Source organism: Drosophila mauritiana, chromosome 3L (assembly GCF_004382145.1).
Source record: "Drosophila mauritiana strain mau12 chromosome 3L, ASM438214v1, whole genome shotgun sequence".
Lineage (NCBI taxonomy): Eukaryota > Metazoa > Arthropoda > Insecta > Diptera > Drosophilidae > Drosophila > Drosophila mauritiana.
The window spans coordinates 23,802,507-23,938,345 of NC_046669.1; the positions used below are offsets into that span (position 1 = coordinate 23,802,507).

The 135,839-nt window shown below is 40.7% G+C and overlaps 1 protein-coding gene and 1 long non-coding RNA gene across 4 annotated transcripts; both read left to right on the forward strand.

Moving 5' to 3' along the window:
• Nucleotides 1-16,649: 16,649 nt before the first annotated feature.
• LOC117141357 lies at nt 16,650-20,012 on the forward strand. Its single transcript, XR_004459480.1, has 5 exons — nt 16,650-16,715; nt 16,769-16,856; nt 18,313-18,468; nt 18,696-18,802; nt 19,877-20,012. It is a non-coding gene; the product is annotated as an uncharacterized LOC117141357 (long non-coding RNA).
• A 5,301-nt stretch (nt 20,013-25,313) lies between these two features.
• On the forward strand, nt 25,314-88,365 carry LOC117141377 (DEAD-box helicase Dbp80). 3 transcript variants are annotated; one of them, XM_033304787.1, is made up of 11 exons: nt 25,314-25,425; nt 25,483-25,541; nt 34,747-34,878; nt 34,942-35,137; nt 56,428-56,542; nt 56,602-56,779; nt 61,853-61,954; nt 78,890-79,025; nt 81,676-81,838; nt 81,898-82,024; nt 88,158-88,296. In XM_033304787.1, exons 1-11 carry the CDS (start codon nt 25,378-25,380, stop codon nt 88,192-88,194), a joined length of 1,293 nt encoding a protein of 430 aa, XP_033160678.1. In that variant the 5' UTR covers nt 25,314-25,377; the 3' UTR covers nt 88,195-88,296. The 3 variants fall into 3 exon arrangements, with proteins under 3 accessions (XP_033160678.1, XP_033160677.1, XP_033160676.1); XM_033304786.1 differs by lacking the exon at nt 88,158-88,296 and adding an exon at nt 82,142-82,172 and having other exon boundaries at nt 81,898-82,081; XM_033304785.1 differs by having other exon boundaries at nt 25,315-25,425; nt 81,898-82,011; nt 88,158-88,365.
• Nucleotides 88,366-135,839: the final 47,474 nt, after the last annotated feature.

A 135,839-nucleotide genomic window follows, 5' to 3' on the forward strand; every position in this document is an offset into this window, starting at 1 on the left:
CTCGACTTGTCCATTAGAGAGACTATGTAAGGGTGGGGCGTTTGAAATCACGATGCCAAAGTTATTGCTGAGCATTGATTTAATGGTTTCTGAGTTCAATGATTTCTCGTTGTCGCAGCCTTTGTTTCGGGGATCATGTTCAAAAGTTGCAAAAGTGGAGCTTTTATATCCACAATTGCGCGAGACCGTATAATCTGTACTACTGCAAACTTTGAAAACTTATCGATCCAGTTTAGATAATATTTACCGGCAGTGGAGTAAATATCTTTATGCAATATTTCTCCGGCAAACTATAAAGTTTGCTCATAGTACAAATTCTGCAGTTTGTAGCTATTTCTGAAGTTAAGTGACCCATTTTTTGGAAAAAACTAGTCCCTAAGCCGTTTTTTTTTTTTCCATTTTTGGAAAAAAGTAGTCCCAAAGTCGCATTTTCTTGCGCTGCTCTGTGCGCGCGATTATGTTCGGCTGTCGCAATTTCCCTCTGTTCCGTTGGGTTTACAATGTCTGTTACCAAGTTCTTGCAATATCTAAAGGTGGTGGAAGGGAATGCCATAACCAGTCAGTGTTGGATGAAAGCCAGTATGGGTAGCTCGCAATAAATTGCGTTGACTACGTCAGCATTTACTGCATCTTTAATGCTTTGCATTAATGTGCTGCGATCAGAAAAATGTAGTATGTAAAGAGTTTTTGTCTTAAACAAAATAAGCGTCTTCTGTTGGGGAATAGTTCCTTCTTTCAAAATAATTTGGTTCCGGAAAAAATTCACCGGTTTGTCTGTGGCTTCAATGGTATACGTGAGGGATTCTTCGCTGTGGATGGTGGCGACATCCGAGTCTACTGAGTCCTCTAGTGTGTTGACATTTTGACGAGACAGAGCGTCTGCTACCAAGTTCTCTTTTCCGGGTTTATAAATTATGTATGCGTTGTGCTCATCAATGAAGGCTTTTCAACGCTTTATTTTGGCATTCGGGTTTTTGTCCGATACCGAAAAGGTTAATGGCTGGTGGTCTGTATGAATGTTAAGATTCTTGACACCATACAGGTAATTTCTGAGGTTCTTAAGTGCCCATACAATGGCGAGAAGCTCACGCTCATTTGTGGCAAAATTTACCTCGTTACCCCGCAGTGTTCGCGAAATCATTGTTATCGGGCGGCCGTCTTGAGACAGTACCGCTCCCAGTCCGCAGCCAGACGCGTCTGTTGTGAGGTCAAAAGGCTTCTTGTAATTTGGGTAGGACAACATTACATCTTCGGAGGCCAGTATATTTTTTAGCCTATCGAAGGCTTCATTCTGCTCTGGTGACAACTCGATTATCACCTTTCTTGAGTAGTTGGCACTTACTTTGCCATTTTCGCCTTTCAAGATATCTGTTAGGGGCTTTGCGATGTTGGCGAAGCCCGTTATGAAGCAGCTATAATAGCGTGCTAGACCTAAAAATGACCTTAGAGCGAATAGGGTTTTTGGTGGGGGAAAGTCCTTAATAGCCTTAATTTTATCGGGCGAAGACTGAATCCCGCCTCTGCACACTGTAAATCCCAAGTATTCCACGTTTTTTTTTTAAAACTTGGATTTTTCTTGAGACACCCGCATGCCTGCGTCTCTTAGATTTCCCAAGACCCACTCAATGTCTCTGACGTGGTCTTCTTTGGACTTGGAGAAAATTATTACGTCGTCGACGTAAACATAACATATCCTACCAATTTGTTCGCGGGGCACATCATCGATGGCTCGTTGAAAAATACTTGGGGCATTTTTCAGCCCGAAGGGGAGTCTACAATAGTCGTACTTCCCGTTGTTGACAGAGAACGCTGTCTTTTTCCTGTCTCTTTCAGCCAATTCGATTTGGTGAAACCCTGACTTGAGGTCCAGCGTAGTGAAATTCTGGGCCTCGCCCAAATTTGACAATATAGTCGAAATGGATGGGATAGGGTATTTGTCGTCGGTTGTCTTATGATTTAGTTTCCTAAAATCAATAACCAGACGCTTTTGTTTGTGACCCGCTTCGTCGATGCCTTTTTTGTCGACGACCCATATCGGGTTATTGTAAGGGGACTTTGACGGTCGTATTATGCCATTCGCTAGAAGTTGTTTAACCTCTGCATTGACAAAGTCAGACACGTAAACTGGTTCGTCATCCGTTGGTATGGTGGCAACCGTATTTATGTTGTACGGTAGGGACTCGTTAACGTCCGCAAATGCCTTTACCATTTTTTTGATCATACTATCAAAAGTGGGTCTGATAGCAGGAGGGACATCTGCGTCATTAATTTGAATATGGTTCACCTGTTGACATTTAGTGAACTCGATTTTTTCCATCCCATGGTCATGTTTAATGACGTTGTTTGTTAGATCTATTTGGGCATTGATCTGTTTTAACAGGTCAAGGCCAATTATGCAATCAAAGTCATTAAGTGACTCTAGCATGAAAAAATAGGACTTTACACCGAAAAGGTGGATGGGGCATTTCTGCTCGATCTTAGTGTGCCCATGAATTGATTTGACTTGGAAAGGGCTGTCAACTGACACCCAATGTGCCAGTTCGGGAAGGGGTTTTATATAATTTTTTGAGGCCCCTGTGTCTATCAGAAGTCTGATAATTCGCCCTGCAACCGTTCGTCTTATGAACGGAAGCAGGGAGCTTCCGCTAAAAAATAACAACTTTCGACTTCGGACAAATCGTCCTCAACCTGTGTCGTTTCATGCTGTGACCGTGACTCGTTGTCACCGCTACTCTCTTCTTGGGGTAGATGATTTAGGTTTCATGGACTGGTCGCCGTACCTTTGATTGTTCCAGTAACCCTGTGTGGGTTGCCTGGAGCGCGAGGAGGGATCCACCTCCATTGGCTCGGGACCCCGCCCCTGGAACTTTTGGTTGTTAAAGCGCTGTTTTGCGCTATTTGGGTTTTGCTGGTCATTTCTGTCTTTTTGGTTCTTTTGGAAGTAGGGATTCCTGTTTTGACGATTTTCTTCCTTTGCCTGTTGGGCGTTCTGACGCCAGTTCTGAGACTTTTGCGAATTTTGTTTTTGCGGTTTTTCCTCAATATATCTTGCAAAATTTGCTGCGAAATAGCCTCTCTCATAGATTGATTCAGCCTCTTGGGCTAGAGCTAAGGCTGAGGGGAGATCTATTGGTTGCGCCGGGAAGACTGCCCACTTCAGAGATTTTTTTAATCCTGAGACGAAAACGTGAAGCGCGTCGCTTCTAAATTTTTCGTTTAATATAGCTGCTGCGACGGAGTCGTGCGTCATTAGTGTTTTATTTGTCAATAGTGTGAGTTTTTTTTTCGACTTCGTCGAAATATTGCAGTAGTGGCAAGTGGCCCTGCAGCAGCGTGCTTAGTTGCTGTTGGATTAAGTGAACCGGTGTCTTGTCCGCGTATGAGAAATCTAACCTAGCAATAATGGCTTTAAAATTCAACACTGTGTTGAATGAAGCCAGCACAGCATCTGCTGGTTCCCTTATTTCGTTTCTGATTATAGGCACTGCCTGGTAGTGTCTTGAAGTGCCGTTGTACGGCTCGAAGACTTTATTGGCTGCGGAAGCGGCTTGCCTCCACGAAACATAGTTTTCTATCTTTTCGTCGAACTCGGGGATGGACTTTGCAACATCTAAGGGCTCGTAGCAGCGGGTCCCTGGCACTATTTCAACTTCTTGGAAAATTTCTATCTGTGGTGCAGAATCTCAAGCTTTACCAAGCTGGTTTGTCAGGGAGGCTCAAGGGCTGCCTGCACATTTGCCTCCATCCGGGCAACCTGTTCAGCATTCAGTTTTTTTTATTGTTCTAAAGTCCGCTCTATGTATCAGGCTATTAGCTCGTCGCCACTACTGTCGTCCGCTCTGTTTTGGTATTGCCCTGGACGCAGCATAAAAAGACTCAAATCGTTTCGGAATTAATTTTTTGTTTAAGCTTATAGATGCTCTTTAACGCTTTATTGCAACAGGCAGAAATTTATTTAAGTTTGTTTTTATAAACACTGAGATCTCACACTGACAGCTCTGAGTATTTTATTTACCTTATTCGAAAAATAAAAAAAATAACATCTCACTTACATCTTTTTATATATGAAATTCGAACTTCGATCAAGTGGTGTGGTGTAAGTGAGATGTTCATTTTGAGGCCGACGGGCCGCTCGTACTTGTTGATTTGATTTTTTTTAACTCGCTCAGCTTTTTGGCTGGGGTTCTTAATTTTTTTGTATTTGTTCTGTGCGTATTTTGCAATATTTTTGTTTTTGTTTTTTTTTTCACAAAATTTGTTCTTTTTGGTGAATTCTTGCACTGTTTTTGTGGTTTTTTTTTTCCACTAAATTGGTTTTGTTGTTTTTAGTTTACTTTATTAAATCATACCGCAACTCTTTGCTTTAGCTCGAATAGTTATTTCGGTTAGATAATAGAGTAACTGTTCACTTGTTGATTTTGTTATTCACTTCATTGAACCGTACCGCGACTCTTTGCGTTAGCTCGAAGAGTTAGAGTAACTGGGTTACTTTCCGTGTGGGCGCCAATTAGAATAAGACTGTTATTTATTAATTGTATTTATTTGTTTTTATTCATTGTACGTGACAATTGGAGAAGAAATTAAAACCGCCGCCGCTGCCACTGGAAAGTCGGCTGAATGTTGCGTCAGCGTCTGCAACGGGCGGTCAGGTAGCTTGCGCGTGCGGGTTTCTGGTTTCGGCTGCAACTCCGTCGCGACGGCATCCGGCGTAGCAGCGTTGTCAGCAAACTTAAGCTTGCGCGTGTTAGCTTATATATATAAAAGATTCAAACTTCATTTAAAAATTGATTTTGCGCATTCATTCATTTTCATCATTTAAGATTCGGTTAGCTCCAGTTGGTCTCGCATGGCAATGAATCTGGCAGCTGTCAAAATATCAGCCCATTGTAAATCTGCGGAAAGATACTTAACACAAATTAGTTTGTTCCCAATTTGATCTCTGGTAAAATGATATTTGATATCTACATATGTGCGTAGTTTTCTTGTGGTAAGTAGGATTATTGCCTATACTTATACAACCTTGGTTATCATCGAAAATAACTATTGGACCTTTTAATTAATAGCGATAATGCCCCTTACTCCTTCGAATAAGGCCATATATTCAGCTTGCGAAGATGAAGAAGCAACAGATATTTTTTTTTTTTTTTTTTTTTTTTTTATTAATTTATTTATTAAGGCATACGGGGAAGTCATGAAGCCCCTTTGTGTCCTTCTTATCTATTAATTCAGCCCATTTTGGGCTCGCCGGCTAACTATAGTTAGCTTTTTCAAATTTACAGTAATTTAACTAGAATTACATAACAATCACATATAACAAATAGGATTTAAGATAAGCGTCAGCTTCTGCGGACCTTTGTCAAAGGAGATCGGGTAATGAGATCCCTCGGTTGCCTTCTATTGAGCCTCCTTGGTGGGCGAGATCTATTTAGAGCGCTGGCCAGCCGATTTCTGTGGCGCTCCAGCCTGTCATGGTATCTGCTCGAGTGCTGGTTTATTTCGTCGAAAACCGTTCCTAGTTTCAGGTCTCTGTGCAGAGTGGTGTTTCGAACAAACCACTCGCAGCCGGTGATAAGTCTTGCTACCTTATTTTGAATAGCCTGGATTCTTTTGATTTGGCTGTCACATGCCAAGCCCCAGATTTGGCACCCATACTTCCAGTTTGGTGCTAAGATCTGTTTGTAAATTGTCAGCTTGTTGGATAGCGACAATTTACTGCGCGAACAAAGTAGCCAGTAGTGCTTCGCCACCTTAGCACGTAGGCGCGTTCTGATGTCGGTCACATGCTTGGAAAATGTGAGTCTGCGATCCAGAAGCACTCCAAGGTACTTTGCTGCGTTCGGCTGTGGTACGGGGGCTTCCTCGATGTAGACGGGCGGTGGCGTTCTCCGCTTTAAAGTAAAGCAGACGTTGTTGGACTTACTGCTATTGATGCCAATGTTCCAACGTCTTGCCCATTCCGAGAACCGGTATGCAAAGTCCTGGATACCATCGGCTGCGTCGTGCTCGCATCGGGACCTGTAGGTGACGCACACGTCATCGGCAAATGTGGCCAACATAGATTTCCCGTAAAGGCTTACATCCGGCTGCGGCATGTCGTGGCTATACAGGCAGTAGAGCAGGGGGCCGAGGACACTACCTTGTGGAACACCAGCTGCCACGTTGTGCTCGGTGGAAATTGCTGAATGAAAGCGCACAGCGAACCTCCTTCCTTCCAGGTACGATTTTAGCAGCCCAAAATATGGAGCAGGCAGCGTCTGCTTGATTTTCAGTCCAATGTGCCACACTCGATCAAACGCTTCTCGAATGTCCAAGAAGAGGCTGTTACAATATTCCTTACTGTCGTAGGCCGTCAGAATTTGCTCGACGACTCGATGGAGCTGCTCGACAGTACAGTGGCCAGCACGGAAACCGAACTGGTGCTCAGGGGTAATCCCCTGGGCTTCCATAATCGTTACAATCCGGACAGCAATCAGTCTCTCAAACACCTTCGAAATTGAAGGGAGGAGACTGATCGGCCGGTAGGAGGCGGGCTCCCTTTCCGGCTTGCCAGGTTTGTGGATCATGGTGATTATCCCGAGCTTCCATTGATAAGGGAAGTATTGCAACCTCACAATAGCGTTGAAAACCAACGTTATGTAGAGGATCGCTTGTCTGGGCAGGGCCTTCAATGTGGCGTTGCAGATGACGTCATGTCCAGGTGCTTTGTTGTTACTCTGGCGCACAATGACTTCGGCTACCTCGCAGGGTTCAAACGGCGTGATTGGCATATCCATTTGAAGCGCTTGGTTCAGCTGGTCCTGAGTTTCTTCAACCTGTTGCAGGCTGGCAAGCTTGAATGGTTGAAATCGCTCGGCGAGGTGCGCAGCGAATACCTCCGCTTGTCCCAAGTCGGTCCGACACCATGTCCCGTTGCTATCGACTAGAGGCGCCTTCCTCGTGCAACGCCTTTTGATTGCGCGCGTGGCCTTCCACAGCGAATGCGTCGCTTCGCTTTCGACTCCAGTATTGGCAAGCCTTTCGTCGAACCATGTGGCTTTGTGCAGCACCAACGCGCATCGGAGCCTACTCAGCGCTCGATTCCATTCCGTTTTGTCCAACGGGTGCCGAGACCTCATCCACCTAGTGCGTAAGCGCCTCTTCTCAGCTATAAGCAGCAGGATCTCCCTGGGTATTGGGATTCGATCTGCCGCGGGCTGCCGAGATATTCTGCGAGTTGCCAATCTAGCTGCTGACTTGATATTGTTGGTGAGCAGTTCGATAGCATCATCAACGTCCTGTCCAGAGTTTAAGGCAGTGTTGAGGGGCAGTGTGGACTCCAGTTGCGATTGGAATACCTCCAGGTTAGTACGCCTAGTGATAAGCCGCTCCATCTTAGGGTAGGATATTGCCCCCGCATCCAGCGTAATTACCAGAGGCAGGTGGTCGGAGCTAAGCTCAACAACCGCACTTATGCTAGCGTGGATGCCCAGCACACCCTTTGTCAGTGCAAAATCGATGTATCCTGGTGAGCCTCTACTGCCGTACGGGTATCTTGTTGGTCCTCCTGTTGCTAGCGAGTCCACCTCCGAATTTAGGACGAGATTCGCTAATGCAATGCCTCTTTGGTTGCTCCTTCCCGCACCCCAGAGCCAGTGGGACGCGTTCCAATCGCCTGCAACAATGAACTTCGTCTGGAACTCTTCCAAAATGTCCTTAAACTCGTCCGTAGTCCATGCAAATCTCGGTGGGCAGTAGACCGCTCCAAAGCTTATAGGACCAAGTGCCGTTTCAATAACCGCCGGCGCAAGTTGCACCTTGGCAGTGGCTATTGGTGTTAGCGGAAAGTGGGCAAGGCTAGATTTGATTAAGATAGCTGCTCCGCCTTTGGCGTTGCCACCACTCGGATCATTGGCAGTGTAGGCTACAAATCCGAATAGCTTAGGCGTCTCTGCCCCCTTGCAGTGTGTCTCGCTGAGCAGTAATACATCGATTTCGTGACGTCGCACGAAGCACTCTACTTCAGGCAACTTCGTGGATACGCCGTCGGCGTTCCACACTAGGATGCGCAGCGGCATCATTATGGCGCTTGACGCGCTTGGAGAGCAGTGAGCAGATTGATAATCTGCCCCTGCTGCTGTGACTGTTGTTGCTGTTGCTTCATCATCATCATCATTAATTCCATCTGCTTCTCTTGAATCGAGCGCAAAGAATTAATGTTTTCATTAAGCGTCTGCAGGATGGCTTCAATGCTGCTGCTAGCATCCGTCGAGCGCTGAAGTGTACCCCTAGACGTCCTTGTCCGGCTGCGGCTCCTTTGACGACTGGGACTTCCTTCATTGGGCTGTTGCTGTTGCTTCTGTTGTTGGTGCATCACGCTCAGTGGTTGCTTGTGGTGAATGGACCCTCTAGCCACATCTGCATAAGATATTCCGCCTCGAGAAGAGGGGATCTCCTTACCTCCAGCTAAGCCCCTTCTGTTCTTCCAGCCACTCCACTTCTGGGTCTGGATCGCTGCAGGAACGCTTATAGCTTGCTGCAACCTTTATAGTTTGCAGGATGCTGACCGCCACAGTTGTAGCAAGTGCACAGCTCGATGCGTGGCCTGGTACAGTCCTTGGCTGGGTGTTCGCCGGCACATTTCACACAAATGTGGGCCTTACGGCAGTATTTGGCTGTGTGGCCAAACTGCTGACAACGATGGCACTGGACAATAGCGTTACGCTTGCGGAGAGGCTCAATAACTACTCTCATATGGCATAGTGCCTTTACCGCCAGGATCTCCTTATTGTTTCCCGCAGCAGCAATATTTAGGAAGAACATATTGACTGGCGACGCTTTTGAGGTACCCGGTTCGTTTCGCCTAAGCAGTGTATGAATATCGAGAACCTTGTGCCCGATCTTTTCCAGCTCATCCTTGATTTGGTGATGTAGCGTACTGTGGTGCAGGCCTTTCACGCATACCCTGTAAGGCCTGTCCTCTTTAAGCTGGTAGCAGTGGAACTCATATTCTTCGTTCTCGAGCCAGTTCACTATGGCGCGAAATGTATTAGCGTCAGCCGCGTAAAGCCTTAGGACACCGCTCATTGACGCCCTAGCCTCAACCTTTTCTAGGTCCACTATGCTTTCAATGCTCTGCATCATCAGGCATACGTCGTCCACTCCCTCCATTACTATAGGAGGTGGTTTGGACTGCGCCTTTTTGACTGAACTAGTGGTACCAGCGGAGGCTGCATCCCGCTTAGCGGCAGCAATAGCAGCTTGATGACTGGTACTGGGCTGGTCATACAGATCGTCAATTTCATTGCCTACTTGTTTGTCGGCTGTGAGATGCGCAAGTAAACCAAATCGGTTTGAATTGCCGCCATATCTAGGTTCTGTAGTCGAAGGGTTTTCCCCTTGTTTGCCGGTGCTTGATTTTGGTTTTTTCCTTTCAGTCTCCGGAGAAGCACGAGACTTTCGCTTTATTTTTTGAAAGCGCTGCGGGGCAGCACATTGGGGGCTCGGGAGAAACGCAGTATCCAACGATTCATCAGCCGCAGCGGTTTCATTTAAAGGGTTCATATTGTAGTGTGCACCAAATCACCAGGGTTCTAGCCAAAACTTAAACCCTGGGATAGAAAGCTTTAAGCTCGCAAACAGCTGTTTGTGCGATCGCGTGGCAGCTGGGCAGCGGAGCCCCAGTTCGAGTAACTTAACTTTGTATTTTTGAATGAAAATGTTTTCGTTTCACTATTATTTCACTGTTAGTGACTTGGGGGGTCACTATTTGCTATATGTGCCAGTATTCTGGACTTGTCCATAAGTTTATTACCGCGAAGACTAATTTCACTTTATCCACTTTGTCAGGTGCGTATTGTTAGACACGAACCTTTTGGGTAGAATAATAAACTACAGATATTTGTTTTATAGTACTCCAGCAAATTGAACAACTTTCAAATATTTTAAATATATACCCTGTAGTACTTCTTCTGTCAGTCTCATTTCCGACCCCATTTGAATCAACATACCCCATAAGAATTTTATTCACTTTCAAATTCCTTTTAAACGATAACTTTAAATTGAGAGTTCCTTTTAGGTATCTTAAAATTATTTTAAGACATTGCCATAATTCTCTATTATTGTAGTTAGAATATCGACATAAGATACTTATAAATTCACTTAAACATTGCGTACATCAATGTACATAACATTGCGTACATTAAATAACCAATCAAATTCCTACATGGTGCTTCATATGAATCTTCTACTTTCAAAGCCTCATAAATTATTCTGCTTGGAAGAGGAGTACCAACTGGATTACGTTCATTCATATTGATTTTTTTAAAAACATTTTTAATAAATGCAGATTGACTGTCTAAATTTATTTAGTTTAGACATAAGTAGGCAAACTATAAATATGTTCTATTTATGGGCTGCAATAAACATGTCACGGGACAGCATAAGTGGAAACTACAGATAAGTACGATTGCAGCGGCCTATTGCCGGAGTGTCAAGTGATATGACCACACGGGAGGCCTCAAACATAGATTTAAGAATAAAACTCAGCTGCATTTACCAACGCAGACTGCGGCGTCTTACAAGCGCTGCATTATATAATTAGATGATAAGAACCTATGTAAGAATGAATAAAAGGCGATGCCCTCGCAGCAGCGAGTCAGTTAGATTCAAACACCCGAATTGAACTCAATAAGTGCAATGAGACATTTTGGTCCTTCGAGCCGGATTCTGTTGTTTCCCCCACCAGTGGTAAGAAACACAGATGAAAAAACCCGCGCTTCAAAGTAAATAGAGCAAGGTTATTCGAGTGATTCTGTTGTTTCCCCCACCAGTGGTAAGAAACACAGAATAAAAGACCACTCCTTAAAGTACTAGGACTATAAGGTGAAAGATTGTGTTATTGCTTTTCTTGGCTGATCAATCAGCTGTGAGTCGAGGCACAGCTATGTCAACTGGGCGACCAATCAAATAATCCTCCAACGGATCACGCCAAAGAATACAATCAGGAAGCACAAAAAAGTCACAGTGATTGTCTTCCCAACATGTTGTCGGAAAGATCTGTGAAATTGATGCAAGAGCAAGGAGAGCTGCAGAAGAAAATACTGCAAGCCATCCAGGAAAAGGCATCTATATCAGCAATAGATGTATTGGTAGTCCGATTTACTACTAATAACAATGCGCTTGTAAAATTGGGAGTTGGCGATCATCAATATTTTAATGATAAAATATTTTTGAAAACTATGGATGCTATCAAGGCCTTCAAAGAGTCACTATTAAAGGTAGAGACACTTGAAGAAATAAATATACCAAGCGGATCAATATTATCTGATACCGCATCAGCTCGGAGCTCCAGTCCAGTTGATAATCTGGTTCAACTTGTGGATAGAAGAGCGGACAGGGTGAGGCAACAGATGAGCCTAATCTACGAAACCCTAGATAGTTCAAGTGAGATTTAACTAGTCAAGCAGCTGGCAATGATGAAAAGTCATTGGTGCAACGTGACGGACACACTGAAACTGCTTGAAAACAAGTATGACAGAACTGCCTTTTATCAAGATGAGGCCGACATTCTGCAATCTGAAGTGGCCGCACTAGAGATGGTACTTTAAATGAAGTTGAAACAGTTCAAAAGTTCCAACTACGACGTGCCAGAACTCCCAAAAGTGGACCTTCCAACGTTCAATGGAAATGCGAAGGAATGGCCAACATTTTACGAGCTGTTCTCTGAGCTAATAGACAGCAGGAAGGATCTCAGCAACACAAGGAAGCTGGGATATTTAAGAGCCTGCTTAAAAGAAGAAGCTGAAATGGTGGTTAGCCATTTGATAACGGGATCAGCGGCTAGCTATTCAGAAGCGTGGGAACTTATCTGCAATAACTAATAGCAGAAAAATATTCTCCCAACACTTCAACAAATTAGTGGAACTGGAGTGCTTGCTACCCCATGATTTTGGATACTGCGACTGAGAGCATATTCATCATAAAGGAAAAAGGAAAAATAGAAAGCTCTGCTGACGTAATTTAGCAGAAATTCTAATGCGGAAGTTTTAGCCAGAAGCCTTACAGCTGTATGAACAGCATGTAAAAAAGGCAAGAGCTATACAGTCCTTGCAAGACGTACTGGAGTTTATTGAGCAACAATACAACTCAGTAAATGCCATTACCAAAAATACCGCTCAGCTTGCTACAAGAAAAGTGCAAGTAAGATCGTGTGCCTTTTGCTCTAGGGATGGCCACGATATGATAAAGTGTCTCAAATTCAGAGCACAATCTATTGAAAAAAGAAAAAAATTCGTTCAAAAGAACAGCATGTGCTTTAGATGCTTTGGAAAGCATAATGCTATCGACTGCAGAAAGGAAATTACATTCAATCGATGCTCCAAAGGACACAACAGCCTTCTTCATGAAGACAACAAACGCAGTATCAACAGCAATAGCCTCAAGCAAGGCCAAGACACACTATTGGCTACAGCTGTTGTTTTATTGAAAAACAAAGCTGGAGGTTACAACGAGTTGAGGGCGCTTATTGACGGTGGATCCCAGAAGACGCTGATTTCAGAGGAAGCAGCACAAATATTAAGGATTCCCAGAAAAAATAGCGTCCACCTGACGATCAAACCAAAAATTCCAAGCAGCTTCAAAACATCAATGGAAGCATTGGTTTTACCAACACTCCATAGAGCCCTTCCCAGCAAAAAGTTTGATATTGATATCAACAAAGAGTGGAAGGGCTACAGGCTAGCAGATCCACGATTCAACGAGCCAAGCAGAATTGACATGGTGATAGGTGTGGATCTTCTTCCCCTGATTATGATGGAGAAAATAAAAACCGTGAATGGAATCTTGGGACAAAAAACCAGATTTGGATGGATTGTGTCCGGAAATATACCTCGAGAAGCAAAGAAAAAAATTATAAGTGCCACTACAACAATAAATCTAAAGGACCTGGAACGCTTTTGGGAATTGGATAGATGGAAGCTTATTCAACGTATCAAAGGTGATCAAGTTTGGAGGGTGGGTCACCTGATAGTGGACTGCCGCAACGCAACCACTGCTGAGTGGCTGCAATTAGCAGTCCCCATCCTCAGTAAGTGGAGCGGTGTCTCCCTGGAAGTAAAGATGGGCGACGACTTGACATCGTCACACAACATCACCATCTTCTGCCCCAGGACAGGGGACAAAACAACAAAGTGGATCAAGGAATTGATAAAGAAACAGAATGACCTGGACACTGAGAACTGGCGTTTCACATCAAGGAAGTATGAGGGTGGTGGCTCGCTCCTCAGCCTTGGCATTGATGACAACTCATGCGCCAAGATTATCTCTAGTGACCACAAGCTGAGCTTCAGGTTTAGAGACATCTCAGTTTGTGGTCTAAAGAAGGCTAAAACGATAAAATCCGGCCCAAGACAGGTCGAGACTCCTCGAAATACACCAGTCTCCGCGGAGAAGCCCAATAAGCTCTCCGAATCCAGCGAGGATCTGGCGGATGATGAGGATCTTGATGCGACCATCATCGAGATGGGGGATCAGACCCCGTTATCCTCTCAGGAGCTAGGGATGGAACTAGACCTGCTGAGTAAGGAAGAATCGATACCGGTGGATGGTGATCTGGGTATCTCCAGATCAGCAACGCCGACGATGGAGCCGATCATCTAATGGTCGGAAGTACAGGGATAGCCTCGGCTGTGATGGCAAGGATGTTCACCAAACAACATCTTGGGCTAGCCCTGGTACAGGAACCCTGGTATAACCAGGGAATAAAAGGACTGTACGTGAAGAATGCCAAGGTAATTTGGGATCAACGGGCCTCTAGCCCTAGAGCCTGTATCCTGGCATGTAGAAGTATTAATTATTATATACTTACAGAATTTCTCATGCGGGACTGTGTACCGATCGTGGTAGAAGATGTGGGAGCAGCCAAGAAGACTGTGGTGGCATCGGCATAGTTTGCTAGTGACGAGGCCTGGCCACCGCCCGAAATCACTGCACTGGTTGAACATTGTAAGAAGATGCACTTACCCATCATCATTGGATGTGATGCAAATGCACATCACGTGATATGGGGCAGCAGCGACGTGAACCAAAGAGGTGAATCACTCTTAGAATTTATCTTAAATAATAATCTAGAAATCCTGAATGTCGGCAATGTTTCGACATTTGTTACTAGAGTAAGATCTGAGGTTGTGGACATTACACTTTCCAGCAGATCAGTGGCTTCGCATATAAGCGACTGGCACGTATCTCCTGAGGAGCCATTGTCAGATCACAGAATTATTCGTTTTAACATAGGGCTAAATCTAGAATGCAGCGAGCGTAAGCGCAATCTCAGGAATACGAGCTGGGAAGGGTTCAATGTCTCCTTTCTGCGAGATCCAGTTACTGGGGTAACCGGGAAACTCCTTACCACTCTAGAACTGGACGACGCCGTAGAAGATATTAACTCGTGTCTTACTAACGCGTTTAGAGAAAACTGCTCCCTTGGCCGAGCCAAGAGGGATAAAGATGGTCCATGGTGGAACGACCAATTGGAGAAGTTGCGCAAAGCGACCAGGCGTCTCTTTAACAAAGCAAAAAGAGAAGGAAACTAGGATGCCTACCGGAATAAACTGACCTTGTATAACCATGAGATCGGGAAAGCCAAAAGAAGGAATTATAGAACCTTCTGTGAGGCAATAGTAAACACATGTGAAGGCGCTAGGCTTCACAGAGCTATCTCCAAAGGAGTGCCAGAATCAAATGTGGCACTGCGAAAGGACGATATCTCCTATACTATAGGAAGCAAGGAGAAACTTGAGCTACTACTGGCAACTGACTTTCGTACATGGAAGGAAGGAGGTTCGCTGTGCGCTTTCATTCAGCAATTTCCACCGAGCACAACGTGGCAGCTGGTGGTCCTCGGCCCCTGCTCTACTGCCTTTATAGCCACGACATGCCGCAGCCGGATGTAAGCCTTTACGGGAAATCAATGTTGGCCACATTTGCCGATGACGTGTGCGTCACCTACAGGTCCCGATGCGAGCACGACGCAGCCGGTGGTATCCAGGACTTTGCATACCGGTTCTCGGAATGGGCAAGACGTTGGAACATTGGCATCAATAGCAGTAAATCCAACAACGTCTGCTTTACTTTAAAGGCGAGAACGCCACCGCCCGTCTACATCGAGGAAGCCCCCCTAACACAGCCGAACGCAGCAAAGTACCTTGGAGTGCTTTTGGATCGCAGACTTACATTTTCCAAGCATGTGACCGACATCAGAACGCGCCTACGTGCTAAGGTGGCGAAGCACTACTCGCTACTTTGATCGTGCAGAAAATTGTCGCTACCCAACAAGCTGACAATTTACAAACAGATCTTAGCACCAAACTGGAAGTATGGGTGCCAAATCTGGGGCTTGGCATGCGGCAGCCAAATCAAAATGATCCAGGCTATTCAAAATAAGGTAGCAAGACTTAACACCGGCTGCGAGTGGTTTGTTCGAAACACCACCCTGCACAGAGACCTGAAACACGCAACGGTATTTGACGAAATAAACCAGCACTCGAGCAGATACCAGATACCTAAACAGATCTCGCCCACCAAGGAGGCTCAATAGAACCAACCTAGGGATCTCATTACCCGATCTCCTTTGACAAGGGTCAGCAGTAGCTGACACTTATCATAAAACCTATGCGATTTGAAGGTCATATAAAGATAGGACCCCATTACAATTATAATGGCCTGCCGGGGTGTTCCCTGGGTACGGATTATTTGTTACGAACTGCTTTCTTTCCTCAGGCTTTTCTTAGGGCAGAGTTTTCCCCGTGCCACATAGCAACAGAAAACGGTTTACGCAATTTATGGTGAATGGGAGACGTCATCTATCTGATTTCATCAAAAAAATATAAATAAAAACTTTAGACATGACATTATAAAAATAAATGAATATTTTCCGATGCCTATTGAGATCTAAAAAAAGAAAACTTTGCTGCCGCACACTGTATTTTTAAAATCACGCACATTCGGGTACAAGCTGAACCTAGAATTACTAGCATCTTTTTTACTTGTATTTTAATTTTACAATGTCCTTATTTTAAAATTGTGAATAAGAACATACATATTTTTTAAAATACATTCATACTTATTTTCTAACAAACAAACCCAGTCGGAAATAGAAACACTTCGGTGCACTCCGGAATAATTTTTTTTCGAGTGTAAGTGCTTCTATATGAAGGAAAATTACCATATCTTTTTGCCGGGCGTGAGACTCTCCTTCATGATTCCCCGAAATGCTTCTGTAGTCATTCTCAAATAGGCTTTTGGATGCATTCCCTGAAATTAGAGCTGGAAAACCATTGATGGCACCCTCGATACTATCGATGTTTTTCTGTTTTTTCAAGACATCGAGAGTTTTTGAAAACAAACGATGGTGTCTCCGCACTAAAACCAAAACTTTAATACAGCGCGAGAGACAAGTAATTGTCAAATTTTATAAAGAATATAAAAAATTTTAGATTAGAGGAAAAAACCAATCCGTTTTGGTGGTGTTAGGAGAGCGATAAAGGTTGGAGAAGACAATGGTTAAATACTTGAAAAGTAACTGTCGCATTTTGAACGGTGTAATCGATAGGCGTAGTCAGTATTTCCTGATAGTGATAAGATTTGGTGGATAAATGTGTGCGGGCACACAATGGCCGCCATCGCGAGTCGCGAAAAACTTAGCGTCCATTGTCGATCGAGAGTTTGGAGGGCAAACTGCGGTAAGATAAGATTAGAATAATTTGTACTGAATAATCTTAAATAACGATCATAGAATAAAACGTGCGAGCTACTATAGCCAAGTCTTTCCTTGGTATCCAAAGGAAGTAGCCGTTGAAGGCAACTCCACTCGAGCGACTACGGTGAGTATTTACCCTTCAGTTCCGTCCAATCGACTTTACCGGTGAATCACCGCTCAAGAGCGATGACGAGCGCTTAAACATAGCACCAATATGTATGAAACTTAGCGATGATTTTGTAATTGGCACTTTTTAAGCGCATTTCAACCCGCAAGTCATCGTTGTATTCTTTGCTTGTTCACCGCTGTTTAATCAGTTAATTCCAACTCATTTTTAAAGAGAACACTTTTTTTTTTTTTTTTAGTTTTGCTTATTATGTAAATTATGCAGACGATTTAAATTTAAGCATACAAATAAATATAAAATTCTAGAGCTTAGGTCGTCTTGATGTTCTTCGGAGTTAGTTCCACTTTCTTTTCAGTTGAGTTGGAACATGGGTCCACATGTCCGATTGACCTTAAAGTAAGATATAATAAAACAAAAAAAAAGAGAGTACACGTAAATATAAAATGTATAATAATGTATGAATATGTTGCTGGAATGGCTATGATTAATGAATTCGTTGATCTATTTTTTTAAATTGTTATTTCCTTATTGCTCGTCCCTGTTCCTTTTACCAACATATTTTGTATTTGTATTTTCCGTTTCTAATGATGCCTATGTACTCGGCGACTGAGAACGTCGGGTTAGCAGTCAGCAAGAAATAAAATAGAATTGAATTTGTTTCAAATACCATCGGTATTTCATCGCATCGGAAGAGCGTTGGCCCTGCAGCCGATGCTGTTGGCTCTGTTGGCGTAGCCGATGATTTTGTGATGTTTTTTCTGAGCAAAGTACTGTGGAACTGTGTCAGTAAATGCTTTGGCGTTATTTTAACACACACACTCACAAACAGACTCGTCCGCGTACTATGTGCATATGTGTCATGTCTACGCATGTCTAATAGGGACCAATTGAGAGTTCTAGGTGATTTTAATATTCCTGCCACAATGTGGTCCCCAGAAAAAAAATCAAACATTCTTTTCCCTATAGCACAACATGACTTTATTGACGGCTTGCTCGACTTATCGTTGTCGCAAGTTAATTATATTCAAAACTCTTTTGGTCGATTTTTTGATCTGTCTTGTAACAAGTCCAGAAAGTGTGTTTCTGACCAGAATAGCACCTCTTACCCAAGCTGAAGATACATATCAACCTATTTTCGAGGTGAAAATCGTGACAGTAACATAGATGAACTAGGTAATATAAAAGAAATCAGAGAAGTTAACCAAACGAATTCATTGTTTTCGCATGACAAACATTCTGAGGCTAAATAATTTTAGGTGAGATCTTTACTTCTTTAACATAATAACGGATGTCAACTGTTTTGTACTATCCGGTAATTTCTTACAAACCTCCTTGGTGTAATAAAAAGTTGTAAAGTCCGGACTAAAATTTAAAAATGCCAGTTCTCAGTCTATCCTATATTTAAGTGCTTGTTTAAATTTTGCCGTGCTATTTAAACCGTTGTAAATTCCAGCTCGCACAGGATCCGAAACATATTTATAATTTCGGTAACACTACGCTCAAATCTCATCGAAAGCTTTCTGCCGACGGAATCCCTGGCTGTTTCACCAAATTCTGTGAGGACGCCTTGTGCAAGCCTCTAGTGAAACGGTTTACCTTTTTTTGGATTGTAAGTTATCTGAATGGCAGGACGCAACGGGTCCTCTTTAAAAGTTATATTTCTTGTATTCTCCGAGTCACATCCGGTGTCCCACAAGGGAGCCACCTGGGTCCGCTTCTTTTTACCTTATTTATTAACTATCTCCCCTTAGTAATAAAACTTTAGCGTGAACTTATGTACATATGAATTGTTAATAACTTTAGCATAAAGAAATATAGAATCTTTCCTCCTTTAAGTTTACTTCCTGGAAACCTAACGGCCTGACGAACATCAGATACGTGATCGGAATTCATGCCTTTAATTATGGGATTGAAACCAGAAACGTTTTCAACCAAAAACTTTAGTAAGACTACTTACCCAATATTTTATTTAATTATTTGTTATACCCGTTACTCGTAGAGTAAAAGGATATACTAGATTAGTTGCAAAACAGCAAAGTTTGTAACAGGCAGAAGGAAGCGTTTCCGACCATATCAAATATGTATATTCTTGGTTAGGATCTATAGCCCAGTCAATCTGGCCATATCTGTGTGTCCGTATGAACGTCTTGATCTCAGGAACAATAAAAGCTAGAAGGTTTGGATAAAACATATAGATTCTAGAAACATACCGGAGCCACGACCAAAACGCCCAAAATTTTATAAAATGTTTCGATATTTTTTGATATAATTATTAGTCATGTAAATTTCCAGAGACTTAACCGCAGCGCAAATTTGTTGATACATTTTGACACGCTCACAAATCGCCAAACACTGCCACGCCCACACTTCTGCAAAAGGTTTTAATATTTTTTCTTGTAAATTTAACTTTTTTAAATTAACTTTTTAAAATTCGCCAAACACTGCCACTCCCATAAATAAACTTCTAAAATATCTATCGATCATAAACACATTTTGGCACGCCCACTCTAACGCCCTAAAATAGCCTAAACTGACGCCCACATATTTGAAAATTTGTTGGATATTCTTTCATAATATTATAAGTCGCTTAAATATCTTTCAATTTGCAAAACAACTTCTTGCCATGACCACTCTAACGCTTTAAAACCACCAAACCGGTCACGCCCACATCTTTTCAATTTGTTATCATCTTTTTCCCCAATATCTATCGATATCACAAAACAAATTTGGAAATTTCGCGTTCGCATTCACACTAGCTAAGTAACAGGTATCTGATAGTCGGGAAAATCGACTATAGCATTCTGTATTGTTTTTAAATAATTGGGTAGAGTGTCCTTTTCGCATGTCAAAACCACGTCAATGAGAATTTAATGAGTTCGAAGGAAAAGCTTGCGCTTTATTCAAACTCCTTGATCTCGATCACACTATCGTTTTTTCTTAAGACTATACAATTCTATCGATATTAGTATTTTATATTTATACATAGCTTACACTTAGTATTTTATATTTATACACAGTTTACATTCGGCCTGATCGACCTCGATCTACCATATTAATGCTATGGTATGGTTTACAACGTTTGCGGCGGATATAAATGTCAAAGTACTTACTAAGTGAGTCTTTTGCTTAACGAGTACTAGTGCTCTATGACTACAAGGAGGTTTTTTCTTTTTGATTTTATACTTAAGGTCCTAAGTGAATTGTATGGAAAGGTATACACGGCTTTGTAAAACTATGGAGCGTGTCTGTATCTACTAAATTTGGTTTTATCATTCCTACTCTATTCTCTGGGTTTTTACTATATCCTACGGTTTTCGCTACAGATCCTATGGTATTCTAAATATATTCACTATTACCTATGATATTCGCTTCAACTTCAACTTGTGTACTCATACTCATGTAGCTTCAACATGGGGCATATCAACACCAGGTCGTGAACCATAGAATAATCATGGTATTCCAATTCTTATGGCTTACGGCTTTCCTACTTAATGTCTGCTCTAAATTAAAATCTGTCACTGTTTTAAAATGCCTATGCTCTAAATAGACTCTAAATCGACTTTATGCATTAATAATCGCTAGGGTTTCTAACTCAAAAATATGATACCTACCCTCACTAGCATAATTTCAACTTAATAAAACGATCTTGTCTCTGTTCCACGCGGGCTAGCTTCTGTGTGAAGTTTAGTCTAACGATTACAGTTAAAGATCGCTAAAACTGGAGAATTCGTAAAACAGTTTTCAACGATTTAAAAACTTCTATTGTTTGGAAAATGGCCTTCTTTGTTTTAATAATTCCCTTAAAGGTTTCTCAATTTTTGCAAAGGATTGTACAAAAAGCCTAAAGTTTGAGTTAAATGCTAAGCACGTGTGAAGGGTATTTAAATTCCGGAGTGCTTAAATAGGTGTTATTCCACTACGTATGATTTTATGGCCAAGGAATTCACATTAGGTTGTTCTCACTAATACGATATAAATTTCTTTATGTTGCTCTTAAGTTTTGTTAGCTACCACTATATCATCCGTATAAAATTACACCATATCTGCTTGTTTTAATAAAGTCTTCTAAAACTTTTGTAATAAATCGTTAAAAATGGCTGACTCATTTTTTTCCAAATGGCATTTGTAAATATTCATATTGATAATTTTCTTGATAACTATTTATATCAATATGATTATCTAATTTTTTTAATTTAAATTATTTATAGTTTTCTTTTAGTTATAGCTTATTTATTTACTGGTGGAAAGAGATGCGCAAAATATGTGATTACTCTCGTAATTAAAATTTTTATTTGAAAAATTTTTGTCAGCATTTATTTGTTTCTTATGTAATAATTGGATTTCCATTATTTTCATTAAATCTCGTCCTAGTAAAGTAGGTACTAATAATAATGTATCTTCTACGACTAAAAAACTAACTTTATAAGCTTTTTTTTTTTGAAAATATACAATGCACCTAATTTTTCCAAAAATTTATATTTGTCCACCTATTCCGTGGTAGTTACTTCTTTCCGGTTTTAATATAATATTATTTGGAACTAAAGAATTTTGAATCAAACTTACTTGACTTCGAAAAAAAAAATTGTTCCATGACGCTATTTCTACTTGTTCATCATGAGAGCCACGGTAGAGTATAATAAGACATTACACTCAGTCACAAATTTACATCCAAAATATGCCTTACACTCTGCCAACGACGCTCAGAGACTGGCAATCGGGAACAGCATCGGAAAAGCGCAACAGGCTAATCTAGATAGGGTCAACCGTACTAGACAACATCGAATTTTTGAGGTAGAAGAAAAGGTATATCTAAAATACATCAAACGGTTAGGGAATAAACTAACTACGCTTTATTATGTACTCCATACTTAAGCATACTTATACGTATTAGACGCACAATAGATTTAACCTGCCGCCTTCTTACAGTATCGCCAGAATTATACTGATTACGTTATCTTTAGTTATCGCTAGAGTGACAGACTGCTCGCAGTCCCAGTATATTCCTATCACGGACGGTGTTGTACTGGTGTGGGCTGTATTTGCTCAGGCATTCAAGTAATCTCACCGAATTCTTAATGATGGTAGAAGAAACTAGTAGGTTGTCCGATTTATTCCCAGAGTCGCATATGCGAAAATTGTTAATTGTCGATACCGACCATATAAGAAGTATTGTATGGATTAAAAGTTCATCATAGGATCTCCAGGAGCCTGAACTTTCTAGGCACCGCACAGAATGTAATAGCAGGTACACCTGACGCCTCCGATTTTGAAATGTTAAAAATGTCGGAATCCCGGTTAATAGAGTCAAATAATTAGCAGGTTGACACTCCTCACTTGTATGAGATACTGTTGGCTAGAAATAGAATGTTAATAACCGAAATTCAAAATTTATTGATTACCGTCACACTGGCTAAAGCCAATATAATAAAGCCTGCCATTTTAGTCTTAGTCACCGATTGCGTACTAACAACATACGTATCGTACTGTAAGCTGGCAATCCACGATACTTGCGCAAAGCACTGCACTATGCAAAACACAGCCATTTAAGACCAATCACCTTGGTAGACGACGGAGTGATAATAACCAATGAGTGCCCAGCTAAAGTCAGCACTGACAGCTGCCCCGAAATACCTAGCAACGGCTCACATCTGATTATGTTCGAGAGAGTGGCTTTCATCAACGGCACCAAATACTCCAACCAACGTTAAGCCATAAGGAAAGGAACATCATCGGCCCAATCCAAGACTATGCATGCCACTTCTCCAAAGGATTGGTAACGAAAACTTGGAGGTCGTCCAAGGACTTAAGGAGGAAGTGAAAGCGGCTGGAACTACCGACATCTGGTTCGCGGTCGGCGTGGGATCCAGCGTTCTCATTAGCTGCTCTATCCTACTCATATTGGTACTGAGGAGGAGACAAGATGCACGAGACATACGACAAGTCGTTGACAAGTTCCAGATGACCGAGGACGGTCATTCTTCTAAGAGGGGAGTAGTTAAGACAATTTATGAGTAAACTTAAGTCGGTAAAAGTCTTGGGTGATTCTTGGATCACCCTAGAATTTAATTTAGATTCAGCAAAAAGGCCGTTAGGGGTCGTGCCTGATTCCCATTGGTTGCTGGTATGGTGACATATGCTGGTTTTGCTAGTGTCAGCACTTTGCTGGATGAGCGGTCGGCTTGCCGGCCGCGGTTAGCTTTAGTACAGTTGAATAAGTTTTACAGTTTTGCTTTGAGCGCTGATTCAATAAAGAGCACAAGCTCATAAATCGAAACTCGAGCGACTCACCGTATATCTTCTTATTATCACGTTATCTGAGTCACTAGGCCAAGAGCATTCGTACACATCCTAATTCTTCATTTGGATCTACAACCTGCAATCAGGTGCAAAGACAGTTGCGTGGGAAACCATAACTCCCGTACAATCACCAGGCCTGCCATTCACGGACTGCCGCATGGGACCACCCAGTGATTACATAATTTACATATTCATTCTCTCGCTCGTTCCGGACGGCATTCTTTCTTATTGTCTCATTTCCCGCATTTATTTCATCATATTTTCCAAGTGTTTTAACATCCACGCTGTTGTTTAATTCTACTCTATAGTTGTCCCTTTCTTTCTCGTGCATGCCTTTGTCATCGGTTACAGTTATTTACTTCTTTCAAATATTAATTTCATCAGAATCCTAGACGCTGTCGAGCGTTTTTATCTCGCTTCCAGGAATAGTCTCTTTTGTTGGATCTTCCTCTGTCTCTATCGTTTTTGCTAGGTTTGTCGCTACGGTTTTTTTTTCTTATTCTCGCCTATTACACTCTTAACGGCGTTGCGCAGTTGAACAATAATCGCGTCTTCCCCAAAATAAATTTTTTTTGCTTTTAATATGTCAATTAGCTCTTGTTTTTCTGTCGAGAATAACATTATATTCCATTGCTTTATTATTATTGTCTAGGGTTATTATTATTCTAGTGTCTTTGGTTATACCCTACACCTGGTTTTTGTAACAATCTTTTTAGGTTTTCTTTCACATTCTTTTTCTTTTAAGCTCTTGATTCAAACTCCTCGATCTCAATCACACCATCGTTTTTTCTTAAGACTATCCAACTAATTCTATCGGCATTAGTATTACCAAAGACACTACAATAACATATGCGATACGATTTTTTGGAACACAATTTTTTTGGCGTGGCTCTCGAGGTGGCTCCAAGTGCTTCGTGCCGTAAGATATAAATTTTGAAACAAACAGTTTTCGTATTTTTATTTATTTTATAAATTTGTATTACTCAATAGACTCGGACTTCGGGAAACTAAAGGAACCTTCTGATCTTTTTTTTAATATTTGTAAAATACACATTAAAGTTGTTAAAATAATTTAAAAAATAATAAAATACAAATGTGTATAAAAAATGTATTTTTGAGCATTAAGTGCACAAATGAAAGTAGTGCTTTCTCATTATGGTTTTATGTAAATAATGAATGATATATTTATATATCACACATAATTAATTATCAACATCATCATAGATATAAATAAGTAAACGGTAGCTAATTCAAGCGACAATTTTAAGAAACAATTTTAAATAATTTTAAAATTCTAATAGTCAGGGCGTGAATTTTTAATTATTAATTTATTTCATCATATTGCTACGAAATTGCCCAAAACTCGATATATGTAAATTCGTTTCTTCGATCAGAATATATTTCGTCCCGAAAATCGTCTTCTAGCACAAGAACGCACACATATACACGTTCTCGTCTATTGTTTTTACTCACACAGCAAGCAAATTATATTTTAGATTTGTTACGCTCTCAGCGTAAGCGAGTGGACAGAGAGCAATTTTGGACGTTACCAAAAAAGAGACCAAGGTATATTATAAGTTTCTGAGAACGTTTATGACTTATGACAATGGCTTATGAAATTAACATGAAAGTTTCGCATTGTGCGCTGATCCCTTAGCATAACCAAAGGAACGGTAAGCTTGTGGGGCATAATATACTTAAGATGGAGCTTTGCCGGCAGCCACATGCTGCAAGCCCTTCTGCCCAAGTACTCATCAGGTCTGTGGCACTTAAATGGTGCCGAGACCATTCCAATGAGCCTTAATGTAAAACTGGAACACGCCTAAAAGATCATTGTACCAATTAGATATGGGGTGTTTAAACAATAAAGGATTACTTGTTAAGTTCTGCCTTATAAGCAACAAACAATTTTTTTGAACACATGATATCATATAAGATTATATATCTTATTTTAAATAAGTCACCATTTAATCACATTAAAAGTTAAGAAATCGATGCCTATTTTAACACGATGCATTTTATATGCTCGTGTATTTATGGATCGTAAAACCTGTCGAACCTGGCAAATGATGAATGTTAGAATTTCTCGTTTTTAGATGAAGCTACGTGGAAACAGGCTATTATTAAACAGATCAGTGCCAACCATTATGAGGAAAGACCGTTTGGTCACTCTGCCTTTAAAGATAAAATTTACTTCTTAATTCTGCTTAAATATTTAAAAATGGGTGATTGGGCTAAAAAAGCTGAGGACCAGGAGGTTTCTAAGCTGGTATTTGCCTTTTAATCTAAATGTTTGTAAATATATTTAACCATTCGTTTTATTTAGGTCGACAAACTTAACCTAGACTCTAAATCTGGCGAAGAAACCGATTTCGATGTCGCTGAGTAAGTTTTACTATAAATATTACATCCACATGCATTACTGTGTTAATTTAGTATTTTATATCTTAATAAATGACATGGAAAAGATTATTATAATAATTTAAACGACAAATTCTGCGTGAACGTAATAAGTCCGTTTAAATTATTTGGTTTATCTTCTTTGTTTACTTATTTACTTTTACAAGCTCTCTAAGAGCGTTAATTTTACGACAGCGTACCGGCAAACCTAAACCAATGTCGGACTAATGTTTTTGTACCAGCCAAGCGCCAACAGAGAAATCTGACCATGCATGGAGTTACAAATTCAAAACATCTGGTTATTTACCAGCTCAATAAACAAACATCGATTCTATTGGTTTTTTAAAAACTAAAAAGTATCTTTTAAAACGACGGTTTTTGGCTACTGGCTATTTAAATCAATTAATCGATATTAAATATTTAAAAAAAAAACAAAATTGTGTGGGTGTGCATAATTCATTTAAATTATATTAAATATTAAAAGACAAACAATATAAAGTTCACATTTATTTTGAAAACTAGGTATTATACGCTGCGCGACATCAGATTAGCGCCCCCTGCATGGCTCCGTTTCTTATGTTCTGTATTTGGCCATGGCACGAAAATCTATCAATGCTATTGGTTTTTTTTCCTTCTCTCTTTGAGAGAAAAAATTTGGACACGTTCAGTTTAGCGTTCCCCAATGCAGTTTTGAATATCTTCAATAATTCGAAAGGTAGGACAACTCAATTTTTTATGCTGTTAAATTGAAAAGTTTGCTCTAATTTTGCAAAAAAAAATGCGAAGAGGAACGCTGTTATCCTTGCAGAAAAAATCCGAAATCATAGCTTTCTATAAATGCGGTCTGCCTTTTTTTTAAATTTTAGAAAAACCGGCAGACATCGCAAAACTATAGCCAATTTTATTAAAAACAAGTAAACTTGTGGAAAAAACTAAAAAGGTGACAATAACATTTTCTTTAACGCGGCAGATCGCAGCTCCATACGGCAAATACCTTACAATTCCCACTCCAAAATTCGAGAAAAAAGTGGTGAAAACCCGAGCAAATCGTTGATTCAAGGGATATTAAGAAAGCTAAACCTTTAAAACACGAAAAACTGGAAAAAAACCTCGTTGTGAAATAGAGCACGACTGAGTTTTGCTCGAGCTAATATGACCTGGTCTAGCGAGTGGCATTATATTGTATTTTCGGTGGAGAAAAAATTGATTTGGAGGAACCAGACGGCTATAGTCGATACTATCATGATTTGCGTAAAGAGGAGCTCATTTTCGATCGCTTTCACAGTCGGGTTGGAGGTGTCATGGTATGGGGCGCAGTATCCTATCCTGGCTCCTGTGAATTGCAGTTAACACCAAAAATGAACGCAAATGATTCTAATTGTGTATTAAAAACTGAATTTCCCCATTTTAAAAACGTTTTTGGAAATCTAGAATGGCAGTTTCAGAACGACAATGCCCCAATCCACACTGCACGTGCGGTAAAAACGTGGATTCAAAGCGAAAATGTAAAAGTCTTGGAAAGGCCACCATATTCCCAGGACCTTAATACAATAGAAAACATGCGGGCATGGTAAATAATATGTCAATCAATAGGAATCGATCACCGAAATAAAACTAGATTGGTCTACGATTTCTTTGGATTACCTACAAAAAATATATGATTTACTTCCCAGACGAATGTGTGAAGTCCTTGGAAACAAAGGAGGATCAACTCATTATTAATTATATATATATTAAAGAAAAAAATTATAATATATTAAAAAAAAAAAAAAAAATTAAATGGGTATATTAGATTTGTTAAAAAGTATGTAACACGTAGAAAGTTCCGATCATGTAAAGAATATATATAATTGATCAGGATCAATAGCGCAGTCGATCTGTCTATGTCCTTCTGTCTGTTCGTTCATATAAACGTCGAAACCTCAGGAATTATAAAAGCTAGAAAGTTGAGACTAAGCATACAGATTTAAGAGACATAAACGCAGCGCAAGTTTGTTGACCCATGTTGCCACGCCCACTCTAACGCCCTATAACAGCTTAAAACTGTCGCGCCCACATTTTTAAAAAATTGTATACTTTTTTTTTCATTATTTTATTAGTAGTGTAAATTTCTATCGATTTGCCAAAAAACGACCACTATGACGCCCTAAAGCCGCCAAACCGATCACGCCCACACTTTGGAACAATTTTTAAATTTTTTCTCATTTTATTCCCCAATATTTGTCGATTTCCCAGAAGAATGCGTGCGCATTCACACTAGCTGAGTAACGGGTATCTTATAGTCGGGGAACTCGACTATATCATTCTCTCTTGTTATACCTGTTACTCGTAGAGTAAAAGGGTATTCTAGAATCGTTGAAAAGTATGTTAACAGGCAGAATAAAGCGTTTCCGACAGTATAAAGTGTATATATTCTTGATCAGGATCAATAGCCGAGTCGATCTAGCCATGTCCCTCTGTCCGTATGAACGAGATCTCAGGAACTATAAAAGTAGAAGGTTGAGATGTTGCCACGACCACTCTAACGCCCAGAAACCACAGAAAACTTTCACGCCCACACTTTTGAAATATGTGTTGAAATTTGTACACATTTGTATTAGTCTTGCAAATTTTTATCGATTTGAAGGATTAAGAATATTGTGGATAACCTGGTCGATATTGAGTTTTTGTATTTGTATTGAATTTGTGTGATTTTAAATTCATATAAGGATTTCAGACTTTATTATGGATTTCCGGAATTTTATTCAGTTCAAAACTAATATTTTCTTCATAAATGTCCTCACATTGTGCAATAGTAATTAACGATATTAAGACTGTCTTGATGATAATATAAATAAAGGTGTCTTTCTGAAGTTCTCCATAGCTTGTAGTTCGGTGTTTGGGGTTTGAATTCTGCAATTAGTCTCTCTTCGAGGGTAGGCCAATCTTCGTGTCCGTCCAAGTTCCTTTCGATGGCTCCAAGTAGGATCCTCTGTTGTTGCACATCATTTGTTTGGTAGAGTGAAATCAAGTAGTCCACTCTGCTTATGAAGGTGTAGAGGGTGTAAATGTCATTATGTCTTTTAGCTGCCGACGGGCTTCGGCAAGGTTGTTATCGTTCAGCGGCGTGCGGCAATAATGTTTTGTATTTGTTTTTAGTGGTCTAGTTCCACTTCTACTTTTTGGGTTAGACAACTGAATTGGAATTATAATCAAAGTGAAAGGGTTTTTGTGTTGGGAATTATTTAAAAAAACTATTTTAATTAATTAATATTCCACTTTCACTTTTTGTGTTGGTTAACCGATTTGGAATTGTAATCCAAGTTGATGGGTGTTCACGTCTTTGCGTTGGGAAATTTTACGAGAAATGGATTATAAAATGCGCCAGTGAAATGCCCTTTTGCTTACATTATTTCTGGAGCGATATCGCCCGCTTGGGATATTGATACAGCTAGCGGATGTGGATTGTATACATTGCGTGAGATTTGCCACTCAGCATATACTCATTTCTGTTGAAAGTGCTGATATGTATGGCATCACCAGATAGCCGTAGTTTAAGGAACTGTTCAGCGATTCGTAGGGATTGAGACGACGGCTGCCATTCGTTTTGAACGGACGTCCAAAACCTGGAGAGAGCTTTGTCCAGTATGGAAGTCGTATTGTCACAATGTTGCTTTCTAAGTGGAAGGCCAAGAAACGTAACAACGAAGATAATTCTGGCCCAGAAAAGAAGCAGTTAAGAGTGCAGTCGCAGACCATGTGTCATGTGAAAGTTGGCCACAAATTCGACGAATGCCTCGCTCGAAAGGAAGGTACATTAAACACAAACGGAAGAGGTTACAGCGGAAGCGGGCTAAAAGATCGTTCGAACTTAAAATGTTTTAAATGCGACGAAATGGGACATATGGAGTCTGTATGTCCCAAAGGCAATAACAAATACATCGAAAAGCGTGCTGACGTATGCAAATGAATGAGCCCTTTCCATTCTTTTTCGATTCGGGAGCCGCATGTTCTTTGAAAAATTAAGTAACAAATTAGCTGGCAAGAGAATTAATAATATAGGTATTTTAAGAGGAATTGGTGACAATATAGATAAGAGCCACTTGCAAATACTATCAACAGTCCAAATGTCTCAATTTAATTTAGAAATTTTGTTTCATGTTGTAGTGGATACCTATTTAACGCTTTACATAATGATTGGCCAAGACATTTTAAAGCTTGGTTTCGGCAAATACACTAGAATAACAAGATGCGTAACGCTACGATTGGCACATAATTTTTTCGGCGTTGCTCTCGAATTGGAGGCTGGTGGCTCCAGGCTCTCGAATTTTTGTTTAAGAGCGAGAGAGCCGAGAGCTCTACAGCGAACAGCTCTTTTCTGCGCACACAATGACAACAGACAACTGTATGTGTGCACACGTATGCTCATGCATTGTAAATTTGACAAAATATGCCCTTCATTGTCATTAGGGTATTCAGCTGGCGGCGTGAGAAAAATTAATAAGGCAATGATTGTCAGGCACTTCGTGCCTGAAGATATGACTTTTGCAACAAACTGTTTTCATATTTTTATTAATTTTATAAATTTTTATGTTCCACTACGTTTCATTTAAATGATTTTTTTCTCAATGAAATGACTTCTTTTTGGAATATAAATGTTTAAAAATTACAGTGGTAAAATAATTTCCTTTGCATTGGCTTTAATTATTTAGTATATTTATTTGACTTAATAATATTGTATGTAAATGATCCAGTTTTATTATTTAATTATTTTATTATATTATATTTTATATATTTTATATTATATTATTAAAAAGTGCGCAATTTTGGGTTGGAAGAAAAGCGTGATAACTTTTTAGTTTTCCTTTTAATTTCTCTTAATCCGTTTGCTTAAAGTTCACTTTTCGCTGAGGTCCTCGATTTTATGAAATTTTCGCTATATAACCGAGTTTATATTCAATTAAAGTCGTTTTGTTTCAATAGTAAAGTAGTGAAAAACAAACTCAAAGGTCATATAAATATAGGACCACATTACAATTGCAATGCCCTCGCCGTGATGTTCCCTGGGTACCGATTATTACATATAATTAATTATTAACATAAATATTAATATGTAAACGGTATCTAATTCAAGCGCCGATATTAACAAACGAATATTAAAAAAAATATTCAATAACAAAAAAATTATAATAGTCAGGACGTGAATTTTTAAATATTATTTTATTTCATCGTATTGCGACGAAATTGCCCAATACTCCAAATATGTAAATTCGTTTCTTGGATCAGAATTGATTTCGGCCCGAAAATCGTCTTCTTGCACAAGTACGCACACATATACACGTTTTCGTCTATTGTTTTTACAACACAATACAATACAAGTAAGCAAATTCTATTTTTAAATTTCTTACGCTCTCAGCGTATGCAAGCGGACAGAGGGCAATTTTGACCGTCACCGAAGAAGTGCAAAACCAATGTATGGTCGTTATTGTTATTCTAGTCTTGTTGTTCTGTCTGTGGTTATAGGATGGTGTTTGGGGAAAATTATTGGGTGTCGTATGAAAGTGCCAAATTTCCAACCGGTCGTCAACGCGTAAAGTGTCTTTCTCATCCAAAAAGGTCAGTAGCGACGCCCTACAGCTTTAGCATATGACAATTTCCTTAGACTGCAACTAGTTCCATGTAAAATATCGGAAACCCAAAGCAGATGATTTCGATTACGGGAAATAAATTTAGGGACGTGTGTGAACCGGTGGAGTGAGCTCTCTGCCAAGCAACGAGAGAATCAATAGTTCTCTCTCTCAGACCGATCACACTGATGAGCAGTAAGAAATCAACCCCCGTGAGAATAGACGCGCATACATTTTGCAGCAAATAAATTACTAAATAAAGATTTTATAGAACTAAACAAAACTGAAAACTTCACTTCACTTAATAAAGCGGGTTAATACAGGACGTATCGAAATATTCGTTGCATGGCAGGGAATGATTTAACAAACTTGCAAATTTACATAGTAGCACCCTCTTTCAGAGCTTAATTAATGGTCGTTAAATAACACAATATGCCGGCCAGTATTTTGAAGCTTGTTTAAGAAATGGCGGATTATAAAACCAAGAGATTGCATCACATGATTAGGAGTTGCACCTCTGGAAAGTGTGTCAGAAGGATTTATGGAAGGATTAGAAGGATCAGAAGGATTATGGAATTCATAAGTTAAGGTAACAATAAAGCTGTCGAAAGCTCCAACTTCGGTACCGTTAATGTTTTTAAGAGAGCTACTCTAGACTTCGAGCACAGTAGATTACTACCCTCCTCGGACAATGTTAACGCAAGCTCCGTACGCTTCCATGCCGGCATCACAGAATACATGAACTTCTACGGCACTGTAATTGTAAATGTTTCACATTAATCAACACTCTGAGTGTATGTATATGCAATTGTTCCACAACAATCAACGTATCCGCACAAATAATTACAATTGTTTTATATTATTCGATACGTGTGCCTACCACTGTATGTATATGCAATTGTTCCACAACAATCAACGTATCCGCACAATTAATTACAATTCTTTTATATTATTCGATATATGTGCCTACCACTGTAGCCTGTGGGTGTAGTACTATTCTGGGAATGGTTAAATAGCTTACATTCACAAAATTGTTGCTGATGTTCATCCAACTCTAAAGGAAGACTTTTGTCCCAGTTCAGTTTAGCCTTCCAAAATTGCTGCACTAAAATCTTCCATTTAGCAACTGCAGATCCGATAAGACCAAGAGGGTAGAACGCTTACTAGGTTTTTCGGTTTTTTTATTTTTAAGGTTTTTTAGAGGCAGAGACAAGATCAAAAATATTAAATTATCCGTAGATGGATCCCATGCAAGACCAAGGGTCTTGATTATGTCACTCCCGCCATCAAACTGCAGAAACTTCTGCAAACAGAAAGTTGCCACCTGAAATTAAATCATCTATGTAGAAATCCTCTAGCAAAGCAAACGATCCGATGCGATAGTAGAGCCTTCATCTCGAGCAAGCTGGTCGGTTGCCCGCACTGACAAAAAGGAAGATTGCTCGGTTCCATAAGTGACTGTGTCCAACACTATTGGACTGGGAGCATGTAGTTTTAATTTCAGGATTAACGGCAGAAAATGCATTTGTTTGACTGCCAAACAAACCAAATAGAGTATTGGTAAAATGCAATTCAGTTGCTGGCTGCGAAGTTGGCCACAAAGTGTAACATAGTATGGTTCCTATTTCCACACACACGGCAGCATTGTTGAATGCACGGGCGTGTTGTTAGTTTGGGAGGACACAAACGTTTTTCTAAAGGTTCTAAAGGTTCTCTAGTTTCTGACAACGACTTTCCTAAAATCCATAGAATTCCTTTGCCGAAGGTATTTTATCCATAGACGTGGTGTCCTCCCAGCAACATCCAATCATTGCAGCAGCGTGCATATGGTGAGGCACTCTGCAATTTTCTGAGCCGTTCCTAACGATTCCAAAGCGCGCATGTGTGAGTTAACCTTGTCCGAAAACGCAGACAAATCTACTTTCTTGATGCTATGTATTTCCTTGATGTGACAGGAACACAAGATGCTTATGAGAATACCGTTTATTGCGTAAATCTAAAGCCACTGAATAGTTGGCCGATGAAATATCTAACGACTCAATGGCATCCAGTGCTGGTCCTTGCAGACAGGTTCTCAAGTATTGCAGCTTTTCAATGTTGGATAACTCAGGGTCTTTGTCTATATTTGTATAAAAAATCAACATGAAGGCCGCATACTTCGTGTATGGAACACGGGAACGTTTAGACGTGATGTAAGCTGTAGATGTGAGGCCATATAGAGCTGGTAGCTTGTTCATCTCTACTCTGTTAAAAAAGAGGTCGTAAAACTACATCTCAGCTTTACAGAAAATAGATTTCTTATTATTCGGACGCAATCTTTTTCGACAGACTGTGTATGTAAGCGATAAGTGCGCCAACTAAACGGATTGTCTGTATGTTTGTCCGAAGTTATGCGCGGTCAAACATCAAAGGAAAGAGGCAAAGTACGTGCAAAATAAGGGAATCGCCTGCTTAACAATTGTCGGTCTGCAAACCTTTATTCTGTAGGCAATAAACAGTGACTTCCTGTTATTATTGCACTTCAGGCTAGAAAATTTGTTTGACAGCTTAATATTCCAAATAAAACTCAGCCTTAATTTGAGAAAGGTAATAAATTTTATTTCATGCGAATTTGCGCTTAGAATAGCGGCCACAACAACAAAATTTATCAAGAAATAAAGAATGAGTACATAAAAAAGAACGCCGATGCCGGCTGATATGCATTGCTTAAAAAGAACCGAAAGAAAGCTTATAAAATGCATAGAATTAATATTGTTTAGTATTAAGTATTTATGAAATTCGACTGTTAAGAAGTCATAAGGAGTTGGCTGCTGTCGATATGCTCCCCCCGTTAGACTCGCTTTCAACAGAATCATCTAATGGCAGCAGACACAACTTTCTTACCGCTCTACAAATTATGCCGTATGCTGTCCTTAGCTCAGACAAAGTATATAAACAATATTTCAAAAGTGCGGGTGTGACCGTTTGTGGGCGTTGTAGTTGGCGTTACAACATAAAAAAAACAAACTGCATCTAGGTCTCTGAAATCTACATGCCTAATCTCATCTTTTTAGCTTTTAAAGTTTCTAAATTTCGAAGTTCATACAGATTTACGTACAGGTGGGCATGACGAATCCACCACTCAGCTAGTGATCCTGATGATATCGGTCGGAAACATTTTCTTTTACCTGTTTACTTTACGAGTAGCGAGTATAACTTGAACGATCGTACAATAACCACACAAAATTATTTATTTCAATTTTTCCCACGAAAAAAGATTGTATACTTAACTAAGAAATATCAAATTTTTTTATTTGCTAAGTGTTAACTTATTTGTATTCCCAAAATGAGTTCTGCGATAAGATATGGAAAGGCGAACGCGAATTTTCATAATTTTTCTAGGTTATTAATATTGGTGAATAAAATGAGAAAAAGTTTGTGGGCGTACGAGTGGGCGTGGCCAAAAGTATATGCAATATGATCTTTGGCAGATCGATAGAAATTTACAAGACAAATAAAAATAAATAAAAATTTTTAACTTTTATTTTTTCAGAGATCAAAGCATTCATAAATACTTAAAATACTTATTTTCTTTGATTTTTCAGTCCAGCTGAAACAAGTCTCCTCATAAAAATACTAGGAAAGGGGCTGGTGAACACAAAGTTATCTCTCGACATTCAACAAAAAAATCCGAATTCACCCTTACATTCCGTAAAAACATTTGAAGCTTTACACCTGTAAGTAAATGGATTAGCATATCTTTGCAAAAACTATTATGAAGCTAAAAAATATTTATTTAGAAAAGCATCTCTGTTAAAAGGAATTTACGCAATGGGGTTTAATACTCCATCAAAAATTCAAGAAACAGCGTTGCCAACTCTTCTTGCAGATCCACCACAAAATATGATAGCACAAAGCCAGTCTGGGACAGGCAAAACAGCGGCATTTGTATTGGCCATGCTTAGCCGAGTCAACGTTGCTTTAAATCATCCTCAGGTACTTAAATTCGTAAAAAAAATTTTAAATATTATATAGAGCTGTGTTCAATGAAATATCAAAGCGAGAAAATCTAAGAAATAGAACGGTATTTTTCCATGTCCCGTTTTGTGTTCGACTTTTTATTCCACTTATTTTCGTAAAATACAGAGGTGGTCAAAAGTATTTACACAACGAGCTTTTTTTTCAATTGTCAACTAATTGAAAAAAAAGCTCGTTGTGTAAATACTTTTGACCACCTCTGTAGAATGTGTGGATAGAAAAAAAAAGAAAGTCCCGTTAGTTTTTTATGTTATCCTTTTTTCTTTTCATTTTTGAGCAAATTCACAACTTTTTGGCTGTTCATTAAAATATCAGTGTCCCGAAATTATTAATATATTCTAAAAAAGTGTGTTTGGTTAAGTCAAATAAGCTTTGCTAAAACCTACCTTAACTGGCCAGTCTCCAAATGCCGTAATATCCTTTGGACTGATGTGTCAAAAATAGTGCTATTTGGTGGAACTGGTTCACTACAGTATATCTGACGACCTCCAAACACGGAGTACCACCAAAAACACCCACTGAAGACTTTCAATTAATGGACCCAAAATCCTGGTATGGGCTTGTTTATTAACAATGGTATGAGTCCATAACATATGATTTATGGTATTATAGACCAAAACGCATATGTAAATATACTTAGTGATGTCTTACTGTCATATGCTGAATGGAATATGCCCTTAAATGGACAATGCAATAGGATAAGCAAGAAGTATCGGCAAGTTGTGCAGGATGCACGGGAAAAAAAAAATTGCCCCCAAACGTTGCACGACCTGGTGGACTCCATGCCGCGTAGGAGTAAGACTGTGCTGGCTTACAAAGGCTGTCTAACCAAGTATTGAATACCAATTAACACATTAAAAATCAATACTAAGTTCTAAGCCATGTTGAATTTTGTTAATTTTTTTTTTATAGCACTGCTATTTCAGTGATCATCAGAATTTCTGAATATTATATTGTTTTAATCTATATTTTCGAAATTATTGAAGGAATTAAAGTGAAACATTTCTTGAATTGTATAAAATTAAATACCTTATGATACTATAAAAAAAATGTGCCCGTAAATCATAGAAATTTTTATCTTAAACAATTCTTGCTATTTTTATGAACACAGCTGTATATTAAATTATATTAAATCATAATATATTATTATATATATTGTTGAGAATATTAATATTACTGGAATCGATGAATGCCCTCTTTTAAATTACGTTTGGCAACCCCTGACTAGAACTTCGCTTTTTGTGTAATCGATTTGTGAGCCGTAATCCGTAGTCAAATGAAGTTATAATACATGTACTCTATATCAAATAAAGATTCTTATATTTCCTAATGAATTGACCTCGAACAGGTTATGGGCCCAGGAAACGTGTAAAAAGAGTGCGTGTGAAATTGTATAATTCGTCAGTAGAATATTCTGGAGTTTCTGGACACGCATGTACATATATGTAAATTAAGAAGATTATGATGGAAGGGGGACTACCCTTCTTAACTGCTGGCCTAGGGACTCAGTCAGTTTTATTTTAATAAAAGAATAACGGTTATTGCCGGAGTTGTTCTCATAGGAGCTTGTGCTCTTTATTCAATGAGGCTTCGAAACGAACTGAAATATAAAATGATTCTTAAAGCTAACAAAAGAATCGCAGCGGCTACACAAATATGCTGTGATTGCCGTCTGCGCACAAGTTTCCGGCCCAATGCCGGGTCAGCACTTTTGACGTTTTTATATCATATTTCGCACACTGAGCCAACTGTTCTAGTACGTTGGCTTGTGTTAACTACTCCCCCTTCAAGATTCCGGCCGTCCTCGGTTGGTCCTAACTCAGCGATCATCCCGTTTAGTTGGATTGCAGATCTACGCGCTCCGATGAACCGTAGACAGGTGATGCCGATACAAATCATTGCACAACAAATCGCTGCTGCGATGAGTATTATGCGAAGTGAATAATTAGTATCAATTTCTCCCCCGAACTCTTGAAGGTGAAGGTAGGGGAGACTCAGAATATCTCTGTTGGCGGTGATATTCAATGATGGGGAACTCGCTACCCCTGGAGCTCTTGTTTGGGCCTTGTCGTGATTTATGAAGGTGGTGGCGTTTATCACGACACGATCGTTGAAGGTGATGAGATGTGTGCCACGTAGGTAGACTTCTGTTCCGTTGTCCACCGTGACCCTGGCTGGCCGGTCATTGATGATGATGATTCCCTCACCCACGCGGGTAAGCGGGTGTAGGTCGCTTGGTTGCGACTCACAATGCGCTAGGACGCCTGCGTGTAGTTCCCTGGCGCATGAGCTTTCCGTTGATAGTTGGCAAAAGGTAGCCCCCGGTGTTGGGGTGCAATCTTTGATTGTATGGACCTCCTCTCCACACTTTGCCACCATGTTGTCAGTTATCCGAAGCATAACTCCTTTGCAAGTAACCGGGAAAATAGTGACCTTCTTACAAGATAATTTTATTTTGGGAAATTTAATAATAAAGTGTATCATGTTAGAGGATTGTAGTATTTTAACGGACGATGCGGACATAAGATCCCCTATGGGGGTATCTGTGGGGTCTTTCAGCCAAACTGATTTTAAGTCTGCATGATCTAGGATATTTGGACTGACAATATTGATTTTCGCCAGTGTTACAGCCAACATTAAATTCTGTAACTCCATCATTAGTATTCTATTCCTAGCCAGCAGTGTCTCGTATAAATGGCCGGTGTCAATTTGGATATTTTTATGAGTTTGTAGGATTTGATTTACAGTTGTTGTTAATTGGTTAATTCGATCTTGTATTCTAGTATTAATTCTGATTTGCCTATTGTTTGATTGTGTCAACTGCCACTCTGTGAATCTAATTCTTTCTAAATCGCCGGCATCCGGCGTCCCCGCTACTACCTTTAGCATTGAGCCTAGAAAATCTAAACTCCTTGCGATTCTATAGTGGACTTGCAACGAATCCAGCGTATCTCGAAGGTGCGAGATATCCACTTCTAGCAATCTCCTCATATGAGACTGTGGAAACATCTCGTTCATGCTGCTTGTTTCTTCTATTATGCGTATGTATTCCGAAAGATTTGCCGAGTGGGTCACATACGCGAGCTCCTCCCACACCAGGATCTCTCCATCTATGATGGGGATATACCTTGTCTGTGAGTAGTTATAATGATGTGCGCTGACACCAATGCCAGTGAGAGGAGGATGAAAACTCTGCACCTGTGGAAATGTATTCTTTTAGTCGCTTTTTCTTGTTCGCTGAGGTTTATCCCATTACCAATTACTTTTATCCTAAAACTAAAACATCGCGCCTTTGGCAACGGACTTAATGTCTACTAAATGGAAATTTGCCAAATGGCTGGTGATAATAAAAAATTTAAAATTAAGCGAGAGAGTCATTTTAAGTTGTCCTTGTGGACCACCCTCCCTTCAATGAGGACCGTGGTCCCCATGTCTGCTTGTATGGTTTTTTCCTCACACGAGGGAGTGAGTTTATTGCCAAGCCTTCTGTTAGTTTTGACCAAAACCTTTTCGCCCACTTCGAAGACTTTGTTTTGTCGAGAAGCATTCTCCCTAGACCTTAGCGCGTCCTTGACCCTCTTAATTTTGTCAGCAATCCGTTCTTGTGTGTCGTCCGTGTATTCTTGTATTACGTCGACTGGCCTCTTATCGGTGACCGAATGGATTGATTTGTTATATCTGGCAGTGGCTACCAAGATTATTTCCACGGTATCACTTAAGCCCTTGTCAATTTTTAGGCACCTGGCGAGCTCCAGCAGAGTGCTGTGAAAACGCTCCACTTGCCCGTTTGATACACTGTGAAGGGGTGGCGCATTGGTGATGCTGACGCCGAAATGGTTGTCTAGCATGGCCGTGATCGTGTGCGATTTTAACGATGGTTCGTTGTCGCAGTAAATCACTTTGGCTTTTGGGAAGAAATTCATAACCTGTAACAAGGCCGGTTTCAAATCCTCAATTGTTCTTGACGGCACGTGCTGTACGACGGCGAATTTCGAAAACTTGTCAATGCAAGTGAGAAAATATTTTTTATCCGTCGAGAAAATGTCTATGTGTAGCATTACGCCCCTGGGGACTATTGTATCCGCAAGGTCATTGAGTAATGACTCCCTATCGGTGAAGTTGATCGAATGTCTTTTCTTGTCTTTAAAGAGAACGAAAGAGCGTTTCAGCGGAAAGCGGGCCTCTTCAAGAACTAGTTGGTTCTGGAAGCAGTTTAGGGGCTTATCCGTTGTTTCTATGGTGTGAGTGAGGGAAATCTCACTGTGAATGGTCGCAACGCATGATTCTGCGTCCTGTTCTTCTATGGCATTAATTTGCTGCCTAGATCGGGCATCAGCAACTAAATTTTCTTTTCCCGGTTTATAGACTACCTTCGCACCCGTTTCCTCGATGCGACCCTTCCACCTTTTAATTTTCGCGTTAGGGTTAGAATCTGATACCGAGAATGACAATGGCTGATGATCGGTGAAGATAGTTATATCTTTCACCGCATATAAATAGTGTCTCAGCTTGGCCAACGCCCAAACGATGGCTAATAATTCCCTTTCGTTTGTGGCGTAGTTCATTTCCCTATCCTTCAATGTCCTCGAGATCATTGTAATAGGACGGTTCTCTTGTGAAAGAACTGCGCCAATATCGTAGGCTGAAGCATCCGTCGTTAGATGGAATGACTTCTTGTAATCCGGGTATCTAAGCATAACATCTTCGGATGCCAAAATGTTCCGCAGTTTTTCAAAAGAATTTTTTTGCGCCTCATCGAATTGTACTTGGATGTGTCGCGACCTATGTCTGCTTACACTTCCATTTTCGCCCTTTAAGATATCGGAAATAGGCCTTGCTATGGCCGCAAAGTCCTTAATGAAGCGTCTGTAATAGCTCGCGAGACCTAGGAACGACCTAACCTCAAATACTGTTTTTGGTTCAGGGAACTCTTTTGTGGCCCTGAAATTCTCTGGGTCGGTGGTAGTGCCATCGCTGGTGACTATAAAGCCGAGAAAGTTAACGCTTTTTTTTAAAAAAACTTGACTTTTTCACTGAGACTCTCATATTTGCATCGCTTATGGTTTTTAAAACCCAATCCACGTGCTTGACATGAGCATTCTCATTTTTTTCGATGTAATCATCGTCGACGTAGACATAGCAAGTCTTGCCGATTTGTTCTCTGAGAATGTCATCAATGGCTCTCTGGAAGATGCTGGCAGCATTTCTCAAGCCAAAGGGAAGTCTCTTGAATTCGTACTTTCCTCCGTTTACGGAGAAGGAAGTTTTTTCGCGGTCATTTTCCGCTAAGACGATCTGGTGATACCCGGACTTGAGGTCCAGTGTCGTAAAGAATTTGGCCTTGCCCAAGTTGCCCAGTATCATGGAGATATCTGGCATCGGGTATTTGTCTGGGATAGTTCTTTCGTTTAGTTTACGAAAGTCTATGACCAATCGTCTATTTTGATTGCCGGCCTCGTCGGTTCCTTTTTTATCAACCACCCATATTGGGTTGTTATAAGGAGACACCGACTTCTGAATTATGCCATTTTTAAGCAGGTCTTGGATTTCGTTGTTGACGAAATCTGCTGCCCCCATTGGGTATGGATATAATTTTGCGTAAATGGGCTCTTCACTAGTCGTCCTTATCGTGGCCACTACCGATGTGTTATATGGCAGGGCCTCGTTGGGATCTGCGAAGGCGTCTTTTCGGCTCCTTAACATCCCCAGAAATGCCTTCTTCGCCAAGGGTGGTGCATCTGTGCACTCCACGTTAGTGAAGTTGACGTCGGTGCATTTATGGAATGAAATCTTCTCAACTTCCTAACCCCACTTGAGTTGGGCGGAAGCAAGGCAAAGTGATGCACCGGCCTGTGTTAACAGATCGGCCCCGATTATCCCGTCGAATGTTGTAAGGTCTGGTAGAATGAAAAAGGTCGCTTTTAAATCAAAAATTGAGACGAAGCATTATTTTGTAACGGTGGTGGTGCCGTGGATTGAGTGAATTTTGAATGGGGAGTTCACCGGGCGGATATTCTTTAGCTCTTTGCGAGGTCGGATGAAATTTTTTGACGCGCCGGTGTCTAAAAGGAAATTCATTGGTACCCCCGCTACTCGTCGTCTGATGACGGGTAACAGGGATTTTCCCCTAAAAAATTGACGTAGTCAGAATAATACTCGGCAATGGCATCGTCGTCTATTTTCGATGCCGCTTTAGAGGCGGCGGCGGCATATGCTCCTGTGTTTTCTTCCGCATTCTGCATAATGAAGTTAATTTTTTGTTGTTTCCTCTCAGCGCCTGTGCGCTCAGAGGTGGCTGGTCTTCTGTTCTGGTAGGCATTTGCCTGGGTCGGCTGCAGCAATTTAGAAAATGATGGATCGACCTCCATAGGCTCTGGTGTGCCGTTGCCTTTGTAATTTTTTGCACTTTGCGGGTCGGCGTGCACCTGTGCCTTATGCTGCCTACTAAAATATGGGTTTTTGGTGTTATAATGTTGTAGGTCACGGTGGTCGTACCTGTCAAGTTGACGACCCTGCGTTTTTGCAGCAGGTTTGCGATCTTTGTCTTCTTGACTTTTTGCAAAACTGGCTGCAAAAACGTACCTCTCGTGGTTAGATTCCACTTCTTGTGCTAAGGCCAAAGCTGACGACATGTCTTTTTGCCTTGCCGCGAATAGCACATCAGTGAGGTTACGTTTAAGTCCCGAGATGAAAATACGCAAGGCGTCCTCTCGGAACTTTTCGAACAATATTTTTGCCACCGATGTCTCGTGGGACATATGAGCTTTATCTGTGAGTAGGGTGAGTTTTTTCTCGACCTCATCATAATATTGTAACAGGGTCATGTTGTTCCCCTGTCTTAAAGTATTCATGTCCTGTTCAATGACATCCATTGGACGCTTGTCACTGTAAGTGAAATCGAGCCGTTTTATAATAGCATCGAAATTCAGTACAGTGCCAAACGAGAATAAAACGTTATTGGCCGCGCCCCTAAATTTGTTCCTAATAATTGTCACTGCCTCGTAATGGCGAGAGGTGCCGTTGAAATCTTTGAATATGCGATACGCAGCAATCGCCGCTTGTCGCCACGAAACATACGATTCCTGTGATCCCGAGAATTCAGGCAAATATTTAACGGCATCTAAAGTCATGCTACATGGGGAATTATTAGTTATGTCTATGGGCTCGTATGTTCTAATAACGGGGGCCACTGCTGAGGTGGACGCGACATGTGTTGTTGCCAACTGGCTGGCCAGCTCTTGAATTTTCTGACGCATTTCATTTCGCGCGAGTTCATTTCTGGCAGCTTCGTCCGCCAAAGTATTGGCCACAATTGCCTGTATTACAGCTTTGAGCTGTTCTGGGTCGATCGCCATTTCAGGGGGATTCGCGGTTACGTATCTTAGAGGGGAAGCTTGATTTTCGTTATCAGACTCTGAGTCTGTGGAGTACGGTTTACTATTTCTATACCGTGAGAATGTGGGCTGCATGAGCAGTCCAATTCACTTGGGTATGCAAAAGCTGCCTGTGTGGATAGCAGTTGACCAAAGACAAACAAAAGAAAAAAAAAAAATAAAGACAAAGACTGCAGCGTCGAATGTCGCGCTTACATCGAACGGAAACAAAAAACAACAATAACAAATGAACGTATGCGCTGTTATGAAGAATAATTATATTATTTTTTTTATTCCCATTGACACGAGACCATGCTTCAGTGTACCTGCTGGTTATTAATTTATTTTATTACTATATTTTGTACTTTTTTTTTTAAAATTTACGTTTCTGTGCAGACTTAAAATGCATTTAGCATCGGTTCCCACTCACATAATTTTTTTCTGGTGTATGTGTGTTTGTTTGATCACTAATTCCCTTCACTTTTCCCGCGCCGATGTAAATTTCGTAAATTTCTCGCTGTGTGGGCGGTTTTGGTGATGGTGGTGGTGGTGGGTGGTGTTTCCTACCACTAGTTGAGCGCCAATTAAGAAGATTATGATGGAAGGGGGACTACCCTTCTTAACTGCTGGCCTAGGGACTCAGTCAGTTTTATTTTAATAAAATAATAACGGCTATTGCCGGAGTTGTTCTCATATGAGCTTGTGCTCTTTATTTAATGAGGCTTCGAAACGAACTGAAATATAAAATGATTCTTAAAGCTAACAAAAGAATCGCAGCGGCCACACAAATATGCTGTGATTGCCGTCTGCGCACAAGTTTCCGGCCCAATGCCGGGTCAGCACTTTTGACGTTTCATATCATATTTCGCACACTGAGCCAAGTGTTCTAGTACGTTGGCTTGTGTTAACTTGTATATGTATGTATTGATAGACTCGGTGTGTGAAAAACACGTGTTTTTAGCAAATCTTGTGAAAGTGAATAGTTCGTGCGCGATTATTCTGGACTTTCTGGACAAGTGATGATCAAAATGAATTCGGGTATGTTCGCCATAGAAAAGCTAGACGATGACAATTATAGTGCATGGGCTATTCAAATGACAAGCGTCATTTGGAAAAATGGAAAAATGGCACAATCGCTTCGATGACTTGAATTACACAAGTTTAGAAAGGATGGCTAGAAATGGCATGGTGTTCGGCTTTGATGCAAACATGAGTTTTCATATAAAAGAACATGTCTGTGAAACGTGTGCAAAATGTAAGATTTGCGGAAAGAAATTCGGTAAAAGATCAAAGATTAGGTCTGCGGACATTCTTGCCCTTGCGCACTGACATGCTAATGAATAAGCCCTCCATTGGCGGTGCACGGTATTTTGCGACGTTTATAGACGATAAAACGCGCTATGGGTCTGTATGCTTCTTAAAGACAAGAGACAAAATACTTGAAAAATTTAAGGAGAATAAAGTATTTGTCGAGACAACGGTTGGTCGCAAAGGGTTGCGCTCAACGTTTTTGCATTAATTACAATAAAACGTTTTCTCCTGTTGCACGTTATTCATCAATAAGGTTGGTGATAGTCCTGTTGAGTACAAAATGTACATGCATCAGAGCTGACAGATGTGGTATATATGAAGCAACCGGAAGGGTTTGTGGATAAGAGCTATTCTGAGCGCGGTCTCAAACGAGAAGTTGGAGGTGCTTCAAAGATTTGGCTTTGTTCCTTGCGTTAGTGAAGCTTGCATATATACACGAAAGGTTGGAAATAACTTCACTATTATTGTCGTATACGTTGACGACCTAATAGTGGCGAGTTCGAACAAACAAGAACTGAACAACGTGAAGGCGCTTGTATCTGGCGCATTCGATGTGGTCGATGGCGACGTTCTCAAACATTTCCTGGGTATGGAAATCGAGCGCGATGGTGAACTTGGCACTCTCCAATTGGCCACAAACAGTTTATTGTAAGGCCAACGCGTTACCATTGGGGACAGGCTTTCAAGTAAAATGTAATGAAGAAAGCTGCCAACGTGTCAACCAAAAGGCGCATCAGTAATTGATCAGCTCCCTGATGTAACACAACCAGATATCCTACTTTTCGTAACGAAGCTTGCACAACGAAATGTCGACCCGCACATGGAGCATGAAGTGGGTGCCAAACGAATATTGCGATATTTGAAGCGCACCAAAGAGCTGACGTTGCACTACCAAAGCAATGGTCAGCCCATCCATGGTTATGACGACGCGGACTGGGCTGGATCGGAAGTCCTTTAGTGGCTGGTCCTTCTTCGCTGCAGGTGCTGCATTTACTTGGGGTCCAAGAAGCAATCGGTCGTGGCACTGAGTATTACGGAGGTTTTCGTCAGCAGCTAAAGAAGCGGTGTATATTATGAAACTTGTTGGTGAAATGGGCTTCGGCAATGTCCCGGCAGTGTAGATATACAGCGACAACCAGAGTGCACTGAGCCTTGCAAAGAACTACAAATTTCATATCATCATACAAGAGATTTGTACAAGAATAAGAAAATTGAAATCGAGTATGTACTAACGGAAAATATGATTTCAGATGTGCTAACTAAAAACTTGTGTAAGGTTAAACATTTTAAATTTGTTGGTATGATGGGAATGCATTGAATATGTTTATTTTTTGTTTTAGTTTGTAAAGTTAGACATACAGCTTTCAGAAAGAGTGTTGAGAATATTAATATTACTGGCAACGCTGCATGTCCCCTTTTAAATAACGTCATGGAAACCCTGACTAGAACTTCGCTTTTCGTGTAATCGATTTGTGAGCCGTAATCCGTAGTCGAATGAAGTTATAATACATATAATAAAGATTCTTACATAACCTAATAAATTGACCTCGATCATATATATATTAATTATATTATATTATTATATATATTTTTTATTATATATACAATTATTCTACTCGTTTATTTGAATATTTAAACGTAGGATTGCTTTCATTGTTTTGGATTCGGTTCTGCTATCTTAAATCCGCGTTCCGGTCGTTCTTCTAGTCCAAATCCAAAGTGACCGTATCTTCTCTTTCTTAAAATCTACCTAATTCAATGCGATAGAAATCTTGTCGATAACATTATATATCTACATATATCACAATAAGGCGGCACATAAAAATGGGATGTTTACATTTGGGCAATCTGTCTCTTGATTGATTTTTAGTTTTATTGATTGGTTTAAGCGTAGCAGCCTCAAGGATTTTCTTATATGGGAACGGTCTTTCATAATGGTCAATATAAAAGCGCGGCTTACTCTATATGGGTCACGATACTTGGGTGCACACTTCTTACAATGCCCTGCAGTTACATCAGCATTGCGAATATCAACAAAATTATCATTACGGGCCAGTGACTGACGCATATTTTCATTCGCTTCGTCCCTTACCATATCCAGATATCGCGGTTTTTCTTGACTAAATTTTTCTTCCAAATATTCGGTGAGCTGACAGCGTTGCTCGCATCCAATTAACAATGTAATAGGGGCCTCTTCTGTGCTACACTGCATTTAGTTGTATTCTACACGGTAAAGCAACCTATAACAATCGGCTTGATTCAGGTGCTCTGACATCTTTCCCAAAATAGGTTTTAGACCACGGTTCACACACTCAACTTGCCCATTTGCCTGAGAGGCCGCTGGGTCTACCATGATATCAACATTATTTCGGAAATTATTCTACGAGGCCGCCTATAGTATTCGGAATATTTTCCAACGATCAATTTACTTCTTTAGTACTGCTGACAGAATATTGACAGAATATAATTTAACTTTGTGAACGTATTGCATCAATGATCACCAACATGTGATTGTAGAATGCATGAAATGTCTTAATTATATCTTCTTGCTATCGAATTGGAACACACATATACGCAGTTTCCCCTTATTTTTCTATCTTACACTATCCCATCTAACAACACAAAATTTTCAACTTCACCATCTTTCACTCCTCTCACACTGGACGTATGGTATTTCCTGATCTCTTATCTGTTCGGTCAATATCATGAGGGGATGCACCTACAACCTCAACCTCCGGGGAAAATGTAACGGATTTAACACGTTTTTTAGAATTACAAAGTGCATAACGTTTCCTAGGTTAAGAAGGTCTCGTAGTTCCTTAGGGTTCAGAAAGTCCGCAGGGCTTTAGTAGTGCAGGAGGATTATAAAACCACAAGACTTAACGGGGCCACGAGGTTCGATAGGGCCACTAAGTTGAAAAGGTAGAACATCTCTTGACGGAATCGGACACGGATTATAAATCCATTCTACTTTTTAAGTAAATCTTTCCAATTCAAGAGACCAACGGGCAATACGAAAATGTATAGCCTTTTTTTTCAGGGTTTAAAGGAACTGTAGTCGGTAAATATCAAACAAAGCTTAGGTTCCGGTTATATTTGGAAACGACACAGAACATAAATGATTGCCAAGGTCTCCAGTTCAAAACTATGACAACGAGATTTCGCGGATATCCGGCTGTCGCTGCAATAAAATAGCCCGAAATACATGGCAACTCGCATCCGTATGCAATTCGATTTCAGAATGATGATTAACTGCAAGAATGCTTACTTTTCGGGACCCGACAAGGGAAATGGCTCCCCTTTTCTAAGAAGGTCAGTTAACGGCTTTGCCACACTCGAAAAGTTTGGAACGAACTTTCTTAAATAATAAAATAAACCTAGACAGGAATGTAAAGTTTTGCTATTAATTGGTTCCGGATATTGTTTTATAGTAGTAAATGTGTGAACACTAACATCATAATCAAGGTACTCTATTCGTTTGTGCAGTCCCAGTCCCTTGTTAAAGTTTTGCAACATAATGGGCCAAAACTCAAAATATTTAAGTTTGTTTCTTAGATCAAAATTGGTTTTGGCCCGAAAATCGTCCTCTAGCATAAGTACGCACACTTATACACATTCACGTTTATTTTTTTACTTACAAAAGCAAGCACATTCTATTTTTAGATTTCTAACTTTCTCAATTTTAAGCGAGCGAAGAGAGGGCGATTTTGACCGTCACTAAAAAAGTAGCTGCACAGTGCAAACCCAATGAATACCCGTTAAGCATCCTGTTATTCTAGTGTCTTTGTTTATACATAAATACATACATTAATGATTTGTAAAATCATGTAAAAAATGTATATTTGTACTCACAATTTTAAATTGAAAAAGAACAGAGACACTGCGTCAAATTATAAGCAATCGCTTTTTATTGCCGCTAACATGTAAGTTAACAAACAATCAAGTTCATATTCTTTTAGCAACTAAGTAGCTTCAGATAAACGATGCTGACGCACCCCATGATCCCGTTCTCTGCCCTGAGAACGTTCGGCGTTGGGAAGCCGGCGCTTCCCATTTGTAGTGTTGCGCTGCGCCGAGAGTAAAGCTGAGTAATGCTCTACAAAGGACAGAAAGACCTCTGGACCAGAAAACTGCAAAGGTGTCATTTTTTGCCACTCGACTCACACCGAACTATTTTGTGTGCGGGTGCTACCCGCCACGCACATCGCGGGTATCACTTACAAACACACAGTATACATCTGCACATGCAGACAAGCCACCCGGTTGTGTGCGCACCCGAATCAATACGGTACTCTGCGTCGCGGGCGCCGATCACACTCGGCACTCATAACGCTCATAAAGGATAGAGAAGACAAACAGTCAGAAAAAGACAATGCCTAAAAAGGGATGAGTGACAAAAACACTTATGGGTTTACTGTTAGAGAGATATATATTTCCATGTTATGTTCCACAATGTCGCGAAACATGTTCCAATTTGTTTTGTGGTTAAATAAAGGGGAGTCATTGTTGTTTTCTTCTAGCCCACCATGTAATGTAATTAATATTGGGGAATGGTCGGAAGAGAGGTCTAGGCATGATTTTATTGTTAGGTTCTCGCATGTTATGTTTCTTGTAATGCAGAAGTCAATTAAATCTGGTAGTTTATTTGTGTCAGTTGGTCAGTACTCCTGTGTTTAGAACACGGCTATTGTACACACTATACACTTGTGCGTACACTTATTGAGTTCAATTCGGGTGTTTGAATCTAACTGACTCGCTGCTGCGAGGGCTTCGCCTTTTATTCATTCTTACATAGGTTCTTATCATCTAATTATATAATGCAGTGCTCGTAAGACACCGCAGTCTGCGTTGGTAAATGCAGCTGAGTTTTATTCTTAAATCTATGTTTGAGGCCTCCCGCGTGGTCATGTCACTTGACACTCCGGCAATAGGCCGCAGCAATCGTAATCATCTGTAGTTTCCACTTATGCTGTCCCGTGACATGTTTATTGCAGCCCATAAATAGAACATATGTATAGTTTGCCTACTTATGTCTAAACACATATTTAGACAGCTATTATTGTTTCTTATTGCTTCATACAGTTGACGTCCCTTTGCAGTGGTAAGTCTGGACCGCCAAGTTAAGTATTTGGCATTATAGTCACCTCCTGCCAAGTACCGATTTCCCAGTGATCTTAGAAAATTGAGGTATTGGTCTTTTGTATTTTTAAATTAAGTTTGCCATAAGCTGCAGATATATTTATTGGACCCGTTGTGTCTGAGGTCGATATAGCCTGTATGTAGTCCTTTTTGAATCCATCGAGCTCAATGCACTTGATGCTTTTTTTAATTATTACTGCAGTACCACCATGAACCTTACCGAAAATAGTACAGTTAGGTATGTTTATATAAGTCTTCTCAGTTGAGTGTGTTTCAGAAATGAGCATGACGTTAATTCGCTTTTCATTTAAGAATGTTTTTAGTTCAAGTATATGTCGTGCAAGTCCGTTAGCATTCCAGATGGCGATTGTTAGATGTTTATTTGTCAAGTTTGGATAATAAAAGCGTGAAAATGTTCATCATATTTGTCATTTGGCCTATTAATTGTTTCATCATTTGTTTAAGTTCGTCAAAATCATTTTGTGCAGTTTGGCTTAATTGCGTTGAAGCAGGCTGTATATCAGGTACAATAGTAGGTTGAGTTGTTGAGTTGGTTTGATGGCTAGTTACTTGGTTATTATTTAAAATTTCGGCATAGGATATAGCTGGCGTCTTTAAGCATACTACGTAAAAAGAAAGAAAAAAAAACATGTGAAAAAAACACAATTCATTGTTTGGCCACGTGATGGTTGTGAAATTCGGTTTGGCTAAATTTTTGTTGCATACCCCTTTTAAGGAAATAAATATTGCATACCTTTAATTGCCTAGCTCAAAAAAAAAGACTGACGAGATTAATTTCGTTGCATACCCGATAAAAATCTATTATATTACATACCTTTTCCTGCCATATTTAATAAGGTTACTGTGAATGCTGAGGTTAAGTGTGACTTACCACTTACAACAGACATAATCAAGTCCGTACCAGAGTTCTGTGGCACGCAAGATGAGTATGTGGCCTGGAGGCAATCGGAAATATACGCCTACGACCTATTCAAGCCCTATAATGGCAGTAGTGCTGTGCTACCAAGCTGTATATATCCTACGAAACAAAATTCGAGGCGAAGCTGGAGCTTTACTCGTATCTCACAATACTTGCCGTCTGCCTGGCTCTGGCCAGAGAGGCGGAAGCCTCTCTCAATAATGTTGTCCAAGATACTCCTAAGGCAAAAGACCCCAAGCTGGAGTATGAGAAGGCATCAAAGGCTGCAGTCGAAGATATCGACAATGACAATGAGTACGCTCCAAGCGATGACTCACTGAATTTTTTAGAATTTAAGATGTTTATTGACACCGGCGCGGCAAAGGAGCTAAAGAATGTAAAACCGGTCCGTTCTCGATGAGCTCAATACATGGCTCCACCGAAATCAAGCAGAAGTGCTATATGAAGGTTTTCAAGCACACCTGTCCATTCTTCCTATTGAATTCGCTCAAATCGTTCGACGCTATTATAGGCTTAAACCTGTTAACTCAGGCCGGAGCCAAGTTGAACCTAGCTGAGGACTCTCTGGAGTATCAGGGCGTTTGTGAAAAACTTCGCTATTTCAGTGTAAACTTCAATGACGTGAATGACATTGTGGTACCTGCCTCCGTTAAAAAGAAGTTCAAGGACACAATTTTGGGGAGGAAAAAGGTTTTCTCTACTTCAAATGAAGCTCTCCCCCTTTCAACACCGCGGTCTCTGCCCTAAAAGAAGTCGTTAGCCCTGACGTTGTATACGCGATTCATTGCGATTTGCCCACTCTAACACGACCTCATTACGCATTTCCTGGCTAACCAATTCCGTCACTGCAAGAATGTCGTGTCAGATATACAAATTTTCTAAATTTGCAATAGTGCAACCAGTGGTGTCCAGAACAATAGTGGACATCACAGCAGCCATGCTGCAGATTATTAACTTTGTAACGAACTGATTTTCTTATTTCGCTCGCTACGGATTGCAGCGGCTAGCTCAGAGAGTTTGTGCGTTCGTCCCACCAAATTTATGATTTGTGTGATTGCCCGACCAAGGAAAAGCAATGGGTTCTTAATAAAGCCGTTTATTCTACTGTTTCATATATTAGATCTTCGGAGATCTCACTACTCCTGCGGCGTTTCTCCTGCAACGCCTTGCCTCCGTGGTACTGCTTGTTCCTTGACGAGGACGACGAGTCGGCCCGCCGGGACTAGGATGTTATGGGGCAGGGTGTATCGTCCTAGGGCGAGGCAACGCTCGTCCTGGGACCACCTTTGCCGACCACTGACTCCACTGACCCTTATGGACACGCCAAGTTCTTGCCTTCCCTTCTGAAGGTCCATCTGCCGGCCCGAACGGATGTAGGATGTTATGGGGCAGGGTGTATCGTCCACGGGCGAGGCAACGCTCGGCCTGGGACCACCTTTGCTGGCCACTGACTTCACTGATCCTTACGACACGCCAGATTCTCCTCCTCCACTCCCAGGATCTCCACTTGCTTGTGGTGATCGTCCTTCCGCGTCCTTCGGGCTTCTTGCCGCCCGATGCTTGCACTGCTCCTTTCCTTCTGACCGCGCGTTCACACTTCCGAAGTCCTTCTGTTAACACTCCGACGCTCCGCCTTCTTCCGTACGCGATCTCGCTGTCTCACAAACTATCTCCTCTCCTCCGCCTTCAGACCCCGTTCCGACTGCGCGCTGACCGCGCGACTCGCGCCGGTACTCTCCTCGACTATCCTCGCGCACGTACTCCTCGCGTGTTGAGACTGACTGCCCGAGCTGCACTTGCGCCGTCGCTTTATAGGGGGGATCCCGTTATTTCCCCTTTCGAGCACGGCCCGCTCGGGTACAAGGTCCAACAGTTGTACCGTTAGTTCACGGTGCGTCCTCTTTGTGCACGCACCGTTACCGGTCGACCTCTGTGCCCTTGGTCAACTCGAGTCCAAGGTCCAGATCGGTACCGTTAGTTCACGGTGCGTCTTCATTGTGCCTGTCCGACATCCGCACCGTTACCGTTCGACCCCTGTGCCCTTGGCCCGCTCGAGTCCAAGACCTAACGGGGTACCGTTAATTCACGGGCTCTCCGCTTTGCCCTGGCCGCCTTGTATCGCGGCTGTTGCTAGGCCACTCCCCTACACGAGATTTGTGGGGAGTTTTAAGACTCCTCACAACTTTTTTCCCAATATCAAAACGGTATATTGCGACAACGAACCCGCATTCAACTCAGAAACTGTCACCTCAATGCTCAAGAACAGCTTCGACATTGACATAGTGAATGCGCCCCCACTCCACAGCTCGACCAATGGCCAAGTTGAACGGTTCCACAGCACATTGGCAGAAATTGCCAGATGTCTTAAGCTAGACAAAAAGACCAATGACACAATAGAACTAATCCTGAGGGCAACGGTAGAATATATCAAAACCATGCACTCGGTTACTCGTGGGATGCCAAAATTATGAAAAAAATATCGAAAAATGTTTCGAAAATGTGAGCGTGGCAGTTTTGTGCGGATTTAGGGCGTTATAGTGGGCGCGGCAAAAATCGATAGAAATTTACAAGACTTGCGCCGCGTCTTTGTCTCTAGATTATTTATGCTGAGAGCAAGACCTAATCGGATTGATCCTGATCAATAATATATATACTTTACTTTCAACGAATCTAGTATACCTTTTTATTCTACAACTAACGGGTATAATATCTTTTGGAAATGATGAATTTAGGCTTGATGTATGTTCTAAAATAGTCATTCAGTAATGTAAATTTGCTTGTAAAAATGGTATTTGTAGCATATAAACAAACTTTGTAAAACCAAAAACTATGCAAAATTGCACTTTCTCCGCTCGCGTAAAATTGAGAACGCTAGAAATCTATAAAGAGAATGTGCTTGGTTGTGTAAGTAAAAAATAAACGTTAATGTGTATAAGTGCGCGTACTTATGCTAGAGGACGATTTTCGGGCCAAAACCAATTTTGATCTAAGAAACAAACTTTCATATTTTGAGTTTTTGCTCAGTTTGTTGCGAATCGTTAACAAGAGACTGTGAGTAATATCTTTTACAGCATTAATATTAAGTTTAGCAATATTTCAACTTATGATCAAATATAGTTGCGATCTGGAATTGTTATCATTACTTCTGTAATATAAATCAAGTTTTTCAAAAAATGAAAATACATTTAAAAAATATATTTTATTAAATTATACAACCATACATAGTTAAAAGTTAATATTTATAAAATAAATACAAATTTGAGACCTGTTTAATGGAAAATTGATTTCTTGAGGCACGGCGTGCGGTCACATCGTTGTCTACTAGACAATGTCTACTCTAATTTTTCTCACGTCGCAAGCTGAATACTCTAATGACAAATATTCTAATATAAAGTCATTTTTGAATTTAAGTTTGGTATATTAGGTACATAGATTCGGCTATTACTATTTAAAAATTTATATTTTCTAATATTTAAATAATAATAACGTTTAGGCAATGCAAAGCAAGAAGGGCATCTTTTGTAAAATTTACAATGCATGAGCATACGTGTGCACACATACAGTTGGCGGCTGTCAATGTGTTTACTGTAGAGCTCTCCGCTTTCTCACTCTAGAACACAAATTCCAGAGAGTCTGGAGTCATCTCTAAAACCACGCCGAAAAAAACGTTTGCAAAAAAATCGTATGGCGCTACGCATCTTGTTATTCTAGTGTCTTTGGCTTAGCCAAATCCCACAGTGTCAACGCGTTCCACTACAGTCACGCGCGTATGCGCCATCGTCAGAGGTACGCTGTAGCGCTCCACAGTCGTTGGCCTATCGTCCGATGCTGACGCTGCGATGGAGGTGATGTAGAAACGGCCCCGCTTGCAGAACAATGACCGCAGCAGAAGTAGTGGGAACAAGCGCGGTTTGGAGGAGGAAGCATGTGCTGCGTGCTAACTGATATAATACATATAATATAATATCATATGTATATATATAATACGTAATTATATATATTTTAATTTTCTATTTCGGGTCTCGCAGCCGCCAGAATTCAACTTATCAATCAACTTTACGGCACCTCAACTGTGCAGCATTATCTTCGTTACATGATTTGTGCATAAATAACACATAGTGCAAATCATACCAAGCTGTTTAAAGCTTTAACTTTAATTCATTCCCGGTTGTTGCGTTGTTGAACAACAATTTGTTGCAATATGTATGAATTTGATTATATTCAGACAAAGTTAGAGGCAGTGAACATTAAAAGTAATTTCGTTCGTACACTTACATAATGAGTACAGAGCCAACTAACGAAAGCTGTTGCTAATTCCGCTTACCTCAGTTGGTGGGAGATTTTAAAGCGCACCTCGAAAAGAATTGCCAACTCAACCTTTGTTGGCGGCATTTTTCCGTGTGATTGTGGCCATCAGCAGCATTCACTCCGGAATAGGGCACCCTCGCTGCCCCCTCTTGGGCTTCCAAAATTCGCTGGATGCTATGCTAACTGGCTGGTCATCCTGACCTCACAAACATAGAAAACCTGCAGCATCTACGATCATGTCTGATGGACACTGCACTGGAAACCATTCGCTCACTGGAAATATCGGATGGCAACTATGCTATATGTTTTGCAATGCTTCTATGTTTTAGGAACAAGAACCCAGCAAATCGATTTCAAGAAGCGAAAAGACTGACTCTTCGTTTAAATTGCCTCAAGAGTGGTCATCAACTGAAGCAGTCCAACTCCGGCAATTGCCGTGCCAGCGGATCTAAGCACCACACCCTGCTTCATCTGGGAAACTTGGCCTCGCCTTCACCACAATCGCTTTACTCTAAACTCGCATCATGCCGAAGAAGAACCCTCTGCCTGGAATGTCTACTGCTCTTTTGGCACAGGATCTTAGCAAAGACACTAGAATAATAGAATAGAATATTCTAGTGTCTTTGATCTTAGTAAACATGTCGCGCCGCTAGTACGGTGGCAGACTATTGATAAACGATCCGAAACCTTTGTTACTTACCGTTCCCTTCTCTACTGCACCGATTCGTGATCAATCTCAACTTCAGAAGACAAAGTCATCCACTAGCATTTCGGGAAAAGGCGATTCTAGTTTTGAGACAAATGCACTATGGGGAATTTGATCCGTTTTTTTTTTTACATAAATGTGTTTTTTTTTTTTAATTTTGAAAAAAATTTTCTTAACGGATTAAAAATTGATCAAAGGTTCATGCTGTGTTACACAAGTGTAAATAAACAGTCAAATATTAAAAATTAGCAGATGTAAAATCATCTGTTGCAAACATAAAGCATGCGCCATCGGTGAACTCCCTCTTCCGCGAGAAGTCATTCAATTGTCGTGAATTTGAACATGCATGATTTGATGATTCTAATTGTGTAAAGGAATATGAAAATGACTTATTGTTTAACGTTGAAATAGATACGGAAGAATATATTGAGTAAAAAAAATAATAATTCTAAAGGTATGTATAATTATCATCTTATCTTAAATCGTTTATGAGATATGATTTTATGCTAAAAAAAAACATGTCAAATTCCCCCGTAAATCACTGTACACTATTAAAACAATACAGCCATCTACCTCACTCTACTTGCATTCACCCTTAATTGATCGAGATGGACTTCTTGGAGTAGAATGTCGGCTGAAAAACTATTCATTGGATTTCAATGACCGTAAACTAGTCATCGTTACGAATGACCTTACCGAGCAGTGAATGAGCTCCATCTGCAGACTCTGTTGAAAGCCACTCATCCAACGGGGAGAGTATGTCGGGTCTGGCAGCCGTGTATTCATGAAGTTAGAGACTATATTTCGGTTGTATATTTTGATTGCTAATTTTCGTTTAAAATGCATTATCTATAAGCTGTGTATGCTTCCTTCTTGTCTAAAAAGAAAAAAAAAACTAGTTGATAATTATAATTTTGCGTGTTGAAGGTGCTACGTAACTAAATATACCCTGTTCTCGTAGAGGAAGTGTTTCCGACCTTATAAAGTATATATATTCATGATCAGGATTACTGACCATGTCTATCCGTCCGTATGAATGTCGAGATCTGAGAAACTTTAAAAGCTGGAAATTGGACTTGCAGATTCCGCGATTTCGACGTATAAAAGAACAGACAAACATGACAGGTAGGAATTGTACTTCATTGCGTATTGCACAAATTCTGCATGCTTAAAAGTATATTTCTAGTTATAGTGCCATCTCGACGCTATTTTGAACAGATCGACATATCAAGTATAACTTATTATTCATTCGAAAGTGCTTCCTTCGACATACTTTTCGAAGAAGTTACTCTTCTAGTCTACAAGTACCGGATATAAAAAAAGACTCCTGGTTTTAATATAATGGTGTCTTTTTAGGAGAGTCGTAAAATAGTATTTCATTAAATAATAATATATTATATTTATAACTATTATAATATTAATAATATTTAATAACAAAAATTCTCACGTGATGAATTACAAATATTTTCAGGTTTTGTGTTTATCCCCTACGTACGAGTTGGCAATTCAAACTGGAGAAGTGGCTGCGCGAATGGGACAATTTTGCCGGGAAATAAAGCTAAGATTTGCGGTCCGTGGAGAAGAGGGTATGTTATTTTACCATATTTCAAACACTTAAAAAAATTTATTCCGCTTTACATTAAAGTTGACCGCAGTAAAAAAATTGAAGAACACATTTTGATTGGTACCCCAGGAAAACTTTTGGATTGGGGAATAAAATTTCGTTTATTTGATATGAAGAAAATAACCGTTTTTGTATTGGATGAAGCAGATGTAATGATAGCCACCCAAGGTCATCATGATCAATGCATTCGAATACACAAGTATGTATATATGTTATAGTATTACCCAACATCACCTTGTCTTGTTACACCCGTTGCTCGTAGGGTAAGAGGATATACCACAATCGTTGAAAAGTATTAAGCCGGTATGAGGAAGCGTTTCCAACCATATAAAGTATATATATTCTTGATCAGTATCATTAGCTGAATCGATCTGAACAAAGACACTAGAATAACAAAATGTTTAACGCCATAGGATTTTTTGACACACGATTTTTTCGGCGTGGCTCTAGAGGTGGCTATAGGCTTTCTAGAATTTTTGTTCGAGAACGAGAGAGCGGAGAGCGAAACAGCGAAAGGAAGGTACATTAAACACAAACGGAAGAGGTTACAGCGGAAGCGGGCTAAAAGATCGTTCGAACTTAAAATGTTTTAAATGCGACGAAATGGGACATATGGAGTCTGTATGTCCCAAAGGCAATAACAAATACATCGAAAAGCGTGCTGACATATGCAAATGAATGAGCCCTTTCCATTCTTTTTCGATTCGGGAGCCGCATGTTCTTTGAAAAATTAAGTAACAAATTAGCTGGCAAGAGAATTAATAATATAGGTATTTTAAGAGGAATTGGTGACAATATAGATAAGAGCCACTTGCAAATACTATCAAAAGTCCAAATGTCTCAATTTAATTTAGAAATTTTGTTTCATGTTGTAGTGGATACCTATTTAACGCTTTACATAATGATTTGCCAAGACATTTTAAAGCTTGGTTTCGGCAAATACACTAGAATAACAAGATGCGTAACGCCACGATTGGCACATAATTTTTTCGGCGTTGCTCTCGAATTGGAGGCTGGTGGCTCCAGGCTCTCGAATTTTTGTTTAAGAGCGAGAGAGCCGAGAGCTCTACAGCGAACAGCTCTTTTCTGCGCACACAATGACAACAGACAACTGTGTGCACACGTATGCTCATGCATTGTAAATTTGACAAAATATGCCCTTCACCTTACAAGTTCTAAGACTTTAAATCTATTTTATTTTTGATCAATTTGCACCATTTGAAAAATGGTTTTTTTTATTGGTTTGCATTTCCTTAACGTTATTATTATTTAAATATAGCTTAGAAATTGTAATAACTGAATCTATGTACATGTCGAAGATTGAGTAGATCTAACGCGTACTATTTGAATTCTTATTTGAATGTAACCGAAATTATGTGGTTGATCCGTTATGTTAAGAAGGAGCAGCGAATAATAAAATTCACGGAAAGCGTTCCGTTATTAAGTGGGCATCATTTGTGTGTGTATCAAATGAGCATGGCGCCTGTTGTTGTTGTTGGTAGAGTTTCGTGGAAACGAAGTAAGGATAATGAAATAATTGAGTGAAGTTGAGGAATAGAAGAAAAGCATCGAGAGGGCGATGCTTAAGTTAATTAGTCTGGTTTGAACGATCGAAGGGACAACACACAGGCGACTTCCTGAGCTGGACTATATGGACGCTGAATGAATGCTAAATCGCGCTCGGCTTCTCCGACATACATAATATACCAAAATAAATTTAAAAAATAACTTTATATTAGAATATTTGTCATTAGAGTATTCAGCTTGCGACGTGTGAAATATTAAGAAGGCAAGGATAAGGATTAGTGCTTGTGTCCGCACTTCGTGCCTCAAGATATAACTTTTACAATAAACAGTTTTAATATTTTTATTTATTTTTTAAATTTGTATTACTTAATAGACTCAGACTTCGGGAAACTAAAGACACCATGTGATCTTATTTTTAAAATTTGTATAATACACATTAAAGTTTTTGAAATAAATTTAAAAATAATAAAAAACAAATGTGTATAAAAAAAATGTATTGTTGAGCAATGCATTAAGTTCATGTAAACGGTAGCAAATTCGAGCAGCGATTTTAACAAACGAATTTAAAAAACTTTAAAATTATAATAGTCATTTCATATTGCTACGAAATTGTCCAAAACTCCAAATATGTAAATTCGTTTCTTCGATCAGAATTCATTTTGGCCCAAAATAGTCTTCGAGCACAAGTACGCACACATATACACGTTCTCGTCTATTGTTTTTACTCACACAAGCAAGCAATTTCTATTTATAGATTTCTTACTCTCTCAGCGTAAGCGAGCGGGCGGAGCGCAATTTTGGCCGTCACCAAAAAAGTAGCTGCTTAGTGCAAAACCAATGTATGGCCGTTACGCATCTTGTTATTCTAGTGTCTTTGATCTGACCCTGTTCTTCTGTCCATCCGTATGAACGTCGATATCTCAGGAACTATAAAAGCTGGAAGGTTGAGAATAAGCATACAGAACTGCCACACCTACAATTTTAAGCAATGTTTTGACATTTTTTCATATTTTCATTAGTACAGGTCTGGGTAACTCATAAGGCCATTAATTGATTAACACAAAGTTATTAAGAGGCCGAATATTTCATATTTCAATTCGGCAGAAAGTTATGTTTACATTAATAACCGGGTACTTCGCATCTGAAAATTTGTATACAGAGACGGCTGATAATAATGTATTGAAAATTTTATATGTTTACGTTTTGGGTACATAAGTTGTTTATTTTCTCCCTGTGTGATTTGAAGTTGTCTTTGTTTTGTTGTTTCTTGTTTTTTGTGGATCCTGTTTGGTTTGGCGCCAGTTATGTAATCTCTAAGATATTATGTAATCACTTGGGATGACCCACGCAGCAGTCCGTGGATGGCTTGCCTGGCGTTTTTACGGGAGTTACAGTTTCCCACGCAACGGTGTTTGCACGGGATTGTAGATTGTAGTTCCAAATGTAGAATTAGGTTGTGTACAAAGGCTTCTGGCCTAGAGACTCAGATAGCGTGATAATAAGAATATATACGGCGAGTTGCCGTAGTTTCGATTTATGGCTTGGTTATTGAATCGGAGGTCAAAGCAAAACTGTAAAACTTATCCAACTGTACTGGAGCTAACCAGCAAAGTGCTGACACTAGCAAAACCAGCATATCTCACCATACCAGCAATGGGAATGCGGGACCAATGGCGTTTATGCGGAATCTGCATATAAAGATTCTAGGGTGATCCAATAATCACCCGAGAATTTTACAGACTTAAGTTTACTCATTAACTTACATAACGGGCCACAAACTTGCACTGCGTCTATGTCTCTAGAATTCGTTTGGTGTTTCTCAATCTTCTAGCTTTAATAGTTCCTGAGAACTCGATTAGGACGGACAGGCCAGATCGACTCGGCTATGGATCCTGATCATGAATATATATACTTTATATGGTCGGAACAATTCCTACTGCCTGTTACTTTGTATGTATATATGTATATTAAAATGAAATTTAAAAGCTGTAAAGAGTTCTGCATACACTGTGTAAATCGATATAAATAAATATGCACAGTTTGTAAAATAAAGATGTAATTGAAAAGCTGTGAATAGTTTACAATAAACTATGTTGTAACATGCCCGGCAAAATGAATAGTAAAATTCCTTCTTTTGGAACACCTTCCACTCGAAAAAGAGCTATGACAAAACATGTCCAGGAGTAATACTAGTAAAATATGGGAGATGTTAATTAAAATGAAAGTAATAAGAATCCACACCAGAAAATACTGACGATCTTGAAGGACTTAAGAGTGAAAATGCTTGTGAGTAAACACGCAATAACACAACAAAAAATCCCAGCGTTTTATTGCCTGCTTTTTGTGTTTTTGTCATTTGTAATGCAAAATTTATATACATATTTATAAACATTTATACCAAAGATACTAGAACAACAAGATGCGTAACACCATACAATATTTTGGCATATTTCTCTTGAATTTTTGTTTAAGAGAAAAAGAGCGGAGAGCTCTACAGCAAAAATCACTTTTCTACGCATACAGGGACAGCCGACAACTGTATGTGTGCAGACGTATGCACATGCATTGTAAATTTGACAAAATTTGGCCTTTACCTTAAAAGTGCTTAGACTTTTAATATATATTATTTTTGATTAATTGTCACCATATCAAAAATTATTGTTTTGCATTGCCTTAACGTTATAATTATTTAAATATAGCTTCTAAATAGTAATAGTCGAATCTATGTACATATAACAATAAAATTTAAAAAATTAGTATTAAGCTTGCAACGTGTTAAAAATTAATAAGGCAATGATTGTTGAGTGCTTGTGTCCGCACTTCGTGCCTCAAGATATGACTTTTGTAATAAACAGTTTTCATATTTTTATTTATTTAATAAATTTTTCTTTTCTACTACGTATTATTTTTATGAAATATTTTTTTCTCAATGCAATGACTTCCTTTTTTCCATACACTAGTTATAATAATTTCCTTTGTATTTGATTTAATTATTTAGTATATTTATTAAGTCATATGACTTTATATGATGGATGTAAATGATCCATTTTTATTATTTAAAATGCGCATTATATTCAGTTGTTTTTCAGTTTCCGTTTTTTTTTTTTGTTATATTCCAATTTGTTATTTTTAAAAAGCGCGCAATTATATCATATTGCTACGAAATGGGCCAAAACTCCCCAATTATGTAAATTTGTTTCTTCGATCAGAATTGATTTCGGACCGAAAATCGACTTCTAGCACAACACGCACACATACGCCTTCTCGTCTCTTGTTTTTACTCACACAAGCAAGCAAATTCTATTTTTAGATTTCTTACGCTCTCACCGTAGGCGAGCGGACAGAGAGCAATTTTGGCCGTCACCAAAAAAGTGGATGCATAGTGCCAAACCAATGTATGTTATTCTAGTGTCTTTGTTTATACATACATACATACATACATTATAGATTTATAAAGTATAGCTAAAAATGTACATTTGTACTCTACTTCTTGTGACTACTTGTAGTACAACTACTTGTGGAAACATTTTTTCCCTAATTCTGTGAAAACAGAATCACTATAGAATAATTTTTTTTTTTTCAAAACGCTTGTATATGTATACTTATGTACATATATACATTTATATGTATAACATGCCGGTTGCTGTGACAAATCACCAAATAACATTTGCTACTTATCTCTATGTTGTTTTTTTGTTAAATTTTGTAATTTAATACATAATTTAAAATATTTTTAATATTTCAGAATGCTGAATCCACATTGTCAAATGTTGTTTTTCTCTGCTACTTATGGTAAAGAGGTTATGGACTTTGCTCGGCTGATTGTTGCAGATCCCACAATAATAAGGTATGTATAAGTTGAATACGGACGATTTAGAACGGTGTTCCCAATTGTCCTTGGTTAAAATGCCTTAATAGAATCATTGAAACGTTTGTGCATGTGCCTGTCCTTATATACGTTTGCTCCTCTGTTTATATGACCCTTGAGATATAAGTAATTAATCCACACTTTTAAGCTAATTCTATTAAATTACTATCCCAATTACGTTGGTAAGAGTCCACGTACAGCTGCGGTTAAAATAATAGCACTACTGCAGGTGGATAGTTGATTTCCTAAAAAAAGGTATTGAATGTTTATTTTTTTTAAAGTCTGATTGCATGAATAATAAGTACCATATGTTACCTCTCTAAGCAAGAAATGTTTACTCTCTCAATGTAATGGTTCTTTTTGTTTTTGGACACTTTCTGCAAAAGCGCGCTAAATGAGGCAGTAACAAAAATAGCACTGACCACGTTTTTGCTGAATAAAATGAATAGTAGTGTTCATAAATAAACCCGCCAGTGTTACTGTTTAGTGTGATTTATTGGTTATTTTCAGACACTTAATATTAATTAATTCGACACCGATGCGTACGTTTTCTCGCAGATCAAAAATGTGACTAACTTAAGCTTTGGCTGTACTCACGCCATACGATTAAACTAGCATAAGACGTAAACAAGTTACAGTTAGAAGGGAGTTAGAAGTTTGGAAAAGTACTGGGCAAGCTCGCGGACAATTACAGCAGTGCGATGCTAACATTGATTCCGCTGATAAGCTCCGCTGAAGCTGCAGACAAATGATAATGTAAACAAAAATAAAGGGTGACTTGTTCGCGTATACAGGGTGTCTCGTTCCCAAACATACCGGCCCCCCTGAACGGTTGTTCAGCAGAGAGGCAGTACAACGATTTTGGCAATTGGGCGTTTGTATAATCCGTGAGCAGTTTTCACTGTAACGACTCGGACCTTGTTGTCGATTACTGCGTGCACTGCGGTGATGCGGCCAAGAATCCATTTAGAGGGCGGTAGATTGGGCTCCTTGAGTACTACCAGTGTGTCGATCTTCAGATTCTCGGTTTCCAGATGCCACTTTGTCCGCTCATGAAGAGATGTCAGGTATTCCATATGCCACCTTTTCCAAAAGCCTTGAACCATGGCTTGCAGCTGATTCCACCTCTCCAATCGATTGACTTGCATATCCAGACGACAGGGTTCAGGCAATGCAGTATACGGAGATCCAGTCCAAAAATGAGCAGGCGTCAGTGGATCCAAAGAATTATCCCTAGTTGGGCACAGCGGGCGTGAATTCAGGATAGCTTCAATTTGGGTCAGGACAGTAGAGAGCTCCTCAAACGTTAAAGCCTTTGATCCAAGTATCCGTTTCATATGGAGTTTAATTGAGCGAATTGCAGCTTCCCACATCCCTCCAAAATGGGGAGCAGACGGGGGTATAAAGTGCCAAGAAATCCCTTCATTGGCAAAGAATCCTGCTAGTTCCTCATCTTTGGCTTGTTGAATGGCCAGACGTCTCATGTCATCCAAAGTTTGCTTGCCTCCATGAAATGTAGTTCCATTGTCCGAATACAGGTCAGTAGGCTTCGCTCGGCGGGCAATGAATCGTTGAAAGGCTGCGATGAAAGCCTGTGTAGTTAGCTCACTAACAACCTCGATGTGAAGTGCCTTTGTAGTGAGGCACACGAAAAAAAATAGAAAACCATGCCTTTCCGATGCGTGGAGTTCTTCCCTTTGATTCCTTGATTGCGATCGGTCCAGCGTAGTCCAGCCCTGTGTGTTGAAAGCAGCGGCTAGCTTGAACTCGAGGAATTGGTAGCTCTCCCATGATCTGGTTGCTTGTGCCCTTTCGTTGAAGAAAACAGGATTTGCATTGGAAGACTGCCTTTCTGACGAGATTGCGGGCTCCCAGAATCCAGTACTGCTGACGAAGATTGGTGAACGTTGCATCAACTCCAGTGTGCAGATAGGAGACATGAAAATGTCGAACCAGCAGTCCAGCTAGTGGTGTATCTTTAGGTATCAGAATCGGGTGCTTGGCGTTGTAGTTGAGTGTAGATTGCTCGATTCTCCCACCGACTCGCATTACTCCATAATCATCCAGAAACGGAGAAAACCGGATAAGATGCGATTTAGCGTTAAGCTGGCGTCGATTCTCTAGCTGCGCATATTCTCTGGCAAAGGATTTTTGTTGCACATGTCGAATAAGTCGGCGCTGTGCGTCCAGCAACTCTTCAGACGTAAGGAATGGTGCCGAATTCCTATGATGGGATCGAAGAGTGTGAATCAAGCGATGACAGTAGCTAGATACCCTTATAAGACGCGTCCAGGTTGAGAATTTGTGGATGAGTAACTCGTGTATACTTTCATCAGGAAAGTTATGTAGAGTCGTGGGCTTTATGGCTCGTTCTTCGGTGTTGACATCGAAACTTGAAGATACGCTGAACTTGCTTGTAGAAGGTGGCCACTCAGAGGTGGGTGTGGCCAGCCAGGACGGACCTTTCCACCACAGTCGATGCTCCAGAAGCTTTGACGGATGAAGTCCTCGGGAAGCACAATCTGCAGGATTGTCTTCCGTGCGAACATGGTTCCAGCAGCTACGGGGAAAGTCGCTCAATATCTCAGAAGTTCGGTTGCAGACGTAGGTGTTCCACCGTCGAGGGGGAGCTGAAAGCCAGTGTAGCACAATTTCTGAATCTGTCCAGCAACTCGTGCTGAAAAGAGGAATTGTTAGCGATGTTTTGACAATAGAAAGCAATCGAGATAGAAGTAACGCAGCGTTTAGCTCCAAACGTGGAATTGATACGGGCTTGATCGGGGCCACCCGTGTTTTGGCGGCAACCAGAGTTACTTGAAAGCTGCATCCAACTGCAACTCGGGCGTAAGCTACCGCACCGTAGGCGTGCGAGGATGAAATGGTGACGCAATATACCGTGGTACTTGGCATTGCGTAAGTGGTGGCAAATCCTCTACTAAGGCTCTCCAGCGCGTACGTAGACTTTCAGGAATGGGGTCGTCCCACTGCAGGACACTTGTCCAGCTTTCTTGGAAGATTAGCTTGAGTAGAACTGTGACCGGCGCTACCAGTCCAAGCGGATCATAAATTCTTGATAGCTGAGACAAGAGTTCTCTTTTCGTCGGAGAAATGGTCGCATCGCATCCCTTTAGGTTGAGATACAGAACGTCCTTCCCAGGGTTCCATTGGATACCAAGAACTTTGACAGGTGAATCCGCAGCTGATTTGTTGAGGAGCTGGATAGGTTCAAAACATCTATCTTCATCTGGTAATGATTTCAAAAGACGCCAACTATTAGAACTCCATTTGCGTAGCTTGAATTTTCCCTTATCCAAGAGGGCTATAAGCTCGTCCTTGAGAATCATAAGCTCCTCGAATGTGTTGGCGCCTGTAGGGATATCGTCCACATAGGCATCGTGCAGAAGAGCGTGAGCTGCTGCAGGGTATTCATGACCATGATCGTCGGCAAGTTGCTTTAGAACTCGAACAGCCAGAAATGGTGACGGTGCCAATCCGTAGGTAACCGTCAGCAGGCGAAAATGAAGCAGAGGTTCATTCTCAGTCGTGCGCCAAACAATGCGCTGAAAATTGGTGTGTGGCTTAAAGATTTTATTGCCTCGAAACATCTTTTCGACATCTGCGCATAAAACATATTGGTGCTGCCGGAAGCGTAGACAAACGCCAAGAAGATCGCGTTGAATCGGTGGACCAATATGTAGTCTGTCATTGAGCGATACTCCAGAGCTGTCCTTTCCTGATCCATCAAAAACTACACGACATTTGGTAGTCAGACTGTCCAGTTTGATGACAGCGTGGTGCGGCAAATAGAAGAAGGTGTCTGGGGACTCCTCAACCTGAGCCGAGGTCAGTTGTTCCATATGTCCACGTTGCAAGTAGTCGTCCAGGAAAGCTTCGTACAGCTGCTTCAATTCTGGATACCGACGAAATTTGCGTTCCAGCGAGAAGAAGCGATTGATGGCCTGTGGCAAGGTCGAATCAATAGGCGGTGCCTTCTCCTTGAAGGGATACTCGACGACGTACACCCCGTCCGTCGAGCGCTTGTGTGTGGCAGCAAAATGACGCTCTGTGGGATAGCTGGCGTCCAGGAGAGCCTGGTTAGGCTGAATGCTGTCCATCTCCATGAATGAACGAACCATCGTGTCTAGGTCCGCGTGAGGAGTAACCGCAGAAGTAGGGTGATCATCGAATGCAGAGTAAGAGCCTGCAAGAATCCAACCAAATACAGTATTGAGAGCGATAGGAAAGTCGTTACCAAAGTGTTTCCGATCTCCTGTGTATAGAGACCAAAGTTGATCCGATCCAACAATGACATCGATTGCTCCAGGTGTGCAGAACGTTGGGTCTGCCAAAGGAAGATCGCAGATTTGCCTCCACGTAGAGGATGAGGTGTCAATAACTTGGGCAGGAAGTGATGACGTCAGCGAGTTGAGAATGAACGAGACCAATTCGACAGTTTGGCCCGAATGACGAGAGCGCAGATTGATATGTGCGCGTCCTCGGGTAACGCCCGCGCTGTTGGCGGCGAGACCGAGAATAGAAATCCGTGCGTGCGTTCGACGCACGCCTATTCGCTGAACAAATGATTCCGATGCCAAGGTTATTGTAGATCCAGTGTCCAGGAGCAGCCTGCAGGTTGTAGTGTTTCCCCAGGCGTCGATGACGTCAGCAAGGATGGTTGGCAACAGAGTCTGAGAACCAGCCGCCGGAATATTCTCCAGAGTATGATGCGTAAAGTTGTTTTCCGCGGGAGTCTCGCTTCCCAAGCGATGACCTTCTCGAGCTAGCGGTTGATTGTGGCCAATTGTAGATCTCGCATGTGAGACTGCTGGTCGATCGCGGCTGTCAACACTTGCTGTGTCAATGTTGTTGCCATTTTGAATTGGCTGCGACGAGCCATGAACCAAAGTATGATGCTTGCGGCGGCAGATCCGACAAGTATGCCTCGATGTACAGTTGCCCATCATATGAGCCGGGCTGAGGCAATTGAAACAGAGCTTTCTTGATTTGAGGAAGTCTCGGCGAGATGCAATGTCGAGTGCGATGAATTGAGGACACTTAAACAGATGGTGATTCTGCTGGCACGATGTGCACTTCGGCTCTTCCCGTCTTGGATGCGTGTCTGCGTGGTGCGTGGTAGCTGCGCGTCGAGCTTGGGTTGATCGAGTTAATTCGAAAGCCTCCAACGTATCGCAGCGTAATGTGAGAAATTTCAAGAATCGGTTGATGGTCACACCTTTTTCCTCGGATTCTGCGCACTGAGCCCAGGCTTGGCGGGTATCGCTATCTAATTTTGAAAGTAAAATGAAAATTAGCCAGGGATCCCTCTCTTCGCAATTAAGAGCTCGTAGACCACGAATAACTTCGTCTGCACCATCGGCAATTTTCCGCACTGTGCCGATATTTGAATTTATAGCACTCGGAAGGCTCACGAAACTGTTTAAGAACGATCGAATAATTAGCGATTGTTTGTTATATCGCTGTTCCAGCCGATCCCATGCTTCCCGATAGTTGTCATTAGTAACTGGAATATGTTTAACTAATGCAAGCGCGTCTCCGGCAAGGTACGATTTTAAATAATGAAATCGTTGGCAATCCGTCAGGCTCGAATTGGAAGCAATCGATCCAATTTATTGGATGTTTACATGTCCAAAAAATGTTTCCAGTCCTCATAATTTCCAGAAAAAGTCGGAAGTTTAATTCGCTCGAACTGAAAATCGACATGACTTCTCTGGGATGTGTCTGCGGCTTGAACTGTGGCATCAATACTGTTTGAGGTGACATCCCGTCTCAACTCCTCCAAAGTATTGCTGAGAATAGCGTGTGTAGCATAATGTTTGTCCTCATATGCGTCAAAATCCTCGTCAGGGTTCTCCCAATCGGCTTCCGATTTAAATGCATACAGCTCTTCCGAGAGCCGTACGAACCGCAAATAATTTTCCTGTAGTTGCGCCAGGCGGACAACTATTGTTTGCACTGAAGAAGAAGAAGAAGTAGGGAACGATTCTATACGATGTAGGAATCTATAGATCATCGTTTGCCAAAAGGCCAATAATCAAAATCAAATGCCCGAAAGAAACGCAGTTCCGGTAATCCGGCTCGAAGGACCAATTTTTATGTTCATAAATAAACCCGCCAGTGTTACTGTTTAGTGTGATTTATTGGTTAATTTCAGACACTTAATATTAATTAATTCGACACCGATGCGTACGTTTTCTCGCAGATCAAAAATGTGACTAACTTAAGCTTTGGCTGTACTCACGCCATACGATTAAACTAGCATAAGACGTAAACAAGTTACAGTTAGAAGGAAGTTAGAAGTTTGGAAAAGTACTGGGCAAGCTCGCGGACAATTACAGCAGTGCGATGCTTGATTCCGCTGATAAGCTCCGCTGAAGCTGCAGACAAATGATAATGTAAACAAAGATAAAGGGTGACTTGTTCCGTATACAGGGTGTCTCGTTCCCAAACAAGTAGTGATTGCTTTGGGTTTTTTTTTTCGACAAATTTTGAAAAAAGGAGTTGCATTAAAGGTTTTAATTGAATTTGTTCCAAAAGAAGACCAAAAATTCTCTAGTTATGGGTCGCGGAAAGCATTCTACCGTGCTAATTTGATTAAAAACATTATCTCTGAAGGTAAAACTTACGCTAAAATGGGACGGTTTGTCGGTTGTTTAAACAAAATTATCCGCAACGCATTACTGTTTGTCGAAAAGAACGAAACACGTGGAAGAAACCCCTTAATGTCCAACGTGGAGATCAAGCGCTTGGTTCGGCAAAGCAAGAAGGAGCCTTTTAAGCCGGCGACGGAACTGAAGAAGGAGCTCCAGATATCTGCAAGCGTGGAAACAGTTCGCAAACACTTAAGACAAAACAACCTTAATGTGTGCAGTCCCAGAAAAGTCCCGCTTTTGACTGTGAAGCATGTGGCAAAGCGAATCGAATATGCCAAGATACGCAAGGACTGGCCTGTGGAGAAGTGGCGCCACATTTTGTGGTCAGATGAGAGCAAAATTGTTTTTTTTTGGTGGGAAAGGCTCTCGGTCTTATGTTCGGCGTCCACCACGAACTGAATATATCATAATCCTCGCTTCATCTTTAAGACGGTAAAGCACGGGGGATCAAACATCATGGTATGGGCATGCTTTTCATACTATGGTATGCCGGGGAAGAAATGCCGTTGGTTTGGATATTTCAACAGGATAACGACCCAAAACCCACGAGCAAGAAAGCTTGAAAGTGGTTTGAGCAGAAATCGATCCGAGTAATGAAATGGCCTGCTCAGTCACCCGACTTGAATCCTATCGAAAACCTTTGGGGGGACGTGAAAAAAAAGGTTTCTGAAGCCAAACCCAATAATAACGATGAACTTTGGGGTGTGTGAGCAAAATTCCTCAAAAACTGCCAGGACATGGTGGACTCCATGCCAAGACGATGCGCAGCTGTCATTGCCCACAAAGGTCACGCAACCAAATATTAAGATTCTTTAAACATAGTTCATAATATATTATCCATTTGTTGAATTTTTTTTTTATTTTTTTATTGAGTTAGCAAACTACGAGAAACAGTGCTATTTTTGTTACCGCCTAAATGTGAAGGTTTTTTTTTTGTTTTTGTTTTACCAATTATTTTTAAAATATCCATTAGATCTGTTACTAATTTTGTTATTTCGATTGAAAATCGTTGTACTATTTAAGTCAAGTGAGTAAACTGATGAAAAAGTGCCAGAAAATACAGAAACGTTGGGACAAACACGAAATGTGCTTATGGTGCTATTATTGTTACCGCAACTGTATGCTTAGACTGCTGCAATCAGGATCTATTGACCGTTTTCGAAACATTTGCATGGGAAGAGTAGAACGCGGTATAGCTGTGAAAGATTTTATATTTTTCTAGCAAAGAATTAAATGTTTGGTACTTAAACTGCAAAATATTCTCTTTTAAGTAAATTTTCGAATCAGTTTTAATAAGGGAAATTTTGAAAGCTGATCTAACACCACAAAGATCTCAGAAAATCAACAAAATATTTTTGAAAGAATGGTCCCGTGGTCCCGTGTGACACATCGGCGGTCTCATATCTGAATGAACTTCTTGACGATCTTAACCATGTTGGGCCAATAGAAATAGCGTCTTGAAAGTTCTATTGTCTTAGAAGCTCTAGCGTCTTTATGAGCTTATGACGTGGTAGCCAAAGCTTCCACCATGCGTCATCTGCATCTTTAGTGCCAGTGGCATGCTCAGCCCTCAAAAAGGTAGAATTTCCGGTACTATATTTTGGGTACCTTTTCGGTGCTGTATATTAAAGTGATATCCCTACAGCTTGAGAGACGTGATTTAAGTTCTGTCTGGGTTATGAGCCATTTTAAAGGCGCAAGACAGCGGCGTAGCATTTCTTTTCAGTAAAAGTGACATAAAAGCGATTGGCACTTCGTCTCATGTACTGTTGGTTTGCACTAATAAGCCTCAACGCTTGTGTGACTGGCGTCACAGTGTATTGACGGGACAAAGAAAAATTTAGTATATGTGTAACACGGGAGCGGAGCGCATTTGAGTCTTTAAACAGTCGAATGCATCCTGAGCCCCATCTTTCCATTCAAATTTTTGCTTGGTCTTTAAGGTATTTTGAGGAATCTAAATTCTCCACAAATCTTGGGTGCAGGGGAGCGGCCTAGCAACAGCGAAGACGGCTGCGATGCGGCCGCGCAGTCGAAACGGAGTCTGAAGACGGAGGAGTGGGAGTTACTCAACCACACCGCGCGTGGAAGGAGGTAGTGAGACGGAACGTAAAAAGAAGGAGTCTGTGAGTGAGAGCGCGCAAGGAAGTCGGTGAAGAACAAACAGTGGAAGCGTCGGGCGGCAAGAGGCCTGCAGGATACGGAAGGACGAGCAGTGCAAGTGAAGAGTAATCCTTGGAGTGCAGGGGCAAGGACATGGCGTGTCTAAAAGGGTCAATGTAGTCCTAGTCCGAGCGTTGCCTCGCCCGTGGATGATACACCCTGCCCCATAACACCCTAAACCCGTTCCAACCGGTAGGAGGCCCTGCAATAATGGATAGCACCTCGAAATGGCGTTCGAACGAATTGGATATGACCAATAAATCTTGTATATAGTAAAGTATATAAAAACTTTATTACGTATGCGTAGAATTAGCTTGCTTGTGTGAGTACAAACAATAGACGAGAACGTGTATATGTGTGCGTGTTGGGCTAGAAGACAATTTTCGGGCCGAAATTAATTCTGATCCAAGCAACGAAATTACATATTTGTGCAGTTTTGGCCAATTTTGATAAATTAAAATAATGAAAAATTCACGCCGTCACTTATAATTTTAAAGTTTTTCAATATTCGTTTGCTAAAATCGCCCCTCGAATTAGCTACCGTTTACATATTTATATTTTCACTGCTGGTCTTAGGTTAGACGCACCTTAAATTGCATACAACTTTGCTTCATATTTATTAATCAAAGGACGATAGAATAGAAATGGATATGCAAAAAAATTTCTTATTTAATGATTCTATTAATATAATATTCTAACATTTTATTAAAGCTAGTTAAAATAAGGCGAATTTTTCTTGGTCATTAGAATAGACGCACGTTGGCTTTTTAATTTTTATAGGAAAAGTATTTTGATTCAAAATTAAATTATTATTTGGCGATACTATTTGATTTATTTGCAATAAAAAAATAATTTCAGTAATGAGTACGGCCTCTTTGTTAGTTATAACTTCATAAATCCGGTCCTTCATAGGATGATTCAAGGAATCTATGTAGTTTAAGGAAATCTCTCTCCAAGCACGTTTAATAGCTGCAGTTAACGTTTCCTTATCTTCGTATTACTTTCCTCCTTCGTAAACTTTCCGTGTTAGCCAGCCCCAAGCATTTTAAATTACGTTAACATCTGGAGAATATGGTGGTCAGGTTATGACAATTACGTTTTGACTCGAAATAAAAGACTATACTACTTGAGAATTATGAATAGGAGCATTGTCTCGCTGAAAAATCTAAGGAATTGGTCCAAAAAGAGCATTTAATTTTGGAAAAACCGCAAATCGTGATAATAATATTGAAATCCATCATTTCCAAATCCAAATTTTTAGAACTACTTAGATTTAAGTTGCCATGCTTTTCTTCCAACTCAAAATTGCGCACTTTTTAAAAATATCAAATTGGAATATAATAAAAAAATTAAATAAGTAAACTGTATCATTTACATACATTATTATTAAGTCAAATAAATATACTAAATAATTAAAGCAATCCAAAGGAAATTATTATTACCACTGTAATTTAAAACATTTATTTTCCAAAAAGAAATCATTACATTGAGAAAAAAAAAATTCATAAAAATTATGCGTTGCAGAAAATAAAAAATTTATAAATAAATAAAAATGTGAGAACTGTTTATTGCAAAAGTCATATCTTGAGGCACGAAGTGCGGACACAAGCACTCAACAATCATTGCCTTATTAATTTTTCACACGTCGCAAGCTGAATACTCTAATGACAAATATTCTAATATAAAGATTTTTTGAAATTTATTTTGTGATATTATGTACTAAGATTCGGCTATTAATGTTTCTAAGCTATATTTAAATAATAATAACGTTAAGGCAATGAAAAACAAGAATTTTTTAAGTCAAAGAACTCCTAAGATGAAGGGCATATTTTGTCAAATTGTCGGCTGTCACAGTGCGCTTAGAAATGAGCTGTTCGCTGTAGAGTTCTCCGCTCTCTCGCTCTTGAACAAAAATTCTAGAGAGCCTGGAGCCACCTCTAGAGCCACGCCAAAAAAATCGTGTGCAAAAAAATCGTATGGCGTTACGTATCTTGTTATTCTAGCGTATTTGGTTAAACCAAAGGGCATAACCACATAAAGCGGACGACCAGGGACTGTAAATGTTGTTTTATCGCGTGAGTTTGCATCAAGATTGGCTAAGATAGATAAGATAAGATACACATCTTTTAGATCAAGATTTGTTATGTATTCTGCTTTTGGTAATCTACTTATTATGCCATCGATCAACGGCATGGGGTAGACATCAGAGAACTGCAAAGGTGGCATTTTTTGCCACTCGACTCACACCCAACAATTTTGTGTGCGGGTACTTACAAACACACAGTATACGTCTGCACATGCAGACAAGACACCCCGTTGTGCGCGCACCCGAATCAATACGGTGCTCTGCGTCGCGGGCGCCGATCACACTCGGCACCCATGACGGAGGGTAGAGAAGACAAACAGTCAGAAAAAGACAAATGCCTAAAAAGGGATGAGTGACAAAAACACTTATGGGTTTACCGTTAAACACATGGGTGTTTCCAAAAATACTCGGGTGTTTCTAAAAATACTAGGGTGGTCTTGTAGATAGTCGATTCACTCGTTTTACACTCCATACGTTTACACACTATTCTTTCGGCGTGGCTCTAGACTTTGTCAAATACTTTGTAAAATATGCCATGCTAATAAACCATGCTAATAATATGACAGACACGTACAGTGGTCAAAATACATTCGTAATGCGACATATATATTATCTTATATTTTATTATATTATATATTATTAATATATATATATGTAATTTAATTATTATATTATATATATATATATATTATATTATATATTATTATATATTATATATATATTATATATATTATATTATATATTATTAACGTTATTATTATATTAATATAGATTATAGTAAAAATAATAGTAATAGTAATAATGCTAATAGCCGAATCTATGTACATAATGTCACAAAATTCATTTCAAAAATGACTTTATGTAAGAATATTTATCATTAGAGTAATCAGCTAGCGACGTGTGAAAAATTAATAAGGCAATGATTCGAAACGGGTGGCACCCATTGAGTCCATCAAAGAGCAAAGACATGAGCACGAAATTTTTCTTGGGTATTCCCTTTTACCCTTCATTTCTTATACCCGTCGCGCTTCCACCCATACAAATTTTAGGCGTACAAAAAATGACCTGACCACTCACCCAAACGGTGATTGCGCAGCAGGCCTCGGGTGGTTTTTTTACTCGTAACAATAACACCACGTTGGTAAAACACTCGAATATTTTCTGTTGCCGCAAGTAGGGTGTCAAAAAACACAGGGGTGCCTAGAGACCGAGTGTTTATCGGGTGGACGTAGAGTGCCAGTGGCGGGCTGCAGTTCTCTACTAGACATCTTGCAATGTAACCGCGATTACCTTCCTACTATCGATACACAACCTGACCTCTCCTGGTTTTCTGACCAAAACGACCGGACTAGACCATGAACTGCTCGACTTTTGAATAACTCCAATCATTCGATCAAGCTCATCATACGTAAGCTTCTCTGTTGCCGGCGAGACTACATAGTATTGCTGCTTTAAAGGCTTTGCGTCGGGTACATCAATAACATGTGAAATAATAAAGTTCGACCTAGTCCTTGTTTCAAAAATGAAGGAAATAAATTCATTGATTTCTGTAAGAGTTGCTGTTGATCAGGTGTTAGTGATCTAGGTTAAGGTTTTTGTCTTTAAATGTAGAGGTCACAAATCAAAAATTGTCCAAAAGTCTATTCCGAGGTAGAAATCTCCAGCCAACGATGGAACCATGTAGAGACGAATGGTTTACGTTTCCTCTTCCACTTCGTAGAGACTCCACCAAGAAGGTTTTGGCTCAGTTCTTACTTTGGAAGTCATTGACTTATATTGTAGACAACTAAGAAGAAGTTCAGAGGCAATACAACAATCCTATACAACTGACACGAAGCTCCAGTGTCGATTAACCCAACCACGGTTTTGTTAAATAATACCTGGGGATAACCTGGTCATGAGGGCGAACGTCATGATTAAATCCTTTTATGAAGGATAAGATTTTCAATTGTTTAATTGTCCACGGCTGAGCATAAATCTTTCCACCAAAAGCCAAAACCATTCACTAGCGATTTCCTCAAAAAGGTTACTGACATATTGGCCTGTAAATTGTCCGCCTACAGTTTGCTTTGTTAAAGCTTCCACGCGATATATGAAATCTTCTATAGACATGTCGGACTTCCTAGAGAATCTTAGTTTCCAATTAGTCATATTCAATTAAACATTCAGGACGAATGTCTACAGATGCTAAACTCACACTTAAATGGTTTCCCGCGTGACTAGACCCATGACCTGGACTTCGAGCTTCGCTAGGCACTGTAAACCAGCACTGTGGCTGATTTTTTTGTTGCTCTCTTTCAGTAATAATACTGCCTGAATCTATGTTCGGCTCGGAATTAAATCGAAGACCATCTGAAATAGCCTTACTAATATATTGGTTTCCTCGGACATGCTACTTGACAGAAGGCGTGTTTTTTCTTCATACCTTCTGAGAATTTCAGCTATAGCTGCCCTAGAGATTACTGACGTTTGGGATAAATTAGATTCAGATTTTTTGACGATGCTGACCTGCTTTCACTAATATCTTCGTGACAAACTGGGCACTGCTTTCTTGTGCCAAACTCTGGTGTTGAAGCACGCGCGTTGATAATTATGACCACAGTTTGTTGCTAATAGCTGCGCTTGATTAACAATAATTTCGCCACAGACATAACAATGCTTTCCTATTTGGATGTGACCTCGTGTATGTCAAAACAAAAAAACTACTCTTTTTAAAAATTGAATTCAACAACAACGATATGAGAGTCATGGGAGTCCTGGGGTCATTTCAGAACCGGAAAATATAAAAACCAGGCTCAAATATATTTTGATTAGTGATCATCCATGGTAATAATTATTTGGCTTGAAATGTTTTAGGAAAGGAATAGGATTAAATACACCATCGTGTAGAGAAATTTATGGACTGGGAGCAAATAATTTTTCAACTAATACAGTACTCAACATAACTTACCCCACGGAGACGAGTGTGTGATAATAATAACAAAAAGACACGGCGGCGTTATTACTATTAAAATATATAACTCCTCCATCGGGTCTAATTCAAAACGCAAGAGCTTTAAGAAATAAGATGTAAGACCGAGAAATCTATAACATAAAAGAATAACTTAGATCCATGACATAGCTTCGATTGCTAATAAAAAAAGAATGAGGTGTGGGATACTTAGGGCAACCCCATATGTTCCAACGAAAAAGGTCACATGTTTCAATTACAAATTACAAATTATAGTTACAATTTTAATAGGTATCTGTATATGTCGATCCAAAGTCTGTAGAGACTCCCCGCTACAAGAGTCTTCCTCTGTTTCCTCAACGAAACGCTTTCTGGCACGTGACATGACTATCCCTCTTTATTTCATCACCAAGAATGACCAAACCCAAGCGTTTCCCTTTCTCATTCTCTTTTATACACCACTACACAGACGCACTGTGGTGAGTTTTACCGGACTCTAGCCGTCCCATTCATGGCCATGCCAGACTTTGACAGAAACTATTTATGCCTCACTTTATGAATTCAGAAGAAATACCCAAACGAAACAATAGGCCCAGCTTTTAGCAAATATAAAGTGTACGTTATAATTTAAATTTAAAAAGGAATATACGACACGGCCTTCCTGACCTACACACGGCCCCGTGTGTTTACATTTTGTAGATAACTCAAAATACATTTTTTTATGTTTTTTTTTTTAAGAACATCAACAAACATCTTAAATCTTAAACAATTTTGATATACTGCTCTTTCTTAGAACAGTTACATTTCAAATTAATTATTCCTAGTCAATATTTCGTTTTTCTGGATCACAGTTATCATTAAACCGCCAACTCATATAGCACACAGTTATCATTAAACCGGCCAACTCACATGGCACACAGTTATCATTAAACCGGCCAACATATATGGCACACAGCTATCATTAATCAGGCCAAGTAACTTAATACTTCCGATCACTCTCAAGATCCCAACTAAACTACGACAAATCGCGAACTTGGGCACCCATATGTGCGGAGAGCCGTACTATCCGAAAATGATCTAGAAGCTTACATTTTCTTATTAATCAATTTCAAAGTCGCAGCCCTCACTGGCTCGACCTTTGTCACTTTCATTACCACAACGACAATTTTCAATGTCGCAGCCCTCACTGGCTCGACCTGGGCCATCTTTATGATCACCTTGATCATCTTCAAACTCTTTGGCAATCGCGGTCTCAGGCATTCTTCTATTTTCACATATTTATATGTGGGATTATTATTCAAAGCTTTAAGTTTGTACCGATCACCCTGTAATGTTTCAACTACCAAGAATGGACCTCTAAATTTGGCATCTAATTTGGAGAAACTACGGCCTTGATCAGCAAGTAAACAAGAAGGGACACCAAATAATGATACTAGAGATCTCACAGCCTTAATGCAACTATCTGTATCCAACTTTATTGTATGGGAAAAGTAAACAAATATAGTAAATGCATCTATCATCACAATCACGTATTCTTTTTGGAAATGTTTACCGCTAAGCTTCCCTGTTATGTCAATATGTACGGTATGCCATGGTTTATCGATCTTTGGAATCGGATACAATTCAGCTTGTATTTTGCCAGATGGTTTCGACAGCCTACAAGTGATGCCGTTGTCTACAAATTTACAAAAATATTACAACATATTCTCAAACCAATAGTACTCATACATTTTTCAAGGGTTCTTTTCCAATGGCTTCATGTACGATATTAACGGCAGACCACCTAATCGACTTTGGTATAATAGGAAGGCAAGTGGTTTTCCCGTTCTTTGAATCTTTCTTTCATGACCGCAACTCCTATGTTTTAGCCAATTCCTCAATAAGTTCGTTATTACGCAACTTAGAAACCATAGACGATACCTGTTAATCTTTTTGCTGTTCGGCTAGTAACCAATTGTCAGAGATCTCTGTCAAATTAATGTTTTTCAACTATATTGATAGGCTTTAAACTCGACTTAAGTAAGGGAAGCATTAAGTGAATTACAATCTGTCAGCACTGTAAAATGTCGTCCATGTAAATAATGGCGAAAATACTTTATAGAGTAATAAACAGCCAATGTCTCCAACTCGTACAACAACCTGCGATCGTCAAGCAATTCTAGGGTCCGCAAAAGTTTTTAGCTGCTTTCATTTCTAATCATATGATGATACCCGTTACTCAACTAGTGTGATTACGAACGAGAAATTTAATCATTTCGATAGATATTGGGGAATAAAATGAGAAACAATTCAAAAGTGTTAGCATGACCGGTTTGACGGCCTTAGGGCGTTAGAGTTGGCGTGGAAAAAAGTTTTTTAGCAAGTCGCTAGAAATTTACGCAACTAATAAAATTATGAAAAGATTTTCAAAAATGTGGGATGTGCTGTTTTGGGCGGTTTCAGGGCATAAGAGTGGGTGTGGCATAAGTACAAGACAAGTTTATTTACAAGTTTTTTAAAACTGTGAAAAAATATCGAAAAATTTTTCAAAATTGTGTGCTTGGCAGTTTTGGGCGATTTGATTGCGTTAGAGTGTTACTGTTAAGTGTTAAAGGAACTTGCCATTTGCGGTTGTTCCATTTTCCAAAATTTCAAGTTTTAATGCTTCTCAATAATGCATTCCTTTATTTTCCTTAAAATTGCCAACGAGATTTGACGGATTGTTGTGTTACTTTTGAGCAACCTCTTAGTTCGAGGAAAATAGGCAATTTTCATTTGGTCCCTAATTGTGATATATTATAGATTTGCTAAATTTTGATAAAACATATTGACATTTTCAACGTAGACAACAAACAGTTTAAATTTAGATGCAGGCCCTATTTACAAAAAACATCATTTTTCCTTCCGTGAATGAAGGAAAACTACGTAACTTTCGTTACAGATCGAATGTTCAATTTGTATGTGGGGCGACTATCTGACTGTTGTTTTCCTTTTCAGTGTTATGTGAACTTAGAATTTTCCACTTTAATAAAAATATTTTTCTTGTATTTAAATGTGTTTTTTAGATTAATGCGTGAAGAGGAATCACTTGAAAACATAAAGCAATATTATGTTAAGTGTAAAAATGAAGAAGGAAAATATAATGCGATTCAAAATATTTACGGTTGCATTAGCGTTGGCCAAGCTATAATATTTTGCCATGTAAGTATAAGTATAAACCCATGGAATACTTTCTAAATAGATCAATTTTATAAGATTGCAATAAACTTTAGACCTTCCATACATAAAAATTTATATATGTAGGTATAATAAAGTACGTTTTTGAAAACAAGTACTAACGAATATTTTCATTATCTAAGCTTATCTAAGCGTGATAATTGAGTAACGCTGAGTAACGCGGAATGTATGTTTTCAAAGGATATATCAAACAGAGTATCGGCTTTATAATTAATGGATTTTTTTTTTTTTTATATAAAACGTTTTATATAAAACGCCCTCTCTAATACAAAACGAAAAAAACCCACGCACACACTTTAAAACAATGTTAAAATTTAGTCTAATTTTATTCCCCAATATCTATCGATACCACAGAAAATTTATGAAATTTCGTGTTGGCATTTCCAGTTAAGTACCGGGTATCTGATAGTCGAGAAAGTCGACTATAGCATTCTCTTTTCGTTTATATGTATCTGAACTATTTTAATTGGTAAAAGAAAAGGAACTGTAATATTTGCCAATTATGACCCTAGAAGTTAATGGCTGTTCTACGGCAAACTTTCTGAACTTATCCTATCCACACAGGTTAAAAATAACTTTTTACTTTTGATGTTATACCCAATTCCTGCTTCTTGGGGTGCCTGTTGTACTTAGCCTTGGTGCATGTCCTGTAAATTATACCTTCGTTGGCGCGTTTTTGACATATTTGGAATATATTTATCCTCAAGGACTTATTTAACACTTTCCAGGGGCGCGGTTGTGCTCGCATGTAATAATTTTCCTCTGCTTATTAGCATCCGTGATATCTATTTTGGTAACTGGGAATTCCGTCACTAAGGCATGCTGGATGCAAGTTATCCAACCCATAAACATAGCACCCTTCCACAGTTTAAAAACAAATTTCAATTCTCAATCTCCACCGCATTTCCTTTGTCTTTGTTTTTGTCATTGCCTTTGCCAGCACTTAGCTACCCGCTAATATAAGCAACCCAAACTTAACGTAAACACAGCTTACGCTTGGAGACCAAACCACGGCCAACTTATTGCGCATCAATCAAAAACTGCATCGATCAGCATAATTGAATTTCACAATGCAGTGGAATAATTTCAGCATAAAGCTTTTACCGAAAGTTCAGAAAGTTTCCAAAGAAAAGCTTCTGGCCGAGGTTGATTGGATTAGGACATAGAATTTTAAGATCAGTCTGATTCGGGAGGATTGAAAGGACGGCTTACAAATGAACTACTAGATAAGAATAAGTGTCTTGCAATAAAGTTATAAGTTAACAAGTTTAACACCAATAAAGATATTAAAATTAAAAAAAAAAAAATTATTTTTTTTTTAAATAATTTATACCACAACAAAGTTAATTTGCATGCATGTGTGCTAGGTTACACTTAATGGCGGTCACAACATCTACGATTACAACTTCATGAATAGATCAGAACAGAGATTATTTCAAAGTGGATAATGTGTCGGTTTTTGGCACCGAAAACTATAAAATGTCGCAGTGAGGGCAGGGCTGGCTTGCTTCTTCCAGGACTGTAGACTGTAGTTTCGACCGTGTTGGTCAAAGACTGTTCACTGTGCAAATTGGCTGCGTCAGAATGGTGTTCGGGTTCCAACAAATTTACCTTTCCAGGCCTAAAAAACACTTAGGCGACGTGTTCTTCGATGAATGCTTTCCATCGTTTAATTTTAGCATTTTAATTCTGTTCGGACACAGCAAAGGTGAGATGCTTATGGTCCGTAAAAAATAATTTTTTTAATACTTCCAATTGAAAAAACTACATACCCCTAATCTTAAATCATTGTAGATCTAACTATGTGTTGCAGAGTTACAGAGAACTATAGACTTTATTATAATCTTGACTCTCTGCCGCTCTTAAAGCAATCAAATCTAACTTTTTAAATACATAATTGGATCTTACTAATATTTATATATATTCTACTTTTTAAACTTGATAAACTAGATTCGTTGAATAGTATGTAACAGTCAGAAGGAAGCGTTTTCGACTATAAAAAGTATATACATTCTTGATCTGGATAAAAAGCCGAGTCGATTTAGCCATGTCCGTCTGTCTGTATGAACATCGAGAACTCAGGAACTATAAAAGCTAGTTGAGATTCTGCATCTAGCCATGATGCCACGCCCACAAACCGTCCGAAACTGCCACGCCCACACTTTTGAACCAATTTTCGATTTTTTTTTATAATTTTATTTCCATCGATTTGCCCCTTTAGGGGCTTTGCATAATTTTATGCAGCTTCAGTATCAAGGATTTTTTTAGTTCTCCCCGCCAGCATTCGTTAACGATGGGCAAGCGGGACGACCTTCCTGTAAAAAAAAAATAAGGTCGTCGGAGTCCAGTGAGTCACTGTCGTCTTCAATCGTTTGTTTCAGGGTGGAACAAGATGTTAAAAAAATGTTACCCCTTTTGTACATTGTAATCAGCAGATAAGCTGTTTAGCTGGCAGTTTAGATACGAGCTTCGCTGACTGGTTGGCAATACCTTTATTTGTGCATGGTAGAAAGCATGGCCTCTCGTGTTTGCTTTTTAACATATCAGCATTTAGTTACTAAACCAATCTATTATAATCTATTTAATAAAAACATGTCTTATCTTTTTGTTATAGACACGAAAAACTGCTGCTTGGCTTGCAGCAAAAATGACGTCGGATGGTCATTCTGTTGCTGTTCTTACCGGGGATTTAACAGTTGTGCAAAGACTTGATGTCTTAGATCGTTTCCGTTCAGGACTTGAAAAGGTGCTTATCACTACAAATATTTTATCAAGAGGTATATGATCCAAAATTGTACGATATGTATATGTACTACTTATCTCACCGTATTTTTAGGCATTGATATTGAACAAGTTACAATTGTAGTCAATTTCGATTTGCCCGTAGACGTTGATGGAAAGGCTGACTGTGAAACTTATTTACATCGGATAGGACGGACTGGAAGGTTTGGTAAGAAAACAAAGTTAGTTTTTATACCTGTTCGTTGTAGAGTGAAAGGATATACTAGATTTTTTAAAAGGTATGTAAATGGCAAAAGAAAGCTTTTCCGACCATATAAAGTATATATATTCTTGATTAGGATCAAAAGCAGATAAATGGCGATGTCCGTATGAACGTCAAGATCTCAGGAACTATAAAAGCTAGTAGGTTGCTTGATGATATTTTTTCATATTTTATACGTGTTACTCTGTTTTCCTCACAAAAATTCACCTTTCCGTTTGCTTCACTTAGGAAAAATAATAAGAATAAGTCTTAGTTATGGCCAGTCAGCAATACTAGTATTAACGTGACGTGGACTCCACAACTAATTCTGAGCACAAAAATTTTGGAAGCATGAAACTGAAACGGAAAATTTATAAGAAAGAACTGAAGATATTAATTTGCGAGTCTTAATGACACGTTATCTTATTTATTATTATTCTTAACTAAACTGTAACGTGTAACGAAATAAATTGATGTACTTGCGGGTGCACGCTTTTGCGGGTGCACGCTTTAGAATCCGGCTCTAGCTCATGGGGTTGGGTGTGCTGGTCTTGCTTGTACAGATACCCTTTTGCTACAGACATTAATGAATAAGATGAAGAATTGAGAGTGCTTGCAACAACAGAATAGAGGAGCTAGTATACAAAATCGGAGGAAGAAAATTAATATATTCGGAAGGAGACAGTTCTAGAAGAGGAGGAAAAGCTTGAGAATTTGCGAAACACCGGTGTAATTGCTTCTCCTACCTATGACCACTTTCCTTAAGAGCATGCCGATTTCAGCATTTAAGTTTTTATAAATTAATTTTTTTGCATTCATGGGGGTGACTTATAATTAATAACAGTATTTCTAACTAATAATAAGTACATAATAAATTAAATAAGTACATAAATGAATTCAAACTAAAGTAAGTTTATGAAATATAGGGAAATGGGTTTTTGTTTTTGTCTAAATTCGAAAAATTTTTTTTTAATTATTCAAGAAAGTTATAATAAGATTGGTGCGAAGAGCACTAGTTGCTAAATATATTTTAGAGGAGGAACAAATTATTTATTTAAATTTTTCTCATAATTTAGTTTTTCAGTGTAGATATCTTCTCTATATTCTAGTTCCATGAATTATTATTCGTTTTCTTAAATCAGTTTCTTTAATCGATAAAGGGGAAAAAAACTGTAAGAGAGAGAGAGAGAGTAGGCTGTAAATTTGGTTACATTTTTTTCCCCTTTTATATTTAATTGCTTACTTCCGCAACACCAATAAATTGTTCGTCGTGTCGAATTCGAATTCAATTTTTTTCCTTTTCTTTTAACTCATATGGAAAGCAAAGTTCAAAAATAATTTTAAAAAAATTTGTAAATTTATTTACCTAGCTTTTTAGCTTCCATCATTTTTGCCGGTGTATAATTGGAAACTAATTTTTTTTTCGCTATTAAATTGATATCTCTTCGTAATTTCTCTCAGTGTATTTCTTGGGTAATTTCCCACTTAAATTTCTTTATGTAAATAAAACTCACTCAAATTTTTTAATCCTCGACGAAAGATCAATTTCCCGTCGCAGATAAGCTGAAATGAAAACGTGTGATTTTCCACGAATACTTTAAAAATGTACGAACACACAGATACTCTCACTCTAATTTCGAATCAAACGACTTTAAACATATTTTTTTCCAAATTAAACCCAAAAATTTAAACGCGCACTCTTTGAAAATGTACTCATCTTGGAAAAATAATTAGATTAGGTTGGCTTATATAATATAAAAAATATTTAATACTAAAAGAAATTCAATTTAAATAAAATACAAAAATACGAATGTGAGGTAAACTAAGCCTACTCCTCGGGTACACCACATTTTTATAACTTATTGTAAAACCATATAAAATATAAATTAAAATATAACTTCGTTTCTCTCAGTGCAGAATGGCGGTTCTGTGATTTTTAATTCTTATAGGTATGGTTAGGTCAAGCATTTTTATATATATTTTACATTTTTATATGTTCACTCCATTAGGAACTTCTCACTGTGTATTCTTGTCTCCTAACCCGGCTATTATCCCCGCGCGCTTAACCTTACTTTGGGGTTCTCTCATTCTGGCAATTAATTCAAATACAGATAGCAGGGTCTCGATTTATTGGTGGCTGCAGTCCCGCCGCGGTTGCTACTCTTCTCCGGCCACATGATGGGAAGGGCGCTCCCCTAGACGGCCTGACTCGGTTCTTTTCTCTCTTTCTGCCCGCCTAAAAAGTTAGAGCCTTCGCGTCAACTAACAGATCACTTTTCCCCCGATATTCACTATCCTGTGGCTGCACCAGTCGAAACTTGTGGTCAGGGCGATGGCGCTGCTGCGCGATGGCTGCGCCAAGCGAATATTTTTAAGATTAAATTTCTGCTCTAATACTCTAATGCTCTAAGACTCCACGACTATTTTATTAGAAAAGAAATAAAACGGAAACTCAAGCCGGGTCTAGGCTATCAGCGGAAATCACGATGAGCTGAAATTCACTCTATTTACGATAACCAAATTATCCCAAAACTTTGCAAGGGCAGCTGATAAGGGTTTCATCTCGACTAGTATATTCCCGACGCATAATACTCCATTTAATATGACCCTAAATTAGAATCCCGAAGTTAAGCTCAAGACTCCTAAAGTTCGTCTATCAGGAGCTTTTACAGTGTTCTAACATAACAGCTTCAGTCGCCACTACAAAACCCATCGGTTACTCTCAGACTTGGGTATTCATGAAGACACCCTAGGCAGAGACCTACTGAAGGCACCTTATTGCCGAATATCCTTGCCATGATATGTACCCACAACTTGTCTTTGGAGGTCTTCCAGCTCGTAATAAGAGTTGTCTATCTTCTTTTGGATTTGAGATTTCACGAAAGTAAGTCCAAACTTGACGTTATAACTTTTTTGAAAACAGCTTTGCTTGAAATTACACTGATAATCATCTTGGAGATTACATCGTTTCTCGTTCTCGTCGTGCTTAATTCGGATGTGGTCAGCAGCTTGCTCCCGCATTATCTCGATAGAATCGTGCCTGTCGAACTTCAGAGAATGATCGTCAAAAAGACGTCGACCCTGAAGTGATCATGTGCTGTCCAAATTCCATATAATAAGAACTTGTACCAATACTAGAGTGTACTGCAGATCTTAATGCACAACATATTAGGCTAAGGAATTCATCCCAATCCTTCTGGTCGAGGCGTAGATATGCCCTGATTGCAGCAATTACCGATCAGCAATTACCGACCAGTTTACTCAGAAGCGTTTGCCTGCGGCGATTGAACAGCGGTCAACTGCTCCATCAGTTCCTAGAACTTTCTAGCTCGAAATTGAGAACAGTTGTCTGACAGTATCACTTCGGGGACTCCGAAATTCATGTCTTCGTTTACACGAGACAATATATCCGGGGCAACATTTAAAGAACCCTTACGGTGTTCAATCTCAAAATTTAATCTTTGCAAAGCCAATGCCCATCGCGCTTGTCGTGAATTTAAGTCATGATTGGACATTAACCACTTATGCGACGCATGGCCAGTTATTATCTCTGAAGTTCTTAAGAGCCACTATAGCGGCCAAATATTCCTGCTCTGTGACTGTGTAATTGCGTTGAGCTTTGTTAAGTTTTTTTGATACAAATGCGATAGGACGCTCGTCGCCCTTTTCCGATAATTGCACCAACACCGCCCCTACGCCTGACTTACTGGCGTCGCACTGTTTCACAAAATCCGGACAACACAAGACCGGAGCTTTACTGAGACACTCTTTGAGTTTGCTGAACGCTTCCATTGCCTCCTTTGTTAAGCCAAACTTCCGCTTCGTAGTCATTAAGTCGGTTAATGGTACAGAAAGCGTTCCGAAGCTTGTGACGAATTTTCGGTACCATCACACAATCCCATGAAACTCCGCAGACTTTTTAAACTCTGCGTAAACGAAAAATAGGTGACCCCTTTTCAGGGTCCGTCCAATTCCTGATAATGTGTCCCAAATAGCGTACTCGTCGCTTACCAAAATGAGTTTTGGCGATATTTAACGTTAGGCCCGCGCGCTTTATGTGCAGGGCAAACTTCCTAAGTAGATTTAAATGGTCTTCAAAAGTGGAAGATACTATTAGCAGGTCATGTAGATAGATGAAAACTTAATTTCTCAAATGTGCAGGCACTACTTTGTCCAATAATCGAGACATAGGGCTTTGGCGTTACATAGCCCAAAGGCATGACTGCCTGGGACGGTAAAAGCCGTTTGGTCCCGAGATTGAGGATCCAAAGGGAACTGCCCATATGCATCCTTTAGATCCAGACTCGATATATACTCGGCTTTTGGTAAACAACTCATTATCCCGTTTATTTGGGGTTACGGATATACATCCTTCTCTGTATAACTATTCCTTGCGACAGTCAAGGCAAATTCTCACTTTACCTGGCTTACCTAATCCTTCCTGACTAAATAAGGGAAAACAATTGCTCACATTCGCTAACTTAGCTTTGTCACCTTCGGATAATTCGTGCTGATCCACCACAGCTTGATGGTTGCAATATTTCAGCTATTTTTAAGAAAGCGGGGAGAAGGTCATATAATTTGTAAAACTGTATTCCCAAAAAGAGGTCCTGTTTAAGTGATGGTACGGCATAAAACTTCAAAAACTTCTTGACACCGCTGTATTCCAAGTCCATCTTTAGAAGTCCTATTATTCGTTGGGAACTACCGTCTGCGGTCGCAGCTTCTCCTCTTAACGACTTGAAATTCTCACATTCTTTTGCACCTTTTACCAACTCTCCTCCAACACAACTAATCGACGCGCCTGAATCCAACAATCCATAAACCGGGCCATTCAATAAACAAATCGGTAAGAACGGTCGGGGTGACTTTACACATTTTAACGTTATTCCAAAACAATTTCAATCGACCAGAACTGCGAGATTTCCGTTTAAGAATTTCTGGGGATTCTTTAAGCTTTGGAATGCAGACATCCCGTAACTCAGGAATTTTGCTGTGAAGCAGAGAATAAGCAGGTTTAATTGGTTCATCTGGGAGGGATAGAAAGTCACTGCTATTGGTGTTCTCTTGTGACCGGTCATGGTTTATTGATTTCAAGAGGCATTCAAAGTTTTCGGTTTGACTGACAACTTCGACATGCCGACCTTGAAGTTTTTTGAACACTTGCTGCAACTTGGTTTATAGGTGTCTGCTGCACTACACCCATAACCAAAAACTCGTCTTTCGGATAGGCATTCTTGGTAGCGGTGTCCTTCGGCTCGTCAATTCCAACATACTAGAGAAAAAGCTTCTACGTCGTTCTCACTTACGAATGTTGACCTCACCACATCTTAAACCTCTTGACAGACCTCGGATATTTTACGTTTAAACGGAGAATCTTTCGTATAGCCACTACATCTTTTGACGTCAGCCAGGAATGCCTCGCGTCCCTTTCAAATTTTTCTCAACTCCGATACCGTTCTTAGATCGATATTCTGAATTTCGTGGCGAATCTCGGGACGAAGGTTACTTCTCAACACTCGGACAAGTTTGTTGGCTGTCCAAGGCTGCTCCACTCTAACGCCTACTATTTGCTTTGTGGACGTGGCATTAGAGTGGGTGTGCCAAACTTTTCTTTGCAAATCGGAAGAAATTTACAAAACTAATCAAAACATATCAAAACATTTTCAAAAGTGAAGGCATTGCAGTTTTGGGCTGTTGGTGGACGTTAGAGTTGGCGTGGCAACATGCGCTGTGGCTATGGCTCTGAAAGCTGCGTTCTCAATTTCAACTCTCCCGCTTTTATAGTTCCTGAGACCGAGGCGTTCATACGGACGGATGGACGGACCGACAGACATGGAACGTTCGACACGACTATTGATTCTGATCAAGAATATTTATACTTTATATGGTCTGAAATGCTTCTTACTGCCTGTTACAAGGAATCTAGTGTACTATATAAAAATAAAATGGAAACTAAAAAGAACTCACATAAGTTGAAATGATATTTTATAAATATTTCAAAAATAGGTGTTACCTACCTTCAAAATACAAATGAAATATTATATATTATGTTATGTTTTCCCATTACCTTTCATATTTAATTTTTGTTTCATACTTAAAATTTGTTTCAGGAAAGTCTGGAATCGCCATAAATCTTATAACAGATGAGAAGACCATGAAAGTGTGTTCCGATATCGAAAAACATTTCAACAAAAAAATTGAAGTTTTAAATACCGACAGTGCCGATGATATAGAAAAAATTGGTACATAGATTTTAAGCTCCTAAACGAGAATTCTTTTGATAATAAAAAATAACTCAAAGTTGTGTAAAACTACTAATTGGTTTGGAAAATTGGTTTGGAGTGGTATTTGGTAAATATAATATGTGAGAAAATTCGTTGAGCAAAATATTTTTAAGCAAAACAGGAGGTCGAAGACGGGAAAACATGTGTTAAAAGTGAAATTAAGTTATAAATGACAAGAGTTGATTCTGATAACTAAAATATTTAATTCACGAAAATACGCGGTAGTCAACTGCCCGTTACTCTGATGTTGGCTGGAAAAGAGAAACAGAAATCTAAGCGAGGGGTATAGCCATCAGAAATCGAATGCTTTAGCATAAAATAAGTATACCGTTCTTTTTTAGAGGATTAAAGTTAAATTAGTATTTATTTATGGGACAAATGTAAAATATTGATAACAGACAAAATTTTGCTCCGTAGGCGTCAATAGAATCAATATAGACGGACAGGGCCAATCAAGTCAGTAAGTGATCCTCATCAAGAATTAATATGTATTTACGTATGTATTGTAACAAATTGATTTTTGTTAGTCTGCTCTGAAGATTTTGTGTGTTTGTCCTACAAAATTCATGTTAAAGATGATCATTCGGTTACCAATAACAACACTTTGCAGTTCTCGTTTCAATGATCATTATTAATCTGGAATAACACCTGGGAGTGATTTGTTCATTGCGATAATCTTCTCCGCTTGCGTGATGATGTGTTCTTGTTGTCTTCCTCACACAATTCGAACGAGCGATGAAAACCGGTATATTCCAAACTTTACCCGCATCCCATGGGTGTATCTAAATTCGTGAAGCGAGAAATCACAGACTTATTGCAAAAAGGCATTACTAGAACTTTTAGGTCGACTTACAACAACCCAACATGGGTTGGTCACCTGGTAACGAGGTCAAGACGCACGCACACACAGCGGGAGCAACCAGGCCACGGCGAACAACTGGAGCACATAGCGGGTGATAACTGTGCGGATCCCTTGATGCAAAAATCCCCTGCAGATCAAATAATTGAGAATTGTGCGAAAAAAAAAGAAAAATAAGGGAAAAATGTAACCCATTGTATTGGCTAAAGTTACACGCGCTTGCTTTTAATTAGTTTAATAGCACTGCTATTAATCATGCGATAGCTTTGCAATACCATGTCTATCGAGCTAACAAACAAAACAGGAATCGTTCATAAGTGGGCTTTGCGGTTGCGAAACGCACTGTCTTCGGCACCATGAAGAACAACTCCGCTTGGCGGAGGGCATAATTCATATGCGACACGCACACGGCGATGGATCACTCCAATTTATGCATCGAACGACCAGGAAAACGAATCCAAACCTCGAGTTGGACCTGGACTTTGTCTTGGTGGACCTGCCAAAAGGAGTGGGAGATGGATGATGGGGCCATCATGATGGCCATAAAGGCCATGACGATCTGGGAAAATAAATATGAATAAACGTTTAAAGGCCATGACGACCTGGAAAATGATTATGAATAAGCGTTTGGTTATAGACTTTAGAAAACTTAACAAAAAATTTCGGTAAAGCCAACAACTTAACAACGCTAGATTTAAAGTCCGGCTATCACCAGATATATTTGGACGAGCAGACCTCGAGAAGACCTCATTTTCAATAAATGGCGCGAAGTATGAATTTTGTCGATTACTGTTCGGTTTGAAGAACGCGAGATGCATCTTGCAAAGAGCTATCGACGACGTCCTACGAGAACAAATTGGAAAATCATGCTACGTCTACGTAGATGACGACATTATTTTTTCCGAAGATGAGGAAGACCATGTTAGGCACATAGATTGGGTTTTAAAAAGCCTATGTGATGACAACATGAAGGTGTCCAACGAAAAAACAGACGAAAAAAACAGACCAACGGCGATGCAAAAACCGACAAAGAAAAAGTAAAATCCATTACATAGTACCCAGAAACAAAAAAACTGTATGAGCTTAGATCAATTTTGGGTCTGGCCAGTTACTATCGATGTTTCGTTAATGAATTTGCGGCAATCGCGAGGCCTTTGACAAGCTTGATGAAAGGAGAAAATGGCTCCGTCAGCAAACACATGTCTTTAGGAAAGTTACAGCCCTATCTGTACGGTATTCACGATATCAACATCTATACAGACCACCAGCCTTTAACATTCGCGGTGTCCGATCGCAATCCTAATCCGAAGATAAATGATGGAAAGCGTACATAGACGAAATCATGTGGCCGATACTCTCTACAGGTAAAACTATTTTAACTATTAACTATTCACAGCGAACTTTCACTGACCTACCTCAAGCTCCCCACTTGTAATTTACTTAAAGTTACAACGCCTTGGTCTCACTCTACGTTTGGATTGCAGGTTCGCCCTCACAACGCTCATCACCCTAGCAGTGGTAAATGCACGGATCACTGACGCCAAATATATACCACTCGTAGACGGATATGTACTTGTGCTTGAAAAACGTGACTACTTGAGGCACATGAGCAACCTCTCTGAATTCACTAGTATGGTAGATGAGACAGAAAAATTGTCCGAGTCCTTTCCGAATCGCATATGCACAAATTACTTCATGTTAATACAGATCATTTGATAACCTTGTTGTCCGTCCTTAAAATTCACCATAGAATTGCAAGAATCTTAGATTTCTTCGTGACAGCACAAGTGGTGATGAGGATGACAGAAGCTCAATTAGTGGACTAAAATTCCAGGCAGAAACAGATAAACAAATTAACCGTCACCATTAATAGAATTATTAAAGCCCGAAAGAACGACTTGGTTTACACCCCATATTTGTATGAGGATCTACTAACGAGAAATTGAATGCTGACAACAGAAATACAAAATTTAATTTTCACTAGCATTGACGAAAGCTTACATAGTAAATCCAAAAACCATCACTCACTCACACTCACTCCAACAAATCACTCATTAAACAAGACACTCCAATAGTTAGTTTATTAGAAGCCGCTAGAATTAAAATCCTCCAATCCGATGAAATAATAAATTATTTACTAATAGCTTATCCTAGAGTCAAAGCCAGGTGTAAGAAGGTCTCTGTCTACCCGGTATCACACTATCAAGTAATCGTACGGCTAAATGAGGACACGTTGGCAGAATGTGAAGAAGATACCTTTGCGGTCACGATATCTTCTGCAGGCGCTCTCGTCGCGAAACCTGTGCTCGTTCACGGCGCAATATTATACTCAACCCAACCACCTGAGGGCAATTATGCCCGTAGATGACGGCGTCGTTATTATCAACGAGGTGACAGCCCGAGTCAGCACAGAGGTCGGCCCAGAGGTGCTCGTCAAAGGAACGCACCTGGTAATCTTTGAACGTTCAGCCACCATCAATGAAACGGAGTTCGTAAATCTGCGAAAAACGTTGGACAAGCAGTCTGGCATAGTACGATCACCACTACTGAACATTGTCGGCCATGACCCGATGCTGAACATATTCTTGCTACACCGCATGAACAACAACAATCTGCGCGTCATCCAAGGTTTTAAGGACGAGGTTGACGCCGCGGGCTCCTCCAAACTTTGGTTCGTGGCTCGAGTGATCCTGAACATCGGTCTAATTGGTTTCGTGGTGGTTCGGGCACCGCATTAATGGTTTGAATGCCAGGTGTTTATTGTTGCGTGCGTTCGAGGTTTGTGCAACTCGGATGAAGTTGCAGCTCTAGTGCTTCTCGTATGGAGTCACTGTATCAGTGGTGGTGTAGGTTTTGTTGGGTCTCGTTCAGGAACGTAAGTGCCGCTCAATCGTCTCTCGATGTCCCTCCAGTCCACCGTGCCCTTGAAGTCGTTGAGCAATATCAGCCCGTCGCCTTTGTCCTCTATTGCTGGTATGTGTTCTGCATTGACACCTTGATTGCTTTCTATTTAAAGTTCTGGTTTTTACTAAATTACTAATGAATTTATATCTACATATTTTAAGACCATTGGAACCTTTGCAGAAGCCATTAATTCCGTACATTTCGTCTTTCTTTAATTGGTAAATTTTATTATTATTCAAATTAAATTATTATTTATTTATTATTATAAGTTTTCTTTACTGATCATGTTTTGAAATATAATAAATAAGGAATTACCTGATTCAATATGGAGATTTTAATGACATACAATTTGTAGTTCCGTTGTGTAAAACGAGAACGTCTTAAAGTTTTAATATTTATTCGACCGACAAGGCAGAAATCGGCATATTTTTTTCAAGTAGGCTACTGATCTCATTCAATTTAAGCTCGCTCAGCAGAAACGCATTCACAACGCTATCTCTTCTTTCACGAGCTTTCACGAGCAAACCTATGGCCAACTCATCTGTCAAAGTCGAATCCTTTTAAATTGAATTTTGTGTTCTCGTGGTTACGTTAGTTAGCATGTTCATTCTACGTTCTACTTGTCTATTGATGTGGGCACAGTAATTATCCTGAAAGCAATCATGATCTAATGTTACTTTTATGTACTAATTTCCCTGATTCTGTTAATATTGTATAGTAGTTCCTTAACTATTTCCTTCCTAAATCTACTTGATAGCTTAGAACCTAATCTTGTATTAACCCTAACGAAAATTTCCTGCCTTTTGATATAGGTCTTTATGGACTTTCTTGTTTGGTTGTGGTATTTAATGTCAGTTTCCTGTTTTTTCTTAAGTCGGTCTATATTGTCCAGTCTAGCTTGTTCGTATTTTTTGGAGCTCCGGTAGCTATCCTGCCGAAGAACAACTCTAGAGGTCGTTTTTTGTGACAGAATGGACAGCGTAGTTATATTCATAGATGGCTCTATCGAGAAGTTCCTCGAAGCCCCTATGTGTTCCATCTCGTTTCAAACATCTCATTATTTCAGAGAGCGTGGAGTGAAATCTTTCTATCTGTCCATTTACTGTACTCTTATACGGAGGTGCTTTATAGAGATTTGATAAAGGCTGAGTTGAGGGACTTTTCATTGTCCATTACTATTAATTTGGGCACTCCATAATAAAACACGATATCTCTTAAGGCTTTCCTAATGTCTTCTACTGCTTTGGATTTGATAACTCTTCCCATGGCCAGTTTGGAAAATTTATCTATCGCCGTGAGCACCAGATGTCGTTCTGTCGAGTAGATGTCAATATGAATAATTTGGGTATTCTGGCAAGGGAGTTTCTCTTATTTCTGGATGCGTGGGATGTCTGTCATATTTAGCAGTCTTACACACCAAACACTGACTTACGATAGCCGAAACTTTTTTACTCATTTTAGGAAAGTATACTCTTTCTGACAAGTGATCTTTATTTTCCACAGCATTTCTGTGTGCTCTGTTATGTGTCCTAATTATTTCTTCCTCTTGTTCGGCTTCGTTAACAAGGTCTTTGACTTTGGTTTGACAGAATCTAATCTTGAAACCCTGAAAATGGATGGGGTAGAGAATTTGTATTTTCCCCATTACATCCTCAGATGTGAAAATTTTTTTATTTTCTCTGCCTGGTTTATAGAAAATTTCGTAGTCATATTCCTCAAGGTATGCATTCCATCTTTTAATCCTCGCATTCCCATTCCAACTACTGAGAGACTGGGTCAAAGGCTGATGGTCAGTAAAGATTTTCACCTTTGCTTTAGCGTAAAGGTAAATTTTTACCTTTTTTAGAGCCCAGATAATGGCTAACATTTCCTTCTCATTCGTGGCATAATTTTCTTCCGCCTTCGAGTGTGTTCTCGATAAAAATGAGATGGGTCTGTTCTCTTAAGAAAGAACAGCGCCAACTGCATTTTTGGAAGCATCCGTTGTTAGGTGAAATTCTTTTTTAAAGTCCGGGTAGTGGAGTATTACGTCTAGAGAAACCAAAGGCTTATTTGCTTCGCTATTAAGGGAGACGGATTTTTTTGACGATAATGTCTTGGTTATTCAACCATCCTCCCCTCTCAAAAGCAAGCTAAATGGTTTTGCTAACTTAGCGTAGTTAGGAATAAATCTCCTGTAATATCCGGATAATCCCAAGAATGATCTCAGTTCTTTGAGTGTTCTTGGAATTGGAAAGTCTGAGATTGCCTGTACCTCAGTTGGGCTGGTTGCAATGCCCTTGTCGGACCCGATGAAGCCTAGGAACTCCACTTTTCTCTTCATGAACTCGCATTTATCCAACTGACATTTCATTTTGGCTTGCTGAAGAGTTCTGAAAATAATGTAAAGGTTCTGGTAGTGTGTTTCATCACCTTTACTAAAGATGATGATGTCGTCAATATAAATAAAACATATCTTACCGATATGTTCGTGAAGGATATGCGTGCTGGAAAATTGACGGTGCATTTTTCAGACCGAATGGGAGTCGTGTAAACTCGTATTTTCCATTATTGATGGAGAAGGCGGTCTTTTCAATATCAGATTCTTTTAAAAGAAAGAGCACTGAGAAAATCTTGTTGTCTCCCAATTGGGCCAACACTTCATTAATGTCAGGGATAGGGTATCTGTCCGCTACCGTTACCATGTTTAGTTTCCGGTAGTCAATTACCACCCTGTATTTTTTCTTGCCAGAGGAGTCGAGTTTTTTTGGTACAATCCAGTCTGGTGAATTGTAAGGTTACCTTGAGGGTCGAATGTTTCTATCGTGTAAAAGTTCTGAAATTTGTTTGTGTACCTCGTCTTTAAGAGACATTGGGTACTGATAGAATTTTGAGTACACTGGCGTATCCGATATACTTCGGATTGCTTCCCTTACACTTGTTTTTTTTTTTTTTAATCTCTAATTCTATTTATTATGGTTTCAAAAGGAATCGTTCAGTAATTCCTCTGAACTTAACCTAATGTGTGATAAAGATAAATGAGACCAAGTGGTATCTTAATTATAAATTACAAAAGAAAATGTAATATGTTATGTTATCCTCCGGGTAAGGAGATCGCTGGGGTGTACCCTCTTCAGTCTTCGGAGGGAGATGGGATCAGCTAGGATAGTTGCTAGTTGGTTCGGGTGGGCCATAAGCCTGTCGGCATAACGGCTGCTGTGGAAATTAATCTGATCCCCAAGAAGGGTAATTTTCAGATCTCTTTCGATGACTATGTTCGTCACGTACCAGGGGAGCCCAGATGCGTGACGTGCAGCTCTCGACTGGACCACACGGAGCCTATTAAGCTGGGATTTGGCGGCAGTTCCCCACACCTGGATGGCATAACTCCACGTTGGAGCGAGAATGGCTTTGATTAAAAGAGCCTTAGAGCTCATTTGGAGTTTGCTGGAGTGGAAGAGCCAGTCGAGCTTATTTAGCTTCGCCAGTGACTTAGATTTGACCGACGTGATGTGGGCCCCCCAGGTCAGTCTCCGATCTAGATGAACTCCTAGGTAGCAGTGCGATCTAGCATTGGTGATAGGGCTTCCATTGAAGGTCAGATCTGTGCAGGTTCCGGGTCGCAGGGAAAAAGTTACACAGGCTGACTTTGAGGAGTTAATGGCCACATTCCATTTGGCAGTCCATTTTTGGATTGCGTGCAGCCATTCCTGGACTGCGTTGGAGGCAGTTAGCAGTGAAGGATGAGACGCCAGCATGGCAGTGTCATCGGCGTAAGTGGCCAGGAGCAGCTGAGCCGGGGGGACTTCGGCGTTGTTTGCGGGAGATGGCATGTCAGCAGTGTACAGGGTGTATAGGAAGGGCCCAAGAACACTTCCCTGTGGAACTCCTGCATGAATCTCCTCCAGGCTGGATCGAGCATCACGCACTGCAACGTCGAACGTCCGATTAGAGATGAACGATCTCAGGATGGCATAGTAGGGAGCAGGAAGGAGAGCTTTCATCTTGTATAGAAGGCCCTCATGCCACACCTTGTCAAACGCTTGCTTCACGTCTAGAAAGACGCCGACCGTGTAGAGTTTGTGCTCGAAGCCATGCGTCACCTGGTTTACCAGTCGATGTATTTGTTCAGGACAGCCGTGGGACTTCCTGAAACCAAATTGGTGTGGAGGTATGTGGTTCACTACTTGCGGCAGTTCCATCAGGCGGGCTAAGAGTATTCTCTCAAAAATCTTAGAGAATGTTGATAGCAGGCTGATTGGGCGATATGCATCGATCTGCGTTGGCGGCTTTCCGGCTTTAGGTATCATGATGATACGTGCTCGCTTCCATTGCCTTGGAAAGTGCCCTAGCCTTAGCATGGCATTAAAAATTTTTACTAAGGCTAGGACTCCTTTGCGTGGCAGAGACTTCGCAGCACGGTTGTCGATGCTATCGTAACCAGGGGTTTTCTTGACGTGTAGCGCCTTCAGCTGCATCATGACTTCCTGCGGAGTGGTATGCCTAATGGGGCGAGCCGGTACAGTCGGAGCGTCCAGAAAATTATTGATTTCTACGCGGTTTGAGTCGTCTGTTAGGTTGAAGGGCAAGAAGGTGGAGGTCAGGTGCAAAGCAAATGCCCTCGCTTTTTCATCGTCCGTCTTGAGCCAGAGACCACTTTGACTCAGGATGGAATTTCAATCTTCCATCGGCTGCCTCTTGATATTTCTTGTGAGCCTCCATAACGAGAAGTTGCTGTTGTTATCTGGGCCAATACCCTCAAGCAGGGTATCCAGATTATCTCGTCGGGTCCTGGCTAGCAAACGATGCAGTCTGTTTGTGGTACTAGAGTATAGCTGCTTGATGCTCGGATCTCCTGTGGCGATATACCGTCTCCTGAGGCGCCTTTTGTGGGAGAGCAGCTCCCTAGCCTCCAAGCTCAAGATGGGAGCCCTCCTTGCGGTCGTGTGACGAGCTTCATGTGGGGGAGGTGTGGCCCTCCGTGCTGCTTCCGCGATTGTAGCTACGAGGTAATCTACATAAGCTTCCAGACTACTGCATGTGTCAATGGGGATGTTGAGATCAACTGTGGCCTCGATGTGCTCCTTGAAGGCCACAGTATTTGCAGTAGGTGACAGCATTTTAGTGACACCTTTGAAAAGCTGAGCGTCTTCATCCAGCACAAACAGCAGGGGGAGATGGTCAGACGACAGTTCTGTCAGGGTTTGCACGTTGATTTCTTGCTGTCTGAATCCTTTGGAGATCCCGAAATCAATGGCACTTGGAGTGACACTTGTTCGAAAGGGATAGCAAGTAGCTTCTCCAGTTGCAACAATGTCGATACCTTTGCCCGCCAGAGCGGAGAGCAGCACCCTGCCTCTAGTGCACATCCTGTAGTTTCCCCACCATCTGTGCTTTGCGTTCCAATCACCTGCCGCTAGGAACTTTGTGCCAAATTGAGAGATGATAAGCTCAACGTCAGCCTCCGTCCACCTGAGGTTAGGAGGGCAGTATACTGAGGCAATGTTAAAAGTACCCCTGCTTGCCGTCAGCTGGATAACTGCTGCCTGGATGTGATTTTCCGACAGGGTGGAGAAGAGTTGATGGGAGATGAGTGATCTAATAAGGATCGCCGCACCTCCGCGACGGCTTTCATCCGGGTGGTTGGCAGTGTGGAGGGTAAAGCCTGGAACTCTGAAAGTGGACCGGGAAACGAAGTGGGTTTCCGACAGCAGGAGGATGTCGATTTCGTGAAGCTCGATGAAGGCGAGGATCTCATTGGTCTTCGAGGAGGCCCCATTGGCATTCCAAGCTGCTATCTTAAGAGGACCCATTTAGAGCAGCAGGAGGGAAGGTGCGATTTTGCATGAGCAGTTGCATTAGTGTTTCAACTAGTGACATCATCCTGTCAAGCCTAGAAAACAGTTGTTCCAGCTTAGATTGGGGTCTGCGAAGAGACCTGGATACGAATCAATTATTTTATTTAATTTCTTTCTCTGTTCTACCTCTAAGTGTTTTATTCTCGGACTAATTGTGCTAACAGCCTCGAACTGTTTTTCTTTGAGAACGACTCTTTTCCCGTTTTCCAGTGTTATGGTTAGGTTCTTCAAAACAATTTTCGCTCCCATTCCCTTCATTGTGTCTTTGCCAAGTATGGCGTCAAAAGTCTTCAGCGATGGTAATAAAAAAAATTTTATTTCGAAATCGAAAAGGTTTGCTCTTTTGTAATGCGATATTTTTACATCACCGCCTGGAGTTTCAGCTATGTAAGGCTTGTTATTTGGTATAGCGTATAGCACCAAATTGATCTGGATGTAATTTTTGTTAGAGCCTGTGTCAATCAACACCATTAAAACCTTTTCACTCCCCACTCTACATTCGAAGTATGATAGTGAGGAGTCTTTTACTCTAAAAAATGCAACACGTGGTCTCGTTGTTCGTTGTCCAAATTGTCTATTTGCCCATCACAGTATTCAGTTAGGGTGCCGTTTATATCGTTCTGGGTTTTATAATCTTGCATCGACCGTTGATAGCCTGCTATGCTTGAACTAAACCCAGTTACTTCAATACTTGGCTGTCTCATGTTCATTGCTTGGATGTTGTAGTCCCTTTGTCGTTTGTTTATGGCCGAGTGTGGTCTATTCATATAATTAACTATTCATATAATTACTGTACACTGCTGTCCAAGTACATTGGTTCTGGTTTTGGTGTTTTGGTCGCAAAGGGACGGGGTGGGGCATTATATTGTTGGCATTGCTGTTGATAGTTTTGTCGGGGTGGGGTGAACGGTGCATTACCGAAGTTAGACACATGTTGCCTTGGCGCCGGGAATGGCTGGCCTAAATATTGTGGAGGTCTCCTCATGGGATTTCGTGGGGGGACCGGTGGAGGCTGTCGATAGCCAAAGGCATTCGACGTCTGAAAATTGCGGAATGCCGGTATGGGTTTTTCGTTTCCTCTGAAACTCGACTGTTGACCTCTATTTGCCGCAAGGTTTGACCTGAAAGTTTGATTTTCAAATTTAAGGCAATAATGTAAATCTGAGGGGAGATCAGCTGGCTCTTTTATTGCCAAAAGGCGAGGTAATTCTCCTCGAAGGCCTCTAATAAAAGTATCCAGAGCTTTTTCTCTGTACATTTTTGTAACAAAGTGCTCGGATTCTCGGCTCATTTGCATGCAGCCGACCTTATTTAGAATAAGAGAAAGATTTTTGTAGACGTCCTGGTGGAAGTCTTCCACATTTGGTATTCCAAGGTAGTTATGTCCCGTTTATCTGCGTAATGCAGAGTGAGACATCTCGACATGGCCTTCCAGTCCAGCGGAATGCTATAGGACTCGAGTGCCACATCAGCACTTCCATAATATTTTGGAGTACTCACAAATGCGGTATAAGTCTCCATGATTCTATCAACGCTCCTTTTCCAAGACCCAAATTCTGCTGGATTTCCAGAGAATTCCCTGATCGATTTTACGATATCAGGCACCCTGTCAAAGTCCACTAAATTATTTCTGTATTCGGGCTCTACGACCTGATCGCTCACGTCAGTAAAGTCAAGAGTGTCGTTATGCATTTGTTTTATCAGTCCAGATAAAACTTGGGCCACCGTTTGGCCAATTAATGCTCTCAACTGTTCGACACTCATGTCTACGCGATGCTGTTCAGGCAGGTCGGGTCTTTCTCAGGGTACCGGTCTCTCATTTGAACTTATAACCGATGGTCTTATTATATTATTAGGGTTTGCCATGTTGGCTTTTAATTCGGACAACACCTGCACAAAACAAGCCTAAACCTAAACCAATTTTAACTTAACAAAAGTTGTGGGCAGAAAATATGGAATGCGTCTGTATGTGTTTGCTTATTTCTCTCTCGTTTTTTTTTTTCAATTTTGCATGCAATAAAATTTAGCTCGCCGCGGTTATTTTGCTTTGAGAACAGTGTACCTGAAAAGGAAACAGTATATAGGGAAATTTTTCATTAAGAAGATCTCTAGGAACTAGGTTTAAAAATTTAGTATAAATAATAATATAATAATAATAATATAATAATTATAATATAATAATTATAATATAATACTAATAATATAATAATAATAATATAATAATATTAATATAAAATTAAATAATAATATACTTTATTTTTTTGTTATACTTATGTTTTATTATGGGTGGATGCCTGAATTTTAAATTGCTGATGTTTTTCCAGTGTACTTTTCCAGGTTCTTGTCGTATCTCTGCCTCCTCTTCGGTGTCTGCGCTTTGGTTCGCGCAGCCGTTCTCCGCCGTTCGTCGTCTTTACTTCTGCCGTTACTTTAGCCGTTACTTTTCCGTTTACTTTTCTGTTTTTGCTTTACGTGTGTCGTCACTTCGTCGTTTCACCGTTTTGGATTGCACTGTTAACTGTTATCCGTGTTGCTCTTCTGTAGCTCCGTTAGTTCTCGACGTTCTACTTTCACTTTTCCTTCTTCTTTTCGACGAAATTGCTGTTCTTCGTTTTGCGTTTAATTAACATAAAATTGTTGTGGTCACTCCTCCTGGCTGGGTGAAGTTATCCTTTTTGCCTGGGCTACTGGGGAATCCACGTCAGCACTCCAAGAAGGTTTCTGAAAGAAAATATGATCCACCAATGGACAATTCTATTGCCGATGAGTATTTTCCTCTTCCGGAAAATCTGTTTTTTTTTTTCAAACAGTTTTATTTAATAGCCTACCGTGAATTTTGTTTGTTAATTACTCACTGGAGTTTCTTCGGCACAATTTAACCAACGAATATTTTTTTTAGCTAGATTTTGATTTTGCTCCGCGACTTAGAATTTTTGTCTTTCGTTCGCGTCTATTCGCTGGTCCCTGTTCGGGCGCCAGTTAATAATTACAGTTAATTGATTTTATTTTGAAGATCGCAAGCGACCGTTTATTGTAATTTATCATTTGAAACTAAAACTAGCATACAAAATGTTTCCCTAAGTCCCTAGCAATCAAGTTAAGTCGTCGGCAGCGTCGCAGCGGGCGTCGGCAGCGGGGATGGCAGGGGAGACTATGCAGACCTCTGGTCAGCATTTTGGGCACTTGTGTTCACCCAGAACAATTTAGAACCACCAGATGTGAGAGAATCGATTGCAGGGAAATAACTTATATGCTATATATGGTCGGAAACGCTTCCTTCTGCCTGTTACACCGAATCTAGTATACCCTTTTACTCTTCGAGTACCGGGTATTTAAATGGAAAAAAATGAAAATAAAATGGAAACAAAAACAATAGAGAATGCTATAGTCGAGTTCCCCGACTATCAGATACCCGTTACTCAGCTAGAGTGAATGCGAAAGCGAAATTTCATCATTTTTTCTGGGACTTCGATAGATAATGCGGAATAAAATGAGAAAGAATTTAAAAATTGTTCAAATGTGTGGGCGTGGCCGGTTTGGCGGCTTTAGGGCGTTAGAGTGGGCGTGGCTAAAAGCTTTTTGGAAATCGATAGATATTTACACAACTAATAAAATTATGGCAATTTTTGTTGTTTTTAGAGCGTTAGAGTGGACGTGGTAAACAATTTTTTGACAAATCGATAGAAATTAACAAGACTAATAAAAAGATAAGCATATGAACCAATTTTTCAACAGTGTGGGTGTGGCGGGCTTGTGCGGTTTGTGGGCGTTAGAGTGGTCGTGGAAACATGGCTCAACAAACTTGCTCTGCGTCTTTGTCTCTAGAAACTGTATGCTGAATCCCAACCTTCTAGCTTTTATAGTTCCTGAGATTTTGACGTTCATACTGACGTATATACTTTATATGGATTCTTTATATGGTTACTAAGTGACTTGGACAAATTGATTGACGACGGTCGTGTTTTCGATACGCTCGTGTTTTCGATACGCTCGTGTTCAGACTGCGAAGAACTAAGTTTTCCTTGTGTTCCTGATAATTTGTGGATTGAATCGACGGAAGGAGGAGCCACCAGCGCGAGTACCTTGAGCGCCAGCAGTGCCTCGAAGAAGTCCAGAGGGGCAGGCGTAGAAGCCACCTGGCCTCTAAAAGCTCGGCGCCAACACATGCAGACGCTTTGGGGAATTTGGTGCCAAGAGGCTTGCCAAGAGGATTGCCCTGGCGGAAACCGACTCCCTCCATGATGCCCCAGTACCCGCTGCCCCCGCTACTCGCCGTCCCTGCAGAGACCCTGGAAGCCAGGCCTCGCCGCCCCCGCCGCGAGGAGATGCTCATCATGGGACATTGCTGCTGGAGGCACGCCCACGATTCTGGCTGAGATTGTAGCTGGAGCTTAAGGATCCGGACGAGGATCAGGAGAAGGAGGATGACGAGGATCTGGATTGATGCCGCCACCAAACACTGCTGTCCAAGGAGCATCTCCCGCTTTCACACCTACCGCCACCACCGGGCTAGGAAGCCCGTTGAGACCTGGTCTGCGGTAGTGATATGCGACGACCCGAGCATATCTGGGAAGAAGATTACTGAGCGGGTCCTCAAGGAAGTCGCCCGTGAGCTCGTTGTACGTGTACACGAGGTGCGCGAGTTAATGCGCGGTGGAGCCGTCATCCGCACACCATCGGTAAGCGAGATAAAGAAGGTCGTCGCGAACAAGAAGTTTGCCGAACAAGAGCCAACGACCCAAAGCCCAGGTGCTCGGCGTCGACACTGGAATTCTGACGGAGGAGTTTATGGAGGTATTGTACGCACACAATTTCAAGGAGGAGTTCTCCCCAGCCGCTTTCAGGAAGGCAGTGCACCTGGAGACTAATCCGTGGTCAATCACGGATGGCGAAAGAGCTAATCTGACGCTTGAAGTTGACGAAAAGGCGCTGAACGTCCTTGAGCAGACCGGACGGGTCTATATCAAGAGGTTCAGTTACCGTTGCCGGTCGCTCGTCCACACCTATTCTTGCCATAGGTGCCTTGAGTTTGCTCACAAAGTTTCCCAGTGCAGGGTCAAGGAGACCATTTGTCGCCAGCGTGGACAAGCTGGCCACACAGCACCTAGATGCAAGAATCCGGTGGACTGCCGGAACTGTCGTTTTAAGGGATTCCCTTCGAGGCATTCAATGCTGTCGGACACGTGAACGCTAGACATTAATGTTAAGCTTCCTTCAGGAAAATTGTGGCCGTGGCCGAACTCCTACCATAGAGCTCGGAGTCCGCTTGCGCGACTGAGACCACTTGTTCGCGTTGGTGCAAGAGCCTTATGTGGATCTCGGTGGACGAATCACGGGAGTCCCATCCGGGATGTGTGTGTTTTCGGACAGGCTTGAAATGTCTGCCGTCCTCGTGGACAGCACGTATTCCATCTGCATGCCGATAGAGCCGCTTGTCACTGAGATTGGAGTAGGCGTGAGCGTTTCTGGAAGTTATGGCTTAATCCATAGGATCCGTGTACTGCCAATTTAACAGCGAACTCGAACAGTACCTCGGGTACTTGTATGCTGTGTTGCTGCTAGCCAACCGTACGCCTGTCATCCTTGGTCTTTACGCGTGGTTAAGTAAACTCATGTGGCTTAGTAAACTCCCTGAGCGTGCTCAGGGATCAGCTAACTACCTACGGGGTGAGCTGCTGTCTGACTGAATTCAAGGATGTCGAGCTGGAGTGCTTAGTATGCCGTGTGACGCGTTCACATTCGAGACACTCGCCAACGATGCAGCGTCTACGTGGGCTACGTACAATTGAAGAGTGGATGAATGGAATCTTAGTGATCAAAATAATATCAATGTTGTGGTTACGCGAGACCCAGCAAACACAGTTGAGAACTTTGCTCATGTGCCATCCTAGAACTTCTCCGCTGCACGCTGAATGGCTTCGAAACTCCCGGACGAATTCGCCGACACGCCGTTAAATGCACTCTGTGTGCGATCAAGTGCTTAGACGCAGATGACCCAAGACCACAAGGAAGATAGTTTGGTGGACTTCCGAAGCTTATTCTGAAGGTCAAAGAGGATAACTGAAGGCGCTTCGTTGCAGAAAAAAAGGTCTATCAATGGGGGCAAGTCTTTAGGATTTTCCGTTGCCGCAAAAGGACAACTGAACTCGGTTGTCTTCCCTTAGGTAGCAGGTAGCACGTAACCTGGCACGACTGCGCGGGTGTTCTTCTCCGGAACTTTTTTTCAGTCTCGGAGTTTCGGCACGCACTGTTATTCCTGATGAGATTAAACCGCCGCTCTGTGGTCTAGAATTCGATTTTTTGGCATAAAGTCTAAAGACTTGATACTTTATACATTTTGTTATTAAATCACAAATAGTTTGCACACAAAATTTGGTCTGTGCGACCACGCCCTCTCTTGCCTCCCATATTAACTACTGGTATGACTCAGGAGTCAACGAAATTTCATTAATTTTTTTTTTAAATAAAAATGTGTATATTGTTGTTTTAAAAATAATCGCTTCCTCTTCTTCTTCTAGTTCTACATTATAAATGTTCGAATCTGAACTCGAATCAGAATCAGAATGTGAATCCAATATTTTGTCTGATGGATAAGGTTTAAAATTAGACTGTACTTCCAAAAGACTTATTACTGCCTTCGGAAGTGTTTTTTTTCTATTTTTTCTCTTTATTTCTTTTAAACAATTTGTTGATAATAGTGGGTCCGAGGAATCAATAGCTCTGTGGAAAATATCACTCATCGTATTGATCCGACTATTTTTCCTTGCATGTGATAGTCGGTCCCTTTGTAAAGTTTATTCCGGGCTTCACTCGCATTTTCGCCTAGGCATCCAAGTGGAACCAACGTCGAATTATTGATTTGAAATCCGTGGACTAGTACTTTATGGATCGTTGGTGACATAGGAACCAACACCGAATTATTGATTTGAAATCCGTGGACTAGGACTTTATGGATCGTTGGTGACATAGGATAACATGGATACATGCATATATAATTGAAAAGTTATATCGCAAAAAGAACGAAATTTGTCGGAATTTATAAAATAGTTCGACGATATTGCTATTAAAATAGTGTGAAACTTTTCCAAAAGATTTTCGTTGAAGCTGGTTATTGACGAGAATTTGGTACTTGCGAAAGCTCTTCTTGCCGTATTACCATCATTGCTATTGTCGCTGCCATTCTGCTTCGGCATGCTTACTGAAAGGCCCATTTCTCTCCACATTTCCTCCTGGATATATTTTTTTCGAGTACTCATTTGAACCTTGTCCTCTCCTTTTATATGCCACTTTTTTATCTCAGCTCTGTATGATACGTTTAAAACAAATTCAAAACAACGGATCAATTGAAATAAATCGGTCTAGTTGTCTGTTACACTCGGGCAGTTTTCTTTTAATAAATATTTCAAAATTTACTATTTTTTGTCAACCTCTTCTGTCTTTTTCGATTGCAGATTATTGTTGTTGATTGCGGAATAAACGTAAACTGAAACATAACTTATTTGCCTATTGTTACGCCTCCAAATGTCCAGGACGTCGCTATGTCTGAACTCGAACTTGCCTATACAAAATCAAATTTTTAAGAAAACGAGCAAAAATGGGCAAAAAATATTACTTTACCGTCAAAGACAATAGTTAAAGGTACAAACTGACGTTTTTTACTTTTGTCAGAAATGGTCAGATAATTAGTTACACTGCACGAAACACAGGGGACACGTTAGAATTATCTGTTTAAATACACATAAATTGGACGTTACACAAGACAAAAACAGTACAACTACACATATATTACCTACATACGTTAAAAACATCATACCTTGACATATTTTCCATATTTTACTATAATTTATGGATGCGTATTAACGATCGTACCACGTCCAAAAGTAATCAAATAATTTGGCGGGAATTGCATTCTCTCAATCAGCTGTTTAACACTTCACCTTTAAAAGCTCATAAAACAATTTAGTGAAGCTTTCGGTCAATTTTGTTTTTTGTTTTTATTTATATGATCAATTTTCTATTAGAAAATAATTGCTAAAGGACGATATATTGACATAAAAATTTAGACTTTATGCCAATAAAAACGAATTCTGGACCATAGTGCAGTGCAGTGGAACACCAGATGATCCTTACTGCCACATGCGTACGCACATACCACGCAACTCCGGCGCCGTAGTGTGCTATGTGAAAAAATAATAACGAAATTCAACTTGACCTAGAGCGAACTTAGTTTTTCTTTTTAATGTGTTAATTAGGGTCTAATACTTGGTTGGATTGCCTTTGTTAGCCTTACACCTACGCGGTATTGAGTCCACCAGGTCCTGGGAACTTTTGGGGGCAACTTTTGCCCATCCTGCACAACTTGCCAAAGCTGAGACTTCGACGTCGGGGAGTTCTTCGACACATATCGTTTAACGTCCCTCCGCAGGTTTTCAATAGGGAGATTTTGCTGGCCACGGCATTACCTGTATTTTATTTTAGGTAAATTTTTTTAATGGCATCGGATACCATTTTGGCAGAACATTAAGGATTTTTTCAGCTTAAGAATTAACCTTTTTCTCCTGTGAGCAGTGCTGTCCCACTCTACCCACTAAAATATATATTTTTTTAATTTATTGCCTTTTAAATAAACTAAATTCACTTATCAGAAAATATTGATCATTTCGGGACTTTGCGTTGGACAAAACCAGACATTGCTATTCTAATGAACAGCCCAAAAGTTGTGAATTTGCTCAAGAGAGTTTCTTTTTTTTTTCTATCTAAACATTCCATTTACATAAATAAGTGGAATAAAAAGTAGATCCCGAAAAGAGGCATGGAAAAATTCCGTTGTATTTCTTAGTTTCTGTTGCACTGCTATTTCATTGAACACAGCATTGTCGGTTGCGAAGTAGTGTCCGTAAGCACGATCTTAATAGAAGAGTAAGCGGGATGCGTACAGTGTGTATCTAGCAATGTATATACAATTAATGTGCTAACGTATAAGATAGTGTGACTGTGTGTTGTATTAGTTAGTGTGGCTACTTGTTACATTTTATAGTTCCTTGATCCTTGTGTCCATACGGACAGCCAGACATGATCAGACCGACTCAGCTAGTGATGACTATCTAGGATACGGTCGTAAGCTGATAATTCTGGGCATTAGACTATGGCTTTCCTATATTAAGTTCATACAATAGAATGCTTATGTATTTAAACATGAAACATTATTTTTTAAAACTCCTAAATTTATTTTCAGGTTATAAATGCTAAAACTTTACTAAATGATTTGAAAATTCGTTCCGTTGTTCAAAAAATTGTTCTACAAATGAACTGTAAACTCGGAGGCTCATTATGGACGGTTAAAATTCCATTTAAAAATGTGATGATTTGCGGAATAGACTCATATCATGACCCATCTAATCGGGGAAATTCTGTTGCAGGTAAGGATATTTAATCTTTCAATATCAATGTAACATATCTTCATAGAATTATTTATTGATTGCTATGTAACACGCGAAAAACCGATCCGATAAAATTAAACTGTTGGCACGTCTTCTTGTACCCGGACAAAGCTTTTAGGCGGTTCGTTAAAAGGAAACTAAAAGCTAACAATGTCATTGCATTAATTTTCAACTTGCACACAAACACCCCTTTGCTGTTTAATTAACTCCATATCCCTAGCTGAGAGTATTTAATAGTCGTGGCTGGCAACTGTAGCGCTCCCTCATATTTTTCATCAGTATCTCACTCTTTCTGGTTAATTCAATGTCGTAGAATTACAAATTGTTCTTTACCAGCTGATGCGAATCGTTTTGGATAGTGGATTTAAGAAATGAGATCGCTATAGTCCAGCGCTCAGCTAAAACAGGTGTAATTTTTTTTAAGCATTAATACATCGATCCAGAATCCGTGGAATCCTTGGAATACACTTTATAGTATTATCGATTGTCGGATGCGGTTCTAATTGCTGACGATTTTGTTGTGGGCTGTCAAGTCGAATTAGCATGCATTTTTAAAATAGTTTCGAAAGGCATGAAAGTACCGTCATTGGTCTGCACGATAAAGGAACATCGTGATTCCTCACCGGGCTTTGGAAGTATTATGATGGTAGATTTCTTCCATCGTTGTGGAATCCAATAAAATTAAGTGATTCAAGCTGGATGATGTAGTGAATTGGACGAGATTATCGTCTGGTTGTAGTCGTCTCACTTCAAAACAAAACTTAGCTGCAATTCACTGGGCAATACCACATTTTCGACCGATAGATTTGAAATATATGAAACTCATTTTACAATTAAAACAGTTCACAAGTTCAAAGTTTACCCATATGAGGCTAGAACTAGAAGAACACGACAAAGTATCAAAAAGGAAAAGACAATTTCGACGCAGATGCCGTGTCCAGGATAACAATATCGGAACTCAAAAACATACAAATTGAAGTCTTGAAAGTCATGTCACGACCAGGCAACAAAGTAAACAGAAAAATTCCTGTGTAGGATAAAGAATAAAGAATTATAAGATAATGGAGCAAAAAGTTCATAAGGAAAGACTAATGAAATGGACTGCAAAAAAAAAAAATTAACAAAAAAAAAAACATTTTTTATTCATTTAAATAATATCAACCAAAACATTGTAACACTTTGTTTCAATTCGAATATAAACGCTGTTCTTCAGTTCAAGTGTTATATATATGCTCCTCGATTTTTCGTATGGTGTCCAGTTATACCCACATATATGATTATATAAGTATGTCCAAAAAAACATATACACTGCGCGTTTCTTCTTATGTTCTGTATTTTGCCATTGCACGAAAATCGATCAATGTTATTGTTTTTGGTCACTGATATTCCCTCTCTAGTTGAGGATAAAAATGAGGTCCTGAGAAGAACCGTTAATTGAAAGGTAGTAATTTGAAAGGTAGGACATACAAATATTTTATGCTGTTAAATTGAAAAGTTTGGTTCAATTTTGCGAAAATATGGGAAGAGGAACGCTGCTATCCTGCAGGAAAAATCAGAAATCATAGCTTGCTATGAATGCGGGCTGTCTTTTAATAAAATTATAGAAAAAACCGGCAGACATCGCAAAACTATAGCAAATTTTATTAAAAATAAGTAAACTTATGGAAAAAACTATAAAGGTGGCAATAACATCGTCTTTAACGGGGCAGATCGAAGGTCCATACGTCGAACACCTTACAATTCTTAAGATTCCTCTGCCAAAACTCGAAAAAAAGTGGTGAAAACCCGAGAAAATCGTTGATTCGAATGGTGATTAAGAAAGCCAAACATTTAAAACACAAAAAACTGAAAAAAAACAACATAAGTTCGAAAAAAAGCACGACAGAGTTTTGCTCGAGCTTATATGACCTGGTGTAAGGAGTGGCATTATGTCGTATTTTCAGATGAGAAGAAATTTAGAGGAACCAGACGGCTATAGTCATTACTATCATGATTTGCGTAAAGAGGAGCTCATTTTAGATCGCTTACACAGTCGGGTTGGAGGTGTCACAGTATGGGGCGCAGTATCCTATTATGGCCCCTGTGAATTGCAGTTTTTAACACATAAATGAACGCGAAAGATTATAATTGTGTATTAAAACCTACTTTAAAAACGTTTTTGGAAATCTATAATGGCATTTTCAGCACGACAATGCCCCAATCCACACTGCACGTCCGTTAAAATCATGGATTCAAAGCGAAAATGTAAAAATTCTGGAATGGCCACCATACTCCCAGGACCTTAATACAATAAAAAACTCGAGGCATTCGCGACGCTGGACCTGGCTTTATTAAGCCAAGGAACCGGCACACGTTCAGGCTTGCCGGACTGGGCTCTGTGATGGACCTCAACTCATGCGATGCTGGTGACAGCAACCCATGGGGAAGTGCCTACAAGGTGGTGGTCAATGACGCAAGTACGAGGACTCCCGTGCTCCTTGACCCAGCGATGCTCCGCAGTGTAGCGGAAAATCTGTTTCCTTTCATGGATCGGTTATGGCCCGCCGACCCAGCCACAGAGGACCATGTCGAAGCTGACGCCACGGTCAGAAGCGAGGCGATCCTGGAGTTGGCTAAGCTACTGAAGGTCGGCATTCCGATCAGTGCATTTCGGCTAGCTCTACCTCCACGTGCCTCACTGAAGGCGTCTTTCCAAGTTGCTAGAAGATACAAAAACCAGGGAAGCCACCCGAGGAGCCTTCATGGTTCCGACCGATATGCCCCATCGATGGAACTGGCAAGCTCCTGGAGAAATTGGTGAGCGTTCGGCTAGAGAGGGCGTATCCTTAGCGCCTTCAGAACAGTGTCCAAAGAGGCAGCACTGGTGATCGCTGGAATAATCGCCCAGGAGAACAAAGTGGTCTTCAAGCAAACTCACTGTAGAGGAGGTTGTAGAGGAGAAGAGGTTCTCCAGTGCAAAGCGCAACGCACCCTGGAGTCGTGGTAGGTGGAGCAGGTGGAGCACCGGGCTAAAGGGTCGCTGGACGCAGCAGCTGATTCCCAACCTTGAGCCGTGGATAGAACGGAAGCATAGCGAAATAATGTTACATTGAACGCATCTGATAAGTGGGCACGGCTACTTTCGCAGCTACCAGAAGCGCTTTGGACACGAGGAGGCGGGTGAATGCCCATGGTGGGGAAGTGGACGGTGGCGAAACCCCAGAGAATGCTTGCCCAACAGATAGACGTCAATGCAAATTCAAGTTTTGCAACTGAAAACATTTTCGCCGTCGAGAGATCGAAATGAATTTATATACATACATTTAAAAAATTGAAAGAGCTCCGTTCGTTCGTTACACATTTGTTGTGCTTGTGGTTGGAATACTTGTGTTTGCGTGCTTGAGGCGCTTTTGAGGTCTGTGGAGGTCTGTTGTATACACGTTTTTAACCCCTTAAAGCCGGCCAGCCGCGGGCGTTTCTCATTCACCTCTCCATTTGGCCCAGAAGCCCCTGTGGACATGTGTGAACATTTACAACCGCGTATATGATATATATATATATTACCTACATACGTTAAAAACATCATACCTTGTCGTTTAATTTTCATATTTTACTATAATTTATGGATGCGTATTAACGATCGTACCACGTCCAAAAGTATGCAAATAATTTGGCGGGAATTGCATTCTCTCAATCCGCTGTTTAACACTTCACCTTTAAAAGCTAATAAAACGATTTAGTGAAGCTTTTGGTCAATTTTGTTTTTGGTTTTTATTTATATGATCAATTTTCTATTAGAAAATAATTGCTAAAGGACGATATATTGACATAAAAATTTAGACTTTATGTCAAAAAAAACGAATTCTGGACCATAGGGCGCCGCTTGAATCCTCTGAGGTAGATGCTTGTGTCGCAAGGTTGAAGCGCAGAAACGGCCTCGTGTAGTGGCACTAATCAAAGGTCCAGATAGGGACAGGAGTGATCCTGCTTCTTACCGCGGTATCTGTCTATTGCCAGTTTTCGGCAAAGTGCTAGAGGGGATCATGGTGAACCGACGGACGTTCTATCCGATAGAAACATATGGCAATTTGGATTTCGAGAAGGACACTGCGTTGAGGAGCACTGTTGCTGCCAGCCCGGCACAATATATGCTCGGAATCTTCGTGGACTTCAAAGAAGCCTTCGATGGGGATGACGTGATGAGACTCTGGCTGCCGAGAAGCCAGCTTGTGGGCTTCTTTAGTCAGCAGGTATGTGAAGTGACTCTTCCGGTAACACGAGGTTGCCCTCAGGGATCCATCAGTGGTCCATTTATGTGGAACCTTATGATGGACTCACTTCTCCAGCGTCTGGAGCCACTGTGTGGTTTCAGAGCGTTTGCAGAGGACTTTTTGCTTTTCGTTGAGGGTCGTACCAGAATCAAACTGGAGTCGAAAGGCGAACAGCTCATGTCCCTTGTCGAAGCATGGGTAGCTGAGGTCGGCGTTGCCGTCTCCACCAGCAAGACGGCGATCATATGGGCATTTTGCCCATAGTAGGCACCCTACGGTACGGTTTGCAGAAGCATGCCTGCCGTATGTTGATAAATACCGTACCTTGGAGTTAGAGTTGGCGAGCGTTTGAATGTTCTTCCGCATATCAAGTCGCTCCGTGATCGGCTGACTGGAATTGTGCAGGCATTGGCACGCGTGCTGCGCCAGGCGGACCATATACCATATACCAGACTCATGGTGCCATGTGCCTTGTTTGGTGCATTGGTCTGATATGATGGACCCAGCTCTGCCATGAGGCATATGGTGTCCTGCGAGAGACGAATCCTGCTTGGATGTCTACCAGTATGCCGTACAGTGTCCACTGCGGCATTGCAGGTGCTTTCTGGCGCTCTCCCACTCGACTTAGCTGCCAGATACGCGCCGTTCAGAGTAAAGCTTCGACGGAACTACCCATTGAAGACGTCAGACTGGCTGTATGATGAGGACCTGTCAGGTCTGAGCTGGACTCACAAGATGACGAGATTGGACGAATGCTTACTTAGCGCATGGCAGCGCTGATGGGACAACCCTGCGGAACACGGCCGTGTGACTTATCGGTTCCTATCAGAAGTAAGATTCGTTTTCAGCGAGCGAGACTTCGGTTTTTCACTACGCGCCGGATTCTTGCTGACGGGCCACGGATCGTGGAACTCATTCCTGCATAATAGAGGTCTGAGCAACACGTCCGGCTGCCTATGCGTTGCGCATTGTGAAGACTGGGAACACGTGATATGCGATTACCCCCTATATGCGGATCTGCGAGACCTCAATGGGCTCGGAATAAGACGCATAAATGGCGTTTGGGATGGTCGGTGGTTCAGCGCTTAATTTGAACACACAGCGTAATATGCGCATTTCCTGCATATATTTTGATTGGAACACGCAACATTAAATAAGTAAAGAGAGATCTGTTACAGTATACTCTTTTAATCTACGAGTAACGGGTATAAAACTTGTCCGCAGGCGTTTTCTCCTTGTGGCTCATTGGTGATGCAGATAAAAGCGCAAAGAATTGCTTCCGCAAATAGGCACTTCTGACTCATTCGATAATTGTGGTTGTCCTCCCCGAACTTTTTGATTTGCTCCAAGATACGTTTACTCAAACAGTAAGGATAGGCTCCGGATTTCGTGCTTTCCGGTGATGTTTTTGGCAGGTGTTGAATATCGATTAAGTTGAATATCGAATATCTTTTGTTTGTTAACTTTATACCAACGATCTGGCAACATTGTATTCTCGCATGCTTCGCTTCATATTCTTATGTACATGTATGTATGTATGTACAAAGACACTAGAATAACAAGATACGTAACGGCCACACATTGGTTTGGCACTATGCAGCCACTTTTTTTGTGACGTCCAAAATTGCTCTCTGTCCGCTCGCTTACGATGAAAGCGTAGGAAATCTAAAAATAGATAGGACGTTGTATTAGCGCGTAAAATTAAGAAAATACACTAACACTATTCACTATTCACTATTTATCGCAATTCCTATTTGCGCTAATATTTCCTTTCTTTACTATTGCAACAAAACGACTTTAGTTGAATATAAACTCGATTATATGCGAAAAGATCAAAAAATCGAGGAGCTCTGCGTATAGTCAACTTTAAGCAAACGGGCTAAGAGAAATTAAAAGGAAAAACAAAAAAATTAGCGCGCTTAAAAATATCAAATTGGAATAGACCAAAAAAAAAGAAATTAATCTGAAAAACAACTGAATCTTATGCGCATTTTAATATTGAAAATGGATCATTTACATGCATCATATTAAGTCATATGACCTAATAAAAATTCTAAATAATCAAATCAAATAATAGTGTAATTTAAAACATAAATTTTCCAAAAGGAAGTCATTACATTGAGAAAAAAAATATTTCATGAAAATTATACGTAGTAGAAAATAAACAACAATCATTGCCTTATTAATTTTTCACACGTCCCGAGCTTAATACTCTAATTATATATATTCTAATATAAAGTCATTTTTGAAATTTTTTTGTGATAAGCTATTTTTAAATCAATCGTCTATTAGCTTTCAAAGCGAACGGTCGTGTTTTTTTTTGCTCCCCGTTTTATGTTGTGTTTGTCAAACCAGCCATGGTTTTTAAATAATTTTCTTTAATTATCATATATTTAAACATAATTATTAAAGATCCGTTCGCTTCGCGAGTGATTCTTTTGTGATTTGTGCAGTAGTTTAAACAAATATACAAAGTAGTTTGCATTTTTCGTCTCTTTGTTTTGTTTACTATCCCTTTTTGTGCGTTGTTCGCAGTGGTGTTTGGTGTTGTTTTTTGCATGCACATAAACTGCACTTTTGGCTCTCACTCTCTCTCTCTCTCTTTCGCTCTCCCACACAAAGAGGTGGCTTGAAAGAACTGATCAACAGTTTTGGCGTAGCTAGAGATAGTTTTCGTCGAGCTGATGATCTTCTTTCCGCGCTTAATTCACAGTTTAATGGCCTTAAGCTATTAGATGAATCTCCAATGCGCAAAAAAGCCGCTGGTGGTAGGCTGCCTACTCCACAACTGATCAGCTGTCAATCGCAGCAAATCCACATATGCTGCTAAGATCGGCAGCTAAAAAAGATTCGGAGCAATCCGATCAATCCGCTGTGGATGGACCCCACCCTGTGATTGCTAAAAATTCCGAATTGTCTGCACTGGTTTCTCAACCAGTGATTTCACCTGTCTCGATTAGTTTACCACCACAAGGGAACATTGAGTCCGGACTTCCGGCACAAGTTGGCGCTTCAGAAATACAATCTGCAGGGCCAAAACCCCTCTCGGTGGTTCCACTAAAGAAACAAATTTTTGTTTCTCAGCTTTCCCCTGATCAAACGTCGTCGGATGTATTGTCTTATATACAAGACAAAACAAAAGCCGATAATATAAAAGTGGAAAATTTTAACTTCTCTTACGCTAGGGACATATCATATTTCAAGATAACTGTCCCAAATGAGCTCTTTTCGACCATATGTTCGGGTGATTTTTGGCCGGATAGTATAGTGGTAAAAGAGTTTGAAGCTAAGATAAAAAAAAAAAAAGTTCCCTCACGTGGCCAGACCACTGCACCATCCGCCTCTTCATCTTCTCCCTCTTCTTCAAAAAACTAAAAACGAATCTTACTATTTCCTATCAAAATGCTAGAGGCTTGCGTAGCAAACTAACGAAATTGTATTGTGATAGCCTTTCCTTTGCATCCCATATAATAGTGTTCACAGAGACTTGGTTAAAGCCGGAGATACTTAACTCCGAAGTCTTCCCAGGTATGTACACTATATATAGGTTTGACCGTCCCTCCAGACGGGGAGGTGGAGTCTTAATTGCGGTTAGATCTACCCTCGTGTCGGAGGAGTTACTTTTGGAAGATTCCCGTAACTCGGAATTCGTATGTGTAAAGCTGTCTTTTTCCGACAGATCAGTTTATATTATGTGCCTATATTCCGCCATCTTCTGAATTCCCAGAATATCAGAATCATCTGTCCGCTATCCAGTCCATCTTGAATAAACTTTCTGACAGGGACCAATTGGTAGTTCTAGGTGATTTTAATATACCTGGCACAATGTTGTCCCCAGAAAAACAATCGAATATCCTTCTCCCTTTAGCACAACATGACTTTAGTGACGGCTTGCTCGACTTATCGCTGTCGCAAGTTAATTATATTCCAAATTCTCTTGGTCGACTTTTGGATCTATGTTTTGTAACAAGTCCTGAAAGTGTGTTTCTGTCCAGGGTAGTACCTCTTACTCAACCTGAAGATCAATATCATCCTACTTTCGAGGTGGAAATCGACTTAGGTGCGGTATTAAAAGTAAATTCAGAGAAGTCAACAAAGCGAATTCCCTGTTTTCGCAAGGCAAATTTTCGGAGGCTAATTGGTCCGATCTTTACTCCTGCAACATAATGGCGGATGCGATTAATATGTTTTATACCGCAATTAAATCATTTTTTGACTCTTGTGTTCCGATGTACTATCCGTCAATCTCTAAACCTCCTTGGTTTAATAAGGAGTTGACACACCTAAGAAATGTAAAGTCCAGACTATATATGAAATTTAAAAATACCGGCTCTCAGTCCATCCTTTGTAAATATTTAAGCGCTCGGTTAAACTTTACCGTGCTTAATGCTCAGTGCTACAAAAATTATTTAAACCGTTGTAAGTTCCAGTTTGCACAGAATCCAAAACAGTTTTATAATTGCGTTAGCACTAAGCGAAAAACAAGTTCTTACCCTTCCTCGCTATTTTTTGAAAACACTACGGTTACATCGTTTTGTTTTTGTTTTTTTTAAACAACATATTCAACTTTACCTCATTCCGAACAGCCATACTCTTATGCGGTATCTAAGTCGAATCTAATATTTTGCCCCACTATAAACGAAAGCTCATGCTTAACGATTTTCAGCGTGTTAAACCGGTCTATTCGCCAGGTCCCGATGGAATCCCTGGCTGTGTGCTCAGATTCTGTGCGGAAGCCTTGTGCAAGCCTCTACTGAAACTGTTTACCTTATCTTTGGAATCTTCACAATTCCCTCATATATATTTTTTTTTTTTTTTTTAATTCGTTTATTGAATCCTTATGATAAACTATATACAATACAACATAATAACATTGAGGAGGGCAAATCCAGGACTCCCCGCGGTATGGCCGTGAAGCATTGCTTCGCGAGGACGATCAGGATTTGCTCACTCGTGGACCCTCCTGGCTCTCTCGGCTCTTCTGAGCTCGGTGGTTATCGCTGCGGCGAAGCTGTTGACCGCTTGCCATTCCGCCTCCCCCTGCAGCATGAATGGGACTAGGTTGTCCGCATTCAGTCTGCCGCCAAGTACGGTTTCCAGAGAGCTCCGTTCCCTAGCGTATTTAACGCACGAGAAGAGAACGTGCTCAGCTGTTTCGCTCCGACCACCTCCGCACCATGGACAGTCATCCGCATCCTCGTGTCCAAAGCGCATCAGGTAGCTGCGAAAGCAACCGTGCCCGCTGATCAGCTGCGTTAGGTGGAACGTAATATCGCCGTGCTTCCGCTCTAGCCACGGCTTGAGGTTGGGTATCAGCTGCTGCGTCCAGCGACCCTTGGGCTCGTTGGTCCACCTGTGCTGCCATGTCTCCAGGGTGTGCTGCCTTGCTTCAGCTCGTATTGCCTTCTTGGCGCCGGGGGAGAGTCTTCGACCGTGGGTTTGGTTGAAGACCACTTCGTTTTCCTTCGCTAACAGGTCCAGAGGCGGTATCCCTGCGATCACCAATGCCGCCGCGTTGGACACTGTTCTGAAGGCGCAGCAGACACGTAAGGCCGAAAGTCTGTGGGTAGCATTTAGGCCCTGGGCGTAGCTTTCGGTACCAAGCGCTTTTGCCCACACCGGGGCGGCATATAGCATGGTCGCTCGGGTGACGCTCGTCAGCAGCCTTCTGCTCGCCTGTTTTGGGCCTCGGGAGTTCAACATTATGTTTGAAAGCGCCCGATTTTCTCCTGCTGCTTTAGAGTTAGCGTACATGACTCCCAGGTACTTGATTGCCCGAGAGGAGGACACCTTGGTACAGCCTACTTCGACAGTGGCCGTCTCCACCGCTTTCCTTGAGCTAATCAGGACAGCCTCGGTCTTCTCCGGCGCCAGCTCTAGCCCCATTGAACTGAGCCAATGTTCGATGGCCCTGATGTTTTGGTTGCAGCTTTCTTCGGCCTTGCCGGGATACTTGTCGACAACGAGCAAGGTCACGTCGTCCGCGAAGCCTACGATCTCGCTCCTCCCGACCAGCGGTAGACGAAGTATCCCGTCGTACATGGTGTTCCACAGAAGCGGGCCGAGGACCGAGCCTTGCGGGACTCCACCGGTGACCTGGTGCCTGAAGACGCCTTCCGACGACTCGCACAGTAAGACCCGATCAGAAAAATAGCTTTGTATGATCCTGACTAGGTAGGCTGGGACGCTGAAGCCAATTAGTGCTTCTAGGATCCGGTCCCATCTCGCTGTGTTGAAGGCGTTCCTGATGTCTAGTGTGACCATGAGGCAGTACTCTTTGCTACCCCCCTTCCATCTGGTGCCCTCGATTGCTTGGGCCGCTACTTCGACCACTCTGTTGACAACGTCCACGGTGGACCGCGTTCTCCTGAAGCCAAACTGGGACCGTGACAGGTCACCCGCGTCCGCGATAGCCCTCTCTAGCCGAATGCACACCAGTATCTCCAGGAGCTTGCCAGTTCCATCGATGAGGAATATTGGCCGGAACGATGAAGGCTCCTCGGGTGGTTTCCCTGGTTTTGGGAGGAGAAGCAGCTTTTGGATTTTCCAGCAACTCGGGAAAACTCCTTCCTCCAGGCACTTGGTGAGTGCCTTCGCAAACGAGTCTGGCTGGAGGTGGAGAGCAAGCCGAAGCGCCCTGTTCGGGATGCCGTCGGGTCCGGGGGCCTTGCCGTCCTTCAGCAGTTTTGCCAGCTCCAGGATCTCGTCACTGCTGACCGTGGCGTCGGAATCGACGTGGTCCCCTGTGGCTGGGTCGGCTGGGCGTAACCCATCACAGGGAACAGGTGTTCCGCTACACTGCGGAGCATCGCTGGGTCCAGTAGCTTAGGAGTCCTAGTGTACGCCTTCTTGACCACCACCTTGTAGGCACTTCCCCATGGGTCGCTGTCGGCAGAATCGCATAGGTCGAGGAAGAATTTGCGCTTGCTCTCCCTTATGGCTATCTTAAGCGTTTTTCTGCGGGCTCTGTACTAGGATTGGCGTTCGGCAAAGGACTCCGCACCTCTCGCGCGTTGGTAGCGACGTCTGGCGGAGAGGCACTCACGACGAGCCGACTCTATCTCCTGGTTCCACCAGTAGACAGGGGCTCTTTGTCGGCTATGCGACCTGCTCGATTGCATGCTGGCGTCGCACGCGGCCTTCAACCGCCTCATCAGCTCCACTGCCGTCAGCTCGGCTCCTTGTCTGCTCGCCATGGGTAGGAACTGCTCTCCAGAGAGTCCGTCTTGTATTTAATCCTGGCCTGGGCTGGTGTCTGGGCTTGGGACGAGGGTGGGCTTCCCAGGTCGCAGATGATGGCCAGGTGGTCGCTGCCAGTGTAGTCCTCGCTGAGTCTCCACCTCGCTAGCCTGTACGACGAGCCGCTAGTGAAGGTGAGGTCCACCACAGAGCCCAGTCCGGCGCGCCTGAACGTGTGCCGGTTTCCATGGTTAAGAAGAGCCAGGTCCAACGTCGCGAATGCCTCCAGCACCATCCTGCCTCTCGCATTGGTGGTTGAGCTGCCCCAGCTCTCTGACCATGCGTTGAAGTCGCCCGCTATTAGGACCTGGGTGCGGCCTCTAGCATCCGCTGCCAGTCTGTCCAGTGCCCGGCTGAATGCGATTAGGGTCAGGCTGGGAGCTAGGTATACGCTGTACACCCACCATCTGCCTACTCTGGCCCTGACAAATCCGATGTCCGAAAGAACATCGGTTATTTGCTGGGTTTCTCTGCTGCACCTCCAGATCGCTGCTTTCTTGGTGCGGTCGAAAGCCCAGTCTGGGCTAGCCGCCGTTCGGTAGGGCTCGCTAAGTAGCGCGAGCTCCACTCTGCGTTCACGCACCGTCTGCACTAGCAGGTCTTGGGCTGCCGTGCAGTGATTCAGGTTTAGCTGAATCAGCCGCATCATTGCAATGCCTTTGGTGCTCCTTTACCCGCCAATGGGCACTTCCGTGTGCCCATTTGGTGGTTGGTCGCTTGGCTACCTCTGTTTGCGCACAAGAAGCACTTAGCTTCGTTAGGGCACTCGGCGGCTTTGTGTCCCGCGGTCCCGCATCTGAAGCAGCACTGGCTTCTGTCAACGGTGCTTCTGCAGTGGGCCGCTATGTGGCCTTCTTCCAGGCATCTGAAGCATCTTTGGCGTGGCTCCAGCTCCTTGATCAAGCATTGGGACCATCCTACCCTCAGCTTGCCACGCTTGATCAGCGGGTCCGTCAGATTGGCTGGGACTGCTATCACCGCAGTCTTCCCTCCGTACTGCGATTGCCGAAGGCTCTTGATAGCCACCACTGCTGCAGGGATCTCTGCCTGGGCCTCCAAGGCACTCTTCAACTCGTCTTCCGTGGTGAGCTCGTCGAGGTCGCGAGTCACAAATACCTTAGTTTGTGTTAACGCGCGAAGGCTGGCGCGGTCTCCTAGCACCGCTCCCATGTCCATATTGAGCTTCTGCGTCAGGTCTTGGACTGAGGCACGTAGTTCGAGGAGCAGTTCGCCTTTGGCCGTCCTCTTCACCCTTGCTACGTTTTCCCCGATGACCCTGAGCCTAGCGTCCTGCCCTCTTGTGACCAGGGACAGCACTTCGCTGTAAGGTAAGCCAGCTGTGGGGGTGATAACCAGCGCATCTGGTCTCTCCCTCGGCGGTCTCTTCTTGCGCGGTCCGGGCGGTTGCTGCAAGTTTGGTTGCGACTTCTTTCCCGCTACAGTGGCTTGGGGCGGAGCCCTTGGTAGGCGCTTGGGTCCCGCAGCCTTCTGGTAGTCGGGTCGCTGGGCTCTCTTCGCAGACAGCGCCGTGCGATCCTTTGGCTTAGGCCTGCCCTTAACGTTGCACGGTTCTTCGAGGCCGGATGGGAGTTCGGGGGTGGTCTGTTGGCTAGCATCTGCTTTTGCCGTACGTCCGTGGTGCTGTGAGCTGGGCAAAAAAAAGGTTGCTGCGGGAGATATACCGCTCCAGCTCGGTCGCCAGAGCCCCGAGTTTAAAGTGTGCCGCCTACGCGGGGGGGGTTGGCTATTGGTCTGCTCCTTGACTTTTTACACACATCTTCTGCCTCTCCTGCTCGATTCATGGGTCTGTCTCCGGGATTCCATGGGATGTTGCCAAGGATAACCGTTGGCCGCCCATGTATGTATGCTACGCCCGGAGAACAGATCGTTTGGTGGCTTCCGTAGCTGCTAGCTTTCGTCAGTGAGTGCACTGGGTAGAAAGCGCCACCAATGCCAGGGGGCTCGTGCAGCCGACCAGCGCTGCCAGACCTGGGAGCTTTTGCCGTTTACCAGCACTGCTATCCCAGCTGACTGCGTAATCAGCTGGCGTGACTGGCACTTGTCAGCCACCACAACAACACGGAAGGAAGAGAAAATAGTGAAGAGAAAGTTGTTTCCTACTCTCACCCTGTCCTGCCCCATGGCCCTGAAGATCGTCGACGGCGGGCGATCCCTGGACCCTTGGAGTTGTGCCTACTGCTGGTGAGTACGGCCCAACCTTTGTGCGTTGGGGACAGCCGCTCCTGTCACTGTCGGGCCGGCGCGACCCTGAAAATTTAATTCCCTCATATATGGAAGGAGTCCTTTGTGATTCCTCTTCACAAAAAAGGTAGCAAACTGGATGCAAGCAATTACAGAGGAATCTCTAAATTGTCGGCTATCCCAAAACTTGTCGAAAATGTTATCACTCCTCATTTGCAGCACCTTTGTAGATCAATCATATCACCGTGTCAACACGGTTTTATGAAACGCAGATCTACAACCACTAACCTCTTGGAGCTAACTTCTTTCGTAATACAGGGTTTCAAAAATAATCTTCAAACAGATGTCATCTACACTGATTTTAGTAAAGCATTTGACTCTGTTAATCATTACCTTCTAATAAAAAAACTTGATCTTATTTATCTTCTATTCTCCGAGTCACATCCGGTGTCCCACAAGGGAGCCATCTTGGTCCGCTTCTTTTTACCTTATTCATTAACGACCTCCCCTTAATAATAAAACATTCGCGTGTACTTATGTACGCAGACGATGTTAAATTATGCCTCCAGTACAAGGACACTTCTTGCCATTTGGACTTACAATCCGATCTAGACCGATTTCAAATATGGTGCCGTGATAACATATTAGACTTAAATGGCTCCAAGTGTAAAGTTATGATAAAGTTTGTCGTGCCAACCCAATGCGCACGACTTACACTCTAAGTGGGTGCTCTCTGGACAGAATAACACGAGTTGATGATCTTGGTGTTCTTCTGGACCCAAAACTAAAATTTTCTGACCATATTTCGTCTATTGTCAATAGGGCCAGGGGTGTGCTTTGTTTTATAAAAAGGTGGTCTAAGGAATTTGATGACCCTTACTTGACTAAAACCTTATTTATTTCGTTAGTCCGTCCGATTCTCGAGTACGGATCACCTGTTTGGAGTCCACAATACGCAGTCAACTCAGACCGCATTAAATCGGTCCAAAAAAACTTTTTACTTTTTGCCTTGCGGCGCCTAAATTGGGAAGCAAACCATGTATTACCTCCTTATTCCAGTAGACTACTTTTAATTAATTTACCATCCCTAGCTAACCGTAGAACTATGCTTGAAATAGTTTTTATTTGTAAGCTTATTCGTGGGGATGTTGAGAGTCCCGACTTGATTAGTCGTCTTAACTTCTCGGTTCCAAGTAGATTCACTAGAAACTATATACCCCTTATCTTAAATCATTGTAGATCTAATTATGAGTTGCATGATCCTTACAGAGTTTTATGTTCTGACTATAATAGACTTTATCCTATTATCTGTAATCTTGACTCTCTGCCGCTATTAAAGCAATCGATTTATTTTTTCTATTACATAATAAGACCCTACTAACACTAATATTTAACATAGTTATTCCACATTATATTCATTTCCTCGTTCCTATTCTATTTTTTATATCGCGTCTATATCTTCTCGCGAATCGAGCCGTACGATACACGGCAGCGCCCCTTGGTCGGTTGGGCGGGAGGTGTGGCCGTGGGACCAGTGCAATAAAAAAAAAAATTTAAAATGAAAAAAAAAAAAAATTTAAAAATGCAAAACAATAATTTTTCCCATGGTTACAATTGATCAAAAATAATATAGATTTAAAGTCTAAAAACTTCTACGGTGAAGGGCATATTTTGTCATATTTACAATGCATGAGCATACGTGTGCACACATAAAGTTGTCTGCTATCACTGTATGCGTAGAAAAGAGCTGTTCGCTGTAGCGCTCTCTTGCTATCGAACAAAAACTCGAGAGAGCCTGGAGTCACCTCTAGAGCCACGGCCAAAATATCGCGTGCCAAACAATCGTATGGAGTTACGCATCTTGAGAGGACAAGATAGAGGGCGGCCTTCTTGCACCTGAACTTAACTCTTGGGTAGGCTATTAAGATATGCATGATGCTTGCGGACTGGAGACCCTGATTCTATAGGCTTCTATTAAGCTTACTATAGGAGAGCCTTGCTTGACGAGAGATTTCAAATCGGTATGATCAAGGATTGTGGGGGTTTGGCTAATGTAATGTTCTATAAATAGCATTCTAGTGTGCTTTGTCAGCGATTGCGCACAAACTTTCATTCTGCTCTCTTCGCCTTTTTTTGCGGTTTTAGGGCGTGGCAAAAATTTTTTTTGCACTTCGATAGAGATTTACAGGACTAATAAAAATTTAAAAAAAAATATCAACGCATTTATCAAAATTGTGGGCTCGGTAGTTTTGTACGGTTTGTGAAAGTTACAGTGGGCGGGGCAACATAGGTCAACAAATTTAAGCTGCGTCTTTGTCTCTGGAATCTTTATGCTGAATCTCAACCTTCTAGCTGTTATAGTTAGTTCCTGAGATATCGACGTTCATACGGACCGACGGTCATGGCTAGATCGATCGGCTATTGATCCTGATCAAGACTATATACACTTTATACTGTCGGAAACGCTTTATTCTGCCTGTTAACATACTTTTCAACGATTCTAGAATACCCTTTTACTCTACGAGTAACGGGTATAACAAGAGAGAATGATATAGTCGAGTTCCCCGACTATAAGATACCCGTTACTCAGCTAGTGTGAATGCGCACGCATTCTTCTGGGAAATCGACAAATATTGGGGAATAAAATGAGAAAAAATTTAAAAATTGTTCCAAAGTGTGGGCGTGATCGGTTTGGCGGCTTTAGGGCGTCATAGTGGTCGTTTTTTGTCGAATCGATAGAATGTCGTCTGTATGTCCCAAAGGCAATAACAAATACATCGAAAAGCGTGCTGACGTATGCAAATGAATGAGCCCTTTCCATTCATTTTCGATTCGGGAGCCGCATGTTCTTTGAAAAATTAAGTAACAAATTAGCTGGCAAGAGAATTAATAATATAGGTATTTTAAGAGGAATTGGTGACAATCTAGATAAGAGCCACTTGCAAATACTATCAACAGTCCAAATGTCTCAATTTAATTTAGAAATTTTGTTTCATGTTGTAGTGGATACCTATTTAACGCTTTACATAATGATTGGCCAAGACATATAAAAGCTTGGTTTCGGCAAATACACTAGAATAACAAGATGCGTAACGCCACGATTGGCACATAATTTTTTCGGCGTGGCTCTCGAATTGGAGGCTGGTGGCTCCAGGCTCTCGAATTTTTGTTTAAGAGCGAGAGAGCCGAGAGCTCTACAGCGAATAGCTCTTTTCTGCGCACACAATGACAACAGACAACTGTATGTGTGCACACGTATGCTCATGCATTGTAAATTTGACAAAATATGCCTTTCACCTTAAAAGTTCGTTGACTTTAAATCTATATTATTTTTTATCAAAAATTCGAAAAATTCTTGTTTTGCATTGCCTTAACGTTATTAATATTTAAATAAAGCTTAGAAATAGTAATAGCCGAATCATAATACCACAAAATAAATTTTAAAAATGACTTTATGGTAGAATATTTGTTATTAGAGTATTCAGCGTTCGACGTGAGAAAAATTAATAAGGCAGTGATTGTTGAGTGCTTGTGTCCGCACTTCCTGCCTCCAGAAATGCCTTTTGCAATAAACAGTTTTCATATTTTTATTTATTTTAATATTTTTTATTGTCTACTACGTATTATTATTTTTTATGAATTATTATTATGTGTTTAGCTATTGAGCTTTTTCAATAGCTGTTGCGAATAATAAAAAACCGAAGAAAGTTTGCTTTTATAACGACAGTTTTTATTTTGCGAATAGTTATTCCTTTACGATAGCGATAATTGAAGGCGTAAGTTTGGTCTTTTCCGAAACACGACGAATTGGCAACTGGCGGGGCAGGCAGCCGAAATGCAGCGCCCAAGCTAAACGTAGGTAGCTAACAACAACAAACAAGGAATGAGCGCCGTACAGATAAATGCGTGCGAGAGCAGCGGTTTGCACTATGGGCATCGCAACTGCTACCACTGCCTAATTTGGCTTATAATATTAAAGAATATGAGCTTAGTCTACTGCACAGTTTTGGCGGCTGCTTGACCCAACATCCTCCCCCCATTGGAAGCTTGGCTTCCAACGGAGTCCTCAAGGGGAAGCAGACACAGCTTGTCCACTGCCCGCCCTATTACTCCAGACGCGGTGTTCAATTCTGCTACTCGAGCGACGCCGTCTCTGCCAGGAATCAACTGCATGACTCTCGCCAAAGGCCATCTCAAAAGCGTGAGATCCTTCCAAGCGCTCCTTGGGAAGGTCTGCCATTATGTGCTCTATCAGCCGCGGCTTACTCCGAAAACATCTGATGCACCTGTTCACGGCCTTGGTAACCGCCTTCCTCCCCCCAATAGGCCAATATTGGGATCGAATTGCACCCAAAAGAGCTCGAGGTCCAGCATGAAGATTGCTTTCATGGTAATGCGAGATAATTGCTAGAGTCACCGGATGGGACCTTGGAAGGATTTTCGGGTGGCGGCCATCAAAGTCCAATGACGAATTCCGGAGGCGACCGCCTACTCTAAGAAGTCCAAATTGATCCAGGAACGGCGAGAACGATGATATGGGACTAGACGAGGAAACTCTTCCCAGCGTTTTTAGGGACTGCAGGTCCTCCCATAAATGCGCGCGCTGCACCAACCGCAGCATCATATGAGTACCCTCTTGAATGTGTGCGACGGTGAGCCCAGGATGACGAATTCCATTACAAAATTTGTAAATGTATGCAAATACTCGTTGCAGTGAGGGGTAAGAATTTGCAAATTTGGAGCTAGCAATTACATCCACGTACGGCGACTTTACGATGAACACACTTCGACGAAGCTCAAGCACCGGTTTGTAAGGACAAACAGCTGTTGGCCAATCTCTTTCAGGCTCCGTAAGATAGGCGGGTCCATGCGACCAGAGTGACGATTCGCTAATCTCAGACGGCAGGGATCCTCTGGATAAGATGTCAGCCGGATTTAACGCTGTTGGAACATAACGCCAAGCCGTGACATCTGTCAGCTCCTGAATGGCAGCAACCCTATTTGCCACAACTATGTTTTCCTTGCTGGCTGAAGAAGGAACGCGTGAAGCTATTAAGGCGCTACCGCAAGGGCGCGCGCAGCCTCCAGACATAACCCAGCCAAGGCGAGTTTTTTGAAGCAGGGGCAGTCCTGGCAACAACTTTATCTGACCTACGCACAGCAGCTCATAAAACAGGCTAGCTCCTATTAACATGTCAACACGCTGAGCTTTATGAAATTCCGGGTCGGCGAGCTGCAGGTTTTCTGGAATCTTCCAGTCCCCAATGTCCACATTAGAACTTGGCTGGCGATCCGTGATATTGGGAGCGATAACTGCTGTTATGCTCGTTGAGAAGTCCGAAGTAACAGACCTAATCGCAATTCCTACCGAGAATCCATCAGTCGCGAAATTGGAATCCCCGATTCCAGCGACGGAGCCGGACGACCTCGACCTCTTAAGTTGCAGTTGATTTGCAAACCGAGAGGTGACCAAGTGCAGTTGAGAGCCAGAATCTAACAAGGCCCTGCAGGGAACGAACAGTCCCGATCGATTCTGCACTAGAACGGTTGCAGTGGCTAGCAGCACAAGGTCACTACCGAGATCCTGGGCAATTAGAGTAGAAGAATTCGAAAGCGCTGCCCCGCTTTCTCAGTGTGGCTCAGTGTGGGAGCTTGAAGACACCGGAATACGTGGCTGCGAGGAAGGCCGACCATCTAGATGGAGCAGCGTATGATGCCTGATTCCACAGGTGCGGCAGCGGCTCGAGCTGCATTGCCGTAGCTGATGACCTGCCTTTAGGCAATTCAGGCATAGTGCTAGTCTCTTTGCCTCGCGCAGACGATCTACTGGCGCTAAGTCTCTAAATTGCGGGCCATAATATATGGTATGCTCTGCACTATGGCAAAGCATGCAACCAAGAGAATTTTGGGTGGTAGCAACTAGCGTCGAGCGATTTCTGCCCACCTGAACGCTTGGCGCATAGGTTGCCATGGCGCAATCCACGACCTCCAAAGTCCTACATCGCTGTTCCAGGAATGCAGCCATCGATTCCCACGACGGAATAAGGTTGGCAACGACCGGATCCTCCAAGCGCTCCTCCCACTTAGCTTGACTCGCCGCATCCAGCTTTTGCAGCAGCACTTGCACTATGATGCAGCCAGCGATTTGCTCAGTGGTGCCCAAACCCTTCAACGCACGAATGTGAGCGTTAAATTTGTCCGACAATTCCCGAAGCGATGCCACTGAACCATTCCGTACTACCCTTAAACCCAGAATCTCGGTGATGTGCGCCTGAAAAACGAGACGCCGATTATCAAACCTTTTTTGAAGCAACTCTAAAGCCGCTTCGTAATTGCTGTTTGAAATCTCCAATGATCGGATAGTTTCCAGCGCTGAATCCCTCAAACATGACCGCAGATTTTGAAATTTCTCAATGTTGGAGAGGTCCGGATGGCTGTCGATTATACTCGTGAACACGGAGTAAAAATCAGCCCAGTTTGCGTAGCCTCCGCCAAACGTTGGCAGCTGCACAGGCGGCGACGGCATCGGCCTCGGCCGCGGCTGCGTTTGAGGACCACTACACTGATGGGGCACAACACCTTCCGCAAGCGTTGAGTGCGGCGCGAAATGCACATTGCGTTTGGCTATTTCCGCGCGCACACTTGCCTTGAATTCAACGATAAATTCATCGAAAGACTCGCTCATTTCACTGCCAATTTCGTCGAAGTCCAATTCCTCCAGTTCTGTATGCAGAACATTGAAGGCACTTTGCAGCTCATCAATCTGCTCCAGCCTCACCGTAAGAGTGGGTTCGTCGTATCCGCTTAGCGTCTCATTAGACAGCGACGTTTGTAGCCTCTGCAACCTGCTGAACAGCGCATTGGCTTTGCGCTTTAAAAAGGTCACCCTGTTTTTTTCACCTTCAGTGGGCATAGCAACAAATCGCCTTTGATTCGGTTCAGCGGGAAGATGAGCACAAAATAGATGCCGAAAATGCAAGCGGGGTCAATGCACGCAACGATATATGTTGAAATGTATGTATATCAGGTGTACAAGTATGAAATGTCGTTTTTTTTTAAATCAAAAACACGTTAAATTTTGTGGAAAAAGAAAAAATCATTTATTCAAAGTATTTGCCGTCGCTAGCTACACATTTTTCCCATCTCTCGGGCAATTTGTGGATTCCACGCCAGTAGAACTCATCGTCTTTTGCGGCGAACCATTCATCGAGCCATTTTTTCACACTTTCGTAAGAATCGAAGCGCTGCTCAGCGAGTGCGTGACCCATCGAAGCGAATAGGTGGTAATCGGATGGGGCCAGGTCTGGTGAGTAAGCCGCATGCGGAAGCACTTCCCAATTGAGTGTTTCCAACGTGTCGCGAACCGCTCTTGCCGTATGTGATGGAGCGTTGTCATGGAGAAAAATGACCCTGTGTTGTCTTTTTTGATATTCCGGTCGTTTTCTCTGAAGCGCACGGTTCAAATTGATCAATTGTTGTTGGTAGCATGCCGTATTCACCGTTTCGCCGGGTTTCAAGAGCTCACAGTAAATGACACCGCTCTGATCCCACCAAACACAGAGCATCGTCTTCTTGCCAAAGCGATTCGGTCGAGCAGTCGATGTGGCCGGTTGTCCAGGATCAACGTATGAATTTTTACGTTTAGGATTGACAAAAAAGAAGCATTTTTCATCGCCAGTAACGATACGATGCAAAAACGACTTCCTTTTGTATCGTGAAAGCAAAATTTCGCATGTGTTTTTGCGCCTCTCCATCTGCCTCTCGTTCAACTCATGTGGCACCCATCTACCGACCTTCTGAATCTTTCCCATCTCTCGCAAGCGATTGGAAACTGCTTGTTGACTTTCTTCCAACTGCTCTGCGAGTTGTTTTTGCGTTTGAGCATCGTCTTCATCCAATAATGCTTGCAGTTCGGCGTCTTCGTACCTTTTTGGCGGTTTTCCGTGCTCTTTGTCGTCGACGTCAAAATCACCACTTTTGAAGCGTTGAAACCACCGTTCACACGTTTTCACAGTTGGTACTTGTTCGCCAAAGGCTTCAACAAGCATTCGGTGCGATTCCGCAGCTGTTTTCTTCAAATGAAAACAGAAAATTAATACTGTCCGCGTTTGCTCTTTATTCGGCACGAAACTCGACATGTTGACTGCACTGAGAGTAAACAATTATGACGCTCAATTTGCGCCAAACTATGGTGGTTCGACAGTCAAGGTTGACACTTCACAAGGTCAAAGTTTTATGACAATCGATAAATATTTACGTTTGCGAGACATCTATATGTTCGAACCGACATTCCCTACTTGTACACCTGGTATATGCAATGCTAGCTCGCTTAAACACAGCCACTATCACCGAAATCTCCACTCACTTGTCCAACCGATTGCGATTTAAGGTATTTATATTTATTTATAAACGGGATAAGTGCATTAATTAATGCATGCAAATTAACATATCACGTCGGGGTCACCAAATGTTTAGCTATTGAGCTTTTTCAATAGCTGTTGTAAATAATAAAAAACCGAAGAAAGTTTGCTTTTATAACGACAGTTTTTATTTTGCGAATAGTTATTCCTTTACGATAGCGATAATTGACGGCGTAAGTTTGGTCTTTTCCGAAACACGACGAATTGGCAACTGGCGGGGCAGGCAGCCGAAATGCAGCGCCCAAGCTAAACGTAGGTAGCTAACAACAACAAACAAGGAATGAGCGCCGTACAGATAAATGCGTGCGAGAGCAGCGGTTTGCACTATGGGCATCGCAACTGCTACCACTGCCTAATTTGGCTTATAATATTAAAGAATATGAGCTTAGTCTACTGCACAGTTTTGGCGGCTGCATGACCCAACATTATGAAATATAATTTTTTTTCTATTTTTAATAAAATTATTATTTTTTAATGAATTTAAAAAATAATTATTATTTGTATGAAATATTTATTTCTCAATGTAATGTCTTCTTTTTGGAAAATTTATGTTTTAAATTACAGTAGCTATAATAATTTCCTTTGTATTTGCTTTAATTATTTAATATATTTATTAAGTCATATGACTTAATATGATGGATGTAAAGTTTTTTTTCAGTTTTATATTTTTTTTTGGTCTATCGAAAAAAGCGCGCACTTCTGGTGGGAAGAAAAAGGTCTAATAAATATAGGACCCCATAACATTTGTAATGGCCTCTGGTGTTCCCTGGGTACCGATTATTACATAAATTACACATAATTAATTAACATAACAAAATATAAATAAAATAAAAATACATATATATATGTAAACGGTAGCTAATTCGAGCGGCGATTTTAACAAACGAATTTAAAAAACTTTAAAATTATAAAAGTCAGGGCGTGAATTTTTAATTATTATTTTATATCATCACATTGCTACGAAATTGGCCACAACTCCAAATATGTAAATTCGTTTCTTCGATCAGAATTAATTTCGGCCCGAAAATCGTCTTCTAGCACACCACGCACACATATACGCCTTCTCGGCTCTTGTTTTTACTCACACAAGCAAGCAAATTCTATTTTTAGATTTCTTATGCTCTCACCGTAAGCGAGCGGAAAGAGAGCAAATTTGGCCTTCACCAAAAAAGTGCTGCATGTATGGGTTGAACTAGGATCACTGGCCTTTCGTTTGGAACATCTGTAGGTATAAGTGTTAGTACACTGGCGACGATAATCTGAACATAGTTTAAGTTTTTAATGCTGCAGATTGTGCTTGCTTGTCCAGGTATAGGGTATTAGCGGCATGATGAACTCCAAATTTTTGACTTCTAAAATACTTGGACTGTTAATAATTTCTTAATATCTTGTCCCTGTTAGACTTAAATTCTAGTTAACATTTATTGTAGTTTATTTTGGTATGCATTTTGTTTATGTTTTCGAATAGGTTTGAATTATAGCTTTTCTGATTTGTTTATTTTTATTTGTTCAGTTGAAGACTTTTGTTGATAGACTTAAGTAATTAGGTAGTTTGTTAACAGAGTTCTTTTTGCTTGAATATTGGTATTTAAAGGGGAATTTTATTATTCCTGAATTTTATCTTACTTCTAACAATCGGTACAGTTTTTCGGTATTTAGTATAGCGATATTTTGGAATCTTTAATGTTTCTAAAAAATTTTTTATTTTTTCTTTTAGATAAATTTGAATTTTAAACTTAATAGTTTCCTCCTTTTTTTGTGTTTAACGTAAACTTTTCCACATTTATTAAGGTTACATTTATGCTAATATTATTTATATTAACAAGTTTATTTAAACAAAATGTATTGTAATGTCTCTTTTTTTTTGTTTTTTTTTTAGTTATTTTTGCCTGGGTTAATTGTTCCTTAATTTTAGGGTAAAGGTCTTTACGAAATGTATTTAATTTAGTCAAATAGTCATGATAGTTATCAAATGTAATATTTTTTTTAAAAAGAGGGTTCTTCCTGAGAAAAGTTCGAATGGAGTTAATTTAGTAGCAGAATGGACTGCGTTATTATAAGTGATTAATGTTTCTGATAAAATTTCTTCGTGATTACATTCGAGCCTTTCTTTGGACTTTCGATCTATAATGATTCTATAGATTTCGGTCAGTGTGGAATGCAACTGTTCGACATTGCTTGAAGATTGCTGAAACGAAGTAGTGTGTAAATCTATATTATATTGTGAACAAAAACTTTTGAAAAGGTTAGATTGAAATTCGGCACCTTGGTCGCAAATGAGTTCTTTTGGTATGCTAAAACTTTGAATAAATTGCAAAATAGCCCTTGTGGCATTTATACTATCCCTGGATGGGATCGTATAGGCTGCCGAAAATTTCGAGAACATATCTATGTAACCACGAATCGGCCGTTAATAGTATACAAGTCCGTGTGTACTATATTTAATAGTCCATCCGGGGTTTCTGTTTTTTGATAGGCTTGTTTAGGTGGGTTTCTGTCATATTTCAAGGTTTTTCATATATTACAGTTTTGAATTATCTGTTTTATTTTTTCAATCATGTTTGGGAAATAGAACTCTCTTTTGAGTTTTAGTGTCACTTCATCCGCCCCTCTATGATTTGAATTTTCATGTTGCGCACGAATTTTTTCTGCTTGGTTGTCGATGGTCTTGGTTGTTGGTGGTCTGTTAAAAATATCTTTCATTTAATAAGTTTATAAGTGTTATTGTGGGCAAAATATTGTGAGTATGCCTTCTGAATTAAATTATATATTCTGTCTGTTGTATATACTGCGCAGATTTTGTTGGGTTTTAGAAGAACTTTTAATATTTTGGCTATGCTTTCTAAGTTAAACTCTGGGTGTATGATTGTCGTACTTTATTTTTAAAAGGGACTATTGTAAAGGACTCGGAGTTCGGCCCTTCTCCAAGGATCAATTGAAGTCTGAAATCATTAAGTGGTTTCTCTGAGATATGAATATTGTCGTTTGGTTGTTCTGAATAATAGGTAATATCCGCTGTACCTTCCAATGTTTCAATGTCATTACAGATAATTTCTACATTTATTCTGCTTAACGCATCTGCAACGACATATTGCGAACATTTTTTATAAACAATTTCAAATTCGTATTCTAGTGGTTTAAGTCTCCAGCGGACAAGTTTACTGCCTGGCTCTTTAAAATTCATTAACCAAATCAGGGGTCGATGGTCCGTAACAATTTTGAATTTTTTACCAAATAGATATGGTCTAAAATATTTAATTGCCCAAATAATCGCCAGCATTTCTTTCTCTACTGTACTTTAATTCTGCTCGTTATCGTTCAAAGTTCTGCTGGCGAAGGATACAGGTTTATCGCTTCCCAAACTGCCTTGAGACAGTACCGCACCCAATGCTACATTGCTAGCGTCCGTAGTCTGAATAAATTGTTTAGAAAAGTCTGGATATTGTAGGATAGGATCATTACATAGAAGAGTTTTGCATACTTGGAATGTATCGACGAAATTTTGGTCAATTTTAACTGTATTCTTTCCTTTCAATTGTGCTGTTAAGGGCTTGGTTATCCTTGCGAAATCACGAATAAACTTTCTGTATATGTGTATATTCTGTATGTATAGTAGCAATCCTAAAAATGATTTAATTTCCTTCCTTGTTTTGGGGAGTGTCAAATTTTTTATTGCTGTTAATTTGTTTGGGTTAGGCTTAATGCCATCAGCTGATATGACATGTGCAAGATATTCGATTTCTTTTCTTAAAAATTCTGAATTTTAAACTTGCAGCTTGAGGTTTGTAGACTTTAGTTTGCAAAAAATCTTATGTAGGTCTTGCATATGCTCTTGCAGCGAAGATGAGAAAATTATAATATCGTCTAAATATATTAAACAACATTTGCCAATTAATTCCCTAAACACATTATCCATCACTCGCTGAAATGTTGCTGGAGCGTTCGTTAACCCGAAGGTCAAATTCGTAATGGCCACCTTCCGCGGAAAAAGCTGTTTTTGCAATGTCTTCGGCAGCCATTTCGATTTGTTAATAGCCACTAGCCAAATCTAAAACGGAGAAATAAGTGGCCTTTCCTAATTTATCTAGAACATCGGTAAAAACTGTTTTTTCATTTAGTTTTCTGAAATCCACCACTAATCTCCACTCTTTTTTTAAGTTTTTATCCTGCTGTTTAGGGACCAAGCAAACCGGTGCGCTCCATGGTGAATAGCTATCTCTAATAATATTCATGTCCAATAACTTTCTTATTTGGTTTTGAACTTCTGTTCTTTCGCAGTGTCCATACCTGAATGGCTTGGTGTATATGGGGATGTCATCCGTGGTTGGGATGCTATGTTTTATTGTATTGGCAAAAGTTAATTTGGTGTCTTCATCATAAAATATGTATTTAAATTTTGAACAAAGTTTCTTTAATTCGCTATACTCTTCCGTATTAAGGTGTTCTAAAACTAAAAACATTAGTTTTGTCTTGTAATTTTACATAATCGGAAAAGTTATATTCTAGAAAATCGTCTTGTTCTGTAAGAAATGTGCCGTTTTGCAAATTCACTGTCATTGAAATGATCTTTACACTCCCGGGTTCTAAAACATATAATTGAGGATTCGATTTTTTTTGAAAGCAAATGGGTAAGTGAGTTAAGGTCGTTCTCAATTTTGATTTTGCAAGATAAATTTCTGCTCTTATTTGCTTAAGTATATCCACGCCAATCACTCCGTCAAAGGTATTGTGAAATCTGAACAATGAAAAGGAAAAATTTCCAGATGTGTTAAATTCTTTAAATGCAGGTTATCTGACTTCCTTAAGAATTTGATGTGAATTTAAAGCTGTTGTCAAGATAAGTGGTTGAGCAAGTTTTCTAATTCTGGATGGCGTAGTAAATTCTGGATTCATAAGTGATCTGGAAGCGCCTGTGTCGATAAGAAAAACTAATGGTCGTCCTGCGAGTGATTTTATAAGGATGTATGGAAGATCTGTCATTTTAGTTATTGTTTTTCTCTGTCCGAGGCTTCTTGACGAAAATTTTCAGGTGCTGGAGGTGTTTCAATATTGAAAAGGATTCCCTGAAGTCTATTTTGTTGGTTTGCTTGTTCAGGTTTTTGCATAATGGCCAATCTCTGATCAGAGTTAACATTATTTCGTCTGAAACGTGAATTGCCGTCTCGATTGTTATTTCCGTTATAATTATTACGGTGAGACTGATTCTGATTTTTTCTACAATTATGAGAGTAAGACTGTTGTTGGTTGTCTGATTTATTCTGTATAGGTCTCCACTGGACATTACGCTTATATATAAAGGCCGTGCCACTACCTGTATTTTAAATTTCTTTTTCGGGACAGTTCCTGATAATAAATGTTTCTTTCCTTGATAGCAGACTCATAGGCATCTATAAGGGAAGTAGGTTTAGCTGACCTAATGAAAGAACCCAAAGATCCTTTTATACCTGAAACAAATGTATTTAAACATATTTTGTTGAATGACTATTTCTTTGCACTAGCTACTGCACTCGGTAATTCTTGGTTTTCTTGAGTGCCTTAGGGTTACCCTCGTAAACTGGAAGAAACTTAATTGCATCCGGTATACGAAGGGAATTGAATATCTCTTGAGGTGTGGTTACCGAAGTGGGATCGGTTGTGAGGGATCCCGAGTCGGATGTTAAATCGTCCGTTGTCAAGTCAGGGTATAGTCTAGTCATATTTCTGGTTAATATTTGTTTTGTTTTATTTAATTGAGACATTTTCCTTGTGTGTATTGTGTAGTTTATATTTAGTAGATTTATATATAGGATATGTTTTTAATTGCTTAAATATATATTTTTGTTTTTAATACAAATTTAGACTAACTGGACTAACCCCATATATTTGCAAGATAAATTTTAAGTCTAATGATTAATTATATTATGGAAATGTAGGTGTCCGTTAAAGAAATAAAAAAATGAGAGTATAGTAGAATTGTTTTTTTTTTTTGTTTTGTTTGTAATGTTGTTTTATTGCAACCGCCTTATTGCGTTTTGTTTTCTTTTGTTTTGAATATTGCCTTATTGCAAACGCCTTATTGCGTTTTGTTTTCTTTTGTTTTGAATATTGACTTATTGCAAACGCCTTATTGCGCCTCCAGATAGGTTATACATTGAATACGTGCTCAAAGCGTCGTGCAAGTTTTGCATACACAACACCCGCAGTCCAAACGATCAGCAGCGCAGTCCATCATACCCCATCTTGCTCTTTTTTCTATATGCGTACATATGTATGTACTAAGTTGTAAGTGTACTGGCATTGTCTGATGGCAGTTGCAGACAGTTTCGGTTCCAACCTTCAAACACGATCACACATGCTCGAGCTAGTACAACGTCGGTC

Coding starts and splice junctions, on each gene's coding strand:
- LOC117141377 (XM_033304785.1), top strand. CDS start 25,378: ATGGGTGATTGGGCTAAAAAAGCTGAGGACCAGGAGGTTTCTAAGCTG. Junction 25,426..25,482: donor ACCAGGAGGTTTCTAAGCTG/GTATTTGCCTTT, acceptor CGTTTTATTTAG/GTCGACAAACTTAACCTAGA. Junction 25,542..34,746: donor ACCGATTTCGATGTCGCTGA/GTAAGTTTTACT, acceptor TTGATTTTTCAG/TCCAGCTGAAACAAGTCTCC.